The following is a 144,179-nucleotide window of genomic DNA, read 5'->3' as shown; positions in this document are numbered from 1 at the left end:
TTTTATTGAGCCTTTCTCTGTTTTTTTTTTTTTAACAAGGCTAGCTAATGGTTTATCTATCTTAATAATTCTTTCAAAAAACCAACTCCTGGTTTTGTTGATCTGTTCTACAGTTCTTCTGGTCTCCATTTCATTGAGTTCTGCCCCAATCTTTATTAACTCTCCTTTCTGCCTGGTGTAAGTTTTATTTCCTGTTCTTTCTCCAGTTCCTTTGGGTGTGCGGTTAGCTTGTGTATTTGAGTTCTTTCCAATTTTTTGAGGGAGGCTTGTACTGCGATGTGTTTCTCTCTAAGAATTGCTTTTGCTGTATCCCAAAGATTTTTGAACTGTCATATTTTAATTTTCACTAATTTCCATGAATTTTTAAAATTCTTCTCTAATTTTCTGGTTAACCCATTCATCTTTTAGTGGGTTTCTCTTTAACCTCCATGTGTTTGACTTTCTTCCAATTTTCTTCTTGTGATTGAGTTCTAGTTTCAAAGCATTGTGGTCTGAAAATATGCAGGGGACAATCCCAATCTTTTGGTATCACTTGAGACCTGATTTGTGACCCAGTGGTCTATTCTGGAGAAAGTTCTATATGCACTTGAGAAGAATGTGTATTCAGTTGTGTTCGGATGGAAAGTTCTGTATATATCTGTGAAATCCATCTGGTCCAGTGTGTCATTTAAGGCTCTGGTTTCTTTGGTGATGTTGTGCTGAGCATATCTGTCATTTGCTGAAAGTGCCATGTTGAAGTCTCCTCCTATTAATGTATTATTATCTAGGTATGTCTTTACTTTGGTTATTAATTGATTGATATACTTGGCAGCTCCCACATTAGGGGCATAAAGATTCATGCTTGTTAGGTGTCCAACAAGAGTGTTGGATAGACCCTTGAAGTATGATATAGTGTCCCTCTTCATGTTTTACCACAATCTTTGACATAAACATTAATTAATCTGATATGAGGATGGCTACCCCAGCTTCCTTTTGAGGACCATTTGTTTTTTTTTTTAATTTTTTTATTGGAGTTCAATTTGCCAACATATAGCATAACACCCAGTGCTCATCTTGCCAAGTGCCCCCCTCAGTGCCCATCACCCAGTCACCCCCACCCCCCACCCTCTTCCCTTTCACCCACCTCTTGTTCATTTCCAAGAGTTAGGAGTCTCTCATGTTCTGTCTCCCTTTCTGATATTTCCCACTCGTTTTATCTCCTTTCCCCTTTACTCCCTTTCACTATTTTTTATATTCCCCAAATGAATGAGACCATATGTTTGTCCTTCTCTGATTGATTTATTTCACTCAGTATAATACTCTTTTGAGGACCATTTGAATGGTAAATGGTTCTCCAACCTTTCATTTTCAGGATGGAGATGTCCTTGATCTAAAATGAGTCTCTTGTGGACAGCAAATAGATGGATCTTTCCTTTTTATCCAGTTTGAAACCCTGCATCTTTTGATGGGATCATTTAGTCCATTCACATTCACAGTTACTATTCAAAGAGGAATAAAGGGGAAAAGAGAGAAATGAGTGAAAATATCAGTAAGGGTGACGGAACATGAGAGATACCTAACTCTAGGCGATGAACAAGGGGTAGTGGAAAGGGAGGTGGGCAGGAGGTTGGGGTGACTGGGTGACAGGCACTGAGGGGGGCACTTGACAGGATGAGCACTGGGTAATATGCTATATGTTGGCAAATTGAACTCCAATAAAAAAAAGAATATCACTACTTAAGTATGCTTAATTTAAATAAGTCACATCTCAAGGGTGTGAGGCCAGGTTATATTTTAAATTATTGTGGATTTAAAAAGTGGCAAATGACAGTTAAGCTTATAGAGGCAGGATGAGTAGGATTTTTCCTATTAAATTTTCATAAGTTTGGGAGCTTTTGTGAATAATTAGGTCAATAAGTAGTGGTGAGAAAGCCAACTAGTTCAGATTATGCCACCATTCACCCACATCAGACTTCTAATTATGATTCATCCCATGTATACCCTGCAAAACTTGCCCTGAAAGTTAAGTGTAAGTATATTCTCAGTTTATAATTATAGCAGTGTTACCTCTTTGTGCTTATGGAGCATGAAATCATGTCACTGTGGGATTTTTTTTTAATGTAACTCCCCCTCCCCCCAAAATATATGAATTTAGTTTAATCATAATACCTATTCAGTCCCTGTTTTTCTGGGTTATTTCTTTGGGCTTCCTCCTTCTCTTTCAGGGTCCCTCTTAATATTTTTTACAGAGCTGATTTGCTGGTCACATATTCTTTCAGTTTCTGCCTATCTTGGAAGCTCTTTATCTCTCCTTCTATTCTGAGTGAGAGCTTTGCTGGATAAAGTATTCTTGGCTGCAGGTTCTTCTCATTTAGGACCCTGAATATTCCTGCCAGCCCTTTCTGGCCTGCAAGGTCTCTGCAGAAAGGTCGGCTGTTAATCTAATATTTCTCCCCATATAAGTTAGGGATCTCTTGTCTCTCATTGCTTTAAGGATTTTCTCTTTATCTTTGGAATTCGCAAGTTTCACTATTATATTTCGAGGTGTTGAATGGTTTTACTGATTCTGGGGGGGGGGGCTCTCTATCTCCTGAATCTGAATGCCTGTTTCCCTCCCCAAATTAGGGAAATTCTCAGCTATGATTTGTTCAAATATGCTTTCTGTCCCTCTGTCCCTCTCTGCATTTCCCCAATTATACGTAGATTCTTTCTTTTGAGGCTATCATTTATTTCCCTTAACCTTTCCTCATGGTGTCTCAGAATTGTTTTTCTCCTTTTTCCTCAGCTTCCTTCCTTGCAATCAACTTGTCTTCTATGCCACTCACTCTTTCTTCCATCTCATTAATCCTCATGTTTAGGACCTCCAGTTTGGATTGCATCTCATTTCATTGATTTTTTTTTTATTTCCGCCTGATTAGACCTAAATTCTGCAGTTATGAAGTCTCTAGAATCCTTTATGCTTTTTTCCAGAACCATCAGTAGCTTTATAATTGTGCTTCTGAATTGGCTTTCTGACATCGAATTGTAATCCATATTCTTAATTCTGTGACAGTAGTACTGTTTCTGCTTTCTTTTGTGGTGAATTCTTCCTTCTAGTCATTTTGTTCAGTGAGGAGTGGTCTATGAGTGGGCTGAGTCTAGAATACCAACCACAGCCTAAGTACATGTATTACCCTAAGCAAATTTCACCCTAGATGATTCTGATGAGGTCAGAGACCAGAAAATGAAAACAAAGATCAGAAAGAAATATAACAAAAGGACCACTAAAGTGAAATACAAATTTTAAAGCAAAGTAGTAAAATATACAAGGCCAAGAAATCCAAAGAAAAAGAAATAAAAAGAAGATAAAAAAGCAAAAGTAAAGAGGGAAAAAAAGAGAAGAAAGAAAAAAGGGTAGGGAACTGGGAGAGGGTGAAGAAGTTGTAGTGGAGGGAGAATGTAGTCTACCTGAGGGGTTCTAGAAGGTTATCTCTTAGTTTTGAGTCTATTAAGTTCTGTGGGTTAGAAGAGGCTCCGTCCCAAATTTATATAAACCAGCAATACGGTAGAAATCTCCAACATTGACCACCAAAAGATAAATGAGATAAAAGAGGGGGGCAGAATGAGAATGAAGAGAGAATATAATCTCACAGAATGAACCAGTATGGTGTATCACTTGGTGCTGGGTGCATGCTGGTTATGTTTTAAAAGGTATTTACTTTTGCCATTATAGAACAAAATGAGGCAGAAAAAACAAAACACACACACACACACACACACACACACACACACAAATCTCCTTTTTCTCCCAAAATTGAATTGATTATGTTGAAGGGAATCTAGTAGTGGAAAATATATCTAGGACGTGTAATTGTAGAAATATGAAAGTCAAAAAGGACAGAAACTTAAAAATGAAGAGGTGGTAAAATATTGTAGTTAAGGTGGGAAAAGAGAAAATATATTGGAAATTTTTAGTCTGATATAAAAATGAGTTGTACTGGTAAAAGGAGGGTAAGGGAGGGTGCCCTCTTGTTCTATATACTAAATCCCTTGACTTTCCCGGGAGCTTTCCAGCACTGCTTGGTCAAGAACTTGCTCTTCCCCTGTTCTTCAGGCAGTTCTCCTGGGGAGGGGTCTGCTGCGCTGATTCTCAGGTGTGTGTACCTCGGGGAGATGCCCCCCCTTCTGGGTGCTGGACTCAGTGGGAGCTGTTTATCCTGTGAGGCCCCTGCTCTCTGGTGGCCCCACCTCTCCCAGGCACGTGGTGAAACAAGGAGGAGCAACGACAATAGCGGCAGCCAGGTCTCCAGCTCTGGAGTCCGCTCCCTACGGTAACTAATGCAGTCTCCCAGTCCGCACTGGCCTAGAAGCTCCCGGGCTGGTGGGGGGCCTTGATCTGCACAGCTTGTGGGCGCCCAGCAGCAGGAGAGTCCTTGCTGTCCTGTGCCTTCCCCATCTCCGCCTGTCCTGGGGGGTGAGGAATCATGGGCTGTGTCCCCCAGCACCCTGGAATCCAGGACCCTGTGCTGCTGGAATAGTGCTTTTGGGGCCCACATCTCCCGAAGGCAGCAGAGAGCAGACCCCTCCATCCAGAACAGCCTGCCTAACCGATGGACTTCTCCCAGATGCCCCGCCAGGTGCACTCCAGCCCTTTACCAAGATCAGCCCATGGTTTGTGGTGCGCTCTCCCCTGGGCACACTTCCTCTATTGGCGACTCTGGGAAACTGGAGGCTTCACTGCCCCCCTGTGATTCTGCCCGATTTCCCTGCTGAGCACTTTTCCTTCTGGGAAGAATAGGTGTGGATTTTTAAAGTTCCTGCTTCTCCGAGGCTGGGCTTTCCTGTCCCAGAGGCTCTCACTACCTGGCCTTAGCTGGGCATGTCGCAGTGCACTTCCCCCACTTGATTCTTTTTTATTTTATTTTTTTCCACCCTCCTACCTTGCTAGAAGTGAAAACCCTTCTCTCTGTAACGTTCCAGCTGTTCTCTCTTTAATTATCAGGTCGAATTCATAGGTGTTCAGGATGTTTTGAAAGTTATCTAGGTAAGTTGGTGGGACCAGGTGAGTTGAGGACCCTACTCCTCTGCCATCTTGCCCTGCCCCCTAAGTCAACATTTTAAAATTGAAATTTTTCAGATAAAAATTTAGGTTTCTGGCTTTTCTTTAAAAGTTATAACTCCTTAGAATAATGAAGAAGGTTTTTACTACCATGATTCAGAATTCTGAATCCATAAAAGAAATGATTTAATAAATTAGCTACATAAATATAAAAAAACCACTACATTGACAAGCAATACCATAAATAAAATAAAGAAATGAATGACAATCAGGGGAAGATATTCAACTCCTATGACACTCTAAGAGTTAATATTCCCAACAGAAAAAGAGCTCCTAGAAATCAAAAATAAAGAGATACAACCAAATGTACAAGTGGGCAAGGTGTATGAGTGGACAGTTTACAGAAAAGTGAATCCCGGGGTGCCTGGCTGGCTCAGTTGGTAGAGCATGTGACTCTTGATCTTGGGGTTGTGAGTTCAAGCCCCATATTAGGCATAGAGATTAATTTAAAAACAAAATCTTTATAAAAAATGTGAACTCAAATGGCCCTTAAATATAAGAGAGAATAATTAACCCCCCTCATAATAAGAGTGATATAAAGTTTTACTGAAATAATATTTTTACCTACCATTTAGTTAAATACAGAAATTTGACAACATGCTCTGTTGACAGGACTATGAGAAAAATGACACTTTTACACCTTACTTGTCAAAGTGCAAAATGATGCAACTATGAGGAATTTTGAAATATCTAACACGATTAATATTAAATTTTATCTTTGACTTTGTAGTTCTGATCTCAAATTATGGTATGGAATCCTGGAGGATACCTGAGATTCTTTCAGGGCAATCTGTGAAATCAAAACTATTTCAGAACTAGCTAAGACAAATTGGAATCCTTGTGCATTACCAGTGGGTTTGTAAATGGTATGGTTTCCATGTGAAACAGTGGGGCAGCTCCTCAAGAAGACAGATCATACCATGCCTATGTTCTCACCACAACACTGTGAAACTTGAATTCAACCACGAGAAAAAAAATTTGGAAAGACCACAAATACATGGATGTTAAACAATATGCTACTAAACAATGAATGGGTCAACCAGGAGATCAAAGAAGAAATTAATAAATACATGGAAATGGATGAAAATGAAAAGCAGGGTCTTGAAAAGGTCTTGGAAAGATATTTTTACACTCATGTTCATAGCAGGATTATTCACAATAGCCAAAAGGTAGGGTCAGTAAATGAATGAATTTGTCCATTCAACAGAATGTGGCACATCCATATAATGAAATATTGTTCAGTCTTTTAAAAAATGAAATTTCCATTGTATGCTACAAGGATGAACCTTGAAATTTTAGGCTAAGTGAAATAAACCAGTCAGAGGACAAATGTATGGTTCCATTTATATGAGGTTCCTAGAGCAGTCAAATTCATAGAGACAGAAAGTAGAATGCTGGTTGCCAGGGGCTGGGATGAGGGTGAACTGGGGATTTCTTGTATAATAGGGATAGAGTTTCCATCCAGAAAGATGAGAAAGATGGATGGTGGTGATAATTGCACAGTAATACAAATACACTTATTACCACTGAACAGTACACTTAAAAATGATTGAAATGATAGATTTTATGGTATGTATATTTGACCATAATTGAAAAACAAAAATATATACATAAATAGAGGGAGGATAACAAGCAAATAAATCTAAGATAAATAACATCTGCCTTTTTTGCTGTCATACTCTGACAAGTACACAGTGGTATTTTCCAGAGAATATATACATAGCAGGTGAAAAGAAAGAAAGTGATAGAAACAGATACCAGAATCCAACCGTCTTCTATTAAGGAAGGTGCTAAAGGTGATAAAAAGACTTGAAAAAATGTGAAACAAAGCCACTTTCTTTTGTTTTAGAAAGTACACACTCTTCATTGAAACATATTTGTGGTAAGATATAATGGCTTGTTACTGTTATTTGTAAAAGTACACTTTTGTAAAATTTCTCAATTTCTAATATAGTAAATATGGATAGAAAAAAGCCATATAAATGAAAGCTCTTTGGAGTGTATAATGGTCCTGAGATCAAAAAGTTTACTAAGCATTGATGTGACAATTCCAAGACAGGATTTATTCTACATGCTTGTGAGCCAGCGCACCCTGATCAGCAGGTGTTCTCATTCTTCAGGCTGGCAAGCGACCTCCAGGCCCAGCCCTATGGTGGGTGAGCGGTGATGGAAATGAAATAGTGTGGAACTTCAGCCAACTGAGTGAACTCAGCCAGCAGGCAGCCAATGTCCTTTCAGGGGCATGTAGCCTGCAGCGTGGGGACCATGTGGTGATGGTGCTGCCCCGAGTGCCTGAGTGGTGGCTAGTGACCCTGGGCTGCATGCGAGCAGGTTGGTAAATGACCACCCGGCCTGATTACTATTTCCCTGGTGAAGCTGATGTCAAAGAAATTCCACCACCTCCCCCTCCCAAAAGATGCCCCCTCTACATAGCATGCTGTCTCTCCTCATATGGAAATACAACCCTTCTTCCAATTATTTAAGTAAACTGCACCAAGCACTGTGCTAGAGGTTGCTAATACAGTAAACAAAACATGGAATATAAATTCATGGGGCTTAAAGAGATTTGGAGAGAGATAACTTTAAACTATTAATTGCACACATAATTATTTAATCACAATTTTGATAAGTGGCACAAGAATTTCATAAGAAGCTATTGGAAGAAAAAAGTTGGCAAACTATGACCTATAGACCAAATCTGGTCTGCAGCTTGTTTTTGCAAATAGAGGGTTTTTTTTTTTTTTTTAACACAGCCATGTCCTGTTTATGTATTGTCTGTGGCTGATTTTGTGCTAAAATGGCAGATTGAGTGGTTAGTACAGAGAGCATCTGGCCCACAAGGCCTACAATACCTACTGTTCGGCTCTTTGCAGAAAAATTTTGCCAACCGCTATTATAAAATCTGAGGGGATATTATAAAATCTGAGGGGGCCGCTGAAGTCTCAGTGGAGTGATATTTGGGCTAGGATCTGAAGGATAAGTGGGATTCAGCCAGAAGAAGATGCAGAGAGGAATGCCCCAAGCAGAGAAAACAGCACAGAGAGGAAGAAACCTTGCAAGTTATGCAAAAAACTGAAAGGATAGCTGCATGTTTAGAGGCAGCAAAGATAAAGTAGTGGCAAGTGACCCTGGAAAGATGGGAAGTGTCCTGGGGGCCATGGTGAGGGGTTTGCATCCTTATCTAGTGAGGAATGGAAAAGCATGGATGGATTGAGTGACATGATCATACTTTGTTCCTTAGGGGTCACCCTGGATGGTGCATATTGATAGGATGAAGGAGGGCAAGAGGAGGTGTGGGTTTTCAAGAAGGGATGAGAAGTTCCAGTTATAACATAACATCCGGAGAATGTAATGTACAGCATGGGAACTGTATTGTGTATTCGAAAGTCACTAAGAGAGTAGTTTATTTAATAATAAATTTATTTTTTATTGGTGTTCAATTTGCCAACATACAGAATAACACCCAGTGCTCATCCCATCAAGTGACCCCTCAGTGCCCGTCACCCATTCACCCCCACCCCCGCCCTCCTCCCCTTCCACCACCCCTAGTTCATTTCCCAGAGTTAGGAGTCTTCCATGTTCTGTCTCCCTTTCTGATATTTCCCACCCATTTCTTCTCCCTTCCCTTCTGTTCCCTTTCACTATCATTTATATTCCCCAAATGAATAAGACCATATAATGTTTGTCCTTCTCCAATTGACTTACTTCACTCAGGATAATACCCTCCAGTTCCATCCACGTTGAGTATCTGTCATTTCTAATGGCTGAGTAATATTCCATTGTATACATAAACCACATCTTCTTTATCCATTCATCTTTCGATGGACACCGAGGCTCCTTCCACCGTTTGGCTATTGTGGCCATTGCTGCTAGAAACATCGGGGTGCAGGTGTCCTGGCGTTTCATTGCATCTGTATCTTTGGGGTAAATCCCCAGCAGGGCAATTGCTGGGTTGTAGGGCAGGTCTATTTTTAACTCTTTGAGGAACCTCCACACAGTTTTCCAGAGTAGCTGCACCAGTTCACACTCTCACCAACAGTGTAAGAGGGTTCCCTTTTCTCTGCATCCTCTCCAACATTGTGGTTTCCTGCCTTGTTAATTTTCCCCATAAGAGAGTAGATCTTAAAATTTGTTATCGCCAGAAAAAAAATGTAATTATGTGTGGTGATAGATGTTAACTTAGAATGGTAATCATTTCATTAATATATCCATATATCAAATTATTATGTGGTACCCCTAAAACTAGTACACTGTTATATTTCAATTATATCTCAATCAAAAATATGTATGAGAAAAAGAAAAGGGATGGGAAGTGAGAAGTTGCATTGAAGGGCACAACATCTGAGATGGAGCCAGAAATTCAAGAATCATCAACCTTTAGATATGAAAGGAGGTGTAAGAAAGAGTCACAGAAACTCCTGTACAACCTACCCTCATTCTCACCCTACCCATCCTGGCCTCCCTCACACATAACAGGTATTCTCATCAATAAGGTGGAAGATGTAAGTGTGATCAAGACGTAGGAGTAATCAGAGGAAGTAGAAACAACTGTAGGCCTTTGAGGCCCCACAAGGAAGATGATGCACTAAGAGATTACGGGAAGGAGAAGTCAGTGAGGCAGAGGTTAGTCTGTGTCCCTGACTCAACATGGCCATCATGCTGGAGATACACCGGAGATGGTTAACAGATCTGCAATATGGATCCTGAAGTGTTAAGAATGAGAAGAAAGTGAACCAGGGGTAAAAGCTGTTCCATCAGGAGGAACGTGTGAAATCAGCTCTGTGAATGGTGAACTGTAAGTCTAGTTATTGTCCAAAGAATAAACAAAATTACGTGAGTCTCATTAAGATAGGTAACAAAAACAGAAAACCAAGAGCTGTCTTCCCCAAGAAAATTCAGTGTTCCAGGTTTTGGAGAAGTAACCAGGCCCTAGAACAGGACCTGCATTGCAGGATGGAGAAATTTCAAGTGCCTTTCCTTAGTTTAATTACTGTGTGAAAGTCTTTTGAAACAGGAAACTCCTTTAGGGCACTGTGTGTGTATGTGTGTGTGTTAGACTGTCCATGGCATATCAGGCAACTCAGTTTCTGTAGTCCTGGGAGACGCCTTATAGTTCTAACACCCCCAGGAAATATGTGTTAAAATCTCTCTCTGACTTTGGATGCCTTGTTATTGATATCACCCATTGGTCACCCCTTCTCCAACCTCTCTTTCCCCATTTGTTCCCCACTGGTTGTTTACATCAGGCTTTTCTAGGGCAGAAAATAACCCTCCTTCCCAGTTCTCTCTAAGACATTTGGCTTCTCTAGGCCTCGTCTTCATTCCCGGGACTATCCAAATGAGAACCAAGGACATTCTCTATAGGCTGCAGGTGTCTAAAGCCAGGGCCATCGTGGCTGGGGATGAAGTGGCCCAGTTAGTGGACACCATAGCCTCTGACTGCCCTTCTCTGAAAACGAAGCTACTGGTGTCTGAGAAAAGCCGGGATGGGTGGCTAGACTTTAGGACACTACTACGGTGAGTATTTATATGTCTCAGCCTGTGTTTTCACCAAAGGTAGAAACTGAACTTATGAGCAGGTGCTTTATTTGGGAGATCCAGGGAACAGACCATGGGACTGGGGAGTGTGAAGCAGTGAAGAAGGAAAAGCTAATTTAAGAGTTTATTATCAAGTCACTGCATGGGATAAGTGGGCTTGATCTGCAGGGACCTCACAGAATGCCTCTCAGGATTATCCAATGAAGGGCTGACAAAAATTGAGCCATTAGCACCTAACCCCATTGGTAGAGAGTTGTACAGGGGATGGGGGTATCATCCCACATGCATGCATACAGAGCAGGCTTGGAGTCTCATCCCACGATGGCAACAGAGAAATCCTAGGGTACAAAGTGAATCACCCATAGTCCACACCAGAAGCACTACCAAGTGTATTGAAATGTTCAGCGCTGTTTACTGCAAACCTGGCAGGAATCAGAGGTGAGGCCAATAGCATATGAGGTAAAATAGAGAGGAGGCTGATATACTGAATATCCTCTCTCACCCTCTGCATATCTCAGCTAGGTTTCTAAAGCAGAGAACTCTGAGTACTTCCAACAGCGTATGGCAAGCTTGGCTGGAAGAATGAGTTTCCCTGTTACATGTCTGGACTCCCTTCCATTAGAGAAATAGATCTTAGGAAACCCTTAGGGGGAAAAAAGCTTTCTCTAACATCATTATTTTAACGATAGCTGTCAGAGAAGGAGACAACATGCAACCAGCTTTTAATGACTTGAAATTGGGACACTAGAGGAGATGCTCAAGAGAGGGAGGTCAAGGGAACAGAAGACGTTGTATTGCAAAAACTAAAACTAAATGAGCACCTACTATTTACCTGGTATCATGCAAGGGCTCCTAACAACAATCAGATTAACATTTATTGAGTTTTTGCTGAATAACACATTTTCTTTGTGTTACAGTTAGCTTTCTCAGTAACTCTATGAGATGGGTATTATTGATGATATTTCACAGATATAGAAAGTTTCACTCAGAGAAGTGAAATAGTCCAAAGTCACATAGTTAGAGTGCCACATTTCAGTGGCATTTGAGTCCAAGTGTGACTGAGTCAGAATCCCTTGATCTTAACCATTCATAAGCACACCTTCTGAAGTGCATTGGCTGACTTGCCCTTGCCAGTATGGGGGAATGTGAGAAGAGATGAGTCGCCAGGACATCTGGTGTCCAGAGAGCATCTGAGAATGTGACAACCTGTGTCTTTGTCAGAGAAGCATCTACCACTCATTGCTGTGTAGAGACTGGAAGCCAAGAAGCAGCTGCCATCTACTTCACCAGTGGGACTACTGGCCTTCCCAAGATGGCGGAACACTCCCACTCAAGCCTGGGCATGAAGGCCAAAATGGATATTGGGTAAGAGAAAACCTTTCTCTCTACAGAGAACTACAGGGCTTGAGAATTAACCAAGCTCAAGTACGGTTCTCTTTGAATGGGCTACCATCTGGTGCTTCTGAGAAAGACAGTTGAGAAGTTGGGCAAGAGGGAGCATAACTTAGCAAGCTGGGTATCTAGTGACCTTTGGTGGGAGATTTTTGTTTCAGATAACTTGATATCTCCAAGTACTCAGTGCTTTGAGTACTTTAAGCCATATGTCTAATGGGATTACCACAGGGTATATATGCATCCCCCCCCCCAGTCCAATCTATATCTTGTTCTTGGAATGCTGGTTTTGTTTTGATGCCACCCACATTCCAGGAGGGCATTTTGGATATCAGCATCAAAGTACTTTTCAAATCTGTTGAGGTAGAAGCTATAATTGGATTATAGTATACCCTTGAGTAATACAAGGGTTAGGGGCATTGGCCCCAGTGTAGCTGAAAATCCAGGGATAACTTTTGACTACTCCAAAACTTTTTTTTTAATAATAAATTTATTTTTTATTGGTGTTCAATTTGCCAACATACAGAATAACACCCAGTGTTCATCCTGCCAAGTGCCCCCCTCAGTGCCTGCCAACCAGTCACCACCACCCCCCGCCCTCCTCCCCTTCCACCACCCCTAGTTCGTTTCCCAGAGTTAGAGTCCAAAACTTAACTACTAATAGGCTACTGTTGACCAGAAGCCCTATTAATAACATAAATAGTAAACATATTTTGTATGTTATATGCATTATATACTCTATTCTTACAATAAAGTAAGCATGAGAAAAGAACATTTTATTAAGAAAGTCATAAGGTAGAGAAAATACATTTACACTATTGTACATGTACTCTACTGAAAAAAAATCTGCATGTAAGTGGACCCATGCAGTTGAAACCCACACTGTTCAAGCGTCAACTGTAATGAGGTAATCTGAGATTATATAATTCAAAATTACCTTTTGCTATATATCAACCTCATCAAAGGAATCAGAAAATATTATGCCAAGGTTGTCGTGCAATAATACTAAGAGATATTCAGAGTCTTCTTTTCTTTTTTCAGGATATCCTGCTTATCATGTTAAGTCTATTATTAGAACTGGAAAAAATATTTTAATGCAAAAAAAATCTCAAAAACTTAAATGTCCCATCTATGAACCTGTAGTGCCAGAAGATTAAATTAGTTAATAGAAGAGCTATAGTAAAAATGCAGTTTCCAAAAGGTGGAGTGACAAATTACTTAAGTGTAAGATATTAAATTTCCACCCCTCACCTCAAAATTTGGTCCCAATAGGACACAATTTCCCTACACAGATGAAAATATTAATTATCTTCAGTAAGAGACTGTGATGATTCCCAGGCACAGGGAAGTTCTTTGTGTCTAGCCTGAATCATTTTTGCTCTAAGACAGGGCTAACAACTTTTATTCTGGTCTGAAGAGAGAAAGAGATACATTTAATCCTGTATAATACCTTCCACTGTGCTCAGGCAATTCATGATTCTTTAAGAAAACCAAAGGTCTATCTGGCCAAACTTGAACTTAGCAAGGCCACTTTTTTTAGAATATTCACCTATATGTCTTTTGTTAGTAAACATTTTCTGGGTGGTTACCTCATGCCCCAAATTACTCATTTCTGGGGATAAAATGAGAATGAGACCTAGTTATCTGTTAAGTCAAGTCTAGTGGGATCACACCTTCTGAATACTTGCTTCTTCTTGAAATAGGGGTGTGTGGATAGAAAAACTCCCCTTCCCCCGTGCCTCCTTATAGTTATGCACAGTGCTACACACACACACACACACACACACACACACACACACTTAGATATCCATACACTTATGCAAACACACCTTCCCCTCCCCCCACCACACACTCATTCTCCACTTATCCCATCATGAACTCATGTATATACACATGCATTTCTTCTATATTCTCAGTGTATGGACAGACATGCAGCCTTCTGACATAATATGGGTCATATCAGACACAGCTTGGATATTGAACATCATAGCTTCTTTTCTGCAACCTTGGGCAGTAGGAGCATGCTCATTTATCCATCTCTTGCCAAAGTTTGACCCAGTCATCATTCTAAAGGTAAGATAGGATCCAGTTTGCAGCGGATGGTCAGAAGAAGTTCAAGGTTTGCACACTCAAATTTATTATGGTTTCTTTCAACTCGGCATTTTTTTTTTTACTAAGTCTTGCCACATGGATAGACAGTATTCAGTAAGCGAGATGGAAAGGTCCCTGCCCTCATTGAGCTCCTGATCCAAGAAAGCAGAGAGACCCATATAAAAGAAATATGTTTAGGAGGCAGTCATCATAGGCCATTCATTACCCAAAACATATTTAATGGGCTCTTGCTTTTTGGTGTTGAATATTAGGTAGAGTTTTTCCTATGGAAATTCACGGGTCAGCCATTAAATAATATTTATATATTACATGACCCTGTACCATCAAAGCCATGGAAATGGGTTTATTTTGCTTGCAAAGTCATACACTATGTTAGATTCTACTTGTGATGGAGAATTGGACCATTGATGTTCTGAGGCCTTCGGGTCTCTGAAGTGATTAATGGCTCACTCAGATTTCTGTTTGGCCAGCAATAGACCCTGGGAGCAAACTGAGACATGGATGGCATACTTAAAGATCAAAGGTCAAGCATGGTCTAGGTTCTCTCAAGAGATTCTTTACAGATGGTTCCATTACTCCCTATTTTAAACAAATTTAATCTATTGTAACTGCCTCCTTCTGAAAGGATTTGAAGTGGCTTGTGTTAAGTGTCAAAAATAGAAAACAGATGTAAAATTGTAAAGCATATTAGGAAAATATAGGATGGGGATTTCAGTGGGTTGAGAGGGTGGAATTAAGAAAAGTAAGGAGAAGTATAGCAAATAAGTAGCTGATTGCATGTTGGGCTTCCTGCAAGGCAAAGCAATAAGGAAAATGAGAAAATTTTCATCACTTATACCAGTTCATCAAGAACACTCAGAAGAAATAACTGTGTGATGTGCTAATGTTAGTATTTTTTTTCTAGACATTTTTGCCTGAACCACTCTTTGTAATAAAGTATGTGTGAAGCAAAACATTGGATGGAGTTGGTGTTGCATAACAGTTAAAAGTACAGGCCACTAATGCTGGTTCCACTCACTGCTGGTTGTATGACCTTGGGCAAATTACTTAATTAAACCTCTTAGTTTTCCCTTCTTAAAATGGGACTGATAATACATACTCCATGAGGTTATTGTGAGAATTCAATGAGATAGCACAGGGGCTGGCAAGTATTCACTTCTAGCTATTTTTAGTAACATTTCTACTGAATTGTCTATAGGCACTTATAATTTTTCTTTTTTAAAAAATATTTATTTACTTTAGATAGAGAGAGAGCATGAGAAGGGGGAGGGGAGAGGGAGAGGGAGAGGGAGAGGGAGAGGGAGAGGGAGAGGGAGAGAGAATCCTCAAGCAGATTCCTTGTTGAGCATAGAGCCCAACAAGAGGCTAGATTATGACCCAGGCCAAAACCAAGAGTTGGCCGCTTAACTGACTAAGCCTCCAAGGCACCCCAGTGCTTTTAACTTTTCAAAGCACTTTTCTACCTAAATTGTGTCCCAAAAATATCTTCAGGAAAATAGGGCTGGAATTCATCTGTTAACAAAGCTAGTCCTGGAAGGTTAAGTAACTTAACCAAGACAATATGTCTGATTTGCAACAGTAACTGAGCTCCTTCCCTTGGTGACTAGGGGTTTACATAATTCTAGAGGTGTGTTAATGGGGGCTGGTCATTAAATTGGCAGGAATAGTGAGCCAGAATTTGACAAAAATATTCCAAATTAGTCCTGGACCCTTTCTTTAAAATGATAGGTGGTTATTTCTCTATTATTTTTGACTTAAGAATTTGGTCTGAAATAGAATAAAGAAAGTAAGATTTCCAGAGCCCAACTCCAGGACCCATGCTTGCAACCACTATGCATGCTGGTAAGTTCTGTACCTAACCTGGTGCTTAGTGTCAGTCGGCTCTCTCCCTCCAGGTGCTGTCCAGCTACCCAATCAACAACTTTGTAGGAGCACCCATCATTTACCAGATGTTGATACAACAGGATTTTTCTAGGTGATGAGGCTTTGGGGGTTGGTAAGAGCCTGTGGGTTTATTGGCCCAATCCTCCTGTGTCCACCACATACACATATGCTCATCTCTCTGACCTGTTAAGCATGGGTTGCCCTGTGAAGCCTGCCTCAGCATTAAAGTACCTAGAATCCTCTCCAGGCCTGGACAGAGTTGGTTCTAGGGAGGCTCAGGGTGAATATTTACCTATCTTCTCTCCTTCAGCTATAAGTTACCACATCTACAGAACTGCTACAGTGGAGGGGACACTCTCCTTCCAGAGATTTTGGAGAACTGGAGGGCCCGGACAGGATTGGACATCCGAGAATTGTATGGCCAGACGGAAACGGTACCTACTCCTAGGGGAACCATGTGCTGGTGAACCTGGTGGGCTTCCAAAGGCTCTATGATAATAAAAATATGAGCCACTACTTATCATGCACTTATTCAATAAATATTTATTTTGCAACTACTATGGAATAGGTACTGTTTTAGCATCAACAAAGCAGCCAAAGCTCCTACTGTCCTGGACATTACATTCCAGTGGAAATGGGGGTGTTGAGACATAAACTAATAGATATATAACATGGCAGACAGTGAGACATTTTATGGAAAAAAGTAAAGCAGGTGAGATGGGGTGAGATAGGCTGAGGAACTGGTATTTCAGATATGGATATCAGGGAAATCCTCTTTAATGAGGTAACATTTCAGCAGAGACCTGAATTTATCAAGCATGTTATCCTCTGTACTAATCTGCTCAGACTAAAGTGAGGAATGGGGATAAGAACCCACTAAGACCCCCACCTTACCTGCTGAGATGTCTTCTTGGAACTCTTGGGGCCCCTTGAGCATGAGGTGAATTCATATTGCTCTGTACCACACCACTTATCAAAAAAAACCTGAGGTATAGTTTCCCCAGCAACTTTTCCAATGCCTCTTGTGACTCTCAGTACCTCTGGCCTCCTCCTCTCCACTCGTTCATCCCACACCGCTCTGCGGCTAATAGGTTTCCCTGGCAGGATTCGTGAGGTAGCTTGTGGACGAGAGCGATATGATGTAGAACTTTGCAAATGTGGGTGAGGACAATGGCTATGTGGCAAGGACTTCCAGCTGAAATGTTTAGGGAATGTTCCTTTCAATACCAGCATCTCTATCAGATTCATTTTAGGATTCAAGCAGAGCTAGCTCTCTTATGAGAGGTAATTTAATCCCATACTGTTTTAAAGGATTTTTGTTGTCCGTCATCCCTATTATAGTATAGTTCCCTCTAAATAGATTATGATGTGGCTGGCAGTTCCTTTTCCCTGGGGAGGGATCAGTCAGATTGTTTTCCCAACAATGTAGTGCAACCCCTCAGAATGGGGGTTCCAGTCAAAGGTTGGCAGGGGGGGAACCAGGAAAAGAGACGGAGCTACCAAAGAAACGGCCACTTCATGACTGTGTTAGGATCTGCTCTGCTCTACTAAATCTTTGTTTTTTCTGTGACCACATGACTCTCCTGAGGTTTGCCAATCCATCTACCACTTTCTGCAGGGAATAACTTGCAGAGTTTCCAAGAACATGAAAATCAAACCTGGTTACCTGGGAACTGCTATTCCTCATTACGATGTGCAGGTTTGTTAGGGGCTCTAAGGAGGGAGGGAAAAATAAGGAATACACTAATTTTTCAGTAATTTATTTATTACATTGTTCACTGAGGAAAAATAATTGAAATTAAACATTTAAATCATATTTTAAAAGGAAGAGTAACAATGAAAAGAAGGAAGGGAGGGAAGAAAAAAGAAAGGGAGAAAGGAAAGACAAAAGAAAATTAATCATATTTATATAATCCAGAGAAAACCACTTTGAATAGCAAATTAAGTAGCTAGCTATTTACATAAATATATACACTTTTTAAAAAAATAAGAGTCAGTCTTGACATATCATGTTGTAACTCACTTTTATCCTTGAACAAAATTGGGTGACTATCTTTCCAGGTCAAATAATATCTTCTTACAGCATGAGTTTTAATGACTACTTAGTAATAGATAGTATGGTTCCACTACTCTTTATGCCTTTTATTGGTCAATGGATGATTTCCAAAATTTTCACTCGTAAAAACATTAAACAAGATGTTTTACCTAAAATTTTGCTCTTTTCCCTTATTATTTCTTTGGGCTAAATTTCAAGAAATAGAATTTGTGTCTATGGTTACATGCATAGATATATGTATCTAAAATGTAAAACAACTTATACTCTATTCAGTGTTATTTGTAGTTGCCTACTTCTCCCTCCCCCTGACTATGATCATAAATTTTAAAATTTAAATCCAATTATCCAACATATAGTAGTACATCATTAGTTTCAGGTGTAGACTTCAATGATCATCAATTATGTATGACACTCGGTGTGTAATCATTCTTTAAAGATTTTGTTTATTTATTTATTTATTTATTTAAGAAAGAGACAGAGCATCAGCAGGGGAGAGGGAGGAGAAAAGGAGAGGGGAAAGCAGGCTCTCCGCTGAGCAGGAAGCCCGACATGAGGCTCCATCCCAGGAACCTGGGATCATGACCTGAGCTGAAGGCATATGCTTAAGTGACTGAGACACCCAGGTGCCCTTATAATCACTTTTAATATCCTTTTAAAAATATTTTTCTTCATTCTCATATAATCCTGTGACATAAGCTGTTATTATCTCTGTCATACAAATGAAGGCAGTGAAACATAGAACTTGGGCTCAAAGTCAAGTAGTAAAGAGCCATAATTTGAGTTTTGATCTGTCTGATGTCCAAGTTCATGGCCTACAAAGATCATGGGAAGCTATTCTTTTTACTGAGCTCCCACAGACAGGAGGTTCTCTTCCCAAGGTCATCTGGTCCAGTTTCAATAAGGGGGTTTACCTCAACCATCCCAGGTAGATGGATTAGAGGTTGGGATGTAAAACTCTTTGCTCCTCTTTGTTTCTGGTTCTTGTTTTCAATCACCACTAGAGCAAGAGGGTCTTCCATCAGACCAGATCAGCTCTTCCATGCTGCTGCTCCAGCCACATAGAATCTACTTTCTATCTGCTTCCTCCTTCAGGTCTTGGATGACAAGGGCAATGTCTTGCCCCCTGGCATCGAGGGAGACATTGGCATCAGAGTAAAGCCTATCAGGCCTATAGGCATCTTCTCTGGTTATGTGGTGAGGAACCAAATCCTCCCCTCTGTTCTCTATGAAGATAGTGGACTCTGAGAGGGATGGGGTGGGGGAAAAGTTATGTATCTCCCAAGAGGTAAACCAGGGCAGGACATGGGACAGGTCCAGTGTCCAAGAATGGGCACTTTGTGGAGAGAAAAAAAACTGGGTATTCACCCCTGCCATCCTTAACCTATCCCAAATTCTTCTTCTTGAAGAATTATCTTTCTCCTATTACCCTTTTCCATTTCCACCCCCCAAAAAATGTTCCATGTCAAAAAGTTTATTATCCCCAAACTACATAAAGCAGTACTCTCCCAAGGCAACCCTGCCCCTCTCCAAGTATCTGTCCCCCATTGATATCCTTTAGAGCCATCCTAGACATGACACTGAGACCTTACCATATAGGTGGAAACTTCCCTATCTTCAGACTTTGGAACATTAGAAATAGATGATCCTCAAGCCTGACTGGCTTGCTATACAGATGAGGATGGATAGTGAAGTCAGAGATTACAAGAGTCAACCAAGACCACTGCTATTGAAAAAATGGGCAGAGGAGACCTCAAACACACACCTTCTGATACCAAGATGATGAAATAATCACTTAAATAAATCCAAAGCTAATAGTTGCTGCCATTTATTGTGTGCTCACTACAACATAATGCCCAAGAGAATAGGTGAATAAATGAATCAATAGTATCCATCAGACTGGACCCTGGAGAGTAGTTGAGAGGCACTGGGTACAATATTGAAATAAAAGGGAAAGTTCCAGGTCCATCTGAAGGGCTGAGGGCAAGACCATCATGTGTAGTTGTTCAATCTACAAATCTGTTTGTGCCAGCCCTGGGGCAGAGGATTTAGGCTTTGCAGTTATAGTGACTATGACTCTCTGTGGTCACCAGGACAATCCTGAGAAGACAGCAGCCAGCATTCGAGGGGATTTTTGGATACTTGGAGATCGGGCAATCAAGGATCAAGACAGCTACTTCCGGTTCATAGGCCGGTCAGATGATATCATTAACTCCAGTGGGTGAGCTTGGTTTCTGGGCTGGAAAGGGTAATCTGGATCTTTATTCTGGCTGGCTCTGAACTTTTGGGCTGGCCAAGAAGTTGAGTGTCTAGTGTTTTCTGAAAGACAGGCTCTTCTACAGGTATCGGATTGGGCCCTCAGAGGTGGAGAATGCACTGATGGAGCATCCTGCTGTAATTGAGACAGCTGTAATCAGCAGCCCAGACCCTGTCCGAAAAGAGGTGACATGGGAGCAGTAGCCTGTGGCTGCAGGAGTAGGAGGTGGGGTGTGCAACTTTTGGAGACAAGGGCACATGGCTTAGTGGTTAAGATTTGATGAAATCTATGGGCTCGAAAGCCCTACCACTTACTAGCTGTGTGACCATGGGCAAGTTACTCAGCCTTTTTGAGCCTCAGTTTCCATCTGTAAGATGAAGTGTTATTGTGAGAATGAAATGTGTTAATATTTGTAAAGTGCTTGCAACAAAGCCTGGCGCACCATATAAGGACTATTATTATGAGGCCACAGCTATTTCATTGTGCTGGTTGCCATTTGAATCCAAATTTGAGTCCTGACTAGAACAGAGGAGGGATTTGAGCCAAGGGATAGAGCCCCTAAGCCATGGGGTTTACGAGAACATAAGGAAGAAGACCCCTTTGATGTTACGGCTATAGAAACAGGCCCAGATGGAGTCTAATAGACTTGGTATATGTGTAGAGAAAAGTAAGGTACAGAGGTGGGGGGTCCAAGTACATTTTGATAGGGTACAAGTTGACCATCATATCTCTGACAGATATGTGTCATATCACCCATGGAAATAATAGGAGCCAGTAGACAAGGGAAGCCCAAAGGGGATCCTCTACTGAAAATCCCTCTGTTCCAAGCACTGAGCTATGGCTTGCTATATATGATTTAATTTTATTTCCCATGAATTAATTATGACAATTGGATTATCCTTTTATAGAGGTACAAACTACGGTCTTTGTTTTTTGCTCTTCTAAGAAGTTTCTCCCTGTCACTCTCTGTTATCCCTAGGTTATAAAGTAAGGGTACTTTTTAATTTATAGTCCTGCCTACCCATCCAATAAGCCACTTTAATGAGAACGGGAACCTTAGGTATTGTTAACCCTATTTGTTCCCTTTCCTTTGCCCAAATATCTGGAGGCACAGTTGAGGGGATATAAAGGTGGTAGATTTGGTAGGAAGCCTTAACTCTACTTCTGTATTATTCCAGGATATGGCAACACACTGATCCCTTCTCTCTTGGCCCTCATCCTCCTGGTAGGTGGTGAAGGCATTTGTAGTTCTGGCCCCACAGTTTCAGTTCCACAACCTGGACCAGCTCACCAAGGAGCTACAGCAGCATGTGAAGTCAGTAACAGCCCCATACAAGTACCCAAGGAAGGTAAGGCCTCCGAGCCCCCATGCTCCCCTCACTTGAGGAACAGAGATATTTCTCTTCTTGTATTTCTATTTTTCAGGCTGTGGGTAATGCCTATAATGCCAAAGTTCTGCCTGACTCTAACCAAGCAAGTCCCAAAAGACCATTCAATAGCTGTTTAGATGCTTGAAAATTGGCCTCAGGCTTGCTGAGCTTGCTTTGAATTGAAAGTTGAGGGCTCCCATGGGAACAAGTTCTGGCCAATACCCCATCAAATTCCTACTCTCTGCACTGGGGTCTTGCTATTTGTTCAGGATTCTTTCACTTTTCAGAAACAGAAATCCAACATGAACTGTATCGCTCACACAATTAAAAAGTGCAGGGATGGGGGCATCTTTAGTTGTGGCTGGTACCAGACATTCAAATGATATAATCAGGGATGCTTCTTTCACCTCTTGACTCTCTTTCTTTCTGTACTGGCTTCATTTCTTAAAATTTTCCTCCTTTGTAATGGCTACCAGCAGCTCCAAACATAGGTTTTTAGCAGCTTAGCAAATCACAGTAATAAAAGAGCATCTTTCCCCGCAAGGCATCAGCAAGTCTTCAGGTTGATGCTCATTGGACCAGTTTAGGTCATGGGCCCATCATTAAATAATCCCTATAACTAGGGTGAGGGAACACTTTGGCCAGTTCTGGGTCATGTGATCACCTATGAAACAAGTTCAGGAAAGATGGAGAGAAAACTGCTATACCCATGATATGGATGGAGGGAGAGAGGGGTGGCTTCCCATAGGAATATGGAAGTGCTCTTACCAGAAAAGGCAGAAAGTATAGAATCCACTGTACCTGTTTTCATACTGAGACAGGGAACTAAGGCATGGGGGTTGACACTGAAGGGGGACCCAGTTTTTGGAGGTAGGTAGGAGCTTGCCCCAGGGAAAAGAGAAAAAAATATTTTTGATCTCTGGTAGAGATGAGAGCAACTATATTAAATTTAAAGCTACTGAGATGTGTACCTAACGTAGAAGCTCACTGATGCTTTGTCAGCATAGGTTAATTGTTGCAAGTGGATTTTCCAAGAAACAGACTCGATTAACATATAAGAGGTTTGTTAGGGAGTTCTTCTGGATCAATGTCTGGAGAAAGAAAGAGAAGGGAAGAGAAGGGTGCAGGATTGGGCAGAAGGTGAAGATTCACTGTGATATTATGTCACTGAGGGCCTCAGCCAACCCCATGGGGAGTTCTGCAGGCAGGACAACCTTTCAGAGATCCAGAGCTGCAGGTGAGGTTGGGAGAGTGCTGTATAGTTCCATGTAGATCAGGCGTGGATGTAGGCTGTGCTGGAATGGGGATGTGGCCCTGGGAGAGGCAGCTCTCCTTTGGCTGCAGCAGTCCCCAGGGAGATCTGGCAGTGGGAGCTGGGAGGGTTAAATCATTCTTGCAGGGGAATCTATCAGCCCATCAAAGATTCTACCACATAGACTTTCAGCCTCAAACTCATAGGAAGGCAGTCAGTACAGCACAATCTATAGAATAAGACAGTTGCATTCAAAATTGATCTCTGTCACTTACTCAACAATCTCTCTGTGCTTCATTTTCCTTGTCTGTGAAATGGGGACAATAGTGTTACTCCTTTCCAGGTTGTTAATAAGAAGAATTAATATTTGTAAGACATAGGCACTCAGAAGATTAGCACATAATAAGCATTTAATAAGTATTTTTAAGGGGAATTAGAAATCTAATAACACCCAATATATTATGAATTTTGAATTGTAACTGAATATTTTGGAGGATCCAGTGGATCCACAATATAATGTTATATTACTCAATAGATGTGTCTCTTTTTAAAAGTCTCTCCTCTAGAATGCTTTGGGCAGGATTCTTTGATCTCTTCCCTCCTTCCTAGGACCAAACCCTTCCTAAATCTCCCCTGTGGCTTCTCTTTACCCTGCATCTATAGCCTTTACCCTCTATCCAGTTCTGCCTTATAGTGCTAAAGCATCCAGAGACCACAGGAAGTGAATAGGTGTAGCTGTGTTTCAATAAAACCTCATTTACAAACATAGGAGGAGGGCTGGATTTTGCCCTCAGGCTATAGTCTATGAATCCCTGCTCCATCCCATTGTGATTTTAACAAACCCCTCCCTCAACAAAGTCAGTCTTGCCTATGTAAGACCCCCACATCAACTTTTAAGAAGATAACTTTTCCATATTAGTATTGGTATCCCTATTTTTAGTACTTTTATCAAACTCACAACCATCTGACTCCTGGACCAATACCTTGGCAAGCTGAGCCTTGTAATAAGGAAGTCTCTGTGAACTGTCTTCATCATCCATATCTTAGGATTCAGGAATATTAGATGGAGGGGTCCTCGACTTCAAACATTTTTCCCCACAGATATAAAGAATGAGATTAGAGAGATCTTATAGTTCTGCCAACAGGAAATGACTGAGCTGGAATTCAAAGTCAAGTCTCCGAGCTCTTAAATATTTACTGTCTGTAGTCCAGGTTAATAACCACAGCTAATATTTTGAGTGTTTACCCATGCCAAAAACTTGGCTTGCCTAATTTCATTTTTTCCTCACAATAACCCAATAAAGTTGTTACTATCCTACAGTTAACTCAGTGGGAAAATTGTCTCAGGAAAGTCAAGTGACCTGTCCAAAGCCAGGGAGGTGGTAGAGGAAAGACCATAGGCCTTTCCTATGGCGATGTCAAAGCTCAGGTGTTTGAGGACTGTATAGTGTCACATTTGCTGTGCTGCTTCTCTTCTGTCCTAGGGTATGTTAGACACCATTGGCTGGACCTTTATGTACCATTCCAGCCATTGTCTTCTTGCCTTTGTCCCAGAACACTTTCTGAAGCTTCTTATTGCCTAGGGGCTGCCCTGGGAGTGTTCCAATCTCAGTCTTCACTCACCTGGAGCCTCCAGCCTCAAGAGCTTCTTCTCACCCTATAGCAGTTCTTCTGAAAAATCTACCCCTACTGGGGTCACAGATGGCCCACACTAGGCTAACTATTCCCAACAGGTGGAGTTTGTTTCTGAGCTGCCCAAGACTAACACAGGGAAAATACAGCGGAAGAAGCTTCGAGACAAAGAGTGGAAGACATCCAGGCAAGCTGAGGCCCAGTGAGACCTACATGGGCATCCCTTTGGGCCCTACACTTCTTACTTCCATTTCCCTTTGGACTTTTTGCTTTCCTCTAGGGATAGAAGATTCCTTATGACAAGACAACTTATTTCTGTCTTTCCCTGGTTATTAGCACAAAATCTACTATATTAGATGTTGAAAGAAGAAAGGGGAGGGGGAATAAAGGAGAGGAAAAAAGAGAGGAAGAGAGAAAAAGGAAAGAAAAATTAGAGAAAGAATGAAACAGCAAAATAAAGCAATTAGGAAAGAAAAAGAGGGAAGGCAGGAAGAGGGGGATGGAGGGATTGAGGAAAGAGAATTGGAGGAAGGCAGAGAAAGAGAAGAAGGAAGGGAGGGAAGAAGGGAGGAAATAAAAAACCTTGATAAAAATAGTAAGAGAAAGAAAAAAAAACCCAAGATTTTGACAAATAACCTAGTGTCCTTTACATAATGCTGAAATATAACTCAAGATTGGCTAAAAAAAAAATAGTAAGAGACTGATAAGAATGATTTGTCTCACGGAGAAGTGAGGGCAACTAATAATTATTCTCACAGGTAGATGGACAGTGGCAGAGTCCAGCAGAATCCTGGATCTTAGGAAGGAAATGAAAAGTCAACGCACTTCATCTTACCCCTGGACAGACCTCCATACAGACAGGCTTGCACCTGTGGTTAGGACATTGGAGGCCTCCTCAGGTCACCTCAAACCTCAGGACACACATGACCAGAGGAGGGGAATATCCACTATTGAGTGCTTTCCATATGCCAGACACTGTCCTAAGCATTTTATAAATACTATCATGTTTCACCTCTGTGTGGCATCTACAAACTTTGGTACATAGGTGTGAGAACACTATAGGAACCTCGAACAAGTGTCCCTTCCCCATGGCTCATGTTTGTGGTAGTATCTACTCTTCCTAGCATCAAGTAATTGTTGGGCCAGTGGGATCAAGGGGGATCAGGAGGCACCAACAAACTGGCGGCAGACCCTCCATCGTGTTATGCTCCCCTCAGAACTTTCCCACCACCAGCAGACCGCCCAAGGACACATCATCAGGTGGAGACAGGGCCTATGCAGGAAACCTGAACCACACCTTACCCAAACCCCATATAAGGGCATAAGCAGTTATCACCCCATACAGACACAACCCCCTACCCCTCCCCCCGTAAAAGCTCACATATACTCCCTTTGGGTGCGCCTTCCCTGGCCCATGACTCCCCACTCTCTCCCTCTCCTGTGGGCCACGGAACCTTGCCTGAGAGCACATCTCATTAAAAGCTTGCCTCAACCAGCTTTTGCCTGGCCTCTCTATTTCATTTCACTACCAATTGGATTAAACCTGACATTTGGTGCCGAAACTCAGGAGGGGATCAAGGCCGCACTCTGGTGGGGAACCTCTCTCCTCTCATCACCAGGACCTTGTCTGAACCCAATGCCTTGGATTGGGCAGTTCCCCCAATTCTGTGCCCCTGTCCAGGTGGTACTGCCTGAAGCCACAGCCACACCAGGGCAACTCCACTGAGCCACCGTGTGGCTTTCCATTGGTCCCTAGAGATCAGGAGACATCCTCATCCTCACGGTGACCTGTTTCTGTCCGTGACCCTGAGCTGCAAATGGGGACACCTGTTTTCAGTGTCTGGGTTACCTGGCAGGAATCGTGGGAACTGCCCAATCCAAATTTGACCCCCAAAACTACCTTGGATTGTCTACTGGCCAATTTTGAAACTCTGGGGTTCTCACAGGATCTCAGAAAATGCCGACTTACCAGACCCTTACAGATCTGAACAACCTTTGTCAATGCCACGGTAAATGGTCTCAGGTCCCTTACATTCAGGCTTTTTGGAACCTCTGCTCTTGTCCTTCCCTCTGTTCCACTGCACAAGTCCTTCTGGCATGGGCACCACCTTCTTCTGCCCCCAAAACAAAAGCCACTGATTCCTATCCTCCTTCCCCCCCCCCTCTTGGAACCTCTTGAGGGTCTCACTGGTCCCCCAGTCAGGGGAATCCCTACCCCTCCTCCTCCCTACTCGAAACCTTCTTCCCCCCTCCCTCTCCCTCTGCATCCCAAACACCCTTACCTATCCCCGACCCTCAACCTTCACTTCTTGCCTCCCCTCCAGGCTCTACCCATACAAGATCTCACAGGGTCTCTTCCTCCCCTGACCTACTCTGTCGCTTACGAGAGGTGGCGGGTGCAGAGGGCATTGTACGTGTTCACGTCCCATTTTCACTCCAAGATCTTTCCCAAATCTAGAAACAGCTGGGCTCTTACTCTGTTAACCTAGGAAACTATATCAAGGAATTCCAATATTTGACCCAGGCATATGGCTTGACTTGGCATGATTTCCATGTTATCCAGACCACCACCCTTACAACGGAGGAGAGGGAACATATTCAGGCTGTTGTCCAAGAACACTCAGACCAGGTCCATTTGACCAATGCCACCAGCCGGTGGGTGCTCAGGCAGTTCCCGCTGGGGATCCTGAATGGGATTATCAGACTGGCCAAGATGGCCGCTGCCGCCGCCACCGCATGGTCCATTGTCTTATCGCTGGCATGCAGGCGGCCTCTAACAAGGCTATCAACTATGATAAACTCTGGGAAGTTGCTCAGAACCCAGATGAAAACCCTGCAGTTTTCCTTAATAAGCTCACTGAGGCCTCAACCCAGTACACTGGCCTGGACCCAGCCACCCCAGAAAAGCAGAAATGAGTGGTCATTTTCCTCCCTAGCTGGGGCTACTGTCTTGGTGACCCATTTTATCTCTCAGTCCTCCCCTGATATCATAAAAAAATTTAAAAGGTCGAGGAGGGTCCTCAAACTCCCATTCCTGACCTGGTGAAAATGGCATTTAAAGTCTTTAACACCCGAGAGGAAGCGGTTGAACTTAAGAGGCAGGTTAGACTCCAGCAAAAGGTCCAACTCCAAACCCAAGCCTTGGTAGCAGCCCTGGCGGTCTCTGGAAGCCAACAGAAAGGGGAAATCAACTACACCCCCCCTGGGGCTTGCTTCAAATGTGGAACTGAGGGACACTGGGCCCATCAATGTCCCAATCCCAAGGAGCCAACATGGCCATGCCCTCAATGCAAGATGATGGGCCACTGAAATCCGACTGCCCCAGTCTTAGAGGATCCTCGGCACCTCCACGAGGTGGAAACCCCGAGCCGGTAAGTCTAGCCTTCCAACTACTCAGATTGGATGATGACTGATGGGGCCCAGACTCGGACACCTCCCCTAACCCAGGCTGAGCCCAGGGTCATGCTCCAGGTAGTGGGTAAGTCCATCGTTTTCCTGTTGGACATGGGGTGACCTACTCAATCTTGCCTTCTTACTCGGGTGTCAGTTTCCCCTCTCCATTAGTGGTGGTGGGAATTGATGGCACCTCCTCCATTCCACAAACTACCCCACTCCTCTCTTGCAGCCTGGATGAGTTCCCCTTCTCACATTCCTTCCTTATAATTCCTTCCTGGCCCCCTCCTCTCCTCGGCCAGCCAGGATATCCTACACAAACTCAAGGCCACCATTTGTCTTTCTCCCTCACCGTTTCTGCTCACCTCATCTTACCCTTAATCTCTCCTGATCCTTCTCCACCACCCCATCTCCCTTTACCCGTTAACCCCCAGGTCTGGGAAATCTCTAAACCAATTGTGGCCACTCATGACCCCCCCCCCCCAGGATAAATCCAGTTAAAAGATCAAACCTCCTTTCCTTCTCATCCCCAATTTCCAATTTTGGAAACTCACCAACGGGGTCTTAAACCTATTAATTGTTCCCACTGCTTTAGCTGTGCTGCCTTGGGCAAAGCCCCTGGTTGCCGTTCTGCTCCCTAATCATTTAACTGCACCAACCCCACACCCACACCTCCAGGACCTTCTCCCTCTCTCCACAACATTTCCTTATTCACCGACCCTCTCAACCACCAATTGCCTTTCTGTTATTCCACCCCTAACTCTTCCCTCTGCAATGTCACCCTGTCAAATGTTACCTCTCATCACGCCCCTATTGGCAGTTGCTTAGGTGCAATGGCACCCTTTCTAAATCTCTCAATACCTCTGCCTCTCTCTGTTTGCCTGTCTCCTTGGTTCCATGATTAACTATCTATAGTCAGGCAGAATTAGCCCTCCTTGCCAGGGCCCCCCAAAAGCAGAAACGAGTGGTCTTTTTCCCACTAGTTATCGGGGTCTCCCTGGCCTCAACCCTGGTGGCCATGGACTGGGGACGAGGGCCTTAATCCACTCTGCATATTCCACCAGGGACCTATCTGAAAGGCTTCAAATGGCCAGGGAGGCCTCGGCAGAGTCTCTGGCTTCCCTACAACACCAGGTAACATCAGTGGCTCAAGTTGAGCTCCAAAACTGACAACCTTGGACCTCCTCACCACAGATAAGGGCAGAACCTGCATGTTTCTCAATGAAGAATGCTGTTACTACATCAGTGAAACAGGTGTAATTGAGGCCAATCTCCACACCCTTGCCAAAGTTCGTGAGTCTCTCCAAACCCGGTACCACCGGGGCGGTCCAACTACACCCCAATGGTGGCAGACCCTACTAACTACATGGATCCTCCCCCTCCTAAGCCCATTCCTAATCATCAGCATATTATTAACAGTGGCCTCTTGTGTTCTCCGATTTATCCAGGAACGAGTTGAGAAATGTCTCGAGTATCTGTCAGTCAACTCCTCCTACACCTGTACTCCCACTTGCCCACTTCTGAGGGACCCCAGGATGCCGCCTACTCAGCAGGAAGTATCCAGATCTGAACCAATGCCCTATAACCACAAAAGGATCCGAATGTTGGACGGGTGGGATCAAGGGCGATCAGAAGGCACCAACAAAATGGCGGCAGACCCTCCATCTTGTTACCCTCCCCTCAGAACTTTCCCACCACCAGCAGACCGCCCAAGGACACATCATCAGATGGAGACAGGATCTATGCAGGAAACCTGAACCACACCTTACTCAAACCCCATATAAGGGCATAAGCAGTTATCACCCCATACAGACACAACCCCTTCCCCTCCCCCTTAAAAGCTCACATGTACTCCCTTTGGGTATGACTTCCCTGGCCCACGACTCCTCCCTCTCTCCCTCCCCTGTGGGCCACAGAACCTCCCCCAAGAGCATGTCCCATTAATAGCTTGCCTCAACCAACGTTTGCTTGGCCTATTTCTTTTCACTACCAATCGGATTAAACCTGACAGTAATAAAATCATTTTTAAGTCAAGAGCATGGGAATTGTGTTTGGAGAAAGTAAAGAAGTGGGGAGTGGCATTGAATGATGAATCACAGAATCCATTCCTGAGGGCTTTGGGCTTCATTTCCAATGAAGGGATGGAGGATGAACCTTCCTAGCAGGTACAAGTGAGCTGGAGAAGAAAGCAAAGGATCTCTGAGGGTCTAGGCTCTTCTCTGTCAGAATACTTAGTAATAACAGCAACAACAGTATTAAGAATATCAATCACTTATCAAGTCCTTACCAAGTGTCAGGCACTATGCCAGACAAATACATATGGTGGTTAATGTTCATAGTCACCGCTTGATTCCGGTAGTATCATTTTTTTTCCATTTTCCAGAAGAGAACGCAAAGACTTGGAGACATTCAGTGATACTACCCAAAGCCATGTAGCTGGTAAATGACATTTACAGGTTCAAAACCTAGACCCTTTTGCCTATAACACCTATGCATCCTTTCCTCTTGCTTGCCTTCTCTTCCAGCTCCTGACAAAGCACTTCTCTTGAAGCTATCTTAAAATGCCCACTAGAATGTGTACATCCTGTGATATACTTCTCCTGGGTAGTATATAGGGCTCTGGATGACACCAGAATTTTATGTTCATCCTAGCAGAGAAACACAGTCTGCTAACCAAATAGCAAAACTATGTCTTTCTCCATCTGAATCTATCTACATTTAGGGGAGCATCATTTAGTTGACAGCTTCCAAAAATTTAAAATCTAACAAATTGTTCATTTTGACACTTTCAGTACTATTTATCATTTTTTATCATGTCTCCACTACCCACATACTCACAGTCTCCTTATCTTCTCTAGGTTCATAAATGATTGGTGATGGGAAGGTTAGACAGCTTGTATAAAGTAATCATAATATTTCTCCAGTCCTTTCCACAAAGATTGGCTTCCTGTGACTATAATGAAATCACTGAATATAGTCTTTTTCAGGATGAGATAAAGATAGACCACCTCATCCTTCCTATTCTTATCTAGTAAAAGCCTGTAAGATATCCCAGTAACTCTAAGAACCAAAGGTAAGGGTTTCCAAGTCCCAGAGGTCCTGATATGAGATGTATATAACTTCCCTGGGCAATTATTAGCTCTAGGGGGATCCCAGACTAACCAATCTGTGTGTTTGTTTGTGTGTGTGTGTGTGTGTGTGTGTGTGTGTCTGTGTTGATGGCATAAGGTATCCTAGGCTTATTGCCATTATTTGTCGATATAAGGAGGAACTTAGCTTAGGGAAAGTACACTCAGTATTTCAACATCAAGTTCAAGTTCTGAATGATAAAAGGAAGATCATTGTAATACATGCATAAATGGTTTGGACTTCATCTGGATGGTAATGAGCTCAGTCAACAATGCATTTCTAAATTATTATCTTGGTAGCTGAAAAGTGAATACATTAGAGGTAAATTTGTGAAATTGTTTTTCCCTTTAATATTTATTTATTTACATAATCTTTATACCTAACATGGGGCTCAAACTCATTCCCCCAAGAACGAGAGTCATATGCTCTTCTGATGAAGCCAGCCAAGTGTCCCAAATTTGAGAAATTCTTAGAAGAATTTCTTCTTGGAACTCGGTGACTTAGTGACTAAATAAGGCAAGTGGGGTTAAGGTAAAAGAGGCACTTAAGGATTATGTCTAGGTTTTTGATTAGTTACAGTTAGTAGGTGATTATAATACTTTCTGAGAGAAACAGGTTTGAGGTAGGAACATTGAATTCTATCATGGTCATGTTAATACAGGGCTGGTATGTATTTAGTAATCAATTGGATATTTAATTTTGAACTCAAGGGAGAGGTCATGATTTTAAATATAGTTTAGGAAATTATCGAGACAAAGAGAAAGAATGAAATAGAAAGTTCCAAGATAACAAGAGGAACTATTCACTGAAGATAGGTCCTTGGAGAACAAGGCTATCTAAAGAGAAGAAAGAGGATCTCATGGACAATATTGAGAGAGAAGACTCAGAAAAGGCAGGATGTGATAACAGAAAGAAGAGAGCAATTAAAGAGTTCATTGACATTGCCCAGAATGACCAAGAGTGAGAACTGAAAAGGATCCATTTATCTGGCAGCAAGAACATTAGAGAACTTGTTTCCAGAAACAAAGAAACAACAGTTTCAATGAGTAAATAAGGGAAGAAAAGTTAGCTGTGGATTATGACAAATAAAAAAGAGGATAACAGCTAATGCAGTCTACTCTGTCCAATAAACATTAATTGGAAGGGGAAGAAACAAAAGAAAAGATACATAATCAAAGAAGCAACTTTAAAGGAAGGAAGGACTTGAGCAAGTGTGGTGAATATTGCTTTTCTCCTGTTGTTATGGCCTGAATTGTGTCCCCCAAATTTCATATGTTGAAACCCTAACCTCCGGTACCTCAGAATGTGACTGTATTTGGAGATAAGGTGTTTAAAGAGGAAGTTAAGTTAAAATGAGGTTATTAGAGTGGGCCCTCATCTAATCTGACTGGCATCATTAAAAGGAGAACAGATTAGGACACACGGAAAAATACCAGGGGTGCATGCAGAGACAGATGACCAAGTGAAGAGGTAGCAAGAGGATGGTTATCTGCAAGCGAAGAGGACACCAACCCTGCCAGCACCATAATCTTGGACTTCCAGCCTCCAGAACTGTAAGAAAATAAATGTCTGTTGTTTAAAACACCCAGTGTGTACTGTTTTGTTACACAGCCCTAGCAGACTAATACACCCATTCAATGACCTTCCCCACAATCACCTCTATACCAGCTTTTTTACCAAGTTCTGCTAAAAGAACCCTAATTTTGTCCAAAACCAGAGTGAGCTCACCCTTTCCATTTCTCTTGCATTAAGTCAATTAGAAAGTCTCGGTTTCTGACTTCTATGTCTTCTGCTCCTTTGAGGTATGGTAGATTTGTTTTCCAGCAAATATTCATCCTCTACTCACCCCTTCCCCCTTACACATCCTATGCAGGGAGGAGTACGGTTCTCTGTTTGTTGAGTTGCACTTGGTCTGTGGCTTGCTTTGGCCAATAGAATGTTAATAGACATGATGCAAATAGAAGTTTTAAATGTATTTACGGTGTTTGTCTTGATTTTTGGTCTACTGTGGAAAGAGCCACTAGTCTGAGACTTGTGAGAGGGAATTGTGTGTTGAATAAATGTGCACACTGTTTGCTATGCAATATTATCATAGCAATAAATAACTGAGGAACCTTAATTTCCTTTTTTAACAAAGAGATAACAAGGCTGGTCTCACATATTTGGCAGGGTACCCTACTGGAAACAGGGTTTAATAACAGAAACAATCTTTGCTTTCACTGTATTCATTTTTAGTTTCTTCCCTGTGGTAAGTAAAATAATTACTTAATTATTGTAGTGGTACAGAGTTTCATTTGGATTGCTATGGGGGGTTTTCCTGTTTATTTAATATTTAAAGGAAATTCATGTAAAAGAGAATATTGAATAAATAACAATAGAGGTAATCATGCATGGTTATAACAAAAAAGATAGGAGAGAAGGAAGGGAGGGTGGAAAAGAAGGAAAGAAACAAAGCAAGAAAGAATGAAAGAAGGGAAAAGAAAAGAAGGTGAGGTATGGCTAAGTTTGAGAAACAGTAAGAAGAGGACAAAATTCCAGGTGGAACCAGATTGGAAACCTAAAAGAAAAGGCAAGTACTGTCATCTTAACCCAAAAGAAAGTTTCTAAGAGGATCCATGGTGAAAGGAGCCAAATTTTCTTTTTTTCCTACTTAAAGAATATACTGATTTCACACAAATCTTAAGATAATTTGTTCCAACTCTCTGAAGAAAGTCCTTGGTATTTTGATAGGGATTGCATTAAATGTGTAAATTGCCCTGGGTAGCATGGACATTTTCACAATATTAATTCTGCCAATCCATGAGCATGGAATATTTTTCCATCTCTTTGTGTCTTCCTCAATTTCTGTCAGAAGTGTTCTGTAGTTTTTAGGTTATAGATCCTTTACTACTTTGGTTAGGTTTATTCATAGGTATCGTATACTTTTGGGTGCAATTATAAATGGGATTGACTCCTTAATTTCTCTTTCTTCAGTCTCATTGTTAGTATATAGAGATGCTACTGACTTCTGGGCATTGATTTTGTATTCTACCACACTGCCAAATTGCTGTATGAGTTCTAGCAATCTTGGGGTGGAGTTTCTGGGTTTTCTATGTACAGTATCATGTCATCTGTGAAGAGGGAGAGTTTGAATTCTTCTTTGCCAATATGAATGCCTTTTCTTTCTTTTTGTTGTTTGATTGTTGAGGCTAGGACATCTAGTACTATGCTGAATAGCAGTGGTGAGAGTGGACATCCCAGTCGTGTTCCTGATCTTAGGGGAAAGGCTCCCAGTGCTTCCCCATTGAGAATGATATTTGCTGTGGGCTTTTCGTAGATGGCTTTTAAGATGCGGAGGAATGTTCCCTCTATCCTTACACTCTGAAGAGTTTTGATCAGGAATGGATGCTGTATTTTGTCAAATGCTTTCTCTGCATCTATTGAGAGGATCATATGGTTCTTGTTTTTTTCTCTTGCTGATATGATCAATCACAATGATTCCTTTACGATTGTTGAACCAGCCTTGCATCCCGGGGATAAATCCCACTTGGTCATGGTGAATAAACTTCTTAATGTATTGTTGGAACCTATGGGCTAGTCAGGGGAATATTAAAAAAGAAAACCATAGCTGGGGGCATCACAATGCCAGATTTCAGGTTGTACTACAAAGCTGTGGTCATCAAGACAGTGTGGTGCTGGCACAAAAACAGACACATAGATCAATGGAACAGAATCCAGAATCCAGAAGTGGATCCTCAACTTTATGGTCAACTAATATTCGACAAAGCAGGAGAGACTATCCACTGGAAAAAGGACAATCTCTTCAATAAATGGTGCTGGGAAAATTGGACATCCACATGCAGAAGAATGAAACTAGACCATTCTCTTACACCATACACAAAGATAAACTCCAAATGGATGAACGTTCTAAATGTGAGACAAGATTCCATCAAAATCTAGAGGAGAACACAGGCAACACCCTTTTGAACTTGGCCACAGTAACTTCTTGCAAGATACATCCATGAAGGCAAGAAAAACAAAAGCAAAAATGAACTATTGGGACTTCATCAAGATAAGAAGGTTTGCACAGCAAAAAAAAAATAAAAAAACAGTCAACAAAACTCAAAGACAACCTACAGAATGGGAGAAGATATTTTCAAATGACCTATCAGATAAAGGGCTAGTATCCAAGATATATAAAGAACTTATGAAACTCAACAGCAAAAAAACACACAAAATACAATCATGAAATGGGCAAAAGACATGACCAGAAAACTCACAGAGGGAGACATAGACATGGCCAACAAGCACATGAGAAAATGCTCTGCATCACTTGCCATCAGGGAAATACAAATCCAAACCACAATGAGATACCACCTCACACCAGTGAGAATGGGGAAAATTAACAAGGCAGGAAACAACAAGTGTTGGAGAGGATGTGGAGAAAGGGGAACCCTCCTGCACTGTTGGTGGGAATGTGAACTGGTGCAGCCACTCTAGAAAACTGTGAGGAGGTTCCTCAAAGAGTTAAAAATAGATCTGCCCTATGACCCAGCAATTGCACTGCTAGGGATTTACCCCAAAGATACAGATGCAGTGAAATGCCAGGGACACCTGCACCCCGATGTTTCTAGCAGCAATGTCCACAATAGCCAAACTGTGGAAGGAGCCTCGGTGTCCATCTAAAGATGAATGGATAAAGAAGATGTGGTTTATGTATACAATGGAATATTACTCAGGTATTAGAAATGACAAATATCCACCGTTTTCTTCGATGTGGATGGAACTGGAGGGTATTATGCTGAGTGAAATAAGTCAATTGGAGAAGGACAAACATTATATGGTCTCATTCATTTGGGAAATAAAAAAAATAGTGAACGGGAATAAAGGGGAATGCAGAAAAAATGAGTGGGAGATATCAGAGAGGGAGACAGAACATGAGCGACTCCTAAGTCTGGGAAACGAACTAGGGATGGCGGAAGGGGAGGTGGGTGGGGGGTGGGGTTGACTGGGTGACGGGCACTGAGGGGGGCACTTGATGGGATGAACACTGAGTGTTATGCTATATATTGGCAAATTGAACTCCAATAAAAAAATAGAATAATAAAAAAAAGAAATGTAAAGCTCAGCCAAATTTTGGAAAAAAAAAGTAACCTCTTAATGTTATATACATTTCACTAAACCTTTAGTCTTCCAAGAGATCCAGTCTGCTAAAGAAGGAGGGATAGAAGGGAAGAGTGAGCAGGAAGGGGGCATTGGCTCAGAAGAGCTGGAGTATTTGCAGAAACTAAGATCCAGCTTGTGGATGCAGTCATGGTTGTTGTTGTTTGTCTGGCCATTCTTTTCTATCTGCTCATGGATGTCATTCCATCTCCTATGTCCCTCTATGGTCTAGGTACTCTGAAAAGAAAAGGATCCTTGATTAATAGAAACAGACACCCCTGAGGCTGTGAGCTGGATAAGGAGCCTATCCCACAATTAGTTTGGGAGATCCAGATATCCAAGCACACCATGCAGAGATATGAGACAATATGGTATCTGAAAGCTATAATGCAGAAGGGGCCTTACAGATGTTCTAAACGAAAGATTCACAGCAGCCCTACTCTGTTTCAAAGGGGGAAAATGCTTTATTGATATAATAAAAATCTAATGGAAATAGAAAAAAAGAGAAGGGAAAACCTATACATAGATGAAGGCAATAGTAAGCAGTAAAGGAGAATAAGACGAATGCAGGGCAACTAGGAGGCTCAGTAGGTTGAGTATCCAACTCTTGTTTTTGGCTCAGGTCATGATCTCAGGGCTATGGGATCCTGCCCTGTGTCAGGCCCTGCTCAGTACAGAGTCTACCTCAGATCCTCTCTCTCTCTCTCTCTCTCTCCTTCTCTCTCTCTCTCTCTCTCCTCTCAAATAAAATCTTTTTTTTAAAGAATAAGACAAAGTTATATCAAAGTTAAATCAAATCAGGTACTTAAAACATCCAACCTCATTAGGTAGGGAAGCCCCATGGAGAGATCCAGGGTGGAGTCTGGATTGAGAGGCCAGGGCAGAGCATTCTCCCTTCAGGTGAGACTTCTGAGAGACCATCTCCATAATGGCCATATTTATAGGGTAAATGATGGGGGCTGAAGTTCAACATTTGTTTGCCTATGGGCAGTTTGGAGTGAGCTGAATTTCTATACTATCATGTCTTTACATATTCAAGGATACTGGGCTTGGTGTACTTGCCTCACCTCCCCTCCAGATTCCATTCTCGTGGGCAGGGGATGGGGGAAGGCTAGCCTGGAGCCAGAATACATGCAAGGAAAAATTTATAGCTCTTTGCATTTCACACCAGAAGGGCCAATTCTGACCTGTGAGGCCAGCTAATGTCAACTAACCATGTTCCAAGGTCACTTATATAGCACTAGTCTCACAAATAATTTTCTTTAGCCCACCTGCATACATGCAGGTCTCTGACATATTTTGATGTTACTATCTCCACACAGTTTCCAGGACTACTGAGTCAGGGGAAGAGAGATAGAGGACTCACACCTGATCTTAAATGCCTTAGACCAGATATGATTTGTCTGCCTAGTGTTCACCGTCCAGACCTGGAATTCAGTGACCTCATTCTAACTAAAGAGAGTCATGAAAATGAAAAGAGAATGGAATCTTCAGAGAATTCCACCATCTTTACCATAGACCAGTTGTTACAGATGACCAAACTAAGGCACAAGTAGATAAGAAACCTGTTCAATGTTACAGAGCTGGTAACTGGTGAAAGCTAGACTGAATCCAGACTGCCTTCCCCAGAGCTGGTCTTCTTTGCCCACAGCACCAGTGTTACAGTACCATACAGGAGATCCACTGAGATCCACAGTGTGTCTTGTAGACTTTTCCACCTATCCCCAATTCCCTCTCCAAAGTGACTGCCTCTTCTGCTTGAGTAGCAGGGTCTTTTATACTTTGACACTTTGGCTGTTTAATCTTTACTTACTATGGCTTGTCAACTACCATTGCCTTCTCCCTCGCTTCTCTCCACAAAAAGCCTGTCTTGAGCCGAAAACAGATCATGAATGAATTGTCCAGGAGGAGGACAATCTATCTCTCAGAAGTGAGGCTTCCCCTCAGCCCCAGTGGGAATGTTCTAGATGTCTCCAGCAATCTTTGTGGTGACTTCAGGTCGAGGTACTTTTGTCCCTGGTTCATTGGGAGGTGGGAATGTAAAGGTGCTGGGAAAGTTGGGCCAGAGTCCTAAATATCCCCATACCCCAAAAACACCCCCAAATGCCTCTAGTAGAAAACTAACAATACAAGCCATTTCAAGCAGCAATACAGACTTACTCAATGCAACATCAATATCAACTCAACACTTACATGCATGAGCCAAGTGCTGTACAGACGTTACCTGGTGCAATTCTTTCAAAGGTCTCAAGGAACAAATCTTATTAACAATCTTTTTTTGTTAAAAGAGGCAAATGGCTTGTAAGCCATTTTGTAAGTTGGTGAGCCAGGATTTAAGCCCAAGACCTGGGGATTCCAAAAACCCTGAATTCTGTTACTACACCAAACTGTTTCTCCAAGTCCCAATTTTATAAGGTTTGATTTTATTTGAGAGAGAGAGAGAGAGAGAGAGAGAGAGAGAGAGAAAGAGAGATAGTGTGTGCACACGTAAGCACAAGCAGGAGAGAGGGAGAAGCAGGGAGGTTGATTCCAGGACCCTGAGCCAAAGGCAGATGCTTAACCTACTGAGCCACCCAGACTTCCCCAAATCCCAAATTTATAGAAACAGCCAATATTTATTATGCAGACCAGGCATAAGGAGATGTTATCATCATGAATTATTCCATCTAATCCTAAGAATGCAATAGTGATCAAGACAATCATAAGAAACAGGTGTTACTATTATCATTCTCATTTTAAAATGTAAGGAAACAAGGGTAGAGAAAGGAGGTGAGTGAAAGTCAACAAGATTGTAGGTGGCAGACTGGAATCTTAAACTCAGATCTTTCTCCTTCCAGAACACAGGCTTTAACTACTAGGCTACTCTTCCACTTGACTGGCTGTCATTTAAATGTGACCTTTGGAAGTATGGGGCTGGGAAAGAGAGCAGGTTAGCCGGAGTTAGTGAGAATCCTCCATTTCACTCTATTTGTGCATTCACATCATATACCATCCCACAAGAACTGGAATGACTTCATATAGTTTATTTCTCCAACTGTCTGTCCATAGCGGGGTGTGATTATTTTCTGTGTTGTTCTATCTGGGCATCTCCTCCCACTTCAGGATCATCCAATTCTTTCCAAGTTCTCCTCCATAGAGATGGGCAGTTCTTTTTGCTTGCACAGTCCTAGGAACCTGATCAGAGACAACTGAATATATAAAGTCCCCATTTCTATACCAGTCCAAGATGAAGCCCAGCTGTTTCCTAGACAATACTAGGTAAGACAGAGGTAAATGACAGCTTCTTGGTGAGGTGTGTGTGTGTGTGTGTGTGTGTGTGTGTGTGTGTCAGTTTGTGTGTCAATACACCCATCTGTCATAGGACAGTGAAATATTTACAGAGCCCTGAACTTAAAATCCAAAGGCTCAATTTCAAATTCTGACAATGTCGCTTAAAAACTGGTTGACTTTGGGCAAGGCTGTTAACTTCTTTTGACACTTCACTTCCTTGGTATTGGTGGTGATCTCTCCTTTCTCATTCATGATTTTATTAATTTGAGTTTTTTCCTCTCTTCTTTTTAATAAGGCTGGCTAATGGTTTATCTATCTTATTAATCTTTCAAAAAACCAACTCCTGGTTTTGTTGATCTGTTCCACAGTTATTCTCATCTCTATTTCATTGAATTCTGCTCGAATCTTTATTAACTCTCTTCTTCTACTGGGTGTAGGATCTATTTGCTTTTTTTTCTCCAGTTCCTGCAAGGTTAGCTTTTGTATTTGAGTTCTTTCCAGTTTTTTGATATATGCTTGTTTTGTGATGTGTTTCCCCCTCAGGACTGCTTTTGCTGTATCCCAAAGATTTTGAACAGTTGTATCTTCATTCTCATTAGTTTCCATGAATCTTTTTAATTCTTCAATAATTTCCTGGTTGCCCTTTTCATCGTTCAAAGATTTATTTATTTATTTATTTATTTATTTATTTATTTATTTATGATAGACCCCCTTCATCTTTTAGCAGGATGGTCCTTAACCTCCACGTGTTTTAAATGCTTCCAAACTTCTTCTTATGGTTTAGTTCTAGTTTCAAAGCATTGTGGTCTGAAAATATGCAGGGCATGACCCCAATCTTTTGGTATCGGTTAAGACCTGACTTGTGACCCAGTATGTGGTCTATTCTGGAGAAAGTTCCATGTACACTTGAGAAGAATGTGTATTCAGTTGCATTTGGATGTAAATTTCTGTAAATATCTGTGAAATCCGTCTGGTCCACTGTATCATTTAAAGCTTTCGTTTCTTTGGAGATGTTGTGCTTAGAGTATCTATCTATTGTAGAAAGTGTTGTGTTCAAGTCTCCAAGTATAAGTGTAGTATTGACTAAGTATGTCTTAACTTTGGTTATTAATTCATTGATACACTTGGCAGTCACCATATCAGGGGCATAAATATGCATGATTGTTAGGTCCTCTTGTTGGATAGATCCTTTTAGTATGATATAGTGTCTTTCTTCATCTCTTACTACAGTGTTGGGGATAAACTTTATTTTATCTGATATAAGGATGGCTACCCCTGCTTTCCTTTGAGGGCCATTTGAATGGTAAATGGTTCTCCAGACTTTTATTTTCAGGCTGTAGGTGTACTTACATCTAAAATGAGTCTCTTGTAGACAGCAAATAGATGGGTCTTGCCTTTTTATCCACTCTGAAACCCTGCACCTTTTGATGGGGTCATTAAGCCCATTCACATTCAGAGTTACTATTGAAAGATATGAATTGAGTGTCATCATGATACCTATCCAGTCCCTGTTTTTGTGGATTATTTCTTTGGGCTTCCGCTTTCTTTTACAGAGACCCCCTTATTATTTCTTGCAGAACTGGTTTGGTGGTCACATATTCTTTCAGTTTCTGCCTATCTTGGAAGCTCTTTATGTCTCTTTCTATTCTGAATGAGAGCCTTGCTGGATAAAGTATTCTTGGCTGCAGGTTCTTCTCATTTAGGACCCTAAATATATCCTGCCAGCCCTTTCTGGCCTGCCAGGTCTCTGTGGACAGGTCTGCTGTTAACCTAATACTTCTCCCCATAAATGTTAGGGATCTCTTGTTTCTTGCTGCTTTGAGGATTTTCTCTTTATCTTTGGAATTTGCAAGTTTCACTATTAAATGTCAAGGTGTTGAGCGGTTTTTATTGATTTCAGTGGGGGTATTTCTCTATCTCCTGGATCTGGATGCCTGTTTCCCTTCCCAAGTTAGGGAAGTTCTCAGCTATGATTTGTTCAAATACACTTTCTGGGCCTCTGTCCCTTTTGGCGTCCTCTGGAACCCCAATGAAATGTAGATTTTTCCTTCTGAGGCTGTCATTTATTTACCTTAACCTACCCTCATGATCTTTTAATTGTTTGTCCTTTTTTTCCTCAGCTTCCTTCCTTGCCATCAACTTGTCTTCTATGACAAGTTGTTCTTGTCACTCACTCGTTCTTCTACGTCATTAACCTTTGTCGTTAGGACCTCCAGTTTGTATTGCATCTCATTTCATTGATTTTTAATTTCAACCTGATTAGATCTAAATTCTGCAATCATGAAGTCTCTTGAATCCTTTATGCTTTTTTCTAGAGCCACCAGTAGCTTTATAATTGTGCTTCTGAACTGGCTTTCTGACATTGAATTGTAATCCAAATTTTGTAACTCTGTAGGAGAGAGGACTGTTTCTGATTCTTTTCTGGTGAGTTTTTCCTTCTAGTCATTTTCTTCGGTGCAGAGTGGCCAAAAGCAAGTTGTACTGGGAAAAGGAGAAAAAGAGAGAAAAACGAAAAAAAAGCGGGGGTGGGGGACAAAGAGAAACCAAAAAACAAGGGGGAGTATCCTCTGATTCTATATACTGTAAATCCCTCGACTTCCACTGGAACTTTCCAGCGCTGCTTGGTCAATAATTTGCTCTTCCCCTGTCCTTCCAGCACGCCTTCTGGGGGAGGGGCCTGCTGTGCTGACTCTCAGGTGTGTGCATCTGGGGGAGCTGCCCCACCCCCCTGCCAGGTGCACGGCTCAGTGGGAGCTGTTTATCCTGTGAGGACCCTGCTCGCTGGCGGCTCTGCTCAGTTCCAGGCACAAGGTGACACGAGGAGGAACAACAACAGTGGCAGCGGCCAGCTCTGCAGCCCTAGATTCAGCTCCTGCAGTCACTACTGCAGCTCCCAGTCTGCAGGGACCTGGATGCTCCGGGGTCGGGGGGTGGGGTGGGCGGGGCGCTGATCTGCACAGCTCAGGGGTGCCTGGTGGCAGGAGCCTCCTCGCTGTCCAGTGTCCCTCCGGCCTCCGCCTGTCCTGGGGGTAGCACCGGATCCTCGGCTGTGTCCCGCGCGGCGCCCTTGGCTCCAGGGCCTGCGCTGCTGGAATCACTCTCCCGGGCTGCGCAACCCCCTCCCCCGTGGGACCGCTGCCAGAGCTGCCTCCGAGCTCCTCCTGGGTCCAGCCAGCGGCGCTGCAGCCCCTTAGGGAGCTCAACGGCGGGGGTGTAGCGGCCCTCCCCGGAGCGCAGGTGCTCTGTTAGTGACCCTGGGAGCCTGAGGGCATCACTGCCCATCCTGGGGTCCTGCCCGTGCTCCTGCGAAACGCCTTTCCCTCTGAGAAGATTGGTGAAGCTCCTGCTTCTCTGGGCCTGGGCTTTCCTGTCCTGGAGGCACTCGCCCCGCAGCCTTGGCCAGGATCCTGGTGGGGGCCCCTCCCCCTTGGATGCTTTTTTATTTTTTCATTTTTTTCCATCTTCCTACCTTGATAGAAGTGCAAACTCTTCTCGCTGTAGCGTTCCAGCTGTTCTCTCTTCAAAACTCAGGCGAAATTCGTAGGTTTTCAGGATGATTTGAAAGTTCTCTAGGTAAGTTGGTCGACACTTCACTTCTATAATACAAAATGAGGATGGTGATATTGAATGAGAAGAATAAATGAGAATACATACGTGATATGCTAGCACATAGAAAGCATATAGAACCCGATCTATTTAATGTGGTAGGCTGTGGAGGAGGTTACAGAGGGGAGTAAGAAAGAACCAGAAAGTTAACACTTGAAAGAAAATTCTGCAATGCAGAAGTTGGTTCATATTATACAAAATGAATGGCTTTCATTTTTCTTCAATGCTTTTTTTAAAAAGATATCTAACTGGAGGGGTTTGGCTTCAGAATTTGCTGGGAGTTCGAGAGCACTTCAATATTTATTGAGCTCTTTTTGTATATTAGACACAACTGCTGGCAACATAATTTATATAGATTATCTCACTAATCCCATGGGAAGCTAGGTGGTAGATATTACTAGTGAGTTTTCAGGTTCAGAGACATAAACAGAGGCCACGATCCCTCAGCCTGTAGGCAGTGGAACCAAGTTTGACTGTGTAACTCCAATATCCCCTAAATATGTTGTTTCATAAAATAAATAGCTTTTTCAGTTCAAAGACTTATGAAATCAGAGCTCTGTTGCAGGAATTCTTTTCTTCTTTCTTTTTTTTTTTTTGTATTTTTTTTTTTTGTATTTTTTATATTGGAGTTCGATTTGCCAAAATATAGTATAACACTCATTGATCATCCCATTAAGTGCCCCCCTTAGTGCCCAACACCCAGTCACCACATCCCCCTGACCACCTCCCCTTCCACTACCCCTTGTTCATTTCCCAGAGTTAGGAGTCTCTCGTGTTCTGTTATCCTCTTTGATATTTCCCACTCATTTTCTCTCCCTTCCCCTCCAATCCCTTACATCATCCTTATGTTCCCCAAATAAATGAAACTATATAATGATTGTCCTCCTCCGATTGACTTACTTCACTCAGCATAATGCATTCCAGTTCTATCGGCGATGAAGCAAATGGTGGGTATTCCTTGTTTTCAATGGCTGAGTAATATTCTATTGTATACATAGACCACATCTTCTTTATCCATTCATCTTTCGATGTACACCAAGGCTCCTTCCACAGTTTGACTATTATGGACATTGCTGCTATAAACATTGGGGTGCTGGTGTCTCAGTTTTTCACTGCATCTGTATCTTTGGGGTAAATCCCCAGTAGTGCAATGGCTGGGTCAGAGGGTAGATCTATTTTTAACATTTTGAGGAAACTCCACAGAGTTTTCCACAGTGCCTATAGCAGTTCACATTCCCACCAACAGTGCAGTCCACATCCTCTCCAACATTTTTTTTCCTGTCTTGTTAATTTTGCCCATTCGCACTGGTTTGTGGTTTTGATTTGTATGTCCTTGATGGCAAGTGATATAGAGCATTTTCTCATGTATTTGTTGGCCATGTCTATGTCTTCATTGGTCATTTGCAAATATCTTCTCCCATTCTGTAGGCTGGTTTTGTTGACTGTTTCCTTTGCTGTGCAGAAGCTTTTTATCTTCAGTCTTAAATAATTCATTTTTCCTTAGGTTTCCCTCGCCTTCATAGATGTATCTTGCAAGAAGTTGCTGTTCCCATGTTCAAAAAGGGAGTTGCCTGTGTTCTCCTCTAGGATTTTGATGGATTCCTGTCTCACATTTAGATCTCTCATCTGTTTTGAGTTTATCTTTGTGTATGGTGTAAGAGAATGGTCTAGTTTCATTCTTCTGCATGTGGCTGTCCAATTTTCCCAGCACCATTTATTGAAGAGACCGTCCTTTTTAGTGGATACTCTTTCCCGCTTCGTCGAATATTAGTTGACCATACAGCTGAGGACTCATTTCTGGGTTCTCTATTCTGTTCCATTGATCTGTGTGTCTGTTTTTGTGCCAGTACCACACTGTCTTGATGGCCACAGCTTTGTAGTACAACTTGAAATCCGTCATTGTGATGTCCCTGGCTCTGGTTTTCTTTTTCAATGTTCCTCTGGGTATTCGGGGTCTTTTCTGATTCCACACAAATCTTAAGATGATTTGTTCCAACTCTGTGAAGAAGGCCCATGGTGTTTTGATAGGGATTGCATTGAATGTGTAAATTGCCCTGGGTAGCATAGACATTTTCACAATATTAATTCTTCCAATCCATGAGCATGGAATGTTTTTCCATATCTTTGTGTCTCCTTCAATTTCTTTCAGGAGTGTTCTGTAGTTTTTAGGGTACAGATCATTTAACTCTTTGGTTAGGTTTATTCCTAGGTATCTTATGCTTTTGGGTGCAATCGTAAATGGGATTGACTCCTTAATTTCTTTTTCTTCACTCTTAGTGTATTGAAATGCCACTGACTTCTGGGCATTGATTTTGTATCCTGCCACATTTCCCAATTGTATGAATTCCAACAATCTAGGGGTAGAGTCTATTGGGGTTTCTATGTACAGTATCATATTATCTGTGAAGAGGGAGAGTTTGACTTCTTATTTGCAATTTTGAATGCCTTTCATTTCTTTTTGTTGCCTGATTGCTGAGGCTAGGACTTCTAGTACTATGTTGAATAGCAGTGGTGAGACTGAACATCCCTATAATGTTCCTGATCTTAAGGGAAAGGCTCTCAGTGTTCACCCATTGAGAATGATATTTGCTGTGGGCTTTTCGTAGATGGCTTTTAAGATGCTGAGAAATGTTCCCTCTATCCCTACACTCTGAAGAGTTTTGATCAGGAATGGATGCTGTATTTTTCAAATGATTCCTCTTCAACTATTGAGAGGATTATATGGTTCTTGTTTTTTCTCTTGTTGATATGACCTATCACATTGATTGTTTTATAAGTGTTGAACCAGCCTTGCAACCCGGGGATAAATCACACTTGGTCATGGTGAATAATCTTCTTTATGTACTGTTGGATCCTATTGGCTAGTATCTTGTTGAGAATTTTTGCATCTGTGTTCATCAGGGATATTGGTCTATAAGTCTCCTTTTTGGTGGGGTCTTTGGTTTTGGAATTAAGATGACTCTGGCCTCATAAAATGAGTTTGGAAGTATTCCGTCCCTTTCTTTCAGAACAGCTTTAGTAGAATAAGCATTGTTTCTGCTTTAAACATCTGATAGAATTCCCCTGGAAAGCCATCTGGCCCTGGACTTTTGTGTCTTGGGAGGTTTTTGATGACTGCTTCAATTTCCTCCCTGGTTATTGACCTGTTCAGGTTTTCTATTTCTTCCTGTTTCAGTTTTGATAATTTGTGATTTTCCAGATGTGTCCATTTCTTCTAGATTGCCTAATTTATTGGCATATAGCTGCTGCTGATAATACACTTTTAACATCTTTTGTATTTCCTTAGCATTGGTTGTGATGTCTCCTCTTTCATTCATGACTTTATTAATTTGAGTCTTTTCTTTTTAATAAGGCTGGCTAATGTTTTTTTTTACATATTTTTAAATTGGGGTTCAATATTCCAACATATAGTATAATATCAAGTGCCCGTCTCAGTGCCCATCACCAGTCACCCCCGCCCCTGCCCACCTCCTTTTCCACCACCCCTTGTTCGTTTCCCAGAGTTAGGAGTCTTTATGTTCTGTCTCCCTTTCTGATATTTCCCACTCATTTTTCTCCTTTCCCTTTTATTCCCTTTCACTATTTTTTATATTCCCCAAATGAATGAGACCATATAATGTTTGTCCTTCTCTGATGGACTTATTTCACTCAGCATAAGGTATTATCATCTCCAGTTCCATCCACATCGAAACAAATGGTGGGTATTTGTCATTTCTAATTGCTGAGTTATATTCCATTGTATACATGGACCACATGTTCTTCATCCATTCATCTTTCAATGGACACCGAGGCTCCTTCCACAGTTTGGCTATTGTGGATATTGCTGCTAGAAACATCGGGGTGCGGGTGTCCTGGCGTTTCACTGCATCTGTATCTTTGGGGTAAATCCCCAGCAGGGCAATTGCTGGGTTGTAGGGAAAATCTATTTTTAACTCTTTGAGGAACCTCCTCACAGTTTTCCAGAATGGCTGCACCAGTTCACACTTCCACCAACAGTGCAAGAGGGTTCCTCTTTCTCCACATCCTTTCCAACATTTATTGTTTCCTGTCTTGTTAACTTTCCCCATTCTCACTGGTGTGAGGTGGTATCTCATTGTGGTTTTGATTTGTATTTCCCTGATGGCAAGTGATGCGGAACATTTTCTCATGTGCTCATTGGCCATGTCTATGTCTTCCTCTGTGAGATTTCTGGTCAGGTCTGTTGCCCATTTCATGATTGGATTGTTTGTTTCTTTCCTGTTGAGTTTAAGAAGCTCTTTATCGATCTTGGATACTAGCCCTTTATCTGATATGTCATTTGCAAATATCTTCTCCCATTCTGTAGGTTGTCTTTGAGTTTGTTGACTGTTTCTTTTGCTGTGCAAAAGCTTCTTCTTTCAAAAAACCAACTCCTAGTTTTGTTGTTCTTTTCTACAGTTCTTCTGGTCTCTATTTCATTGAGTTCTGCTACAATCTTTATTAACTCTCCTTTCTGCTTGGTGTAGGTTTTATTTGCTTTTCTTTCTCCACTTTCTTTAGGTGTGAGGTTAGCTTGTGTATTTGAGTTTTTTCCATTTTTTGAGGTAGGATTGACTGTGATGTGTTTCCTTCTCAGTATTGCTTTTGCTGTATCCCAAAGATTTTGAACTGCTGTACCCTCATTTTCATTAATTTCCATGAATCTTTTAAATTCTACTCTAATTTCCTGGTTGACCCATTCATCTTTTAGCAGGATGCTCTTTAACCCCCACGTGTTTGAGTTTCTTCCAATTTTTCTCTTGTGATTGAGTTCTAGTTTCAAAGCTTTGTGGTCTGAAAATATGCAGGGGACAATCCCAATCTTTTGGTATCACTTGAGACCTGATTTGTGACCCAATATGTGGTCTATCCTGGAGAAAGTTCCATGTGCACTTGAGAAGAATGTGTATTCAGCTGTTTTCAGATGTAAAGTTCTGTATATATCTATGAAATCCATTTGGTCCTGTGTATCATTTAAGGCTCTGGTTTCTTTAGTGATGTTGTGTTGAGGAAATCTGTCATTTGCTGAAAGTGCCATGTTGAAGTCTCCTCCTATTAGTGTATTATTATCTAGGTATGTCTTTATTTTGGTTATTAATTGATTGATATACTTGGCAGTCACCACATTAGGGACATAAATATTCATGATTGTTAAGTCTTCTTGTTGGATAGACCCTTGAAGTATGATATAGTGTCCCTCTTCATGTCTTACCACAGTCTTTGGCATAAACGTTAATTTATCTGATATGAGGATTGCTATGCCAGCTTTTTTAAAAAAAATTTTTAGGACCATTTGAATGGTAAATGTTTCTCCAACCTTTCATTTTCATGCTGGAGATGCCCCTAGATCTAAAATGAGTCTCCTGTAGACAGCAAATAGATGGATCTTGTTTTTTTTTTTATCCAGTCTGAATCCCTGCATCTTTTGATGGGATCATTTAGCCCATTCATATTCAGAGTTACTATTGAAAGATATGAATTGAGTGTCATCATGATACCTATCCAGTCCCTGTTTTTGTGGGTGGTTTCCTTGGACATCCTCTTTCTTTAACAGAGTCCCCCTTAATATTTCTTGGAGCGCCAGTTTGGTGGTCACATATTCTTTCAGTTTCTGCCTATCTTTGAAGCTCTTTATCTCTCCTTCTATTCTGAATTAGAGCCTTGCTGTATAAAGTATTCTTGGCTGCATGTTCTTCTCATTTAGGACCCTGAATATATCCTGCCAGCCCTTTCTGGCCTGCCAGGTCTCTGTGGACAGGTCTGCTGTTAATCTAATATTTCTCCCCATATAAGTTAGGGATCTCTTTTCTTTTATTACTTTAAGGATTTTTTCTTTATCTTTGGAATGTGCAAGTTTCACTATTAAAATGTCGAGGTGTTAAATGGTTTTTATTGGTTCTGGGGGGAATCCTCTCTATTCCTGAATCTGAATGCCTGTTTCCTTCCCCAAATTAGGGAAATTCTCAGCTATGATTTGTTCAAATATACTCTCTTCCTCTGTCCCTCTCTGCCTTTTCTGGAACCCCAATTATACGTAGATTTTTCCTTCTGAGGCTTTATTTATTTCCCTTAAACATTCCTCATGGTGTCTTATAATTGTTTGTCTCTTTTTTCCTCAGCTTCCTTCCTTGAAATCAACTTGTCTTCTATGCCACTCACTCTTTCTTCCACCTCATTAACCCTTGTGGTTAGGACCTCCAGTTTGGATTGCATCTCTTTTCATTGATTTTTAATTTCGGCCTGATTAGATCTAAATCATGCAGTCATGAAGTCTCTAGAATACTTTATGCTTTTTCCCAGAACCACCAGTAGCTTTATAATTGTGCTTCTGATTTGGCTTTCTGACATTGAATTGTAATCCATATTCTATAATTCTGTAACAGTAGTACTGTTTCTGCTTCTTTCTTTTGTGGTTAATTCTTCCTTCTAGTCATTTTGCTCAGCAAGGAGTTGTGTATGAGTGGGCTGAGTCAAGATTATCAACCAAGACCTAAGTAAATTTCACCCTATATGATTCTGACATGGTCAGAGACCTGAAAATGAAAACAATGATTGGGACAAAATAAAACAAAAGGATCAGTAAAGTGGAAAACAAATTTTAAAGCAAAGTTCTAAAAAATAAAAGGCCAAAAGTCCCAAAGAAGAAGAGAAAAAGAAAAGGAAAAAGGAAAAACAAAGAAGAGGGAAAAAAACTAAAGTAAAGAGAGACAGAAAGAAAAAAGAAAAAAACGGAGGAAAAAAAGGGTGGGTAACTGGGAGATGGTGGTGGTGATGAAGTTGTAGTGGAGGGAGAATGTAGTCTACTTGAGGGGTCCTAGAGCATCATCCTCTTGGTCCTGAGTATATTAAGTTTTGTATGTTAGAAGATTCTCAGTCCCAAATTTATTTAAACCAGAAATACTTGTTGGGACCCCCACCATTGAACATCAAAACATCAATGAGATTAAAGAGAGGGGGCAGAATGGGAATGAGGAATCTCACAGGGGATCCCTGGGTGGCGCAGCAGTTTAGCGCTTGCCTTTGGCCCAGGGTGTTATCCTGGAGATCTGGGATGGAGTCCCACATTGGGATCCCTGCTTGGAGCCTGCTTCTCCTTCTGCCTGTGTCTCTGCCTCTTTCTCTCTCTGTGTCTCTCATGAATAAATAAATAAAATCTTAGAAAAAAGGGAATCTCACAGAATGAACCAGCATTGTATACCACTTGGTTCTGGGTGCATTATGGTTATGTTTTAAAAGGTATTATCTTCCATAATTGTAGAACAAAATGAGGCAGAGAAAGCAAACAAAAAAAAAAAAACACAAAACAACCCAAAAAAACAAATCTGTATATCTCCCAAAATTAAATTGAGTATGTTGAAGGGAATCTAGAAGTGGAAAATATATCTAGGACCTGTATTGTAGAAATACGAAAGTCAAAAAGACAGAAAATTAAAAATGAAGAGGTGGTAAAATATTGTAGTTAAGGTGGGAAATGAGAAAAAAATATTGGAAATTTACAGTCTGATATAAAAATGAGTTGTACTGGAAAAAGGAAGGAAACGTATAGGAGGGGCACCCTCTAGTTCTGTATACTATAAATCCCGCAGCATGGTCAAGATCTTGCTCTTCCCTGTTCTTCCAGCAGTTCTTCTGGGGGAGTGTCTGCTGTGCTGATGCTCAGGTGTGTGTACCTGGTGTGATGCCCCCCCTCACCACGTGTGGGGCTCAGTGGGAGCTGTTTACCCCGTGAGGCCCCTGCTCCCTGGTGGCCCTGCCTCTCCCAGGCACACGGTGACACAAGGAGGAACAACCACACTGGTGGCGGCCAGGTCTCCAGCTCTGGAGTCAGCTCCCCACAGTAAGTAACGCAGTCTCCCAGTCTGCACTGGGCTAGATGCTCCCAGGTTGGCAGGGGGCCCTGATCTGCACAGCTTGGGGGTGCCCAGTGGCAGAAGAGCCCTCACTGTCCTGTGCCCTCCCCATCTCTGCCTGTCCTGGGGGGAGTGCAGGATCCTGGGTTGTGTCCACTCTGCTGGAATCACGCTCCTGGGGCCAAGCCTCTGGAAGGCAGCAGGGCACAGACACCTCCGACCACAGCTGCCTGCCTGACCGAACGGCTTCTCCCAGATGCCCCATAGGGTGTGCACTCCCACCCTTTACTGAGATCAGCCTAAGGTTTGCCCTATTAATGACTCCAGGAGACTAGAGGCCATGGCGGGCAGCCTGAGTGGCTCAGTGGTTTAGCACCTGCCAGGGACCTGGGATCGAGTCTCACCTCAGGCTCCCTGCATGGAGCCTGTTTCTCCCTCTGCCTATGTCTCTATCTCTCTCTCTCTCCCTCTGTCAAATAAGTAAATAAAATCTTTTAAAAAGAATGAAGTCTTTGTCTAGTAATGGAAACCTGTGTCTCTTAGGGTCAGTTTCTGGAGATTCATTTTGTTCCTTCGAAAGGGGAACATGGCCTTGTGATCTGTTGTTGAAAATTGGATATTTGAAAAAAAAAATGCAGCCAGATTCTGTCTTTGCAGCTGGATCCTTGCAAAGAAAGGCCTTCAGTAATCTGACCAATATGAAAACTTAAGGTCTTGGGCATGTGTCCTTCCTAGGCCTATGAATGCGCTTTTTTCCTCAATTTTCCCAAATATGTTGCTGCTTTTGCATGTTTTAATTTCTTTAAAAGTCTCACACCTACCTCGTCTTGGGGCCCTAAATGTTTTATTGTTCTTCTTCTGTCTGCAGTCTTCCCCCAAGGTGGCCACGGTCTACAGTTTCCACTCACTGTGTCATCTGCCACTGCTTTTAGATACCTCCAACCTGATATTCAAACCATGGCACCAATTTTTTTTTAAAATAAAGATATGATTTTTTAAAGATTTTATTTATTTATTCATGAGAGACACACAGAGAGAGAGGCAGAGACAAAGGCAGAGGGAGAAGCAGGCTCCCCACAGAGTGCCCAATGTGGGACTTGATCCCGGAACTCTGGCATCATGTCTTGAGCCAAAGGCAGATGCTCAACCGCTGAGCCACCCAGCCATCCTGTATGGCACCACTCTTATCTGAGCTCCAAGTTGGATGAAGTAGAAACCAGTCATGATAAGCCAGAATATTGAAACAAATTCCAGTCTTTTCCTCTGTCCCAAGGGAGAGGCTGGGAATTGGATGGCTTCCTCCTATTTCACACAACACCAGAGAGGGGATGGGGCAAGGGTAAGCAAAAACAACATAAAATTTCTTACTATTTTGAGATGGATTTTTAATGTTTGGACATTTCTTGGTTGCTGCAGATCCTTGACTGCTCCTAAAGTTCCAACAAAGCTATTTTAGTCTATTGTTTACTTTATATTTCTGTGAGGGAACAAAGGTTACCTTGGAACTCCCAGGTCTGCCTTCTTGCTTATTTCACCTCTAGATATACCACAATTTAAAAATAAATTTCCTCTAATATTCAAGAATTAGTCTCTTGTTTTGTTGTAATAATAATAATGACAATAATGGTAATTTTATTGAGTACCTACTATGTGCCAGGCATTCATTATTTAAAGAGGTAAAGTGTATATGATATGTGTATGTGTCAACACATTTTCGAGTAGTTGAGACAGGGTTCCTATCACTGTTTAACAGCCTGAGTAAATGTTAAATGGCTTCATGGCCTTCCTCAAGCAAACAAACACATGTCTTACATACAGTGGGCACTCCACACCTCACATTACATACCGACAGCCCCAGGCTCACCAATTTGCTGCCATTTTTTGGCCCCTCCAGCTGGACTCAGTAGCCCCTAGGAACTTGCCCAGGCTTAGCCCATGTCCAGTTCAGTGACTATCTGCTGACCAGAGTAGGGTCAATGCCCTGAGCCTAGAATCTGGACCTTCTAACTTCCCCACTAGGACTCTTTGCACAGCATCAAATGACATAGATGAGTGAGGATGCTGTGTGTGCTTCCTGATGCTTTGTAATCAGCCTGGACTCTTTGACCAAACCCATTCTCTTTTGTTAATAGGGAATAAGTTGTGGTACTTCCCAGGGAATGAAGATCAAGCGGGGTTCCCTGGAGATAGCCATCCTCCCTTCGACACTCAAGTCTGGTCCTGAAGGCATTTGGTGGGAGCATTTAGGGATTAGCTGGGATTGGACAATTGTATGACACTCACCCCACCCCCAACCCTAGTCATTGTCCTTCCTCCTCTCTTCCTATTTCCCCTGGATTTCTTGAGGCAGCTTCAGTTGATAACTGCAGTATCCTGGGCATGAATACTGCTCAGTCGGGAAGCCTGAAGCCTCACACACAACAGATGGGATCAGAGCACCTGGAGGGAAGCCCTGGTGCTTCTAGATTTTCCTGATCTTGAAGCTTGAAGACACACCTTGTCATATCTGTACATCATCAAACAAATAGACTCATAACTTGGGTTTCACCATTTTCTGATTTCAGAGACCTCCTACAGTTTTAATCTATTTTCTGATAGGGCTCCTCCCTACATTTATGCTCACTGGTGTCACACAAGTAGGTAATGTTTGGGTGAGGTAGGTGTGCTAGGGTGGCCCTGCAGGGTGGGATTCACAGGCCCCTTGCTCCAGATCATTGACGACAAGGGAAATAGCCTGCCACTCAACACTGAAGGCTACATTGGCATCAGTATGAAACCCACCAAGCCCATTGGGCTCTTCATGGGCTATGATGTAAGTGGTAATCCTCACCTCCCCCCCCCCCAGGCCCCCCAAATCCCTTCAGGGAGCTATATGGGTGCTAAGGGGGGTGGATTCAACTCTGTGTCATGAGCCTTCTACACACCTCCCTTTGTTCACTCCAACTCAACAAAGCCTCTTCTAATTAATCTCTAAGTAAGCTCATAGTGTGTGTGTTCCCAGATCCTTTCCTGTCCTAAGCCATCTGGCACTTAAGTGCTGATAGGGTGGAAAGAAGCCTGGCTTCAGAAGCACCAGACTTGTTTCCGATGATTTCTTGAGCTTGAGTGTACAAGAAGCTTTGACTGGCTTCAAATCCTACAGTCCCACTCACCAACAGGGTGTGTGCAAATCTCTTAACCTCGCTGAGCCTCCAGTAGGCACCATTGTCCCCACTTCACAGAGGAAGAAAGAGTCCATTGGAAGTTTTGTTTGTCTTCCCCTGTGTGGGGGTGGGCAGTCTAGGATTTCCATACCCTACATAAGAAATCCAGGGATTACATAAAACTGTGATAGGCTCTAAGGAAACCTACTCTTGACCAAGCAAATTCTCAGCTTCCAAATTTGGTCAGGGGCAGATCTTGAAATTGATCTCAGACCCATCTCCTTTCTCCGCAGGAACAGCCATTGGTATCACTGTTGTCCTCACTCTATGGTCATGGTGCTGCTCCTTTTGTGATATTATTGCCCAAAAGCAAATATACAGGCCCTAGCCTTAATTCACAGTAGCACAATTTTAAACTTGGATAAAAGAGAAAATAAAATTTTTTTTTAATTTTTTATTTATTTATGATAGTCACAGAGAGAGAGAGAGAGAGAGAGAGAGAGAGAGACAGGCGGAGGGAGAAGCAGGCTCCATGCGCCGGGAGCCCGATGTGGGATTTGACCCCGGGTCTCCAGGATCACGCCCTGGGCCAAAGGCAGGCGCCAAACCGCTGCGCCACCCAGGGATCCCGATAAAAGAGAAAATAAACACAGAGTAACATTTATATAGATCAGTAGTTCTCAACCCTGCCTATATGTTAGAATCATTTGAGGAGATTAAAAACAAATAATTCTTTATTCCAACCACAGAGATTCTGGTTAAATTAAACTGGAATGTTTCAGAGCAATGGCATTTTTCTTTAGATTGCAAATATTTTATTTTACAAAGATGTCCTCATCTATGCCCACCACACCTAAATACATATATATCCCATTTCACATGCTCTCATGATTATAATATGCTCTCCCTCTTCCACTGAGATTTGTTTGCTTTTTTTCCTTTCTTTTACTGATGTAAAACATATAAAATCTACTCTTTTCACCATTTTTAAGCATAGAGATTGGTGGCATTGAGTAAATGCCATTACCACCATGCATCTACAGAAAATTTTTCCATCCCCAACAGAAACTCTGTGCCCGTTAAACAATAACTGCCCCACTCCTCCTTGTATCCCCAGCATTTGGTAACCTTTAATATACTTTTTTGGCTTTAAGAATTTGCCTATTTTAGGTACCTCTGTTAAGCGAAAGTGTACATTTGTCATTTTGTGTCTGGTTTATCTCAGCACATGTTTTCAAAGTTCATCCATGTTGTAGCATGTGACCAAATGTCATTTTCTAAAGGCCGAATTGTATTATATGGGTGTACCATATTTTGTATATCCATTGGTTTCTTAATAAACATTTAGGTTATTTCCACCTTTTCACTACTGTGAATGATGCTGCAATGAATACTGGTTTGCAAGCATCTATTTGCGTTTCTGCTTTTACTTCTATTGAATATATACCCCAAAATGGAATTCTTATATGATAATTCTCTATTTAGCTTTTTGAGGAACTGCCAAATGTTTTCTACAGTGGCTGCACCATTTCGTATTTCTATCAGCAATGCACAAATATTCTAGTTTCTCCATATCCTTGCTACTCCTTGCTATTTTCAGATTTGTTTCTTTTTTGTGTTATAAAAATCGTTCTAATGGGTGCGAAATGGTATCTCATTGTGGTTGATTTGCATCTCCCTAATGACTAGTGATGTTGAGCATCTTTTCATGTACTTATTGGCCATTTGTGTATCTTCTCTGGAGAATTGTCTATTCAAATCTTTGCCTATTTTTTAAATTGGATTGTTTTCTTATTGATTTGTAAGAGCTCTTTGTATATTCTGGATATGAGTCTCTTATCAGATATATGCTTTGCAAATATTTTCTCCCATTCACTACATTGCCTTTTTACTCTTTTGAAGTATCCTTTCATGTGAAATTTTAAAAGTTTGATGAGGAACATTTTATCTATTTTCTCCTTTTCTTTCTTGTGCTGTGGGTGTCATAGTCAATAATTGCCAAATCCAAATTCATGAAGATTTCCTCCTATGTTTTCTTCTAAGAGTTTCAGAATTTTACCTCTTATGTTTAGGTTTTTTATTCATTTTGTGTATATAGTATAAGGAAATGAATGTTCATTTGTATCTGAACATCCAAGCTTCACAGTGCCATTTGTTGAAAAGATTGACTTTTCCTACTGAATGGTCTTGGCATTCTCATCTAAAATCTATTGACAATATATGTGAATGTTTCCTTATGGGTTCTCTATTCTATTCCAATCATTTTTGTGTCTTTTTTTTATGCCAGCGTCACACTGTTTTGATTACTGTAATTTTGCAGTAAATTTAAAAACGAGGAATGAGGGGCACCTGGGTAGCTCAGTGGTTGAGCATCTGCCGTTGGTTCAGGTCATGATCCTGAGGTCCTAGAATTCAGTCAAACATCAGGCTCCCCAGAGGGAGCCTGCTTCTCCCTCTGCCTATGTCTCTGCCTCTCTCACTATGTCTCCCATGAATAAATAAATAAAATCTTTTTAATAAATCAAGAATGCAAGCTCTTCAACTTTCTTCTCCCTTTAAAAGATTGTCTTAGGTATTTAGAATCCCTCAAGATTGCATATGATTTCTCATTCATTTGGGGAATATAAATAATAGTGAAAGGGAATAGAATGGAAGGGAGAAGAAATGGGTAGGAAATATCAGAAAGGGAGACAGAACATAAAGACTCCTAACTCTGGGGAATGAACTAGGGGTGGTGGAAGGGGAGAAGGACGGGGGGGTGGGGGCGAATGGGTGACGGGCACTGAGGGGAGCACTTGACGGGATGAGCACTGGGTGTTATTCTGTATGTTGGCAAATTGAACACCATTAAAAAATAAATTTATTATTTAAAAAAAAGAATTTTAGGATGAGTGTTTCTATAACACTGAGATTTTGATGGGTATTGTACTGAATCTGTAGATAGCTTTGGGTAATATTGTCATCTTAATAATTTTAAGTTTCCAAGCAATACAGTAAATCTTTCCATTCATTGATGGCTTCTTTCATTTCTTTCAGCAACAATTTTTATTTTTCAGCATATGAGCCTTTCACTTTCTTGACTAAATTTATTCTTAGTTTTATATTCTTTTTGATGCTATTCTTTTTTTATAAATTAATTTTTATTGGTGTTCAATTTACCAATATACAGAAAAACACCAAGTGCTTATCCCGTCAAGTGTCCCCCTCAGTGCCCGTCACCCATTCCCCGCCACCGCCCGCCCTCCTCCCCTTCCACCACCCCTAGTTCCTTTCCCAGAGTTGGGAGTCTCTCATGTTCTGTCTCCCTGATATTACCCACACATTTCTTTTCCCTTCCTTTATATTCCCTTTGACTATTATTTATATTCCCCAAATGAATGAGAACATACACTGTTTTTCCTTCTCTGATTGACTTACTTCACTCAGCATAATTCCCTCCAGTTCCATCCACGTTGAAGCAAATGGTGGGTATTTGTCGTTTCTAATGGCTGAGTAATATTCAATTGTATACATAAACCACATCTTCTTTATCCATTCATCTTTCGATGGACACCGAGGCTCCTTCCACAGTTTGGCTATTGTGGACATTGCTGCTAGAAACATCGGGGTGCAGGTGTCTCGGCGTTTCATTGCATCTGAATCTTTGGGGTAAATCCCCAACAGTGCAATTGCTGGGTCGTAGGGCAGGTCTATTTTTAACTCTTTGAGGAACCTCCACACAGTTTTCCAGAGTGGCTGCACCAGTTCACATTGCCACCAACAGTGCAGAAGGGTTCCCCTTTCTCCACATCCTCTCCAACATTTGTTGTTTCCTGCCTTGTTAATTTTCCCCATTCTCACTGCGGTGAGGTGGTATCTCATTGTGGTTTGGATTTGTATTTCCCTGATGGCAAGTGATGCAGAGCATTTTCTCATGTCCTTGGCCATGTCCATGTCTTCCTCTGTGAGATTTCTCTTCATGTCTTTTGCCCATTTCATGATTGGATTGTTTGTTTCTTTGGTGTTGAGTTTAAGAAGTTCTTTATAGATTTTGGAAACTAGCCCTTTATCTGATATGTCATTTGCAAATATCTTCTCCCATTCGGTAGGTTGTCTTTTAGTTTTGTTGACTGTATCCTTTGCTGTGCAAAAGCTTCTTATCTTGATGAAGTCCCAATAGTTCATTTTTGCTTTTGTTTATTTTGCCTTTGTGGATTTATCTTGCAAGAAGTTACTGTGGCCAAGTTCAAAAAGGGTGTTGCCTGTGTTCTCCTAAAGTATTTTGATGGAATCTTGTCTCACATTTAAATCTCTCATCCATTTTGAGTTTATCTTTGTGTATGGTGAAAGAGAGTGGTCCAGTTTCCTTCTTCTGCATGTGGATGTCCAATTTTCCCAACACCATTTATTGAAGAGACTGTCTTTTTTCCAATGGATAGTCTTTCCTCCTTTATCGAATATTAGTTGACCATACATTTCAGGGTCCACTTCTGGGTTCTCTATTCTGTTCCATTGATCTATGTGTCTGTTTTTGTGCCAGTACCACACTGTCTTGATGACCACAGCTTTGTAGTACAACCTGAAATCTGGCATTGTGATGCCCCCAGCTATGGTTTTCTTTTTTAAAATTCCCCTGGCTATTCGGGGTCTTTTCTGATTCCACACAAATCTTAAAATAATTTGTTCTAACTCTCTGAAGAAAGTCCATGGTATTTTGATAGGGATTGCATTAAACATGTAAATTGCCCTGGGTAACATTGACATTTTCACAATATTAATTCTGCCAATCCATGAGCATGGAATATTTTTCCATCTCTTTGTGTCTTCCTTAATTTTTTTCAGAAGTGTTCTATAGTTTTTAGGGTATAGATCCTTTACCTCTTTGGTTAGGTTTATTCCTAGGTATCTTATGATTTTGGTGCAATTGTAAATGGGATTGACTCCTTAATTTCCCTTTCTTCAGTCTCATTGTTAGTGTATAGAAATGCCATTGATTTCTGGGCATTGACTTTGTATCCTGCCACGCTACCAAATTGCTGTATGAGTTCTAGCAATCTTGGGGTGGAGGCTTTTGGGTTTTCTTTGTAGAGTATCATGTCATCGGCGAAGAGGGAGAGGTTGACTTCTTCTTTGCCAATTTGAATGCCTTTAATGTCTTTTTGTTGTCTGATTGCTGAGGCGAGGACTTCCAGTACTATGTTGAATAGCAGTGGTGAGAGTGGACATCCCTGTCTTGTTCCTGATCTTAGGGGAAAGGCTCCCAGTGCTTCCCCATTGAGAATGATATTTGCTGTGGGCTTTTCATAGATGGCTTTTAAGATGTCGAGGAAAGTTCCCTCTATCCCAACTCTCTGAAGTATTTTGATCACGAATGGATGCTGTATTTTGTCAAATGCTTTCTCTGCATCTAATGAGAGGATCATATGGTTCTTGGTTTTTCTCTTGCTGATATGATGAATCACATTGATTGTTTTACGAGTGTTGAACCAGCCTTGTGTCCCAGGGAAAAATCCTACTTTGTCGTGGTGAATAATTTTCTTAATGTGTTGCTGGATCCTATTGGCTAGTATCTTGTTGAGAATTTTTGCATCCATGTTCATCAGGGATATTGGTCTGTAATTCTCCTTTTTGTTGGGGTCTTTGTCTGGTTTTGGAATTAAGGTGATGCTGGCCTTATAGAACGAATTTGGAAGTACTCCGTCTCTTTCTATCTTTCCAAACAGCTTTAGTAGAATAGGTATGGTTTCTTCTTTAAACATTTGATAGAATTCCCCTGGGAAGCCATCTGTCCCTGGACTCTTGTGTCTTGGGAGGTTTTTGATGGCTGCTTCAATTTCCTCCCTGGTTATTGGCCTGTTCATGTTTTCTATTTATTCCTGCTCCAGTTTTGGTAGTTTGTGGCTTTCCAGGACTGCGTCCATTTCTTCTAGATTGCCTAATTTATTGGCGTAGAGCTGTTCATAATATGTTTTTAAAATAGTTTGCATTTCCTTGGTGTTGGTAGTGATCTCTCCTTTCTCATTCATGATTTTATTAATTTGAGCCTCTCTCTCTTCTTTTTAATAAGGATGGCTAATGGTTTATCTATCTTATTAATTCTTTCAGCGAGCAAACTCCTGGTTCTGTTGATCTGTTCCACAGTTCTTTTGGTCTCTATTTCATTTAGTGCTGCTCGAATTTTAATTAACTGTCCTCTTCTGCTAGGGGTGGGGTCTATTTGCTGCTTTTTCTCTAGTTCCTTTATGTGTAAGGTGAGCTGTTGTATTTGAGTTCTTTCCAGTTTTTGAGTGGATGCTTGTATTGCGATGTATTTCCCCCTGAGAACTGCTTTTGCTGCTTCCCAAAGATTTTGAACAGTTGTATCTTCATTCTCATTAGTTTCCATGAATCTTTTTAATTCTTCCTTAATTTCCTGGTTGACCTTTTCATCTTTTAGCAGGATGGTCCTTAACCTCCACGTGTTTGTGGTCCTTCCAATCTTCTTGTTGTGATTAAGTTCTAATTTCAAGGCATTATGGTCTGAGAATATACAGGGGACTATCCCAATCTTTTGGTATCGGTTCAGACCCGATTTGTGACCCAGTATATGGTCTATTCTGGAGAAAGTTCCATGTGCACTTGAGAAGAATGTGTATTCAGTTGAGTTTGGATGTAAAGTTCTGTAGATATCTGTGAAATCCATCTCGTCCAGTGTTTCATTTAAAGCTCTCGTTTCTTTGGAGATGTTGTGCTTAGAAGACCTATCGAGGGTAGAAAGAGCTAGATTGAAGTCACCAAGTATAAGTGTATTATTATCTCAGTATTTCTTCAGTTTGGTTGTTAATTGGTTTAAATATTTTGAGGCTCCCACATCGGGGCCTATATATTGAGGATTGTTAAGTCCTCTTGTTGGATAGATCCTTTGAGTATGAGATAGTGTCCCTCTTCATCTCTCACTATAGTCTTCGGGGTAAATTTTAATTTATCTGATATGAGGATGGCTACCCCTGCTTTCTTTTGAGGACCATTTGAATGGTAAATGGTTCTCCAACCTTTTATTTTCAGGTTGTAGGTGTCCTTCTGTCTAAAATGAGTCTCGTGTAGACAGCAAATAGATGGGTCCTGATTTTTTATCCAGTCTGAAACCCTGCGCCTTTTGATGGGGTCATTAAGCCCGTTCACGTTCAGAGTTACTATTGACAGATATGAGTTTAGTGTCATCATGATATCTATTCAGTCCTTGTTTTTGTGGATTGTTCCACTGAACTTCTTCTTAAAGGGGAATTTTAAGAGTCCCCCTTAAAATTTCTTGCAGAGCTGGTTTGGAGGTCACATATTCTTTCAGTTCCTGCCTGTCTTGGAAGCTCTTTATCTCTCCTTCCATTTTGAATGAGAGCCTTGCTGGATAAAGTATTCTGGGTTGCATGTTCTTCTCATTTAGGACCCTGAATATATCCTGCCAGCCCTTTCTGGCCTGCCAGGTCTCTGTGGAGAGGTCTGCTGTTACCCTAATATTCCTCCCCATAAAAGTCAGGGACTTTTTTTCTCTTGCTGCTTTAAGGATCTTCTCCTTATCTTTGGAATTTGCAAGCTTCACTATTAAATGTCGAGCTGTTGAATGGTTTTTATTGATTTAAGGGGGGGGATCTCTCTATTTCCTGGATCTGAATGCCTGTTTCCCTTCCCAGATTCGGAAAGTCTTCAGTTAGGATTTGTTCAAATACATATTCAGGCCCTCTGTCCCTTTTCGGCGCCCTTGGGAACCCCAATTAAACGTAGGTTTTTCTTCCTCAGGCTGTCATTTATTTCCCTTCATCTATCCTCATGGTCTTTTAATTGTGTGTCTCTTTTTTCCTCAGTTTCCCTCTTTGCCATCAACTTGCCTTCTATGTCACTCACTCGTTCTTCCACCTCATTAAGCCTCGTCGTTAGGACTTCTAGCTTGGATTGCATCTCATTTAATTGATTTTTAATTTCTGCCTGATTGGATCTAAATTCTGCAGTCATGAAGTCTCTTGAGTTCTTTATGGTTCTTTCTAGAGCCACCAGTAGCTGTATAATAGTGCTTCTGAATTCGCTTTCTGACATTGAATTGTAATCCAGATTTTGTAACTCTGTGGGAGAGAGGACTGTTTCTGATTCTTTTTTTTTTTTTTTTTTTTGAGGTGAGGTTTTCCTTCTAGTCATTTTGCTCAGTGCAGAGTGGCCAAAAGCAAGTTGTATCGGGAAAAGGAGAAAAAGAGAGAGAAGGAAAGAAAAGAGAAAAAGGAAAAAGAAAAAAGGAAGAAAAAGAGAAGAAAAAGAGAAAGAAAAAGAAAGAAAGGAGGAAAAAAAGGGGGGTGGTGTGGGGAAGCAATCAGGAATCAAAAAGAAAGAAAGAAAACACAAAACAGAAGAAGAAAAAAAACAAAAAAACATGTGGGAATATCTTCTGATTCTGTACACAAGTCCCTTGACTTCCTCTGGAACTGGTCCCTCTAGCTGGTCTTCTCGGGGAGGGGCCTGTTGTGCTGATTTTCAGGTGTTAGCACTTGGGGGAGCTCCTCTGCCCCGGCCTGGTGCAGGGCTCAGTGGGGGTTGTTTACCCCGTGAGGCCCCAGGAGGAACAGCCACAGTGGGGCGGCAGCTCTGGAGCCCTGGATTCAGCTCCTGCAGTAACTCCGGGGCTCTCTGTCTGCAGGGCCTGGATGCTCCTGGGGCAGGGGCCGCTGATCTGCTCAGCTCGGGGCAGGAGCGTCCTTGCTGTCCTGGGCCCTCCCGGCTCCTGCCTGTCCCGGGGGAGGCCGGATCCTGGGCTGTGTTCCGGCGCCCTGTGCTCCGGGGCCTGCGCTGTTGGATTCGCGCTCCCGCCCCGCAGCCCCCTCCGTGGAGCCGCCGCCCCGCCCGAGCCCCTCCGAGCTGCTCCGGGTCCCGCCATGCACGCTGCAGCCCTTAGGGAGCTCGGCGCACTCTCCTGGGGCACAGGTGCCTGTTAGTGTCCCAGGGAGCCCTGAGGGCAGCCCCGCCCTCCTGGGTCCTGCTCTAACTCCCTGCGGGCCCCTTTCCGCCCGGGAAGGTTGGTGCAGATCCTGTGTCTCCTGGACGGGGCTCTCCCCTCCCCCTTGGAGGCCTTTTGTTTCTTTTATCTTTTTCCCTCTTCCTACCTTGATAGAGGCGGGAACTCTTCTCACTGTAGCATTCCAGCTGGTCTCTCTTTAAATCTCAGGCCGAATTCATAGATTTTCAGGATGATTTGAAGGTTATCTACGTAATTTGTTGGGGACAGGTGACTTGGGGACCCTACTCTTCCGCCGTCTTGCCCCTCCTCCTGATGCAATTCTAAATAGAAGAGTTTTCTTAATTTCTTTGGTCTATATATAATATCTTCTGGTTTTTAGTTCTTTGTTCATTTTTTCCATTAGTTTTTTATCACATTAAGCATATTTGACTTATTATTTTTCCTTCTAAGTTTTTATTTAAATTCCAGTTATTTACCATATACGGAAATATTAATTTCAGGTGTAGAATTTGGTGATTCATCACCTACATACAACAGCCAGTGCTCATTATAACAAGTACCCTCCTTAATCCGCATCACCTATTTCACCTGTTCCCTGGCTTCACCACCCCCCAACCTCACCCCTCCTCTCTGGTAACCATCACTTTGTTCTCCTCAGTTAAGAGTCCATTTCTCAGTTTTCCTTTCTTTATTCCCTCCATGTTTAGGTTTTTTTCTTAAATTCCACATTTGTTTCTTGAACTCTAGAAATCAGATTCTCCCACTTTCCTAGGGGTTGAGTTTGCTGGCATTTTGTTATTGTTTTGGTTTTGGTTTTGGACTGTTGAAGGCTATTGTAGTCCTTTGTTGTGGTACTTTTGCAAATTCTTTAAAGAGTGTTGTTTGTCATGTGTGATCACTGAAGTTTATGATCCCTTAGTTCATGTTCAGTTAATGTTTTGACAGAGATTTCCTTGAGTGGCAGGAGCTCAAATGAACAGAGTAAAACATCACCAACCAAAAAAGAGAGAAAACAACCACTGTGCAGAGCAGCTCAGGGTTGGAACACAACTTCACCACTTAGCTGGACTTCCTCTGAACCTAGGGATCAGCCTGAGATGAAAGCTTAAGGTCTTCTCAGGACTTTGCTGAGCATGCATCTTGCCCAAGCAGGTTCATGGCTGCCTAAATTCCCTCATGTACCTAGCTGTCTTGAATATCCTAATTTCAAGAAAAAGAAAAATCTCACCCCAGCACTTCCCTCAGATCTTGAAGGTCTATTGTATATCTCCACCCATAATCTCTTACCTCAGGTGCCTTCACTTTTGTAGTCTGCCCAGTAACTTCTATAAGCAGCACCTGCTGCTTTTTTTCCATGTGTGTTCTGAGTTATAGAAAATGAGTACCTTATAACTCTCCTTCAAGCAGCTCCCAGATAGGTTAAAACAAGTGCACATAATAACCATTATTTTACTTTAAAACATCTGTTTTTTTTTTTAAAGTTGATTTGGTACCACAAGAGGGACAGTATCATTTTCCAAAAACAGAAGGCAATTATATCCGTAACTATAATGCAAATAAACAATTCTTCTTGAATTCTAGCTAATGCCATGCTGAGTGTAGAGCCTTACACAGGGCTCGATCTCACAACCCTGAGATCATGAACTGAGCTGAAATCAAGAGTCATCTACCCAGCGAACTGAGCCACACAGATACTCTGCAAACATACAATGATCTTAAAATAAACAGTTTAATTAGAAAAATAAAAGTCCTATAGGTTTCCAGAAGGATCGGATGAGTTAGTATTTTGGGAAGGAAATTCATTTAACAAAAGTTTATTGACACCTCTCATTTGTCCAGGCACTATGTGAATGCTAAGCTGAGTACAATAAATAAAATAAACAGGGCCTGTGTCTAATGGGAATTTTATTCTACTAGAGTACCACACAAAAGTGAGTTAGTGCTTTAGAAAACTATCCTTAAAATTGGCTCAGTATTGTCCACTAATTGACAAGTAGTGTTAATTGAGTACTTGGATGTAATGAAAATAGACTCAAAGAGATTACAAAACTTGCCGAGGTGCCACATGGAGCCAAGGGCAGGATCCAAACCCAGATCTGAGCACCAGATTGTGGCTCATCATCTCTAAACTCATTTTCTTCAACAAAGGGGTGCTGTTCTCTTTGCAGGAAAATCCAGTAAAGACAGCTGAAATAGAGTGTGGGGACTTTTACAACTCTGGAGATAGAGCAACTATGGATGAAGAGGGCTACATGTGGTTCCTGGGGAGGAACGATGACTTCATCAAAGCCTCTACGTAGGTGTGGCTGACCTGAACTAGGAGGATTCACCCTCATTTGCCTCATGGAATCTAGCTTGTCCCAACATTCAACCATGCGTGGTGATGGGACTCTCAGGCTAACTCTGAACAGAGCCCTGTCTCAGGGTCCTTTTCTAGGGATATCTGTGCACCTCCCCCCAACTCTGCATCCAGAAAAATCAACCAAAATGTAGCTCGAGATGGTCTGCAAGAGGAACCATAATAACATTATGCAATTTGAAGGATTTAGACAGAAGACTTTACTTAGCCCCCATTGGCTAAGGAAGCTTACTCTATGTTTAGCTCCTCTAATGGAACACAACACGTCGTTGAAAAAAATAATAGCACAACAGAAACCTTTATGGGGCACTTACCATGGGAAAGCATGCTCTGCAGTGCCTTATACAACCCACTTCTCAATGCTAGAAGATAGATGCAATTTTTCCCATTGATAGATGAGGAGCTGAATTACTGACTGTGAAGAAAGTTCCCTAAAGTTTCAAAGAGTACTGGGTACGACCCAGATTTACCAACGTTGTCTGGTTCCACGACAGTTGTCCCTAAATGTTACGTGATTTAGAAAGAAAATAAAAAATTATACATTGCACCAGAGTAACAAGTTCCCTTGGATATTTCAGGGAAATTGAATTTGTTTACTTTTTAAATTTCTAAAACATGCTAAAATAATGGGGAACAGCATGCAGAATTTGCATGACTGTTTAAGATAAAGGTTAAGGCTCCACTAGGTTTCATGCCAAGGGTTGCTGCTTGAGCCAAGTCCCTGAGCTCAGGGAGGACTAAACATTCACCTGACCAAAAGCAGTGAGGTGAGAAACTCTGGGTAGTCTGTGAGGGTTGTATTTCTCAGGGCGGGGTGCCCATTCTTCATGTGTGGGGCCCATGACAAAGCCAGGCGGCAGGTATATGGCTCCCCGTGGCACTTATCCTGCATGCCAAGGGACGATGTGACCCTCCAAAACATGAGACTTGAGGGTCTGGGTTACCAGGCCCTGGCACCTGCTCAGAAACCCAGAAGGAACCATTGACCCTCCAGGTACCGCATCCGGCCGGCAAAGGTGGAGAATGCCTTGGCTGAATAGCCAGCGGTGGCTCAATCAGCTGTGGTGAGCAGCCCGGACCTGATTCGAAGGGAGGTAAGAAGGAGGACACAGAGGTCATCGTGTCTGTGTGTGGGTCCTGGTGGACACATGTAGGGGAACCTTCCACGAGGTCTCATCTCCCCTGCCTTGCACCTAGGGTGGAGGGAGGGCCCAGGCGGTGTGCATATGCATTTACACTGTGTGGTCACCAGAGGACAGTGCGGCCTCAACTGTGTAGGACAGAAACTGATGCTTGAGAATTTGGCTTGCTGCTGGGGCTACTGCTGCCAACCTCCTGTTTACTGAGCCCTTCTTACCTGCCAGCTCATCTCTCCCTCACAGTAACCTAATTAATTAAGGGCTCTGATACCCTATTTTAGAGATAAACAAGCATAAGGAGATTAAATAACTTGCCTGATCACAAAGCTATTAAGTGGTGGAGCTGGAATGGGAATCTGAGCTGTCTGGCTCCAGAGCATGTACTCATGGATTCAACTACTGTGTGCTGAATTCCTACTGTTTACAAGGGCCTGTGCCCTGTAGTAGGAACATAAATAACACAAAAATAATTACCAACATTTATTTAATGCCCACAGAATTCTGCCTACAATAATAGTAAAAATGGTGCTGATAATGATAGGAATAAAAATAAATTTAAACTAGTTTCATGTTTTATATGAATTATCTCAATGAATCTTTTTTAAATATTTTTTTATTTGAGAGAGAGAGAGAGAGAGCGCGCACAAGCAAGGAGAGGGAGTGCAGGCTCCCCACTGAGCAGGGAGTCCGACTTGTGGGGTGGGATGGCACTCATTCCCAGGACCCCTGGATCATGACCTGAGCTGAAGGCAGATGCTTAACCAACTGAGCCACCAAGATGCCCCAATCTCAATGGATCTTGACATACATGCTCTGAGGAATGAAGCTGTCTGTTCCCACATCACAGAGAAGGAAATGGAGGGCCAGAGAGGTGAAATAATTTTCCAAGGCAAAGAGTAGAAATTGGAAGCATGGAAAACTGGTCCTGTTATTTTCCAGAGGTTCAGCTGTCAGGTTGTTTTTCCATTTATTTCATAAACATTTACTTTTTAAACTACACCCTTGGTTGTCACTCCAGCTGAGCCTCCACTCTGGTTCTCCACTACAGGTGGTAAAGGCATTTATCATCCTGATGCCAGATTTCCTGTTGCATGACCAGGACCAGCTCATCAAGGAGCTGCAGCAGCACGTGAAGTCAGTAACAGCCCCGTATTAAGGACCCCAGGAAGGTGAGTGAGGGCAGAGGGATGGGATCTGGTCCCCTCCACTGGGCCCTGGGACTCTGCTGCCCCAGATCCATAAGGTGGCTGGGCTGAGCTTATGTAGCCAAGGAATGAGCATTTTTTCTACTGGATTCAGCTTGAACCCAGGGGTTGAGAGGACTCATTAATCAAATGGAACCTCTATTCTGTGTCAGAAAACAAAAAGGATCCATGGTTGGCATGTCAACCTAAAGAAAAAAAATCAGTCAAGAGCCTAAAACTATCTGGGAAGGTTATTTGTAATCTTGCATAATTTGAAAAAGAAATTCAAGTCAACAACTCCCACACTTTTTAAAAACATTATTTGGGGACGCCTGGGTGGCTCAGCGGTTGAGCGTCTGCCTTCAGTTCAGGGCATGATCCTGGGATCCAGGATCAAGTCCTGCGTCGGGCTCCCTGCAGGAAGGTTTCTTCTCCCTCTGCCTGTGTCTCTGCCTCTCTCTCTGTGTCTCTCATGGATAATTAAATAAATCTTAAAAAAATAAATAAAAACATTATTTGTATTAAGAAATATATTCTAAATTGCAACCCAACACGTATGTTGATACATAAAAAAACAAAAGCTAACAAAATAATATTTATTCTAGCATAAAATACATTCTGATAGTTATTATTCTACCTCATTTGTTTTCAATGCCACGTGTGACCTATGAAAATGTTCCACAATAGAGAAATGATTAAATTATTCATGGTATTTAATGCTGTCCTATGATTTAAAAAGATGATGCAGATCTTTTATTTGTAACATAAACATCACAAAAATATCTTATTAAGAGACAAAGCAGACTGTGAATAAATATATATAATATTATTTGATGTGTTGAAAAAGACATTTGACAGGATACCTGTAAAAAAAAGTTAACATGTCCTTCTTTGGTAATACTATATTGCTGTGTTTTATGAAGTTTATAATCGAGACATAAAGGTATACAGCGAATATTTATTGAACATTTAGTGTGTGTTCCAAGCTCTGGACTCAAAGATCTCCATGTATTGTTATTTCATTTAATCCTCTCCCAACCTGAGATCGTACAACCATCTATTTTACAGAGTGGAAATGGAGGCTCAAAGACTCAAACCAAATTGCCTGAGGTTGGAGCGAATCAAAGGGCAGGGCTAGAACTCAAACCCATGTGTATCTGACAACAGAGTTCACGCTAGAATGTTAGGCTGTGCTGCCTCATAGAGAGCAGAACAGAGGATGCATACCAGTTAGGATGGACTAGATGTTCCAGTGAGTAACCAGTAGTCCTGTGTCCTAGGAGCTTCTAATAAGGGAGGTATCTTTCTTGTCCTGCCACATGTCTACATGGTCTTCCCGGGACCAGGATAAAAGAGAACCCACCATAGGTAACTTCCAGGAGCCGGGAGAGATGGCCAAAGGAGGTGGCCAGACTCCATTGTTCTGTTCGAGGTGGCACACTTCACTCGCACTCACATTTCACTGGTCAGAGAGCATCACAGGGCTGCATCCAACTTCCCTCATCAGAGGACACCCTGACATGCTTGGGGGAGCCTACTGAGGCTACCACATGGTTCCAGCCCATCCATGGAACTGCACAGGGGCAGAGGAGGGGCATGGGGCATCGGTAGGAAATGACAGTAGGACTAAGTCACGAAGGGTTTGCTTTATCCTCACCAGGTGGAATTTGTCCCAGAGCTGCCCAAAACCATCACTGCAAGATTAAAAGAAGTGAACTTCAGAAAAAAGAGATATGGTCAGATGTAATCAGCAAAACCCTCAGAAACCACTGTGTCATCGTGGCCAAATCCCTGATTGCCTCAATTTCCCCACTCTGAGAAGGGTGAGGAGGGCCGTGTTGGGCATTGATTTGTAAGAGCATCAGGAGTGCCCACGTTCCAGCATCTTTGTTCTTTCAAATTAATGTCAGCTACACTCCTGCTTCCATGTCCCCGAGGAGTGCTCAGAATGTGGCTGGGGTAATAAACTGACATCAACATCCAAGGGGACCTTGTGTTGTGCTTTTATTCTTTGAATGAACTGGGGCTACGTGCTGTCCCTCCATGATTCTCCCTGAGCCCCATCAGATAGGACTCTGGGGCCAGAGTCTCTCTCCTGATTCCAGAGGCCCATTCAACCACCAGGACACAGAGGTCTGGGGAGGGACCCTTCCTTGGCCCCAGGGGTCCACCTCTGCCTGGCTTGCTCATGCCCTGCTGGAGGGTGAGGCCAGGGTCAGAGCTAGTGAGGTGGCTGGGGAAGGGGGAAGGGGGAGCCCAGCCTGGTGATACCACTTGCCTGACAGAGCATTCTTCACTGCTCCATCCACCGCCCCACGGATCTGCTGCCTCTGCTGCCACTGAATGCTACTGTTGCTGCTGCTACTGCTGCTGCTGCTTCCAGGTCCCAGCCTGCACCAGCATAGGTGTGGGAGGGATCTGCCCTTTGGGGACACAGGAATCCTGCAAGACTTCTCCAGCCCTTTCCAGGGATGCCCAATTCCCCATTCCTTCCAAGGAGCCCAGGAGCTCCACTCCCCAGTACTCCCTAGGGGTCCTCACTCACTCACCCCTCCCAGGGCCCAGGAATGCCTCAGCCTTGCCAGGAGCCCAGAGCCCTCCCCACACCTTTTGACCTCCTCCTGCCATCTGGAGCCTAAGAGATGATTTCTACAAAGGGCAAGGCTTAGCACAGGCCTGAAACAGGAGTGACCTGGCTTGGCACCAGTGTTGTCATTAACAGCTGTGACACTTTTAAGGCACTGGATCTAGGAGGAAACTTGCCCCATGAAGCTGATGATGCTATTGTCCATAGGTGCTCAGCATGCGGCTTCCTCTTGTCTTCAGCACAGTTGCCTATGACACAGTTATGGACACTCCCATTTTACAGAAGGAAACCAGCCCAGGGTCACACAGCTGTAAGCAGCACAGCTGGATCTCAAACTCTAGGCTCCTGGTCCTGTCTCCAGGGCCATGAAGGGTTGCCTAGATGGGAGGCTGACACTAGCTTTGGGGACACTTCTCACCCTTGAGTGATCTCACCTGTTCGGGGGCCCCAAACTCTGTTCACTGCTATTTCTTTCCCTGTCCCTGCTCCAGATATAATCAGGGTGACCCTGGCCACCCTTCCTGGACTTCCTAATCCCCCTTATAGACTGGGCCTCTCTCCCATCACTTTGGGCTAGTCTGACTTCACCCCTTCTGTAGCTGGTGTCTCCTTCCTTAACCAGGACAGCCACACTCTGGGACTCTTGAGGCAGGCAGCAGCATCTAGACAGAATTGAACACTGTTCAATTTTGTTATCTTAGTTTTTTGTTTTAGTTCACTTTTTATGTTTTTTTATATATATTTATGTTAAAGATATTATCCCCTATTTCAGCAGTGCTAAAATGGTTCCTGCTTATAAGAAATCTACATAATAATAAAGTGGTGGTATGTGGAACACTGATTTTCAGCTGCCTTGGGGCTGAATGTGTTGGGGAAACATTGTGTCAGTGTTACAGAGAAACGGTTTAGGAGAGATGATCATAGGGGGGTTGTCTCATTACCAGGGTCCCTGGCCCCTGCCCACCTGCTTCGCTCTCCTGGCCCAGCACACCTGGCGCTGCCAATTCTCTGGATATCGCCCCTGGATCCCTGAGGAGAGAAGATGATGAGCTTTCTCTCTTCAAATGCTCTCATTCCTGGAGGTCCCAGGAGATCCCCTGAGAGTGAGCTTGGATTATTTCCCCTGTGAGGTTCACAAAGTAAAGCCCAAGCTAATGGGCAGGAGGGTCACATAGACCTGTGACAGAGCTACCACTGTTTGAACTATTAAAATGTCTTCGTTGGTTAGGGATGATTTTGAGATCATACAGTCTTCTCACACCAGTATTCCAGGATATTCCAGCCCAGCACACGTTTTTTATTTCAATCTTATCAATGCTCTTAGCCATCAGTTCCATTATAGCTCTTTTTCTTTGGGACTTCTTTACCCATATTTTATTTATGGAGATACCTCTCAATTTCTAAACATATGGGAATTTCTAGTTAGCTTTTTCTCGGTGATCTCTAGCACATTATATTACCAAAACAAGCTCTGTGTGATTTCATGTCACTGAAATATATTGAAATTTCCCTTAGGGCCAAAATAAATTTTAGTAAGTGTATCCTATGTGCCTACAGTTAATGTGTCCTGCACAGTGTTATGTGGATGTGGACAGATATATAACACACAGATATGTAGCTGTGGGATTCAGATGGTTCAATACCAAGATATACTATTTATGGGTGTTTTGTCTGCTTTAAGGTGCCGAGAGAGGGTTGAAACCTCCCACTCTGCTTGTGTATTCGATTGTTGCTTCAGTTCTGTCCTCCTTTTCTTTATATGTTGTTCAGCCAATGGCCATGGGACGGGAGTTGAGAAAGGAAGCAGAGAGCACCCAGGAGAGGAAACAAGGACCTGGGTTGGGAGGGAGTAGAAGCTGATGGTCTGCCAAGGTTGCAGAGGGACCTGTCATTGAGATGGTGTGTGGTGGGGCACCAGGTAGAAAGGGGCTTTTTAAAAATGAGGTCACAAGGGGTTTCCATGCTGATCTACCAAGGGCAAAGGCAGCTGATTGGTTGAGAGTATAAAGGCTCTGGGTTGCTAAGGAAATGTTCAACCAGGGGAAGGCTTGGAGGAAGATGGATCCTTCTCCACTCCAATTCCTGAGAGTTCACTTAACTTGCTACTGTGTCCTGCTGACGTAATGATTTCCTAACCTGCTGATCTACTACCCTTTCTGAAACCTCCTCCCTCCCCTCAAGTATTTAATCTGACGGTGGCACGTCCCATCCTTTCTTCTAACAAACACCTTCCCCAGTCCTATCCTCTGTTCGCATCCTCTCCCATCCCTAATTACCAACTTGTCCCCTTTCCCACTCCTCCGCACTCATCCCACCCCCACCTGCTCCTGCCTATCTCCACCTCCTCCCCCGTGCCCCAGTGCCCCCTGAAAGGACCAGGATATGGAGGTGTAGAGTCTGCTTTCTGGCTCCTCTTATTCCTGTGTCCTGCTTGCCCAAACCCAAATGTGAGTAAACATGGCACATCAGTGGTGTCTTCCTTTTTTTTTTTATTTTAAGATTTATCTATTTGAGGGAGGGGGGCACAGGTGCTAGGGGAAGGGCAGAGGGGGAAGGAGATAGAGAATCCCAAACATGATGTGCAGAGAACCCAAAGAGGGGATCAGTCTCAGAACCATGGGATCATGACTTGATCCAAACCAAGACTTAACTGCCCAGAAGCTGCTGGTGATGTCTTCCATCCTGCTGGGTTCTTTCACGCTGATTTAATAACAGCTTTTTCAGTCTCCTTGATGGGAACTTAAGAAGAACTTTAGTTCTTCCTCAAGATATTGAAGGGCAGGTTTTCTGGTCAGCCTGAAGGGGTTGTGGCCACAGCTGTCCACATCAAGTTCTGGGTCCTGTCTGTGCTGCTTGGCCCAAAAAGAGCTGTGTTGGCATAATGCAAACCTGAAAATACTAGGTTTATTGTGTCAAGAGGGAAGGATTTGCCAAGATACAAAAGCCACTGACCATTATGTCTTAAATAGGGAGCTTGTCTGGTATGTAAATTATAGTTTATTAAAATTGTCTTTAAAAATTTTCAAGAACTCTTATTTATAGGAGCTATAGATGTTAGACTGACTCCTGGAAGCCCAGTCAAGATCTTCCTTCAAGTCTTGTAAGTTTAGGGTCCATCTTATATGCAGTTTGCACTCCGATCAGCACATTGCTCATATTTGTGAATTTTGGCAGCCGGGGGAACAGTGATAACTTAAGCATCAGTGTAGGTACTAGAGTTAAAAAGTGAAATGTCCTTTGTGCTCTATGCTTCCTGGGTGGTTGACTTCTCATAATTCTGCATTTAGCCCTTTCCTTCTGTTCTTGGAGGTTGCCCCCCAGGAACTCTGTGTCCCACCTGGATCATGGGGAGCCCTAGAAAGCCCAGCAGACACTAAGTGGCCACATCCTGCTGTGACACTTGTCATAGGAAAATCAGTAGGAATTATGTGATCAGGAAATGAATGAGGCATTGTCCTTTCTTTGGCCAAGTGTGTGCAGAGTGTTGATTTACCCAAGCAAAAAGTACCTGACTGTTCTTAGGAGTATCCGAATATGAAGAAATATCTGGTTCCCAGTGTGAATTTGTCACTTTGTCATTAAAAAGCAAAACTCGTACCCTCCAGGAGAGAGGGAGAGAGACAGACAGGGAACACCCATAGAAATCAGTAGACTTCTTTAGATTGGCATCCACTAGATTCTTGGAGAAGGCTCTGGAAAGTCCCAGTAGTCAGGAACAACCCTTGTATTGAGGCAGAATCATCCCATATGAATACCTCCAGTCAAAACAGACTCTATTCTATCTCTTTTGAGTCTTCAAAGGAGGAAATTTCTCAGTAGACTTTATTAAATTATTCCCATCCCTGTGCTGCATCTCCTAGATCAGCTCAGTTTTCCCTCCCTCCCTCATCTCTGAGCTCTTGCATAAACTAACTTGTCTTGCATTTCCCACCTCCAACTGTACATGGCCATGGTCTCTGAGAGCCTAGTGTTATTGGCCCCATTGTATATAATCTAGTTAAACATCAGCCACTGATATCAGCATCCAGACAGCTGTCAGGTATACCAAGCTTGCCCATGACTGGAGATGTTTCACATGGTTAACCAGGTGACCTCTGTTTTTTGCATTTGATCCTTGTGTGGAATTCCAAGTAGCACCTGAAAGTGGATGTGACACAAACCAGGAGTCAAGGATGATTTTGTTCGTTTTGGGTTGTTTCCAGAGACCTATTTATGTACCTTAATCATTGGAGGAGAGAAATGTAAGTTGGTAGGATACTTGATTTTCCTCTTACATCTCTGGTGATGACATAAGCATTCACAGCGATTAAATTTTCCAAGAATGGGTTTACAGATGGGAGAAAAATTAGAAGACATTTAATTGTATTTCTTCACTTTAAAAAATATTATAAGTAGTAATCTCACTGAAATAAGGTCTTCTTAAGTTTCAAATGCCACAAAAACTTGCTTTCTTCAGCCACAATGGGAATGCTAAAAAGTTAGTTACACCGAAGTGTCAGATAATGTGTCGCTGCTGCTAATACACTGGAATTACTCACACTGGTTTTCCTAATAATCTTAAAAATTGTTTTCTCTCCATTTAGTTAATTTACAACAAATAACTGAGAAGATCATTTGGTTTAAGAAACAAAACAGGAAACTTGCTGAAGAAATATCCATTTGGGAACAAAAGGTATAGGTATTTTTTCAGATATTTTTTGTGATTCCATTTCAGTTACTTCCACCTCTGATATTTGCCCTATTGACCAATTTCAGGTGATCCAAAAACAGTCCCAATTCAAGATAAGCTTCAAAAATATAGAACACTGCCTCTTTATTTGTGGAAGGAGTTATACATTTGAAGATAATATATAGTGCTAGACAAACCTATTTTTGAATTCTGATTCCTTTTTCATATGTTTTACAGATCAGGGAAGCAAAGAAACATCTTCCAGAAACTGAGAGGAAATATGTTTCTCTCTGATGAAGATCCTAAATTAAAGGTAAGAATCCCTTCTTTGCCTGAATTGTGTTCTAACAACAGAAATAAAAGTAATAAATTATTATTACTAATATTACTTTAAAGATTTGTTTATATGAGAGAGAAACAGTGGAGGAGGACAGAGGGAGAAGAGAGAGAGAATCCCAAGCAGACTCCAGGCTGAGTGTGCAGGCGCCTGAGATCAGGATTTGAGCCAAAACAATGAGTCAGACTCTCAACAACTGTGCTACCCAGGTGCCCCAAGTAATGAAATATTATTACTGATTCAATATGTTTTGTTGAAGGAGAACATCAAAACAGTTGAACAGCTTAGTGAAAATTTAAATGACACCCATCAGTGTGCACATACTAACATGCAATCTGAGAAAAAGAAGAATGTCAAGAATCAGGACAAGGTAAGGGTCTGTTAGTCTAATAGTCAGCTATTGAGTCTTATCATAATGTGGCTTAGGAAGCTTTTTGTTCATTGGGTGAGGTGAGTGCAGTATATTCACTTGCTGTTTATCATAGTTGAGAGTGGACATCTGGGTACTGAAATTCCCTCTGAACAGTGAGCTGGAATTTCCCTTAAGACCACAATGATGAGTTTTGCTATTTCAAGGACTAGGAAGTATGGTTTATTTTCACAGCTAGGTAATTATCATATTCAGCCCTGCCCTCTGAGATATGTAGAAAATCCCACAAGATATTTGAGCAATGAGGGCGACAGCTAGCCAAATTGTATGGTCGCTTCCTCTCTTAATGCTGAAGAGAGAATTTTCACAGTGAATAGGGGAAGATATATATATATATATATATATACACACACACCCATTAAGGAAGTCATTTGTGAGTCCTTTGATTTACACTATTTTCCACCTTCCTTACTTTCTCCATATTCTATTTATGCTTCATGGACTTTGTTGCACTGCATGATCCTGTTTCTATTAGATGCACTCACATAGTTCTGTGATCATGATTGCTTGAATGTCTTTTCTTGTATCTGTCTTAAAGTTGCAAGATGTATTCGAAGATCCAGAACCGAGAGTTTTGAGGTCCAAGAAATGTGATCTGGAAGGTATGTTGTTTTGTGGGAAGAAATCCCCATGTGGTGGCAATGAGTGTGCATTAGGAAGGGAAAGAATACTTTCCTGTCCTCAAGGTCCTTGCCCAGAATTCTCCTTCCCCATCACAAGCAAGTTCTCAGGTCATGTGCACACACACAGAAGAATACCATTATTTACAGAAAGTAAAAAGGTCCTGGAAGACAAGTGCAATGCGTTGAGTTCTGTGAAAACAATGAAGGAAGCAGAATTGAAACAGCTGAAGAAGAAAGTAGATACCTTGGTTGAATTCTATGAACAAAAAAGAATGGCTGCAGCAGAGTAAGATATTCCTATGTTAATTGTCACAAATAATGTTGTATGAATTTGTGTGGTGGCCAATATAGAAAACTGTCTTTCTTTTAGAATAGGATCTAGAGTATTTTTGCCAAATCAAATTCTACTGCTAAGTAGAATTGTGTCTGCCCTTCCTACCTTGATTTCTGGAACCTGCATTTTCCTTTCTCTTCAAACTGCTTGTCACACGTTGTTTGGGATAGAAGAGGGAAAATATCAGCATTAATCCCTTTGATACCTGGATCCCCTCTGGGTCTGTCTACATTGCCCTTTAGGTTTCAGTCTCATTACAAGTTCTTATCAACTGTGAATTAAGTAATTTTTCTTGTTCAGTATGAGACTTGGTTCAAGAATCTGTTGGGAAAAAAATGGAATTCTCTGCAGAAACAGTGGAGGTTTCTTTCCAGAAAGTAGGTTGGGACACCGGCAGTACTGGATCACTTCATCCAGTGTACAGTAGAGATCATTCATTGCAGGCTCAATCCCTAAGAAGGCTGGGGTATTCCCATCCACCTGATTTTTTTAGGTGTCACACTCCTAGGTCCCAACCAAGCCTGCAGTTTCACCAGGGCTTACCTTTGTTGGCTGACCCTGAACTTAAATTGTTTCCTCCTAAGCTTGTGCCCATAAAGTTGTTCAGCTTCTTTACAGTTCACTTGCCTGTTCCCAGAATTTACTGATGAGTCCTGGGGAGATTGGTTCCACCTGCCAGGCTGGCTTTCTTCTAGGCTGCCTTCTTCTCCATCTTGTTCTCCTATTTCTTCATGTGTTAGTTAGAGATTTGGTGCGTTCACTCCTGAACGTCCTCTCTTGTCTGGTTCCTCTTTTATCCATTCTCCTCCAGTTTCCTTTTTTTCTCAAGGATATCAACACCTTAGAGTCCCTCATGATTGTTGAAAAATAAAACTATTCCTTCTCTTCACTGGAGACTCAGCTTTGTGTTATTCCTTCACACATCTGGGGTGGCGGCTGCTCTGACTCACTAGCATCTTGTTTTTGTTCATTGGTAAGTTTTTTGGGAGGAAGGTACAGTGCCTTGACCACCTTCTTTCTTCAGCACCTTACAACTGAGCCACTACAATACAGCCACCCCATAAAACATTTGCTGAAGGATTGCCTGAGAGACACAAATGCATTTGTATTTTTCTGTGTAGAGCTTTTGTCTGAGTTTCTAAGAGTCTTTTTGCATGTGATTCTTGAGTCAATCAAGTGTTAGGTTGAAACTCTTTAAAAATCAACACAATGAACAAAAGAATGTGAGAGCAACACAGCCATCCAAACTTTCTAGGCAATGCCCTTTGCTGCCTTCATTATTAATGAACTCAGTCTACTGAAAGTAGGTTGACTCCATGCGGTTGATAGTTTTCCACCTGAAATCTGTTTCCAGGAATTAACACCCTGACTACGTGACAGCTCACATAATTTTATACTTCAGTACATATGCTAGCACAATGTTCTTTTTTGGGGGGCGGAGGAGGGGAGACAGTGCTTTGACCACCTTTCTCTCTTCAACACCTTACAACTGAGCCGTTACAATACAGCCCTTCCAGAAAACATTTGCTGCATGATTGCCTGAGAGACCAGACACAAACTCAAGTGTCTTTCTGTGTCTAGAGCTTTTGTCTCAGTTTCTAAGAGACTTTTTGCATGTGATTCTTGAGTCAATCAAGTGTTAGAATATGAGCACAACACAGCCAATCAGCCTTTCTAAGCATTGCCCTTTGCTACCTTCACTATCAATTAGGGAAAGTAGGTTGACTCCATGTGGTTGATAGTTTTCTACCCAAAATCTGTTTCCTGGAGTTAACACCCTGACTATGTGACAGTTCACATAATTTTATACTTCAGTACATATTGCCGGCACTAAGATAGGCTTTTTCCTCCACTGGGATGTTCAAAGAGGAGGCAGATGTTGTACTTCTAAACCCTATAGATGACTGGGAGTGAGCTTCAATACTGATGAAGCCATATTCTGGAAGGCTTTCTTTTGGGCTGATTTTTTGTCCAGGCACATCCTTGGCCTGAGAATCAGGGCTCCCCAAGGAGGTTTAGGACTAATGATGATCCCCTGCTTTATCCTAAAGTGTATAGTTGGTCAGACATGGCTTTTCACTTTGAATTGAAATGAGCCTTTACCATCTCAAACAAAAGACCAACTCTGAGAGGGCATAAAGTGTAATGTTATTTGAAGACTTGATGATGAATGGATTGAAATAGAGAATATAAAGACAGCTCTGAATGCAGGGGACTTGGCAGCAGCCAGAGTTTGGTTTTCTTTAACCCTAAATGGGGCTTTCAATTCATTTCTTTTTTTTTTTTTTTCAATTCATTTCTGATTGTGCTGTCAGTCTGTGTCTTTATGGGGGAGGGAAGAAGGGACATTCAAATCTAGGCCATCAAGAGTGCTGGGAGGAAAAACTGCAGAACTTGTGGGTCTTGGCTACTGGACTATGTAAATACCTTTCCCATCTTAGGAAACTGGAAAAGACACACTGTGAACTGGTGGCAAAGAAGAATCAATTGTCAACTAAAGAAGAATTTTTTAAAGTAGCCACAGAAGAAATAGACAGATACAAGTGAGTTCAGATATTAAATACTAGGGCCACCTAAAGACTCTGTTCCCATTTTGTTTTTAACCTCTGTACAATGTTTAGACTCAATTAACAAGTAATAGAAATAAAAATTCAGAAGACATATCCAGAGAGAATAACAGGCGTAAAAACAGAAGTTTTAGAAAGAACAATACAATTATGTTACTAAACATGTCCTGATCCCTAACACTGGCCTGATGCTGTGGAAACTACATCCACACCAGTGTCCCTGGGGGTGGTGTAAATTGTCCTCAATTTAGGAAAGCGTTTGGTGTAGTTAAATCATACCCAAAACACAGTAATGCCATCTGATGGCCCTGGTCTTTGCCACCCTGGGAAACATGGTAAGGATAGAACTTAAAGGAGAGAAGAGCTTTATGACAAAAGACACTTGCCACAGGATAAATTAGGGAATGATTGAAGACAGGTAAGGAAATTATATCAACTCTGAACCCTGCAGGTGTGGGAAAGTGAGTAAGGGAAGGATGTAACAATAGCTTTGATCCAACTGTACATTTGTAATCATGTGACAAGTGTTTCCTGTGCCAGGATAAATTGGATGAGGGGACAGATAAGAGGAGGATGGCCACCTGGGCCAGTTATTTAAAATCCTACCCAATAATGGGCTTTATCTGATGAAAGCTATTGTAACTCACAGGCAACAAGTCCAGGAAATGCAAGAACAGCTGCAGGAGTCAGAACTGACTTTCAGACACCAGGTAACCTGAGCTCTGCCCACTGTGCTTAACCCTTGGCACCTCCTGCAGGGGACAGCGGTGGCTCATCGAGTCGCCAACCACAGGCTTTTGGTGTGATGGCTTTTTCAGATAGCAATTCATGAGAAGAATGCTCAAGACAACTGGGTAAGTGTTTACTTTTTCATCCTTTTTGTTTGGTGCACAGTCTGGCACAATTGAAGGTGGAAGCGTTTTTCTCCCCCAGGTCAAGGCTCAGATTTGGGAGAGGGAGATAGCACAGCAAAGCAGGGAGAATGCCTACTTGAAACACAGGTAGGGGAGATTGATGGACATTGTCACGGGTGTTTGCGGGAGGACAGCTGTGCTGTTTAGTGTCAGGAGAGGTGGTGGTGTTGTGATTCTTATAGATATCCATTATCTGTTCAAGACTAGCCATACTAGAAGGAAAGATGTTGCCTGAGAGACACAGGAGGCAGGAACTGATTCTGGGAAGACCTGAGATGCAGATCCCTCAAAGAAGAGGTAAGGGGCATTTTGTGAAGTGCAGCAGCTATGCTGCTATGAAACCACATGGTGTCCTTCCAGTTTCTGTGGGTGATCGCTGTGTGTCCTGGAGAGAATCACAAGCGCTACCTAAGGACAGCAGGATATCTGAAGGGGTAACAGGAGAATATTTTCCTCAGGTGCCCCCAGAGAGCAGGGCACCTGTCCCCATGACAGCTGGAGCTCCCGCCCCTCCCCTGACTGCAGACCCTCCCACCCTCTCCCTCACTCCATCCTGAGGAAATGTACCTGGAGGGGTGATGGTCCTGAGCTTCTTTCCCACATTGACCTAGTGGTGAAAACTTTTTTTGGGGAAAAAAAGGAATATTTTTAAAAGACATTTACCTACTCTTTATGGAGTTTCCTTTATTTTATTTTGGAATCTACAGTACTTCATTCATCAGTTCATTTAATTTTATTCCTTTCATGTTATCAGTAGAATACGATAGCTTTACTACTTAATCCACCTATTTTTTCTTTGCTCATGACTATATGATTGTCTAAGTACATTCCTCAAGTATTTCTATAGTGGCCAGTCACATATGCTAGGCCTCATCTGTAGACTGAAATACTGAACCATCAACCTGTGGCCTGAGAAGAGAATGCATGCCATTCATTTGGAGGATGCATTGATATCACCCACCCATGGCTATTCTCAGTTCAATTATTAATCTATGAAGAAAACATGATTTTCTTTGATGGGGCTTGCTCACCGAATTTCAGTGTTGATTTCCAGCCAGTTGTACCCTGTGCTGTCCTCTGTTGGTTGATTCATTATGAAAACATGGGAACCAGGGCTCTGTAGTGTGTCTCTCACATCAGGTTATGGTATCTCCTTTAGCAAAGGAGTCACTTGAGCACGGGTGTTATTCTGCATGTTGGCAAATTGAACACAATAAAAAATAAATTTATTATTTAAAAAAAAGGAGTCACTTGAGTCATGTGGGAAGCCGTCTATTCTGATAAGGGACTGAGTGTAAGAAAGAGAGCAAGATGGGGGAGGAAGGCATAGAGGGTACGCAAACCACAATAAACCTCCATTCTTTGTCAGTTTCAGAATCTAGACCAGTTCCCGAGAAGAACAGCAGCACCATCCCTAAAAAGAACCCAGAGATGGCTAAGGTAAATGCTGTTGGTTTTCAGTTGTAGCCATTTCTGAAAGATTATTCCAGATTGGAAAGCACCCGTCTTGGCCTTGTCCATTCATTGTGTCCTGTGAACTGTCTAAGGCATGTTCACCTTTCAAAATGCAGGCTGTTTACCAAAGAGCCTATAGGCTTCTCCATTAGAGATCCTCACCTAAGGTGGTACCTCCAAAAGCTACAGGTGCTTAGAGATGTATGACCACAGGATGCATACCGTGTGTGTGTGTGTAAATAAGTCAAGGTAGGTGACATCTCACTCTATCCTGATATGCCATCTGGCGACCTCTTTGCTGTTTGCTTTCATGTGGAAGTGGTAGGTTGCTGGTTTTTGGGTCAGGAGACTAATGTGGGGCAATGTCTGGGGTAATCCCCACAGGTGGAAAATGGGAAAAACCATGCCCTGCCTGGCACTCTGTGCTACGTGCTTTGGGAAGATTTGAGTGTGTATAGAGAAGGTGGGTTTGCTACCTCATGTGCATTCCATCCATTGGGTAAGGACACAACCCAGTATTCCTTCAGGTGACCCCTGGGTGAGATTATAATGAACTCTGCCAGGTGACACAGGTGTAGTAGAAAACGTCCACAGGACCAGCAGCCGTGAAGAAGGGATACCAGTGACAACATGCAGGCTCAACCCCTCACCCATGTTTTCTGTTGTGTGCCTGTGAACGGGTAGTCATGTGGTTTGGGTGGCTGTGCTGGCTGACAGGGTCTCCCCTGACCCACCATGGGAGTTTCACACCTACTCTCCAGACACATTTGTTTGCATCTAGTGATGTAGAGTCAGCTCCTCGGTGGTCCTTGGCACTGAAGAACTCTGCACTTGCTCTGTACCTAAGCTAAGGAGCATTCTGATCAACGGTGACGTAGATCCATAGAGCTGGTTCCCACTAATTCGTAGGGTCGTGTTCCTCTCAGAAAGCATTTTTCCAGATCTCCTGCTGGACCCCAGAAACTCCCATCTCCTCAGTGTTGTCTGTTGCCATGGACAGCCCTGTAGCAATAGAAGACCCCTTGTCAGGTAGGGAAACAGAGCAGGGTCAGACAGGGGCTGGTGGATAGCGCTTTGACCCTTAAGGGGCTGTATTTCCATATTTGAACATTGGGCTTCTCATTGCTTCTCATTGTATTCATTCTTACTGAGTATATACATAATAAGCCTCTGGGGCCTCAAGGAATGAGGAGAGTAAAGTAGGCCTGGCCACACTTGCCTGCCTGTCTGTGACATGCTTTTTATGAGTCATTTGTTGTGGCCACTGTTCAACTGGTAGGACAAGACACCTTGATGTCCTGCCTTCTGAGAGATGGTTGGTGATGTGTGGTGACACTAACTTCCTTCCTTTGGCATCCTTCAGCTGCCCCGGACTGTGTGCTGGCATTTGGTGGAGGTCTAGGGTTTTGTGGCCCTAGTGCTCTGCTCTCCTGAAGCTGAGAGTGAACAAGGGTCCAGGTGCTGATACTTGTTTCATTGGGTTTCATGTTCTGCTTCTGTCTGTCATAGCAACATACCACTGATTTCTGTTCTGCAGAACCCTTGTGGGGTTCTTTCTACAAGATCACTTCCTGCTGTATAAGGCCCATGTGGACATTGTACCCCACAAGTCCCCTTTCATTACCTTCCTGGGGCCCTGGGACACATCTCCCTCCACCCTCCCATTGGCCTCTGGGTCCTTTATTCTGCACCCAGATCTACACCCAGGATATGATATGAAACATATGAGTTGACTTATAAACTGTATTGTCTTCTTTCTTATCAGGTTGGTAAAGCAAAGGCAGAGTTTGTGCTGAGGGCCTCACAGTGCAAGGAGAACTCTGGCTGAGGACATTGTAACATTCTAGAGTTTCTCAGGATATTCATGGGTTGTACTTAGCTATTTCCACACACTGAAGAGTTCGGTGGAACTGGGTCAGGCAGGAAGTGTCTCTCTTGCTGAATGGCAGACACATTCATTATAGTCATGTCCAGAGTCCACATTCATTGTTCTAGAATGGATGAGACACATCTCTCGCTTCGTGTTCAGCATGGTGAGTTTAATCTGTCATTTGATTAGTTATAAACCCTTGAAGCAGAGCTGTGGTCCCTTCATTAATCATTAGAATAGGGGTCTCCCCATTGTCCTCGGTAGTCAGTTGGTACCTGTGGGAAACCCACTTGTCCCATAAGGGAAGTGAGAATGAGAAACAGTGGCACATACAAGAGGCAAGTATGGAGGACCTGTGTGAATGCTGCTCAGTCACTTCCAATTGGATACACTTCCGACTTTTCTATGGTGTTGTTCAGATATAGATGCAGGTGCATGATCTGTAAGGAATAGCAGGACCCATGCTGGCCTCACGTGTTATGGGAATTATGGGAATGTTGCTAAAGACATTGTAACTTTCTTCAATTGCTCAGGAGATACAGTGTGTGATAGACTTTGTCTTTTAGTCACACTGAGATGGTTGGCAGGTGCCTTTGTGGGGAAGGAGAGCTGCTCTTTACCGAGTGTTGGGCACAGCAGGTCAGGGTGTGCACATTGTACAGAGACAATATTGTACTCTGGGAGGGACAAGGCCCACTCTCAACTTTAGGAATTTAAGGAGTCTGATAGAAGGGAGGTACACATTAATTAAACATCAGAGATGTTGTGTTACACATGAGGGAAGCACCAGCAACATACCTGAAGGACAAGTGAGGGTGCCCTGATCCCACAGACACAGGAAGTTGTGGATAAGAAGAAGAATGGAGGTGCTCAGGGGTGTGGATTGGCCGCCTTCAGCTAGAGCAGCAGCCCTTTCTGGCAGGCCAGCATCTTGAGCAGTGAGTGTGAAGGCATCATGAGATACATACCTGGTCTGTTCCATCACACAGAGTGGATAATGCTATTATTTGTATCAAAATGTCATTGTCGCCGTAGTTAATTTATAATTGATAAAGATTGCTGTTTGCCCTGAATTTCTGAAGGTTCTGAACTGTGTGAAGGAATGTCATGGAGATTTGGGAAGTTGAATTGGTTCTTTTGGGAGTCTTATCTGCCCTAATTTGTGTGTCCCCGTGAGAAAAATGTGAGGATTGGACCTAGATCAGCTGAGTGACTGATTGGCCTTCAGCTTGAGTCAGACCCTTAGTGGGGGATTCAGGGTTGACCGGGAGCCACATTAGCTTCAGCCCTGTCACCCCAGCTCTGCATCGGCTGTCACCACCCTGTCTGCAACTTTGCATCTCCCTGAACTTCCATCACAATATCCTGTGGCTCTGCCTCTGTCTTGGCCCTAGTACCAGCTCTCAGTGGGGCTTACTCAGAGCCACAGCATTGTTATCTATGAAATGGAGACCATATTGGTTTCTGAGGTCATTAGAGGAATAGGAGTTGAGGTACATAAAGAATGTGCACCTGGGTGGGTCAGTCAGCTAAGCATCTGACTCTTGATTTCTGCTTAGGTCATGGTCTCAAGGTTCTGAGATCAAGTCCCACATTGGGCTCAGCACTGAGTGTGGAGCCTGCTTGGGATCTCTCTATACGCCTTCCCTGTTTTCTCACAAGTTTGCCCGCCCTTTCTCTTTCTTTCTCTCTCTTTCTCTCTCTCTCTCAAAGAAAAAAAAAAGATTATGCAAAATAATTGGGCTGTTGGCCACTCTCCCTTCTCACTGTTTACATGAAAATAGATCCATGCAGATAATCATCAAAAAATGTTCATTAAGTCCCTGAAACTACCACTAAGGGTATAACACCTCAGCCCAGAGATTGGCAATCCTCATTTCAAAGATATGAAATGAGGATTTTTTCTATTAACTTACAGGTCCTAGCCAAGAAGGTAATAAAGGGTATTCATGAGACCACGTACATTCAGAGATTTATATCAGAGCTGTGATGAAAGTTATTTTCTATAACATAGATTCACAGAGGCAGCCATACCCTCAATTGTTCATTTAAGGCCTCACATATACTGTGAAGGCAAAATGCATATAGCAAAACAGAAGATCCCATTGAAATAACCCCAAACCTCTTTGCCTTACAGGATTGTTTCAGATTTGAAGACTTCCTTGAACAGTAACAACCTGGTTGTTCAGAGAGCATATTTAGAAAAGGTGTCAGATCTGCCTAAGGGTCAGAGTGTTTCCCCTTCCAATCCTGTCCCCTGTGCTTTGTCACTCCTGGTATCCCTCTAATAAACCTTTCATGGTTCTCTCTCCATGTCAGCGTCTGCTTTCACCAGGACCTACCATCCCTCCCCTTGAGTGCATAATGTGAATCCTGCATACACAGTAAACAAACTGGCAGAAATGGTGGTGATGGGGGATGGCCACAAGATTACCCTTTGTGGGATCTTTACTGCAAGGGGCCCAGGAAACCCTTCTGGGGAGGTGGACTCATCTAGTATTTAGATCTGTTGGTTGTTTTATTTACTCTGTTGGTAGATGCTCTTGAGCGCATGTCTCCTGCTGGTTTAGTGGGTGTGAAGTGATCAGCAGGACAAGTGTCTGTCCCCAGGCAAAGTGGTCTATTGTGATGGTGAGAATTGAACAAAGGGTCAGGAGTGGCCCTGGAAACCCAGTGAAGAGGCCCTGCATTAAGGCAAGTTTTGTGCACTGGCTTCCCCATACCAGCTGCGCCCAACAGTACAAATCTAGGTGAGCTCTGAGGGAGCTGACAGTGGCAGTTTTCTTGGTAAGACCCATAAATTCCCAGTCTTCCCACAGTTTCCTATGAGGTAATAGGCAGGGAACAGGTCAATGATGGGAGACCCATTGCTCCCCCACCATGCAGGAGAAGTTGGGGAAGTTGGGTGTGTGCTTCTGGATCCTTTTAGGTCCTCCAGGCCAATCCATTGTGCATCAGAGCTCCATGATCCTGCAGAGCCCTCCTTTCCAGGCTGTGGAGGCAGCCATCTTCCAGCAGCTTTGGGGTGATGGTTTGGGCCACAAAGGTGTTAAGGTCTGTCTGTCCACATGCTGTCCAGGGGTGACTGGTGACCTCACTGCTGCAGCCAAGGTCAGCCTAAGCCGCCTTTGTAAATGGGATGGTCATGCCCTGGGAGCAGGGTGTGGACTGAAACATGGCAGGAGACCAGCAAAGAGAGGAGATGTGGTTCCCTGTTGTCCTAGACAGGGCTACACAGAGCAGACGATCTGAGGGCCTGAGGAGAGACAGAGACTGTCAGGGAGAGAGACAGTAAGGGAATGGGGAGGTGGTGGTGGGGGCAAGTCCTAGAAAGTGAGAGGAAGAAAGAGAGGAAGACAGAGTAGGGAGAAACAGAGAAAAGAGGAATTACAAAGAGGAATGGAGGTTCCTGGTCCAGGGGTGTGGAGGGGGAACCATGGGCGAGGATGGAGGGGTCTATGAAGGGGATCTGAGTGTTGGGACCAGTAGGGGCCAGAATTCTGGGCATCAGATTCCCTGAGTCCACTGCTCCCAGCTCCCACCTTCCTGGGGCTGAGCTTGGCAGAGGTCATTTCACTTGGGAAGATGGGAGCACCTCCTTTTGCATGGATTTGTGGGGCCCAGCCTCAGGATCTGTCATAGAGAGAGATGGCTTGGCTTGGCTGGAGCAGAGCACCCTCTCTGCCTCCAGCTGATGGGCCCGGACCTTGAGCATTGCCGGGATTCCCAGGACGGCCAGCAGAGGGCGCGCGCGCGCCACCCCCAGAGAGGGGCAGGGTCTCTGCGTGCGCAGCCACGGCCAGCAGAGGGCGCGCGTCGGCTGCGCTGACCCAGGGCGCCTCAGGGCGGGAAGGGCCTGTGCAGCCACAGGAGGATCCAGCCCAGTGCGCTGCAGGCGCCTCAGGGCAGAGAGCCAGAGCTGCGTTTCCAGCAGGTTCTGCTGGCCGCCCCGGGGAGACCCTGGGGGCTTTGCAGCTACTTGGCGTCTCCTGAGGTACGAGCGGGACAGAAGCTGCCTTGTCGGGCTGAGTGCTGAGGAGGGGCCTCTGGGGGGCTTCCCCCCGGGACACGCTGGTCAGTGAGTGAGCAGCACAATCCCTTGTGTTTTCTGGGCTGTTCCCGTCGTTTGGTCCTCATTTTCCCTGAGGGTGTTTGAACAAGAAGTATTTGACTCAGGGATCCGTGGATTGGGGGGTCCCTCGACGCCACGTCACAGATGCTGTGGTTGGTTTATTACAGATGCAGGCTTGTTTCTGGGGAGAAATCCTGACCCCAAATCAGAGGAACTGGAGCCACACTCAGCGGCGACGAAAATACAGGAACTGCTGACTCTCAGCTCCTCCGAGAGTGGGGACCTGGGGTCCCACGTTCTGTGTCCTCCTGGAACCGGAGCCTGAGGTAAAAGCACAAACTGCCCTCTTGTTTGTAACCTTAAGAGGTAGAAACTCTCAGGGATTTACCAGCAAAAATTGGATTTTTTTGGAAGAAAGAATGAATGCGTGACAAAGAAGCTGTGACTAAACCTTAGGCACTTTAGGGAGAATTGGAGAGTCTCACTGTTTTCAGGAGAAAAGGGGGCTCATTTGGGGGCTGTTGTGAACAGAAAGCCCTTGGAGCATCTGGTAGTTCAGAGTGTTGTGGAACGTGGGTGAGTCTGGTTGGAGGAGGTGAGGTGGTGATAGAGACATGAGAAAATGAGTTTCTGAGGATCCCTGGGTGGCTCAATGGTTTGGCGCCTGCTTTCGCCCAGGGCATGATCCTGGAGTCCTGGGATCAAGTCCCACATCAGGCTCCCTGCATGGAGCCTGCTTCTCCTCTGTGTCTCTGCCTCTCGCTCTCTCTCTCTGTGTGTCTTTCATGAATAAATAAAATCTTTTTTTTTTTTGTAAGAGAAAACGAGTTCCTCTAGTTGGATTAGTGAAGTATCCATATGCATGTCAAGTCCATGCCTTCCTGTTGGGTCCCCTGATTATTTCGAGTGGTTGTGAGAACTTCCCCTGCCAAAATCTCCTGACTCTGTTTTGTGACATTTCCCATTAAGACTTTTCACCTTCTGAGCAAGATTTTCCTTGATAAGCAAATTAAGTCAGAGAAAGACAGCTACTATGTGATTTCAGTCATATGTGGAATTTATGAAATAGAAAAAAATCAGCAAAGAGAAAAAAAGAGGCCAACCAAGAAACAGACTTAACTCTAGAGAACAAAAGATGGTTATCAGAGAGGAGGTGGGGGGGCAGGGAAACAGGTGCAACAAGTGATGGGGATTAAGTCCTGCACTTGTGATGGGCACCAGGTGTTGCATGAAAGCCTTGAATCACTATATTGTAAACCTGAATGGAATATAACAGTGTATGTAAACTAATTGTGATTTAAAAACTTTAGAAAACTTTCCTTGGAAGGATTTGTGATAATCACTCAAGTTCTTTGCATTTGGTTGGATTGTATTTCAGTGCCAGCAAGGCCTTTTTCTGGCTGGCATGTCTCATGTTGGAGGCAATGTGCACAGCGGATATAAACCACTTAAGTGACAGTTGAGGAACAAGGAGGGTTAGAAGGAAGAAATTCCCACGTATGTCCCATATGAGATCTGTAGCTGCTTATGATTGAGGCCGCTGAGCCAGCATCACCTCATCAGGGACAGCCTTTCTACAAAGGATTCAGAGATAGCAAGTACAGAATCAAAAGCAAGATGACAGTCCCAAAGCATATGTTGGTTCTAAACCAGGTCCCTAGGTCTGAAAGTAGCCAACTGGAATCCAAGAAAGCCTGGTCATTGGTCCTTAGTTTTAGGTTGTGGGAAATTGAGGATGCCTCGAGTCTCCCTGGATCCAGATGTCGCCCTTGTTCTGAGATCAGGTGACCTATGTATCTAACCTGAATTTGAGCAAACTAGAGTTTTTCTTTGGAGACTTTATGTCTCTTGTAAGGCCAGAAGATTTCACACATGGATGCAGTCTTCCTGTGAAGAGGTATGAGGAGGGGAGCAGACATGCCAATCATCTGCATTTTGTAACAAAGGAGAGCCCACGGAGCATTTTCTGTCATGTGTGGGCAACATGGGTAAAGGGGAGATAGGGAGAACAGGCCTCCAGTTATGGAGTATGTCACAAGAATAAAAAGCAAAGTGTAAGGAATACAGTCAATGATATTGTAATAGTGATGTAAAGGGATAGACTACCGGTAGCTATACTTGTGGTGAACAGAGCATAATGTATAAACTTGAAAAATCAGTTGTACACCTGAAACTAACATAATATCACGTGTCAACTGTACTCAAGAAAAAAAAAGGAAAGAGAAAATAACTCAGAAATATGGGGTCTGTTTAGATCCTCAGAAGCCTTAATTTCAAGGCTTAGGTTTAGGAGAGGAGGGAGCGAGGGGGCTTCAGAGGAAGAGGAAGGTTTGGTAGAAGGATTAGAGGGAAAGAGGAGGTGAGAGGGCACAGAAAGAGCAGGGGCGGGTGGTGCCAGAGGTGTGTCCTGAGCACAGGTAGTTGCCTTCCTTCTGTAGACAAAGAAGGTGGGAAAGAAGACTCGGAACACTTTTTTGTCCTTTTAATTATAAGCTTGCCTCATTTAGTTCATAAATTGTATTTGGAGAAATGCAGTTTTTAATTCTTTTTTTTAATAAATTGATTTTTTATTGGTGTTCAATTTACCAACACACAGAATAACACCCAGTGCTCATCCCATCAAGTGTCCCCCTCAGTGCCCGTCACCCATTCACCCCCACCCCCTGCCCTCCTCCCCTTCCACCACCCCTAGTTCATTTCCCAGAGTTAGGAGTCTTTATGTTCTGTCTCCCTTCCTGATATTTCCCACACATTTCTTCTCCCTTCCCTTATATTCCCTTTCACTATTATTTATATTCCCCAAATGAATGAGAACATACACTGTTTGTCCTTCTCCGATTGACTTACTGCACTCAGCATAATACCCTCCAGTTCCATCCACGTTGAAGCAAATGGTGGGTATTTGTCATTTCTAATGGCTGAGTAATATTCCATTGTATACATAAACCGCATCTTCTTTATCCATTCATCTTTCGATGGACACCGAGGCTCCTTCCACAGTTTGGCTATTGTGGACATTGCTGCTAGAAACATCGGGGTGCAGGTGTCCTGGCGTTTCATTGCATCTGAATCTTTGAGGTAAATCCCCAACAGTGCAATTGCTGGGTCGTAGGGCAGGTCTATTTTTAACTCTTTGAGGAACCTCCACACAGTTTTCCAGAGTGGCTGCACCAGTTCACATTCCCACCAACAGTGTAAGAGGGTTCCCTTTTCTCCGCATCCTCTCCAACATTTGTTGTTTCCTGCCTTGTTAATTTTCCCATTCTCACTGGTGTGAGGTGGTATCTCATTGTGGTTTTGATTTGTAAGCTTTTGCTTTTGTAAGCTTTTTTCATTTTTGCTTTTGTTTCTTTTGCCTTCGTGGATGTATCTTGCAAGAAGTTACTGTGGCCAAGTCCAAAAAGGGTGTTGCCTGTGTTCTCCTCTAGGATTTTGATGGAATCTTGTCTCACATTTAGATCTCTCATCCATTTTGGGTTAATCTTTGTGTATGGTGGAAGAGAGTGGTCCAGTTTCATTCTTCTGCATTTGGATGTCCAATTTTCCCAACACCATTTATTGAAGAGACTCTCTTTCTTCCAATGGATAGTCTTTCCTCCTTCATCGAATATTAGTTGACCATAAAGGTCAGGGTCCACTTCTGGATTCTCTATTCTGTTCCATTGATCTATGTGTGTGTTTTTGTGCCAGTACCACACTGTCTTGATGACCACAGCTTTGTAGTACAACCTGAAATCTGGCATTGTGATGCCCCCAGCTATGGTTTTCTTTTTTAAAATTACCCTGGCTATTCAGGGTCTTTTATGATTCCACACAAATCTTAAAATAATTTGTTCTAACTCTCTGAAGAAAGTCCATGGTATTTTGATAGGGATTGCATTAAACGTGTAAATTGCCCTGGGTAACATTGACATTTTCACAATATTAATTCTGCCAATCCATGAGCATGGAATATTTTTCCATCTCTTTGTATCTTCCTCAATTTCTTTCAGAAGTGTTCTATACTTTTTAGGGTATAGATCCTTTTCCTCTTTGGTTAGATTTATTCCTAGGTATCTTATGCTGTTGGGTGCAATTGTAAATGGGATTGACTCCTTAATTTCTCTTTCTTCAGTCCCATTGTTAGTGTATAGAAATGCCATTGATTTCTGGGCATTGATTTTGTATCCTGCCACGCTACCAAATTGCTGTATGAGTTCTAGCAATCTTGGGGTGGAGGCTTTTGGGTTTTCTTTGTAGAGTATCATGTCATCTGTGAAGAGGGAGAGTTTGACTTCTTCTTTGCCAATTTGAATGCCTTTAATGTCTTTTTGTCGTCTGATTGCTGAGGCGAGGACTTCCAATACTATGCTGAATAGTAGTGGTGAGAGTGGACATCCCTGTCTTGTTTCTGATCTTAGGGGAAAGGCTCCCAGTGCTTCCCCACTGAGAATGATATTTGCTGTGGGCTTTTTGTAGCTGGCTTTTAAGATGTTGAGGAATGTTCCCTCTATCCCAACTCTCTGAAGAGTTTTGATCAGGAATGGATGCTGTATTTTGTCAAATGCTTTCTCTGCATCTAATGAGAGGATCATATGGTTCTTGGTTTTTCTCTTGCTGATATGATGAACCACATTGATTGTTTTTACGAGTGTTGAACCAGCCTTCTGTCCCAGGGATAAATCCTTCTTGGTCATGGTGAATAATTTTCTTAATGTGTTGTTGGATCCTATTGGCTAGTATCTTGTTGAGAATTTTTGCATCCATGTTCATCAGGGATATTGGTCTGTAATTCTCCTTTTTGGTGGGGTCTTTGTCTGGTTTCGGAATTAAGGTGATGCTGGACTCATAGAACGAATTTGGAAGTACTCCATCTCTTTCTATCTTTCCAAACAGCTTTAGTAGAATAGGTATGATTTCTTCTTTAAACGTTTGATAGAATTCCCCTGGGAAGCCATCTGGCCCTGGACTCTTGTGTCTTGGGAGGTTTTTGATGACTGCTTCAAATTCCTCCCTGGTTATTGGCCTGTTCACATTTTCTATTTCTTCCTGCTCCAGTTTTGGTAGTTTGTGGCTTTCTAGGAATGTGTCCATTTCTTCTAGATTGCCTAATTTATTGGTGTAGACTGTTCATAATATGTTTTAAAAATCGTTTGTATTTCCTTGCTGTTGGTAGTGATCTCTCCTTTCTCATTCGTGATCTTATTATTTTGAGTTCTCTCTCTTCTTTTTAATAAGGCTGGGTAATGGTTTATCTGTCTCATTAATTCTTTCAAAGAACCAACTCCTGGTTTTGTTGATTTTTTCCAAAGTTCTTCTGGTCTCGGTTTCATTGAGTTCTGTTCAAATCTTTATTAACTCTCTTCTTCTGCTGGGTGTAGGATCTATTTGCTGTTTTTTCTCCAGTTCCTTTATGTGTGACGTTAGCTTGTGTATTTAAGTTTTTTCCAATTTTTGAAGGCGGCTTGTATTGCGATGTGTTTCCCTGTTAGGACCGCTTTTGCTGTATCCCAAAGATTTTAAACAGTTGTATTTTCATTTTCATTAGTTTCCATGAGTCTTTTTAATTATTCTCTAATTTTCTGGTTGACCCATTCATCCTAGTAGAATGCTGTTTAACCTCCATGTGTTTGAGTTTCTTCCAAATTTCTTCTTGTGATTGAGTTCTAGGTTCAAAAAATTATGGTCTGAAAATATGCAGGGGGCAATCCCAATCTTTTGGTATTGATTGAGACCTGATTTGTGACCCAGTATGTGATCTATTCTGGAGAAAGTTCCATGTGCACTTGAAAAGAATGTGTATTCAGTTGAGTTTGGATGTAAAGTTCTGTAGATATCTGTGAAATCCATCTGGTCCAGTGTATCATTTAAAGCTCTTGTTTCTTTGGAGATGTTCTGTTTAGAAGATCTATCGAGTGTAGAAAGCGCTAGATTGAAGTCACCAAGTATAAGTGTATTATTATGTAAGTATTTCTTCAGTTTGGTTATTAATTGGTTTAAATATTTGGCAGCTCCCACATTTGGGGCATATATATTGAGGATTGTTAAGCCCTCTTGTTGGATAGATCCTTTGAGTATGAGATAGTGTCCCTCTTCATCTCTCACTATAGTCTTCGGGGTAAATTTTAATTTATCTGATATGAGGATGGCTACCCCTGCTTTCTTTTGAGGACCATTTGAATGGTAAATGGTTCTCCAACTTTTTATTTTCAGGTTGTAGGTGTCCTTCTGTCTAAAATGAGTCTCTTGTAGACAGCAAATAGATGGGTCCTGCATTTTTATCCAGTGTGAAACCCTGCGCCTTTTGATGGGGTCATTAAGCCCATTCACGTTCAGAGTGACTATTGACAGATATGAGTTTAGTGTCGTCATGGTATCTATTCAGTCCTTGTTTTGGTGGATTGTTCCACTGAACTTCTTCTTAAAGGGGAATTTTAAGAGTCCCCCTTAAAATTTCTTGCAGAGCTGGTTTGGAGGTCACATATTCTTTCAGTTCCTGCCAGTCTTGGAAGCTCTTTATCTCTCCTTCCATTTTGAATGAGAGCCTTGCTGGATAAAGTATTCTTGGTTGCATGTCCTTCTCATTTAGGACCCTGAATATATCCTGCCAGCCCTTTCTGGCCTGCCAGGTCTCTGTGGAGAGGTCTGCTGTTACCCTAATACTTCTCCCCATAAAAGTCAGGGAGTTTTTTGTCTCTTCCTGCTTAAAGGATCTTCTCCTTATCTTTGGAATTTGCAAGCTTCACTATTAAATGTCGAGTTGTTGAATGGTTTTTATTGATTTTAGCGGGGGATCTCTCTGTTTCCTGGATCTGAATGCCTGTTTCCCTTCCCAGATCAGGAACGTTTTCAACAAACGTATGGTTTGAACAAATACATATTCTGGCCCTCTGTCCCTTTCGGCGCCTTTGGGAACCCCAATTAAACGTAGGTTTTTCTTCCTCAGGCTGTCGTTTATTTCCCTTAATCTGTTTTCATGGTCTCTTCATTGTCTGTCTCTTTTTTCCTCAGTTTCCCTCTTTGCCATCAACTTGTCTTCTATGTCACTAACTCGTTCTTCCACCTCATTAAGCCTCGTCGTTAGGACTTCTAGTTTGGATTGCATCTCATTTAATCGATTTTTAATTTCTGCCTGATTGGATCTAAATTTTGCAGTCATGAAGTCTCTTGAGTCCTTTATGCTTTTTTCTAGAGCCACCAGTAGCTGTATAATAGTGCTTCTGAATTGGCGTTCTGACATTGAATTGTAATCCAGATTTTGTAACTCTGTTGGAGAGAGGACTGTTTCTGATTCTTTCTTTTGAGGTGAGGGTTTCTTTCTACTCATTTTGCTCAGTGCAGCATGGCCAAAAACAAGTTGTATTGGGAAAAGGAGAAAAAGAGAGGAGAGAAAGAAAGAAAAGAGAAAATGAAAAAAGAAAAAAAGAAGAAAAAAGAGAAGAAAACGAGAAAGAAAAAGGTGAAAAAAAGGGGTGGTGGAAGCAACTAGAAATCAAAAAGAAAGAAAAAACAAAAGCAAAAAACCAAAAAACACGGGGAAGTGTCTTCAGGTTCTGTATACTTTAAGTCCCTTGACTTCCCCTGGAACTGGTCCCTCTAGCTGGTCTTCTGGGGGAGGGGCCTGCTGTGCTGATTTTCAGGTGTTAGCACTTGGGGGAGCTGCTCTACCCCTGCCTGGTGCAGGGCTCAGTGGGGGTTGTTCACCCCGTGAGGCCCCAGGAGGAACAGCCCAGTAGCTATGGCAGCTCTGGGACCCTGGAGTCAGCCCCCGCAGTAACTCCGGGGCTCTCCGTCTGCAGGGCCTGGGGGCTCCGGGGCGGGGCCGCTGATCTGCTCAGCTCCCGGCAGGAGCGTCCTTGTTGTCCTGGGCCCTCCCGGCCTCTGCCTGTCCCGGGGGAGGCGGGATCCTGGGCTGTGTCCCGGCGCCCTGTGCTCCGGGGCCTGCGCTGTTGGATTCGCGCTCCGGCCCCGCAGCCCCCTCCGCGGAGCCACCGCCCGAGCCCCTCCGAGCTGCTCCGGGTCCCCCCGAGCGCTGCAGCCCTTAGGGAGCTCGGCGCACTCTCCCCGGGGAGCAGGTGCCTGTTAGTGTCCCAGGGAGCCCGAGGGCATCCCCGCCCTCCCGGGTCCTGCTCTAACTCCCTGCGGGCGCCTTTCCCCCCTGGGAAGGTCGGTGCAGCTCCTGCTCCTCCGGGACGGGGCTCTCCTGTCCTGGGGACACTTGTCCCGGCCTCAGCCCGGCTCCTCGCGGGGCCCCTCCCCCTTGGAGGCGTTTTGTTTCTTTATTTCTTTTTCCCTCTTCCTACCTTGATAGAAGCACGAACTCTTCTCACTGCAGCATTCCAGCTGGTCTCTCTTTAAATCTCAGGCCGAATTCGTAGATTTTCAGGATGATTTGAAGGTTATCTGGGTAATTTGTTGGGGACAGGTGACTTGGGGACCCTACTCCTCCGCCATCTTGCCCCTCCCCTTCTCTGTGCTTCTTTCCGTGTATTACGACTGTCAGGGATATCTCTTGACCTTGAAAGCAGTGGGTTTATGAAGAAGAGGTCTTATAGTGCTCTATACTGTAATGTCCCCTTTTCACCTCAACTATGAATTCCAGGGTGTTTCCTGTATGTCGTGCATGCACCATGTGGTTGTGACTGAGCATCATTGGCTTTCCTGGCCAGCCAGCTACAGGGTTTGGTCCCTGTGCTGTGAAAGGGCCAGTCTGGCACTGCCTTGGGCTTGTAGTTGGGTTGACCAGATGCTTGCTCTAAGTCCATTTCTGGGACTATGGCCAGCCACCCCTAACTGCAGAGTACCTCTCACCACCCTGAGAGGCTTTCATTAGTCAGCAGGGCCTGAAATCAGACCAGATGTCTGCCACTAGTCTGGTGCTGTGGTTGCAGCCCAAATACAGGGCTTTCTTCTTGTGTAGGCCCTGTGAGATTTTTGTTAGTGGACAAGGCTGGCATTTAGATTAGATGTCTGCCCCTATCCCACTGCTGGCATATGTGGTTCTCTCTCCCTCTCCCCATGGTAGGACACGCTATCAGAACTACTTGCAGAAAGAGACATGATGGGAGCAGCTTTGAAGGGACTTTTGCTGAGTGGGGTGAGATTGGAAGCTGCAGTCTCCAGGAGAATGTAGGGCAGAGCTTGGGGTAGTAGGAAGGTAGGTGAAGAGTGTTCATGGTGGTTCCAGCAAGTGCCTGGATATCTGGGCTTGGAAGGGCAGAGAAACAGCACCCACTAGTTCTTCTATTCTTGGAGAAGTCTGCAAGAGACTCTTGCTCCTGCTGGGCATCTTCTGAGATTAATAAGTAAATCTTCTTCCAGTATCCCCCAGGTGCTTTCCAAAGTGCTACTTCTATGCTGTATCGAGGCCTGTATGTTTGTTATGCTGGCTCCTTAAGGGAGGAGACCTAGTTTCCTGTGGCTCTCTAGCTCTCCAAGAGCTAGGCCCTCTGATTTTTAAAGTACTTGGAGTTAAGGCCTGCTGATTGTATCAACTCATGGAATTTAAAAAATATTTTATTTATTTATTCATGAGAGAGAAAGAGAGAGAGAGGCAGAGACACAGGCAGAGGGAGAAGCAGGCTCCATGCAGGGAGCCCGAAGAGGGACTCGATCCCAGGTCACCAGGATCACTCCCCAGGCCGAAGGCAGTGCCAAACCACCGAGCCACGTGGGCTGCCCTCAACTCATGAATTTAGGCCCTAGCCCCATGGTTTCAACGCCCAGTATTACAGGGAGTTATCTTCCTGGTGCAGGTTCCCAGCGTCTAGAGTGCCTGGAGTGGGATCTGTTTCTTTCTCTTCTCTGTGTTTGTGGTGTCCTTGTTTGTGTTTGGTCTCCCTGGGAGTTTGGTTCCAGACTGCATCTCTCCCCTCGACCCTTTTCACTGTAGCCTCCTCTGAAGGATTAAGTGTGGAAAGTCTGCCCTACCAGTCTGGGGTTGCACTGAAGTGACTGTTTTCTATGTGCATCCATGAGAGGAGGTGAGCTTAGGACCCTTCTACTCTGTCATCCTCCCAGGTTCCTTCATGCAGACCTTTACAGGTGTGTCCTTTACAAAGATTTTCTCCAAGTCTGTGGCTTCTCTTTTCATTCTTGGGATGAAGATGGTTTCTTGTTTGTTTTTGCTTTTAATGTTTGATTTGAAACATTGGAGTCCAAAACTTAATACTGTGATTTAAAAGAGGAAAGCAAAACTCCTTTGAGAATTTGCCTTGCAATCATCTGATGTACTTATGCTTACCTTGTGTTTAATAACATTGAGGCTGTAGTTGCAACTCTGTGCTTATTCCTGGCAGAAACACATACTGAGTCAAGAGTTGGTGGAGGGGAGTTTGGATGTAAACTCCCTGAGAAAATTATATGTCAAATATGGTCATGTTTTAAAATCCATTCCTAAGTGCACAGCACCATCATAAAAATGGTTCTCTTTTAAGGAAAAATATTTGAGGGCTTCAACAATGTTCCCAAGATGCTGATTCTTGTCATTATCCTTCTTTCTTGAAGGGTCTGTCACTTCACGCCTCCTGTTCATTTTCCCTTCCTCAAATGTTCCTCGTCTAACTATCTGCTGTCCTCCTTTGTCATTTTATGAGTGATTGTAATGCTTTCCAGCATCAGCTTTTTTAACATCTTGAAATCATGTGTCTCATAGAGCATCGACAGTAGAGGCCAGCATCAACTGTTGCAAAGAGCATAAGGAATAGCCACCTGAGTGAAGCAGGGAGGATACTTAAAACATCACCCAAGGACAAACCTTTCTAGTATGTTTTCAGTTGTACAAGGGATAGTTGGATCCCAGGGGAAGCAAGACTTGGTCATTGCCTTTATGTGGAGGTTACATGTAGATTAGGAAATGTGTCTGATGCTGTGCTGACACATGACAAAGCCATCACAGTGATCAGTGATACAAGTGGCAGGTTCATTAGAAACATCTATTGTGCTATTGTCTGGTGGGAGTACCCTCAGTGTCATCCTACTCATGGAGGCCAGGGGTAATGAGGATCCCGAAGATCCCTCCCCCACAGTTCAGTCTGAACCAGCTAAGTTCTTTAGGGCCATGATGAAGTCTTCTAGCCCCCACACCACTGGGGCCATGACACTTGCTGCTGCCATCACTTCCAAGATGGATGAGGCCTCTTAGGACTTTTCTGCTCACCTTTGAGGAGAAAACCTGTTCTAGGGAACAAGGGAGGTTCTGGTCAGCCCTCTTTGCTGTATAACATGTGGGATCAGCATCTGGACATTCTAAGTTATTGCCTTTCTGTTTCCTAGTAAGGAGCTTTAAGAATGGTTAATGGATATTCTGGGGAGCATACCAAATGGCAGAGGAAAGCCAGCTAGGCACCTGGAGATGTCCTTAGCATCTTGAGGTGGTAAGTCATTCCCACAGACAAATGCCCATGTTAAAATCTCATTGAGCTGTTTTAAAATATGTATGCATTTAAATTGTGTATTTTATAAACTCAATTAAAAATATAATTTTTACATAATTTCTCTAAATGAGGATAGGCCAACATAATGCTAAAAGTAAATGTTTCCAGCAATGCTGGTTGTGCACCCTTATGAATATAATCCTCCTATTACACACCTAACATGGTATATTTCACTGTGGGCACATGTCTCTTTTTTTCTTTTCTAAGAAATTTTTAATTGAAGTATAACATATCTACATAAAAGAGCTCAATGAACTATCCCAGGGTGTGCAAATATCTCAGGTAAAAAATCCAACTCAGGGGATCCCTGGGTGGCGCAGCGGTTTGGCGCCTGCCTTTGGCCCAGGGCGCGATCCTGGACACCCGGGATCGAATCCCACGTCAGGCTCCCCGTGCATGGAGCCTGCTTCTCCCTCTCCCTATGTCTCTGCCTCTCTCTCTCTCTCTCTCTCTCTCTCTCTCTCTGTGACTATCATAAATTTAAAAAAAACCCAACTCAGAATGAATCTGTGATCATGGCAAGTTGTGCAGCTCCTCCTAGAGTCAGATTTTTATCTGTGACAGAGAAGGGAGAATGGATGTTGGGTGACAATTATCATATTGGCTATAAATAACCTGGAAGGTATGGACCAAGCCCACCTGTCTAATGACTCCTGGCATCCTAGCCCTTGACCCTCTGCAGTGTATGCATGACCTTCTGAGTGTTCCTTTTGTGTGACATCGATGCCCCCCTCACCTGGTGTTGTCCCATTCATCCTTCAGACATCAGGGCAAGTAGGGATTTTTTAGGGAAGATATCCTTAATCCCCTCAAATAGGCAATTTTCTTCTACAATATATCTTCACAATCTTAGCCAGGTCCCTCCCTTCATAGCACTTATTTCAGTTTGTGGCTATATTTTTGCTGTATTGTTATTAGACTAAATATTTTTGCTCTGTTATTTCTAACCCCCATGAGGCTGGGCTGTGTGTTCTGGATCACTAACTATGATGTACTTTGCTTAGAAGAGTCTGGGCTTTCCTTCGGTATTTATGGAGTGAGTGAGTGATTCAGAAATCTGGATATAGGGAAGCAGAGGCCATTTTTCACAGGCCTTTCAGCTGTTCTTAGCACACTTGGAAACTAGATATTGCAATTTCTAGTTCAGAGTATCTCCAATTTGACATTTAAAAAATATTTCAAAATATGAGAAATGTGATCTTGTTTAAACCTATAACACATTAGAATGAGTTGTAGTAATTAACTAGAAAACTTATAAGGTGAGGCACTCGTACAATAGGACATGGAGGAGGTGGTCTTCAACTTCGATCAGAAAAGAATCCTATGAACATCTCATTGACTTTCTATGTGCCAGAAAACAACCTGTTAGAATGAAACAGGTTCAATGGTGAGGTTGAAACCAAGGGTAGTGTGTGACATTGGACAACTTACTTCACCTTTCAAGTCTGTGTTCCATTAGAGAAACTAGGGAGGTAACTGTACTTTGTTGTGGAGCACCAGGTAGGAAGGGGCTTTTTAAAAATTGGTTCACCTGTGGTATCCATGTTGATCTACTGGGGGCAACGGCAGCTGATTGGTGGAGAGATTATAAAGTTCTGGGTTGCTATGGCAACGTTCACTCAGGAGAAGGCTTGGAGGAAGAGGGATCCTCCTCCACTTCAACTGCTCCTGAGAGTCCATTTAACCTGCTCCTTGTGTCCTGCTGACCTAGTGAATTACTGACCTGCTGAACTTCTATCCTTTCTGAACCCTCCTTCCTCCCCTCCAGGACTTAATCTAACCCTGGCACTGTCCCTGCTACCTTCTTCTCCTGACAAACGGCTTCCCCAGTCTTACCCTTTGTTCGCATCCTCCCCCATCCCTAATTACCACCTTGTCCCCTTTCCCACTCCTTCACACTCATCCCACCCCAACCTGCTCCTGCCTATCTCCACCTCCTCCCTGGTGTCCCAGTGCCCCCTGAAAGCACTAGGACATGGAGGTGCAGAGTCTGCTTTTCTGGTTCTTCTTATTCCTGTGTCCTGGTTGCCCAAACACAAATGTGAGTAAACATGGCACATCAGTGGTGTCTTCCTTTTTTTTAAAGATTCTTTTTATGAGAGAGAGAGAGAGAGAGAGAGAGAGAGAGAGAAAGGGCACAGGTGCTGGTGGAAGGGCAGAGGGGGAAGGAGATAGAGAATCCCAAACACAATGTGCAGGAAACACAAAGAGGGCCTCAGTCTCAGAACCATGGGATCATGACTTGATCCAAACCAAGACTTAGTTGCCTGAGCTGCCCAGGTGCCCAGAAGCTGCTGGTGGTGTCTTCTATCCTATTGGGTTCTTTTGCATTGTGGTTAAATAGCTTTTTCAGTCTCCTTGATGGGAACTTCAGAAAAACTTCAGTTCTTTCTGAAGATCATGAACCACAGGGCAGGTTTCTTGGTCAGCCTGAAGGGGTTATGGCCACAGCTGTCCATATCAAGTTCTGGGTCCTGTCTGTGCCGCTTGGTCCAAAAAGAGCAGTGTTGGCTGGATGGAAAACTATAAATACTAGGTTCATTGTATCAAGAAGGAAGGATTTGTGAAGATATAGAAGCCATTGACCATTATGTCTTATATAGGAGGCTAGTATGATATGTAGATTATATCTCATTAAAATTGACTTTAAAGATGTCAGGAACTCAGGGCACCTGGGGGGCTCAGTTGGTTAAGCAGCTGCCTTCTGCTCAGGTCACGATCTGGGCGTCCTGGGATCTAGCCCCACATTAGGCTCCCTACTATGGGGGAGGGGAGTCTGCTTTACCCTCTCCTTCTGTCCCTCCTCCACACTCATGCCTTCTCTGTCGCTCACTTTCTCTCAAGTAAATGAATTAAATAAAAAAATACACAAATAAGTCAGGAACTAATTATAGGAGCTATGGGTATTAGACTTGCTCCTGGAAGCCTGGTCAAGATCCTCCTTTAAGCCTTGTAAGTTTTGGGTCCATCTTATATGTAGTTTGTGTTCCTATCAGCATATTGTTCATATTTGTGAACTTTGGCAGCCTGGGGAACCGTGGTATCTTAAGCATCGGCGTAGGTACTAGAGTTAAAAAGTGAAATGTCCTGAGGGAGGGGCAAGATGGCGGAGGAGTAGGGTCTCCAGGTCACCTGTCCTCAGCAAATTACCTAGAAAACCATCCAATCATCCTGAAAACCTACGAATTCGGCCTGAGATTTAAAGAGAGACCAGCTGGAACGCTACAGTGAGAAGAGTTCACGCTTCTATCAAGGTAGGAAGACGGGGGAAAAAGAAATAAAGGAACAAAAGGCCTCCGAGGGGGAGGGGCCCGCGAGGAGCCGGGCTGAGGCCGGGGCGAGTGTCCCCAGGACAGGAGAGCCCCGTCCCGGAGGAGCAGGAGCTGCACCGACCTTCCCCGCGGAAAGGGGCTCCCCGGGAATTGGAGCAGGATCCCCAGAAAGGCAGGGACGCCCTCGGGCTCCCGGGGACAGTAACAGAGGAACTGCGCCCCGGAGAGTGCGCCGAGCTCCCTAAGGGCTGCAGCGCTCGGCGGGACCCGGAGCAGCTCGGAGGGGCTCGGGCGGCGGCTCCGCGGAGGGGGCTGCGGGGCTCCGGGAACAGCTCAGCGGCGGCGGCTCGCGCAGAGGAAGAAGCTCCGCGCGGAGGGGGCTGCGCGGCTCCGGGAACAGCTCGGAGAGGCTCGGGCGGCGGCTCCGCGGAGGGGGCTGCACCGCCGGGAGCGCGAATCCAACAGCGCAGGCCCCGGAGCACAGGGCGCCGGGACACAGCCCAGGATCCAGCCTCCCCCGAGACAGGCAGAGGCCGGGAGGGCCCAGGACAGCAAGGACGCTCCTGCCTGGAACTGAGCAGATCAGCGGCCCCGCCCCGGAGCCCCCAGGCCCTGCAGAAGGAGAGCCCCGGAGCTACTGCGGGGGCTGACTCCAGGGTCCCAGAGCTGCCCCCGCCACTGTGGCTTCCTCCCGGGGCCTCACGGGGTGAACAACCCCCACCGAGCCCTGCACCAGGCAGGGGCAGAGCAGCTCCCCCAAGTGCTAACACCTGAGAATCAGCACAGCAGGCCCCTCCCCCAGAAGACCAGCGAGACGGACCAGTTCCAAGGGAAGTCAAGGGACTTAAACTACACAGAATCGGAAGATACTCCCCCGTGGTTTTTTTTGTTTTTTGTTTTTTTGTTTTTGTTTTTGTTTTTGTTTTTGTTTTTTTTTGGTTTTTTTTTTTTGTTTTGTGCTTTTTTTTTTCTCTCTTTCTTCTTGATTTATGATTGCTTCCCCACCCCTCCTTTTTTCTTTTTTCTCCTTTCTTTCTTTTTCTTTCTTTTTCTTCTCTTTTTCCCCTTTTTTTTTCTTCTTTCTCTTTTTTTTCTCTTTTCTTTCCTTCTCTCTCTTTTTCTCCTTTTCCCAATACAACTTGTTTTTGGCCACTCTGCACTGAGCAAAATGACTAGAAGGAAAACCCCTCAAAAAAAAGAATCAGAAACAGCCCACTCTCCCACAGAGTTACAAAATATGGATTACAATTCAATGTCAGAAAGCCAATTCAGAAGCACTATTTTACAGCTACTGGTGGCTCTAGAAAAAACCATAAAGGACTCAAGAGACTTCATGACTGCAGAATTTAGATCTAATCAGGCAGAAATTAAAAATCAATTAAATGAGATGCAATCCAAGCTAGAAGTCCTAACCACGAGGCTTGACGAGGTGGAAGAACGAGTGAGTGACATAGAAGACAAGTTGATGGCAAAGAGGGAAACTGAGGAAAAAAGAGACAGGCAATTAAAAGACCATGAGGATAGATTAAGGGAAATAAATGATAGCCTGAGGAAGAAAAACCTACGTTTAATTGGGGTTCCTGAGGGCGCCGAAAGGGACAGAGGGCCAGAATATGTATTTGAACAAATCCTAGCTGAAAACTTTCCGAATCTGGGAAGGGAAACAGGCATTCAGATCCAGGAAATAGAGAGATCCCCCCCTAAAATCAACAAAAACCATTCAACACCTCGACATTTAATAGTGAAGCTTGCAAATTCCAAAGATAAGGAGAAGATCCTTAAAGCAGCAAGAGAAAAAAAGTCCCTGAGTTTTATGGGGAGGAATATTAGGGTAACAGCAGACCTCTCCACAGAGACCTGGCAGGCCAGAAAGGGCTGGCAGGATATATTCAGGGTCCTAAATGAGAAGAACATGCAACCAAGAATACTTTATCCAGCAAGGCTCTCTTTCAAAATGGAAGGAGAGATAAAGAGCTTCCAAGACAGGCAGGAACTGAAAGAATATGTAACCTCCAAACCAGCTCTGCAAGAAATTTTAAGGGGGACTCTTAAAATTCCCCTTTAAGAAGAAGTTCAGTGGAACAATCCACAAAAACAAGGACTGAATAGATATGATGACACTAAACTCATATCTATCAATAGTAACTCTGAATGTGAACGGGCTTAATGACCCCATCAAAAGGCGCAGGGTTTCAGACTGGATAAAAAATCAGGACCCATCTATTTGCTGTCTACACGAGACTCATTTTAGACAGAAGGACACCTACAACCTGAAAATAAAAGGTTGGAGAACCATTTACCATTCAAATGGTCCTCAAAAGAAAGCAGGGGTTGCCATCCTTATATCAGATAAATTAAAATTTACCCCGAAGACTATAGTGAGAGATGAAGAGGGACACTATCTCATACTCAAAGGATCTATCCAACAAGAGGACTTAACACTCCTCAATATATATGCCCCGAATGTGGGAGCTGCCAAATATTTAAACCAATTAATAACCAAACTCAAGAAATACCTTGATAATAATACACTTATACTTGGTGACTTCAATCTAGCTCTTTCTACCCTGGATAGGTCTTCTAAGCACAACATCACCAAAGAAACGAGAGCTTTAAATGATACACTGGACCAGATGGATTTCACAGATATCTACAGAACTTTACATCCAAACTCAACTGAATACACATTCTTCTCAAGTGCACATGGAACTTTCTCCAGAATAGACCACATACTGGGTCATAAATCGGGTCTGAACCGATACCAAAAGATCGGGATAGTCCCCTGTATATTCTCAGACCATAATGCCTTGAAATTAGAACTTAATCACAACAAGAAATATGGAAGGACCACAAACACGTGGAGGTTAAGGACCATCCTGCTAAAAGATGAAAAGGTCAACCAGGAAATTAAGGAAGAATTAAAAAGATTCATGGAAACTAATGAAAATGAAGATACAACCGTTCAAAATCTTTGGGATGCAGCAAAAGCAGTCCTGAGGGGGAAATACATCGCAATACAAGCATACATTCAAAAACTGGAAAGATCTCAAATTCAAAAGCTCACCTTACACATAAAGGAACTAGAGAAAAAGCAACAAATAGACCCCACCCCCAGCAGAAGAAGAGAGTTAATTAAAATTCGAGCAGAACTCAATGATATCTAGACCAAAAGAACTGTGGAACAGATCAACAGAACCAGGAGTTGGTTCTTTGAAAGAATTAATAAGATAGATAAACCATTAGCCAACCTTGTTAAAAAGAAGAGAGGGAAGACTCAATAAAATCATGAATGAGAAAGGGGACATCACTACCAACACCAAGGAAATACAAACGATTTTAAAAACATATTATGAACAGCTGTACGCCAATAAATTAGGAAATCTAGAAGAAATGGACACATTCCTGGAAAGCCACAAACTACCAAAACTGGAGCAGGAAGAAATAGAAAACCTGAACAGGCCAATAACCAGGGAGGAAATTGAAGCAGTCATCAAAAACCTCCCAAGACACAAGAGTCCAGGGCCAGATGGCTTCCCAGGGGAATTTTATCAAACGTTTAAAGAAGAAATCATACCTATTCTACTAAAGCTGTTTGGAAAGATAGAAAGAGATGGAGTACTTCCAAATTCGTTCTATGAGGCCAGCATCACCTTAATTCCGAAACCAGACAAAGACCCCACCAAAAAGGAGAATTACAGACCAATATCCCTGATGAACATGGATGCAAAAATTCTCAACAAGATACTAGCCAATAGGATCCAACAACACATTAAGAAAATTATTCACCATGACCAAGTAGGATTTATCCCTGGGACACAAGGCTGGTTCAACACTCGTAAAACCATCAATGTGATTCATCATATCAGCAAGAGAAAAACCAAGAACCATATGATACTCTCATTAGATGCAGAGAAAGCATTTGACAAAATACAGCATCCATTCCTGATCAAAACCCTTCAGAGTGTTGGGATAGAGGGAACTTTCCTCGACATCTTAAAAGCCATCTACGAAAAGCCCACAGCAAATATCATTCTCAATGGGGAAGCACTGGGAGCCTTTCCCCTAAGATCAGGAACAAGACAGGGATGTCCACTCTCACCACTGCTGTTCAACATAGTTCTGGAAGTCCTCGCCTCAGCAATCAGACAACAAAAAGACATTAAAGGCATTCAAATTGGCAAAGAAGAAGTCAAACTCTCCCTCTTCGCCGATGACATGATACTCTACATAGAAAACCCAAAAGCCTCCACCCCCAGATTGCTAGAACTCATACAGCAATTTGGTAGCGTGGCAGGATACAAAATCAATGCCCAGAAATCAATGGCATTTCTATACACTAACAATGAGACTGAAGAAAGAGAAATTAAGGAGTCAATCCCATTTACAATTGCACCCAAAAGCATAAGATACCTAGGAATAAACCTAACCAAAGAGGTAAAAGATCTATACCCTAAAAACTATAGAACACTTCTGAAAGAAATTGAGGAAGACACAAAGAGATGGAAAAATATTCCATGCTCATGGATTGGCAGAATTAATATTGTAAAAATGTCAATGTTACCCAGGGCAATTTATACGTTTAATGCAATCCCTATCAAAATACCATGGACTTTCTTCAGAGAGTTAGAACAAATTATTTTAAGATTTGTGTGGAATCAGAAAAGACCCCGAATAGCCAGGGGAATTTTAAAAAAGAAAACCTTAGCTGGGGGCATCACAATGCCAGATTTCAGGTTGTATTACAAAGCTGTGGTCATCAAGACAGTGTGGTACTGGCACAAAAACAGACACATAGATCAATGGAACAGAATAGAGAACCCAGAAGTGGACCCTGAAATGTACGGTCATCTAATATTCGATAAAGGAGGAAAGACTATCCATTGGAAGAAAGACAGTCTCTTCAATAAATGGTGCTGGGAAAATTGGACATCCACATGCAGAAGAATGAAACTGGACCACTCTCTTTCACCATACACAAAGATAAACTCAAAATGGATGAGAGATCTAAATGTGAGACAAGATTCCATCAAAATCCTAGAGGAGAACACAGGCAACACCCTTTTTGAACTTGGCCACAGTAACTTCTTGCAAGATACATCCACGAAGGCAAAAGAAACAAAAGCAAAAATGAACTATTGGGACTTCATCAAGATAAGAAGCTTTTGCACAGCAAAGGATACAGTCAACAAAACTAAAAGACAACCTACAGAATGGGAGAAGATATTTGCAAATGACATATCAGATAAAGGGCTAGTTTCCAAAATCTATAAAGAACTTATTAAACTCAACACCAAAGAAACAAACAATCCAATCATGAAATGGGCAAAAGACATGAAGAGAAATCTCACAGAGGAAGACATGGACATGGCCAACAAGCACATGAGAAAATGCTCTGCATCACTTGCCATCAGGGAAATACAAATTAAAACCACAATGAGATATCACCTCACACCAGTGAGAATGGGGAAAATTAACAAGGCAGGAAACAAATGTTGGAGAGGATGCGGAGAAAAGGGAACCCTCTTACACTGTTGGTGGGAATGTGAACTGGTGCAGCCACTCTGGAAAACTGTGTGGAGGTTCCTCAAAGAGTTAAAAATAGACCTGCCCTACGACCCAGCAATTGCACTGTTGGGGATTTACCCCAAAGATTCAGATGCAATGAAACGTCGGGACACCTGCACCCCAATGTTTCTATCAGCAATGGCCACAATAGCCAAACTGTGGAAGGAACCTCGGTGTCCATCGAAAGATGAATGGATAAAGAAGATGTGGTTTATGTATACAATGGAATATTACTCAGCAATTAGAAACGACAAATACCCACCATTTGCTTCAACGTGGATGGAACTGGAGGGTATTATGCTGAGTGAAATAAGTCAATCGGAGAAGGACAAACAGTGTATGTTCTCATTCATTTGGGGAATATGAATAATAGTGAAAGGGAATATAAAGGAAGGGAAAAGAAATGTTGGGAAATATCAGGAAGGGAGACAGAACATAAAGACTCCTAACTCGGGGAAACGAACTAGGGGTGGTGGAAGGGGAGGAGGGCGGGTGTTGGAGGGGAATGGGTGACGGGCACTGAGGTGGACACTTGACGGGATGAGCACTGGGTGTTTTTCTGTATGTTGGTAAATTAAACACCAATAAAAGTTAATTAAAAAAAAAAAAGTGAAATGTCCTTTGTGCTCTGTGCTTCCTGGGTGTTTGGTTGACTTCTCATAACTCTGCATTCAACCCTTTCCTTCTGTTCTTGGAAGCTGACCCCAGGGAGTCTGTATCCTGCCAAGTCAATGAGAGCCCTGAGAAGCCCAGCAGACACTAATTGGCCACATTCTGCTGGGACATTTGCCATAGGAAAATCACTAGGAGTGACATGATCAGGAAGTGAATAAGTTATTGTCCTTTCTTTGGCCAAGTAAGTGCAGAGTGTTGACTTACCCGAGTAAAAAGGGCCCGAATGTCCTTAGGAGTGTCCAAATATGAGGAAATACCTGGTCCCCAGTGTGAATATATCACTCTATCATTAAAAAGCAAAGCATTAAAAAGCAAAACTTGTATCCTCAGGGGAGAGAGAAAGAGCCAGATAGGGAACATCTATAGCAATAAGTAGACTTATTTAGATTGGCATCCACGAGATTCTTAGAGAGGGATCTGGAAAGTCCCAGTAGTCAGGAACAACCCTTGTATTGAGGCAGAATCATCCCACATGAATACATCCAGTCAAAACAGACTCTATTCTGTTTCTTCTGAGTCTTCAAAGGAGGAAATTCCTTGGTAGGCATTTTTGGAATTATTCCCGTCTCCCTGGGCTGCATCTCATAGATCAGTTCAGTTCTCCCTTCCCCCTCATCTCTGAGCTCTTGCATAAACTAACTCATCTTGTGTTTCCCACCTCCACTTGTTCATGGCCATGGTCTCTGAGAGCCTAGTGTTATTGGCCCCATTGGAGGTAATCTAATTAAGAGTCAGTTACTGATATCAGCATCCAGACAGCTGCCAGATGTACAAGAGTGCCTATGACTGGGGGTGTTTTCTATTCATGACCAGTGCCCTCTGTTTTGTGTATTAGATCCCCATGATCAACCATTGTGCTGACAGCTCCTGCTGTCTTTCAGACCATGGCTATTCTGATACAGTGTGTTTCCCACCAGCATATGTTCTCATGACCTCAGTTTTGAGGGCTAAAATGAAAATGTTATAGATTTCAGAGGCTCCTTTCTAGAGAGGTGTGTTTGCACAAAATTCAAGCTTGGTGTGAATTAGGATGAATTGCATTGTGAGTGTCTTTTCTCCTCAAATACTTCCAACTCTAGTTTTTGTCAAATGAGATGTGTTCTTTCTTTGGTGACCATATCCAGGAAGTTTGTATTCTTTTAGAAATTAAATTTCATAGTTGCTATTGATTGATTTAAGTACCATACCAAGAAATAGGAACATGAATACCTTCATTGGCTATTTGGAGGTAGATGTCAAGTAACGTAAAATCTCACAGGTATCATCAAAATATAGAAGATTGCCTGATGATGCAAATTACCATGTACTTCAGAAATCTGACCTTTTGGGTTGTGGTTCAGAAGCAAAGTGAGCATTGAAAGGAAATATCAATGTTTTCAGAAACTACACAATAATTATAATTTTTGTTGTAGTAGTAATCCCAAATTATTATAATAGCCTTCTGTCTCTCTCACTTATGTCCTTATCTATCAACATCTGTCTATATAACATTGTTATTTGTATCTCTAGTACATTTCTTCTTGCTTTCATTCTTCCATAAATTTTGGGTATAGTTTTGGAAATGTTCCAAAGAAGTTTACCTACGCACTTAGGAAGGTACAGTAGAAGTCACTGACTTCTTATCTACTTTAAGTTTGCATTTACTTATTTTGTCTATTTGAAATTAGCTTATAAATTCTTAAGTTCTGTTCACTATAGAAAAAAATTTGCAATGCGTTTGTAGGCAAAATACAATCTCTTAAGATTTGCCTATTAGATGTTTCCCACAGCTTCAGTGTGATATAATTTATGTATGATAACAGAATCTTTTTAAAGACTACAGTTAGTTGATATTTGACATAGGTAAGCAGCAATGAAACCCATCACCACAGTAAGAAAGCAAACACACTCATCGCTCCCAACAATTTTCCCCTGCTCCTTTGTAATCAATTTGTGCTCCTTCTCCTCCATGAGGAGGCATTAGAGAGGTATGCTTACCTCCTGGAGGCTGGCTGAGGGGTTATAAAGCTTATTCTTTCTGACAGATAAGTTGTAAATGTCTTTGAGATTCCTCATTATCTCAAATGTTATTTCAGTTTGTCCATATTTTGCCTGGCCATTTCCCTCTTGGCTCTGATGGTGTTGAGATTCTGTGGACCCTTACCGTTATAACTGCATCCTTGGGAATTTGTGCATTTCTACTTTACCTCTGGAGAGCCATCCTTGCTGTAAGTATACTAAAGTGATTTCTATACGTTTACTCATAAGTAAGCAGAAAAATGTTATAGTCACTGAACCTTTTATATGCATTCATTACTACAAATTTCCTTCTAATGTGCTCATTTTTCATTATTATTTAGATTGAAATATTTAAAAAGTTCTATTGAAGTGCCTTCTGTGATCCATATGTTCTTTTTTTTTTTTTTAAGTTTAAGTATAGGGATGCCTGGGTGGCTCAGTCAGTTAAGCATCAGCCTTTGGCTCAGGTCATATTCCTAAGGTCCTAGGATGGAGCTCTGAATTGGGCTTCTCCATCTCCCTCTGCCTGCCACTCCCCCTGCTTGTACGCGCACTCCCCCCCCCTCAAATAAATAAATAAAATCTTAATCAAAGTAAAGTTCAAGTATAACTGACAGTGTAATGTTAGTTTCAGGTGGACGTGGTATGGTGATTCAGCAGTTCTGTACATTACTCTGTGCTCATCACATTAGGTGTACTCTAAATCCCCTTCATTTCTTTCACCCATCCTTTTACCCACCTCCCCTCTAACCCATGAATTCTTTAGAAGTATACTACTTAATCTTAATTTTTTGTGTCGTTTTGCACCTGTCCTTCTGTTCTTAATGTCCTGTTGGAGTCATTTGTGATCTGAGAACATACTTCCTGTGATTTCTATTTCTTTGGTTGTTCAGATGTATCTTAGGGCCCCAAATATGGCCTGTCTTAGTGAATGTTCCATGTGAGCTTGAAAAGAATGTATATTCTTCTGTTGTTGGATGAAGTATTCTACTGATATTAATGGATCCAGTTGATTGATGATGCTGTTCAGTTCACCTGTGTCCTTATGGAATTTCTGTATCTGTTGATCTGTCAGTGACTGATGGAGGATTTTGAATCCCCCAGCTGTAATAATAGGTTCATCTATTTCCATCAGCAATTCTTTCAGTTTCTGCTTCATGTATTTTGACACTGTTATTAAGGCATGCACATTAGAAATTATTATGCCTTTTTGGAGAATTGACTCTTTTACCATTGAAGTGATGCCCATCATTATCCTTGCCAGTTTTCCTTACTTTGTAGTGTGTTTTGAGGGATCATTTCACTGGCCAGTTTGATGTTTCTAGTTTGATGTTTCTTTTAACACTTTATACATTTTATCCTTCTTGATGCATGGTTTATGAAAAGAAGTGTGATATAGTTCTTACACTTGTTCCCCTTGGGTAAGGTGTGACTTCTCCCCTCTCTCTCTTCATCCACCTACCCCAACCCCTGCTCTAGATTTCCAAAATTGTTTTCTTGTCTTTAATGATGTTTAGTGATATAGCTGAATGTTATATATATGGCATATCTGGGTTTTTTTGTTAGTTGTTTGTGTATTTGTTTTGCTATTTATTGTGCTTTTGTTTTCTTGTCTTTAATGATATTTAATGATATAGCTGAATGTTATATATTAGGCATATCTGGTTTTTTTTGTTAGTTGTTTGTGTATCTGTTTTGCTATTTATTGTGCTTTTGATTTTTGGTACTTCCTGGATCTGTGATTTGGTGACTATATTAATTTTGTAAAATCCTTAGCCAAGCAAACTCCCCGTGGGGAGCCTGACGTGAAACTTGATCCCAGGACCCTCAGATCATGACCTGAGCCAAAGGCAGATGCTCTCCCACTGAGCCACCCAGGTGCCCCCTGGTGGTAAAACTTGAATGGGCAAATACGTTAATGGTGTGAAAACGTGGTCTTGTGTATATTTTATTGAGCTATGATCTATTAGATTAGATTAGGGTGATTAGATTTACTAGATTTGTTAGGTTGACTCAAGTATGGAGAGCACGGGTTACCCTATTTGAAGCAATAGCTGTCTTTTCTGTTGTTGCTTATGTTTCATCTCTAGCCATGTGCCACTCTTTTTCTCATCCAAAGGGTTTTATTTCTTTTTGATCACCCTCCATTTGTAGCAGTCTAGAAAAATTTATAGCACCTGACTTGCTATAACTGTGTATGAATTTAGCAGAGACAATTTTGTAAGTATTCAGAAAAGCTTTCTAGAGAAGGAAAAGGCATATCTTTGTCAAAGGTTTTGTGCTCCTTCCTTCCTTCCTTCCTTCCTTCCTTCCTTCCCTTCCTCCCTCCCTCCCTCCCTCCCTTCCTCCCTTCCTCCCTTCCTCCCTCCCTCCCTCCCTCCTTCCATTTTATTTCCTTCAGGATATTTAATTATTTAATTATTTAATTATTTATTTATGTATTTATTTATTTATTTATTTTATTGAAGTTTGATTTGCCAATATAGTATAACATCAGGTGCTCATCCCATCAAGTGCCTCCCTCAGTGCCCAGCACCCAGTCACCCCATCACCCGTCCTGCTTCCCCTTCGATTACCCCTTGTTCGTTTCGCAGAGTAAGGGGTCTCTCATGTTTTGTCTTCCTCTCTAATTTTTCTCTAATTTTTTCCCTTCATTTTCCCTCCTTTCCCTTATAATCACTTTCACTATTTCTTATTTTCCAAGTATGAGTGAAACCCTATGATGATTGTCTTTCTCCAATTGACTAACTTCACTCAGCATAATATCCTCCAGTTCCATCCACCTCGAAGCAAATATATGTATGTATATATACATACATATCTCACATCTTCTTTATCCATTCATCTGTTGAAGGACATCATGGCTCCTTCCACAGTTTGGCTATTGTGGACATTGCTGCTATGAACATTGGGGTGCAGGTGTCCCAGCATTTCACTGCATCAGTATCTTTGGGGTAAATACCCAGTAGTGCAGTTGTTGGGTCGTAAAGTAGCTCTATTTTTAACTTCTTGAGAAACATCCATACTGTTTTCCAGAGTGACTGTACCAGTTCACATTCCCATCAGCAGTGCAAGAGGGTTCCTTTCCAAGAAGGAGGGTTCTCCTTCTCCATATCCTCTCCAACATTTCTTGTTTTCTGTCTTGTTAATTTTCGCCATTCTCACTGGTGTGTGGTAGTATCTCATTGTGGTTTTAATTTGTATTTCCATGATGACAAGTGATGCAGAACTTTTTTTTTTTCATGTGCTTGTTGGCCATGTGTATGTCTTCTTTGGTGAAATTTCTGTTCATGTCTTTTGCCCATTTCATGATTGGATTTTTTGTTTCTTAGGTGTTGAGTAAGATAAGTGCTTTATAGATCTTGGATACTAGCTTTATCTGATATGTCATTTGCAAATATCTTCTCCCATTCTGTAGGTAATTTTTATTTTTGTTGACTATTTCTTTTGCTGTGCAGAATTTTTTTTATCCTGATTAAGTCCCAATAGTTCACTTTTGCTTTTGTTTCCCTTGCCTTCATAGATGTATCTTACAAAAAGTTGCTGTGGCCAAGTCCCAAAGCTGGAACAAAAAGTTGCTGTGCCTGCGTTCTCCTCTAGGATTTGATGGATTCTTGTCTTACATTTAGATCTTTCAACCATTTTGAGTTTATCTTTGTGTATGGTGCAAGAGAATGGTCTAGTTTCATTCCTCTGCACGTGGTTGTTCAATTTTCCCAGCACTATTTATTGAAGGGACTGTCCTTTTTCCAGTGGATGGTCTTTCCTGATGTGTTGAATATTAGTTGACCATAGAGGTGAGGGTCCACTTCAGGGTTCGCTCTTCTCTTCTATCGGTCTATGTGTCTGTTTTTGTGCCAACACCACACTGATGATGATCACAGCTTTGTAATACAGCTTGAAATCTGGCATTGTGATTCTCTAGGCTCTGGTTTTCTTTATTAATATTCCCCTGGGTATTTGGGGTCTTTTCTGATTCCACACAAATCTTAAGATGATTTGTTCCAACTCTCTGAAGAAAGTCCTTGGTGTTTTGATCGGGATTGCATTCAATGTGTAAATTGCCCTGGGTAGCATGGACATTTTCACCACATTAATTCTTCCAGTCCATGAGAATGGAATGTTTTTCCATCTCTTTGTGTCTTCCTCAATTTCTTTCAGAAGTGTTCTGTAGTTTTTAGGGTATAGATCCTTTACCTTTTTGGTTAGGTTTATTCCTAGGTATCTTATGCTTTTGGGTGCAATTGTAAATGGGATTGACTCCTTATTTTCTCTTTCCCAAGGCTCATTGCTAGTGTATAGAAATGGCAATGATTTCTGGGCATTGATTTTGTATCCTGCCACATTGCTAATCATATAAGTTCTAGCAATCTTGGGGTAGAATCTTTTTTTTAAATTTTTTAAAATTGGAGTTCAATTTGCCAACATATAGCATAACATCCAGTGCTCATCCCACCAAGTGCCCCCCTCAGGGCCTGTCACACAGTCACCCCCACCCCCCGCCCACCTCCCTTTCCACCACCCCTTGTTCGTGTCCCAGAGTTAGGAGTCTCTCATGTTCTGTCTCCCTCTCTGATATTTCCCACTCATTATTTCTCTCCTTTCCCCTTTATTCCCTTTCACTACTTTATATTCCCCAAATGAATGAGACCATATAATGTTTGTCCTTCGCTGATTGACTAACTTCACTCAGCATAATACCTTCCAGTTCCACCCATGTCAAAGCAAATGGTGGGCATTTGTCATTTCTAATGGCTGAGTAATATTCCATTGTATACATATACCACATCTTCTTTATCCGTTCATCTTTTGATAGACACCGAGGCTCATTCCACAGTTTGGCTATTGTGGACATTGCTGCTATAAATATCGGGTGCAGGTGTCCCAGCATTTCACTGCATCTGTATCTTTGGGGTAAATCCCCAACAGTGCAATTGCTGGGTCGTAGGGCAGATCCATTACTAACTCTTTGACAAATCTCCACAGAGTTTTCCAAAGTGGCTGCACCAGTTCACATTCTCTTTCATGTTTTTTATATACAGTATCATGTTATTTGTGAAGAGGAAGAGTTTGACTTCTTCTTTGCCAATATGAGCACCGTTTTCTTTCTTTTTGTTGTCTGATTTCTGATGCTAGGACTTCTAGTACTATGTTGAACAGCAGTGGTGACAGTGGACATCCCTGTCGTGTTCCAGATATTAGGGGAAAGGCTCCCAGTGTTTCCTCATTGAGAATGATATTTGCTGTAGGCTTTTCATAAATGGCTTTTAAGATATTGAGGAATGTTTCCTATATCCCTACACTTAGAAGAGTTTTAGTCAGGAACGGATGATGTATTTTGTCGAATGCTTTTTCTGTATATATTGAGAGGATCATATCTTTCTTGTCTTTTTCTCTTGGTATGATCTATCACCTTGATTTTTTTATGAGTGTTGAACCACTCTTGCATCCTGGGGATAAATCCCACTTTGTCATGGTAAATAATCTTATGTACTGTTGGATCCTATTGGCTAGGATCTTGTTGAGAATTTTGGCATCCATGTTCATCAGAGATATCGGTCCTTTTTGGTGCGGTCTTTGGTTTTGGAATCAAGGTCATGCTGTCCTCATAGAACGAGTTTGGGGTATTCCATCTCTTTCTATCCTTCGAAGCATCTGTAGTAGAATAGGTATTATTTCTTCTTTAAACATTTCTTAGAATTCCCCTGGGAAGCCATCTGGCCCTGGACATTTGTGTCTTGGGAGATTTTTGATGACTGCTTCAATTTTCTCCCTGTCGGGTTTTCTCTTCCTTCCTATTCCAGTTTTGGTAATTTGTGGTTTTCCAGAAATACATCCACTTCTAGATTGCCTAATTTCTTGGCATATGGCTGCTCATAATATGTTTTAAAATAGTTTGTATTTCCTTGGTATTGATTGTGATCTCTCCTCTTTGATTCATGATTTTATTAATTTGAATCTTTTTTCTTTTTAATAAGGTTGGTGAGGGGTTTATATATCTTATTAATTCTTTCAAAGAACCAAATCCTGGTTTTGTTGAGTTGTTCTACAGTTCTTCTGGTCTCTATGTCATTGAGTTCTTGCTCCAATCTTTATTATCTCTCTTCTTCTGTTTGGTGTAGGTTTTATTTGCTGTTCTTTCTCCAGATCCTTTATGTGTGAGGTTAGCTTGTGTATTTAAGTTTTTTCCAATTTTTGAGGGAGGCTTGTATTGCGATGTGTTTCCCTCTTAGGACCGCTTTTGCTGTATCCCAAAGATTTTGAACAGTTGTATTTTCATTTTCATTAGTTTCCATGAGTCTTTTTAATTATTCTCTAATTTTCTGGTTGACCCATTCATCCTAGTAGGATGCTGTTTAACCTCCATGTGTTTGAGTTTCTTCCAAATTTCTTCTTGTGATTGAGTTCTAGTTTCAAAAAATTATGGTCTGAAAATATGCAGGGGGCAATCCCAATCTTTTGGTATTGATTGAGACCTGATTTGTGACCAATATGTGGTTTATTCTGGAGAAAATTCCATGTGCATTTGAGAAGAATATGCATTCAGATGGAAAGTTCTGTATATATCTGTGAAATCCATTTGGTCCAGTGTATGATTTAAGGCCCTTGTTTCTATGATGATGTGTGCTTAGAAGATATGTCATTTGCTGAAGGAGCCATGTTGAAGTCTCCTCCTATTAGTGTATTATTATCTAAGTACGTCTTTACCTTGGTTATTAATTGATTGTTACACTTGGCAGCTCCCACATTAGGGCATAAATATTCATTATTGTTAAGTCCTCTTGTTGGATAGACCCTCTAAGTATGTTATAGTGTCCCTCTTCATCTCTTACTGCAGTCTTTGGGATAAACTTTAATTTATCTGATATGAGGATTGCTACCCCTGCTTTCTTTTGAGGACCATTTGAATGGTAAATGGTTCTCCACCCCTTAATTTTCAGGCTGGAGGTGTCCTTAGGTCTAAAATGAGTCTCTTGTAGACAGCAAATAGATGGATCTTGCTTTTTTATCCAGTACAATACCCTGCATCTTTTGACGGGATAATTTAGCCCATTAATATTCAGAGTAACTATGGAAAGATACGAATTTAGTGTCATATTACCTATTCAGTCCCTGTTTTTGTGGATTATTTCTTTGGGCTTCCTCTTTTACAGCATCCCCCTTAATATTCCTTGCAGTGCCTGTTTGGTGGTCACATATTCTTTCAGTTTCTGCCTATCCTGGAAGCTCTTTATCTTTTCTTCTATTCTGAATGACAGTCTTGCTGGATGAAGTATTCTTGGCTGCACATTTTTCTCATTTAGTACCCTATGTATATCATGCCAGCCCTTTCTGGCCTGCCAGGTCTCTGTGGGGAGGTCTGTTGTTAATCTGATATTTCTCACCATATAAGTTAAGAATCTGTTTTGCACTGCAAGAATTTTTTCTTTATCTTTGAAATTTGCAAGTTTCACTATTAAGTGTTGAGGTGTTGAATAGTTTTTACTTATTTTTTTCTGGGTGGGTCCTCTCTCTTGTATCTGAATGCCTGTTTCCTTTCTCCAGATTTGGGAAGTTCTCAGCTATGATTTGTTCAGATACACTTTGTGGTCCTCTGTCTCTCTCTCAGCCTCTTCTGGAATCCCAATCAGAAATATATTCTTCCTTCTGAAGCTATCATTTATTTCCCTAAGCCTTTCTTCATGGGCTCTTAATTGTTTTCCTTTTTACCTCAGCTTCCTTCCTTACCATCAACTTGTCTTCTATGTCACTCACTCTCTCTTCCACCTCCTAAAACCTAGCGGTTAGAACTTCCAGTTTGGATTGCATTTCATTTAATCTGTTTTTAATTTTGGCCTGATTAGATCCCCGTTCTGCAGTAATGAAATCTCTAGAGTCCTCTATGCTTTGTTGACAGAGGCAACTGGTAGCTTTATAACTGTACTTCCGAATTGAATTCCTGACATCGCATTCAAATCCAAATTCTGTAACTCTGTTGCTGAGAGTACTGTTTCTGGTTCTTTCTTTTGTGGTGAATTCTTCCTTCTAGTCATTTTGTCCAGTGCATTGTGGCTGTATGAGTGGGGTGAGTCAAAAATATCAACCACAACATAAATAAAATACACCCTAGATGATTCTGAAGAGGACAGAGACCAGAAAATAAAAGAAAAAGAAGTACAGAACAAAATAAATCAAAAGGAACACTGAAGTGAAAAACAAATTTTAATACAAAGTAGAAAAAACCAAAAATTAAAAACACATGAAGAAGAAAAGAAAAAGAAGAAAAAAAGAGGAAAAGGGAAAAAAAGGTGTGGTGGGGAGATGGTAGTTGTGAGGAAGTGGTAGTGGAGAGAGAATGTAGTCTACCTGAGGGGTCCTTTTAGGTGATTCTCTTGGTTCCAAGGGTATTTTGTTCTGTATGTTAGAAGATGCTCAATCCCAAATTTATATAAACCAGCAATACTTCTAGACAGCCCCAACATTGACCACCAAAATATAATCAAGAAAAATAGGGGGGCAGAATGGGAAGGGAGAGAGAATATAATCTCACCAAATGAACTAACACAGTATTCCACTTGGTTCTGGGTGTATGTTCATCCTGTTTTAGAAGGTACTAGCTTCCACTCTTGTAAAACAAAGCAAGGCAGAAAAACCAAAAAACAAAAATCTGTATCTCGTATATCTACCAAAATTAAATTGAATACGTTGAAGGGAATCCAGAAATGAAAAATATATCTAAGACATTTTATTGTAGAAATATGAAAGTCAAAAAGGAAAAAACTTAAAAATGAAGAGCTGGGCTGTATGCTCCTCCCCATTCGACAGACAGCTGCATCTTCTGGTACAGTGCCAGCCACATGCCTGAGACACGATGGTGAAGGTTAGAGTGAACGGATTTGGCCGTATTGGGCACCTGGTCACCAGGGCTGCTTTTAACTCTGGCAAAGTGGATATTGTCGCCGTCAATGACCCCTTCATTGACTTCAACTACATGGTGTACATGTTCCAGTATGGTTCTACCCACGGCAAATTGCATGGCATGGTCAAGGCTGAAAACGGGAAACTTGTTATCAATGGGAAGTCCATTTCCTTCTTCCAGGAGTGAGATCCTGCCAACGTCAAATGGGGTGATGCTGGTGCTGAGTATGTTGTGGAGTCCACTGGGGTCTTCACCACCATGGAGAAGGCTGGGACTCACTTGAAGGGTGAGGCCAAGAGAGTCATCATCTCTGCTCCTTCTGCTGATGCCCCCATGTTTGTGATGGGCGTGAACCATGAGAAGTATGACAACTCCCTCAAGATTGTCAGCAATCCCTCCTGCACCACCAACTGCTTGGCTCCTCTGGACAAAGTCATTCATGACCACTTCGGCATCGTGGAGGGCCTCTTGACCAATGTCCATGCCATCACTGCCACCCATCAGACCATGGACAGCCCCTCTGGGAAGCTGTGGTATGACAGCCGAGGGGATACCCAGAACATCATCCCTGCTTCCACTGGTGCCACCAAGGCTGTGGGCAAGGTCATCCCTGACCTGAATGGAAAGCTCACTGGCATGGCTTTCCATGTCCCCATCCCCAACATGTCAGTTGTGGATCTGACATGCCACCTGGAGAAAGCTGCCAAATATGATGACATCAAGAAGGTGGTGAAGGAGGCATTGGAGGGCCCCCTCAAGGGCATCCTGGGCTACACTGAGGACCAGGTTGTCTCTTGCGACTTCAACAGTGACACCCACTCTCCCACCTTCAATGCCAGGGCTGGCATTGCCCTCAATGACCACTTTGTCAAGCTCATTTCCTTGTATGACAGTGAATTTGGCTACAGCAACCGGGTGGTGAACCTCATGGTCCACATGGCCTCCAAGGAGTAAGAGCCTCCTGAACCACCAGCCCCAGCAAGAACAAGAGGAAGAGAGAGGCCCTCAGCTGCTGGAGAGTCCCTGCCACAAATTAATCCCCCAACACACTGAGAATCTCCTGACCTCCAATTTACATCCCAGACCCTGAGGAAGGGGAGGGGCTTGGGGGACCCTACCTTGTCATGTACCATCAATAAAGTATACTGTACCCAGCCAAAAAATGAAGAGCTGGTAAAAAACGGTAGTTAACGCGGGAAAGGAGAAAAATATTGGAAATTTTTAGTCTGATATAAACTGGAGTCGTAGTGGAAAAACAGAAACAAGAAAAAGAGGAAAAAAAAAAGGACCCTCTAGCTTTATATACTATTTTCTTTCAGTCCTGTAGCTTTCCAGTGCCACTTCCTCCGTAAACTTGCTCTTCCTTTGTTCTTCCAGCAGTTCCTCTGGGGGAGGGGTCTGCTGTGCTGATTCTCAGGTGTCTGTGCCTGGGCAAAGATGCCCCACCCCTTGCCAGGTGCTGGGCTCAGAATGAGCTGTTTGTCTTGTAAGGCCTTTGTTCCTTAGAGGCCCCCGCCTCTCCTGGGCACACGGTGAAACAAAGAGGAATAAGAATGGCAGTAGCCAGATTTCCAGCTCTGGAGTCAAGCTCCCTGCAAGTAACTAAACTAACCGCAATCTCCCAGTCCGCCCTGGGCTAGATGCTCCCGGGGGCAGGTGCAGGTGCACTGATCTGCACAGCTTGCAGGTGGGCCTGGTGGCCAGAGAGTCCTCGCTTTCCTGTGCCCTCCCTGCTTCCCCCGTCCCAGAGGAAATGCAGTATTGGCGGCTTTGTTCACTTGGGCGCCCAGGGATCCGGGGCCCTGGGCTGCTGGACCCGCACTCCCGGGGACCGACTCTCCTGAAGGAGACAGTGGACAGCCTCCTCTGTACAGAGCTGGCTCGCCTAACCGACTGGCTGGAGGGCTGTGGTGCTCCAGCCCTTTACCGAGATTGGACTGTGGTTTGCAGTGAACTTTGCCCGCCCCCTCCCCCTAGGCGCCCCTCCTCTTATAGTGACTCTGGGACTCTTGCTGGAGGGGGCGTCACTGCCCCTCCAGCGGTTCTGCCTGATTTCTCTGCTAAGCCCTTTTCTGTCAGGGAAACTCCAGCAGGGATTTTTAAAGTTCTCGCTTCTCCAGGGCTGGGCTTTCCTCCTAATAATATGTTTTGACATCAAACTTAATTTTGTTTCTTCCTCTCTTAGGTAGAGCCTCAAGAATATCAAGGTAAGATTTTAGGCTTTAGTTTTCTTTGTAATATTTTCTCAGTACTGCTGTTTGACGTGGGTATAATTCAACGAGGGTTAAATATGATGACTTCTGATGTGTAATTGACTTGTTAACTCTTGAAAATCTTCCTGTTCCCCATTTGGAATCTAAGTGACAATGTGGAGGGAGTTGCCATCTCTTAAGAGGTGAGGAGGAGGAACATTTTATGGGAGTAGGGAGAAGAGAAAGAGTGTAATTTTTCATAGAGATGTTTAGGAGGCAAGTGATAATAGAATCCTGACTTGGCTCTTGGTGAAATGTGAAGGTTAGAAAACACTTTTGGAGTCTATCAAAAAGGCTAAACTTCGACAAGAAGCCAGATAGTGCCAGGCAGTGTATGTCACAAGAGAGGTTTAAACCATGGTTTGAGTCTGCAGTGGAGGGAGCCTTTCCTTCCTGGGGAACAAATGAGTGGAAATGAGCATGTGCAAATGGGGGTAACGTATTATTTCAGGGCCTCATGGATTGTAGTGATCCCATGATGCTGTCTGTTGAGAGCCATGGTGCTGCCTGGCACCCAGCAAAGCCTTGAGTGCTGGTGTTTCTCACTTTGAGTACCGCAGTACTGGTGGTACTCAGATTCCACCAGATCTCAGGGCATGAGAGCTCTCACACTGAGGCAGTAGAAGAGAAGTTTGTACTTTGTGGTTGGCTAAGAGAATTAAATGCCTGTTACAGGAGTCTGTGTAGTTCTAGAGCTTACATGTGTTATCCACCTGTGATAGGATACCTCATGAGTGTTGTTTTCCTGTAAGGGTGGAGGGTAACATTCTCATGTTGGGATGAAAAAAGCTTGGCTTCTAGGGACTGTGAGTTATCCATGCCCTCCAGGGAATGTGTGTAATGTGGTGACTGTCCCCAAGCATGTTTGATTCCAAAGACCTTGTCCTCCAGAGCCCCAGCCTAGGGTTCATAAAAGTCTGTGAACAGCCGGAAGTCACTGAAGGCCTTTGAGTAGTCAGTCAATTGACATTTTGAGCTTTCCTTGTGTGGAATTCCAAGTAGCACCTGGAAGTGGATGTGACACAAACCAGGAGTCAAGGATGGTTTTGTTCTTTTTAGGTTGTTTGCAAGGAATTATTTATGTACCTTAATCATTGGAGGAGAGAAATGTAAGTTGATAGGATGCTTGATTTTTCTCTTACATCTCTGGTAATGACATAAGCATTTAAAGTGATTAAATTTTCCAAGAATGGTGTTTACAGATGGAAGAAAAATTAGAGATGTTTTATTGCAGTTCTTTATTTTTGAAAATATTTTAAGTAGGGATCTCACTGAAATAAGGTCATCTAGGTTTCAAATGCTGCGAAAACTTGCTTTCTTCAGCCACAATGGGAATGCTGGAAAGTTAGTTACACCGAAGTGTCAGAGACTGGGTCTCAGCTGCTAATACACTAGAATTATTCGATGTCTGGTTTTGCTAATAATCTTAGAAATTGTTTCCTCTCCTTCTAGTTAATTTACAGCAAATAACTGAGAAGATAAATTGGTTTGAGAAAGAAAGCAGAGAACTTGCTGAAGAAATATCCATTTGGGAGCAGAAGGTATAGATATTCTTTCAAATATTTTTTGTGATTTCATTTCAGTTACTTCCACCTCTGGTAGTTCATTCTACTGACGTATTCCATGTGATCCAGAAACAGTATCAATTCAAGATAATCATCACAGATGTAGAGCACTTCCTCTTTTTTTGTGAAAGGAGTCACACATTAGAAGATAGGTTGTCTAGCTCTATGCTATTTTTAAATTCTGATTCCTTTTTTATATGTTTTATAGATCAGGGAAGCAAAGAAACATCTATCAGAAACTAAGACAGAAAATATGTTTCTCTCTGATGAAACTCCTAAATTGAAGGTAATAAACCCTTCTTTGCTTGAATTGTGTTCTAATGACATAAGTAAAAGTACTGAATTATTATTATTATTATCATTATTATTATTATTATTAAAATATTTATTTATTTATTTGAGAGAGAGGTGGTCAAAGAGAGAGAGAGAGGGAGAGAATCCCAAGCAGTCTCCGTGCTGAGTGTGTAGCCTGATGCAGGGCTCAATTCCTTGACTCTGATATCAGGACTTGAACTAAAACCAAGAGTCAGACATCAACCAACCATAACACCCAGGTGCCCCAAGTAATGAATAATTATGACTCATTTAATATATGTTTTGTTGAAGGAGAACATCAAAACATTTGAACTGGTTAATGAAAATTTAAATTACACCCTTCAATCTACACCTGCTAACATGCAGTCTGAGAGAGGAATGTCAAGAATCAGGACGTGGTACAAGTTGATTATTGAAAGGAAACAAGTATTTTGACACTCTGGACAAGATGGACTTCCCAGATATATTTAGAGCATTTCACCCTAAAGCAACAGAATGCACATTCTTCTACAGTGAACATAGAACATTGTCCAGAATAGATCACTTACTAGGTCATAAATCAAGTCTCAGTTGGTACCAAAAGATTGGAATCATTCCCTGTATATTCTCAGACCACAATTCTTTAAAACTTGAACTTCATCACAGGAGAAGATTTGGAAGGAACAAAAATACATGGAGATTAAAGAGCATCCTACTAAAGAATGAATGGGTCAACCATGAAATTAGGGAAGAATTTTAAAAATTCATGGAAGCAAATGAAAATGAAAAAAAAAAGATTCAGAACCTTTAGGATGCAGCAAAGGCAGTCCTAGGAGAGTAATATATAGCAATATAAACCTTTCTCAAGAAACAAGAAAAGTCTGAAATTCACAACCTAACCTTACATCTGAAGGTGCTGGAGAAAATAGCAAATAAAACCTAAATCAAGCAGGAAAAGAGATATAATAAAGATTCGAGCAGGAATCAATGAAATGGGAACCAAAAAAGAGTAGAACAGATCAGTGAAACTAGGAGTTGGTTCTATGAAATAATTAATAAGATCAATAAGCCCATAGCCAGGCTTATCAAAAAAAAGAGAAAGGATCCAAACGAATGAAATCATGATTGAAAGAGAGGCAATCACAACCAGCATGGAAGAAATACAAACATTATGAGAACATATTATGGAAAACTAACTATATGCCAAAAAAAAAGTGGGCCATCTTGAAGAACTGGATGCATTCCTAGAAACATCTAAACTATCAAAACTGAAACAGGAAGAAATAGAAAACCTAACAGACCCACAACCAGCAAAATAATGGAAGTAGTCATCAAAAGTCTCCCAACAAACAAGAGTTCAGGACCAGATGGCTTCCCAGGTGAATTCCACAAACTATTTAAAGAAGAATTAATACCTATTCTTCTGAAGCTGTTTCAAAAAATAGAAATGGAAGGAACCCTTCCAAACTCATTCTATGATGCCAGCATTGCATTGATCCCCAAACCAGACAAAGACTCCACCAAAAAGGAAAATTACAGACAAGTATCCCTGATTAACATGGATGCCAAAATTCTGATCCAGATACTAACCAATAATAAAATTTGTATGGAACCAGAAAAGACAATAGCCAGAGGAACACTGAAAAAGAAAACCAAAGTTGGTGGCATCACAATTCCAGACCCCAAGCTATATTACAAAGCTTTAATCATCAAGACCATATGGTACTGGCATAAAAACAGACACAAAGATTAAAGGAACTGAATAGAGAACCCAGAAATGGACCCTCAACACTGTGGTCAACGCATCTTCGACAAAGTAGGAGATAATATCCAATGGAGAAAAGACAGTGTCTTCACAAATAGTGTTGGGAAAATTGGACCGCATTATGTAGAAGAATGAAACTGGACAGGTTTCTTAAACCATACAAAGCGATAACCTCAAAATGGATAAAGACCTAAATGTGAAACAGGAAACCATCAAAATCCTAGAGAGGACACAGGCAGCAACCTCTTGGACCTTGGCCACAGCAACTTCTTGCTGGATATGTATCCAAAGACAAGAGAACCAAAAGTTAAAAGGAACCATTTGGACTTCATCAAGATAAAAAGCTTTTGCACAGCAAAGAAAACAATTGACAAACCCAAAAGACAACCTACAAAATGGGAGAAAATATTTGTAAATCTCTCATCAGATAAAGGGCAAGTATCCAAAAGCTATAAAGGACTTATCAAACTCAACATCAAAAGGCAAATAATCCAGTCAAGAAATGGGCAGAAGACACGAACAGACGTTTCACCAAGAAGGCCTTTCACCAAAGGCCACAGTCACTGTGGCCTACACACAGCCAACAAGCCCATGAAAAAATGTTCAACATCACTTGGCATCAGGGAAATACAGATCAAAATAACAATGAAATACCACCTTGAACCAGTCAGAATGGCTAAAATTAACAGGTCAAGAAACAAGAAATGTTGGTGAGGATTCTGAGAAAGGGGAATCTTCTTAAACTGCTGGTGGGAATGTAAGCTGCTGTAGCCACTCTGGGAAAAAGAATTGAGGTTCCGCAAAAAGTTAAATGTAGGGCTGCCCTATGACCCAGCAATTGGAATCCTAGCTATTTACCCAAAGGATACAAACTTAGTGATCTGAAGGAGTACCTGCACCCAAATGTTTATAGCAGCACGTCCACAATAGCTAAACTATGGAAAAGGCCCAGATGTCTATTGACAGATGAATGGATGAAGACAATGTAGTGTATGAATACACACACACACACACACACACACACACACACATAATGGAATATATATATATATATGTATTTATATAATGGAATATTACTTAGCCATCAAAAAATGAAATGTTACCATTTACAATGCTTGATGGTATTAGAGGCTATTGTGCTAAGTGACATAAGTCAGAGAGAGATGATTATAATATGATTTCACTCATGTGGAATTTAAGAAACAAAACAGGATCATAGTGGGAGGGAGTGAGATATAAGACAAATCAGAGAGGGAGACAAGATAGCAGAGACTTTAACTGTAGGAAACAAAATTCAGGTTGCTGGAAGGGAGGTGGATTAGGGGATGGGGTAATTGGGTGATAGACATTAAGGAGGGCACATGATGTTATAAGTACTGGTTGTGATATGTAACTGATGAGTCACTGAATTCTATCTTTGAAACTAATAATATATGTTAATTTAATTAATTTTTTAAAATTTTAATTTAAATAAAATAAAAAATTTAAAGTGTTGGCTATTGAGTTTTACCATCATGTAGCTTGGGAGGCTTTTTGTTCATTGAGTGAAATGAGTGCACCTATTTGCTTGCTGTTTACCACAGTTGAGAGTGGGAATCTGGGAACAGACACTCCTTCTGAGCAGTGAGCTGAATTTCACTTAGGACCACTATGAAGAGTTTTGCTATTTCAAGGACTAGGAAATATGGTTTATTTTCATAGCTTGGCAATTATCACATCATTCAGCCCTGCCCTCTGAGAAGTGTAGAAAATCCTATAAGATATTTGAGAGATGAAGGGTGGTAGCTAGCCAAGTTATACAGTCCATTCCTTCTATTAATGCTTAACATACAATTTTCAATGTGAATAGGGGAAAGCCATTTATGAGTTCTTCGACTTGAACTATTTTCCACCTTCCTTACTTTCACCCTCTTCCATTTATGGCTCAAGATCTTTCTTTCTTGTACTGAATGATCCTGTCCTATTAGGTACACTCACATTGTTCTGCGATCATGATTGCTTGAATGTCTTTTCTCATATCTGTCTTAAAGTTGCAAGATGAATTTGAAGATCCAGAGCTGAGAGTCTTGAGGTCCAAGAAATATGACCTGGAAGGTATGTGGTTTGGGGGGAATATATCCCCATGTGGTAGCAACGAGTGTGCATTGGGAAGGGAAAGAATGCCTTCCTGTCCTGAAGGTCATTACCCTTCTCCTTCCCCCGTCACAAGCAAGTTCTCAGGTCATGTGCACACACACAGAAGAAAACCTTTACAGACAGTAAAAAGGTCCTGGAAGACAAGTGCAATGCATTGAGTTCCGTGAAAACAACGAAGGAAGCAGAATTGAAACAGCTGAAGAAGAAAGTGGATACCGTGGCTGAATTCTATGAACAGACAAAAGTGGCTGCAGAAGAGTAAGATATTCCTGTGTTAATTGTCACAAATACTGTTGTATGAATTTATGTGGTGGTCAGTATGGAAAATTGTCTTCCTTTTAGAATAGGATCTACAGTATTTTTGCCAAATGTATTCAGTAGAATTGGTGTTTGCCTTGCCTACCTTGATTTCTGGAACCTGCCTTTTCCTTTCTCTTCTAACTGCTTGTCACATGTTGTTGTGTGATTTACTTGGGGTAGAAGAGAGTACATAACAGCATTAATCCCTTTGATACCTGGATCCCCTTTGGGTTTGTCTACATTGTCCTTTAGGTTTCAGTCTCATTACAAGTTCTTATCAGCCCTAAATGAGGTCATTTGTTTAGTATGAGACTTGGGTCAAGAATGTGTAGAGAAAAGTGGAATTCTCTTGCTGCAGAAACAGTGGGAGTTTCTTTCTGGAAAGTAGGTTGGGGCGCCAGCAGTACTGGATCGCTTCATCCAGTGTGCAGTTGAGATCATTCATTGCAGGCTCAATTCTTTAGAAGGCCAGGGTATTTCCCATTCACCTGATTTTTTGTGTGTGTGACCCTCTTGGGTCCCAACCAAAGCCTATAGTTTCACCAGGGCTCACCATTGCTGGCTGAACCTGAGATTCACTTGTTTCCTCCTAAGCCTGTGCCTATAAAGTTGTTCAGCTTCTTTGCAGTTCACTTGCCTGTTCCAGAATTTACTGATAAGTCCTGGGGAGATTGGTTCCAACTGCCAGGCTAGCTTTCTCGTAGGCTACCCTCTCCCCCATCTTGTTCTCCTATTTCTTGTGCTAGTTAGTTTGATGCATTCAAGCCACAGTTTCCTCTTTTGTCCAGTATTTACTTTTTTTTCTCAAGAGAGGATGAGTACCTTAGAGAACCTCATTCATGTTGAAAAGTAAAACTGTTCCTTCTCTTCCCTGGAGTCTCAGCTTTGTGTTATTCCTTAACACAGCAGGGGTGGAGACTGCTCTTTCTCACTGGTATCTTGTTTTTGTTCATTGGTAAGTTCTTTTTTGAGGGAAGGTACAGTGCTTTGACCACCTTTCTCTCTTCAACACCTTACAACTGAGACGTTACATTACAGCCCTTCCAGAAAACATTTGCTGCATGATTGCCTGAGAGACCAGACACAAACTCAAGTGTCTTTCTGTGTCTAGAGCTTTTGTCTCAGTTTCTAAGAGACTTTTTGCATGTGATTCTTGAGTCAATCAAGTGTTAGAATATGAGCACAATACAGCCAATCAGCCTTTCTAAGCATTGCCCTTTGCTACCTTCACTATCAATGAACTCAGTCTTCTGAAAGTAGGTTGATTTCATGTGGTTGATAGCTTTCTACCTGAAATCTGTTTCCTGGAGTTAACACCCTGACTATGTGACAGTTCACATAATTTTATACTTCAGTACATATTGCCGGCACTAAGATAGGCTTTTTCCTCCACTGGGATGTTCAAAGGGGAGGCAAGGTGTTGTACTTCTAAACCCTATAGATGACTGGGAATGAGCTGCAATACTGATGAAGCCATATTCTGGAAGGCTTTCTTTGGGCTGATTGGTTGTCCAGGCACATCCTTGGCCTGAGAATCAGGGCTCCCCAAGGAGGTATAGGACTAATGTTGATCCCCTGCTTCATCCTAATGGGTATAGTTGGTCAGACATGGCTTTTCACTTTGAACTGAAATGAGCCTTTACCATCTCAAACAAAAGACCAACTCTGAGAGGGCACAAAATGTAATGTTATTTGAAGACCTGATGATGAATGAATTGAAGTAGAGAATATAAAGACAGCTCTAATTGCAGGGGACTTGGCAGCAGCCAGAGTTTGGTTTTCTTTAACCCTAATGGGGGGTTCAATTCATTTCTCTGATCATGTTGTCGGTCTGTGTGTTTACTAGCGGGGGAGGGGAGAAGGGACATTCAAATCTAGGCCATCAAGAGTCCTGGGAGAAAAAACTACAGAGCTTGCAGGCCTTGACTACTGGACTATGTAAATACCTTTCCCGTCTTAGGAAACTGAAAAAGACACACTATGAACTGGTGGCAAAGAAGAATCAGCTGTCAGCTACAGAGAAAAATTTGAAAGTAGCCACAGAAGAAATAGACAAATACAAGTGAGTTCAGCTATTAAATACTAGCAGCACCTGAAATATCTGTTAACTCTTTATTTTTAACCCTGGTACAACATTTAGACTCAACTAACAAGTAATGGAAACAAAAATTCATAGGACATCCAATGAGAACAGACACAAAAATAGAAGTTTTAGAGACAACCACACAATTACATTACTAAACATGCCCTGATCTCCAGCGCTGGCCTGACTCTGTGGAAAATTCATCCACGCCAGCGTCCCTGGGGGTGGTGTAAATTGTCTTCATTTTAGGAAAGCAGTTTGTTGTAGTTTGAATCATACCCAAAACACAGTAGTGCCATCTGATGGCCCTGGTCTTTGCCACCCTAGGAAACATGGTAAGGATAGAACTTAAGGGAGAGAAGAGATTTATGACAAAAGACACTTGCCGCAGGATAAATTAGGGAATGATTGAAGACAGGTAAGGAAATTATATCAACTCTGAACCCTGCAGGTGTGAGAAAGTGAGTAAGGGAAGGATGTAACAATAGCTTTGATCCAACTGTACATTTGTAATCATGTGACAAGTGTTTCCTGTGCCAGGATAAATTGGATGAGGGGACAGATAAGAGGAGGATGGCCACCTGGGCCAGTTATTTGAAATCCTACCCAATAATGGGCTTTATCTGATGAAAGCTATTGTAACTCACAGGCAACAAGTCCAAGAAATGCAAGAACAGCTACAGGAGTCAGAACTGACCTTCAGACACCAGGTAACCTGAGCTCTGCCCACTGTGCTGAACCCTTGGCACCTCCTGCAGGGGACAGCAGTGGCTCATCGAGTCCTTAACCATGGGCTTTTGGTGTGCTGGCTTTTTCAGATCGCAGTTCATGAGAAGAATGCTCAAGACAACTGGGTAAGTGGTTGCCTTTTCATCCTCTTTGTTTGGTGCACAGTCTGGCACAACTGAAGGTGGAGGTGTTTTTCTCCCCCAGGTCAAGGCTCGGATTTGGGAGAGGGAGATAGCACAGCAAAGCAGGGAGAAAGCCTACTTGAAACACAGGTACGGGAGGTTGACAGACGTTATTATGGGCATTTGTGGGAGGACAGCTACGCTGTTTATTGTCAAGAGAGGTGGTGGTCTTGTAATTCTTATATATATCCATTATCTGTTCAAGACTGGGCTTACTGGAAGAAAGATGCTGCCTGAGAGACACAGGAGGCAGGAACTAACTCCGGGAAGACCTGAGATGCAGAACCCAGGGAGAGGTAAGGGGCACTTTTGAAGTGCAGCAGCCCAATTGCCACTATGAAACCACCACTCAGCATCCATCCAGTTCCTGTGGGTGATCACTGTGTGTCCTGGAGAGAATCACAAGCACTACCTAAGGACAGCAGGTTATCTGAAGGGGTAACAGGAGGGTATATTCCTCGGGTGCCCCCAGGCAGCAGGACACCTGTCCCCATGACAGCTGGAGCTCCCGCCCCTCCCCTGACTGCAGACCCTCCTACTCCCTCCATCACTCCATCCTGAAGAAATGTACCTGGAGGGGTGATGTTCCTGAGTTTCTTCCCACCTTGACCTAGTGGTGAAGACTTTTTTTGGGGAAAAAAAGACTTTAAAAAAGACCTTTATTTACTGTTTATTCAGTTTCCTTTTTTTTTATTTGTAATCTACAGTACTGCATTCATCAGTTCATGTAATTTTATTCCTTTAATGTTATGAATAGAATACCACAGCTTTACTGCTTAGTCCACCTATTTTTTCTTTGCTCATGACTATACGATTGGTTAAGTACATTCCTTAAGTATTTCTGTAATGGCCAGTCGCATATGCTAGGCCTCATCTGTAGACTGAAATATTGAACCATCAACCTGTGGCCTGAGAAGAGAATGCATGCCATTCATTTGGAGATGCATTGATATCCCACCCATGGGGGTACCCACCCATGGCTATTCTCAGTTCAATTATTAATCTATGAAGAAAACATGATTTTCTTTGATGTGTCTTGATAACCGAATTTCAGTATTGATTTCCCGCCAGTTGTACCCTGTGCTGTCCTCTGTTGGTTGATTCCTTATGGAAACACTTAACCCTGGGCCCTATAGTGTCTCCCTAACATCACGTGATGGTATCTCCCTTAGCAAAATAGTCACTTGGGTCATGTGGGAAGCTGTCTATTCTGATAAGGGACTGAGTGTGAGAAAGAGTGCAAGATGGGGGAGGAAGGCATAGAGGGTGCGCAAACCACAATAAACCTTCATTCTTTGTCAGATTCAGAATCTAGACCAGTTCTCGAGATGAATAGCACTACCATCCCTAAAAAGGACCTGGAGATGGCTAAGATAAATGCTGTGTGATTTTTCTGTTGTAGCCATTTCTGGAAGATTATTCCTTTTTGGACAGCACCCTGTCCTGGCCTAGTGTCTGTTCGGTGTGTCCTGTGATCTGTCTGAGTCATGTTCACCTTTCAAATTTCAGGATGTTTACCCAGGAGCCTATAGGCTTCTCCATTAGAGATCCTCACCGTAGGTGGTGCCTCCTGAAGCCACAGATGCTTAGAGATGAACAATTGCAGGATGCACACCATGTGTGTGTGTGTGTGTGTGTGTGTGTGTGTGTGTGTATGTGTGTATGTGTCTAAAAATAACTTGATGGTGACTCCTCTCTCTGCACTAAAGTCGGCCAGTCTAGTTGACTCCTCTAGTTTTTAGTTATGTGGGAGGGGCAGCCCTGTGGTTTTTCAGGTCCAGAGACTAACCTGGGAATATGTCTCTGGTGTTCCTCACAGCTGGGAAATGTGAAAAGCTATGAGTCAGTTTGCACTTTGTGCTGCGTGCTTTGGTGCTTTGGGAAGATTTGAGTGTTCTTAGATAAGGTGGGATTCCCAAGTCATCTGTGTTTCTTCCGTGGGGGTAGGGACAACCCAGAATCCCTTCAGGTGAGTCCTGGGTGAGACAGTTGTGAACTCTGCCAGGTGACATACGTGTAGTAGAAAATGTCCATGGGACCAACAGCTGTGAAGAAGGAATACCAGTGACAACCTGCAGGGCCAACACCTCACCCATGTTTTCTGTTGTGTGCCTGTGAAAGGGTTCTCATTTGAGAACCTGTGCCAGCTGACAGGGTCTCCCCTGACCCACCATGGGAGTTTCACACCTACTCTCCAGCCACATTTGTTTGCATCCAGTGATGTAGAGTTAGCTCCTCAGTTGTCCTTGGCACTGAAGGACTCTGCACTTGCTCTGTGCCTAAGCTAAGGATCATTTGATCAACAGTGATGCAGATCCACAGAGGTGGTTCCCACTAACTCGTAGGGATTGTGGTCCTCTTAGAAAGCACTTTTCCAGGTTCCCTGTGGGACTCCAGAAATGTACATCTTTCCAGCGTTATCTGTCATCATGAACAGCACTGTGGGCAGTAGAAGACCCCTTCTCAGGGAGGGAAGCAGGCTGAGGTCAGGAGGGGGCTGGCAGCAGCAGTTTGACCCATGAGAGGCTGTGATTCTATGTGTGGACACTGGGCTTCTCATTTCCTTTCACTGTGTTTGTTCTTATTGAGTATACATAACCCTCTGTGACTGCGCTGGACGTGGGAACAGAGTGGGCCTGGCCACAAATTCCTGCCTGTCTGGAATATACTCCTTTTGAGTTGATTGTCATGGCTTCTATTCAACTGGGAGGACAAGATGCTTTGAAGTCCCATCTTCTCAGAGATGTTTGGTGATGTGTGGGAATACTAAGTTCTTTCCTTTAGCATCCTTCCCTTGCCCCTGAACTATGTAGTGGCATCAAATGGGAGGCCTCTGGTTCCTGGCCCTGGTGCTCTGCTCTTCTGGAAGCTGAGGGTGAACAAAGAACCAGGGTATTATACCTACTATTGGGTTTCAGGCTGGAGAGCATTATCCTTCAAACTGTCATGGCAACATACCTTTGTTCTGCAGATCCCTGTGAATACAAGAGGACCAGCTCCTGTACTGTCCCACTGACAGCCACACATGCAAGTGTTGATCCAAAGCCTCACATATACTGTGAAGGCAAAATTCATATAGCGAAACAGAAGATCCCATTGAAATAACTCACAATCCTTTTGCCTTACAGGACTGTTTCAGATTTGAAGACCTCCCTGAGCAGTAACAACCAGGCTGTGAAGAGTGTATATTTAGAACATGTGTCAGATCTGCCTAATGGTCAGAGTGTTTCCCCTTTAAATCCTGTCCCTTGTGCTTTGTCACTCCTGGTATCCCCCTAATAAACGTTTCATGGTTCTTTCTTCATGTCAGTGTCTGTTTTCACCAGGACCTACCATCCCTCCCCTTGAGTGCATAATGTGAATCCTGCATACACAGTAAACAAACTGGCAGAAATGGTGGTGATGGGGGATGGCCACAAGATTACCCTTTGTGGGATCTTTACTGCAAGGGGCCCAGGAAATCCTTCTGGGGAGGTGGACTCATCTTGTATTTAGATCTGTTCGTGGTTCTATTTACTCTGTTGATGGATGCTCTTGAGCACATGGCTCTTGCTGGTTTAGGAGGTGTGTGGTGATCAGCAGGACAGATGTCTGTCCCCAGGCAGTAGTCTATTGTGATGGTGAGGATTGAACAAAGGGTTAGGAATGGCCCTGGTGAGACCAGTGAGGAGGCCCTGCATTAAGGCAAGTTTTGTGCACTGGCTTCCCCCTACCAGCTGCCCCTCAACAGCACCAGTCTGGGTGAGCTCTGAGGGGGTTGATCAGTGGCAGTTTTCTTGGTAATACACATGAAGTCCCATAATCCTCCCAGTTTCATTATGGATGAATGGACCTCTTCCCTAAGAGGTCAGTGATGGGAGACCCACTGCTCCCCCACAATGCAGGAGGAGTTGGGTGTGTGGTTCTGGATCTTTTTAGGTCCTCCATGCCAATCCATTCTGCACCAGAGCTCCATGATCCTGCAGAGCCCTCCTTTCCAGGCTGTGGAGGCAGCCATCCTCCAGCAGCTTGGGGATCATGGCTGGGCCACCAACATGTCAAGGTCTCTCTGTCCATGGGCTGTCCAGGGGTGGCTGGTGACCTCACTGCTGCAGCCAAGGTCAGCCTAAGCCGCCTTTGTAAATGGGATGGTCATGCCCTGGGACCAAGGTGTGGACTGAAACATGGCAGGAGACCAGGAAAGAGAGGAGATGTGGTTCCCTGTTTTCCTAGACAGGGCTGCACAGAGCAGAAGGCATGAGGGCCTGGGAAGAGACAGAGGAAGAGACTTTCAGGAAGAGAAACACTGAGTGAGTGGTGGGGGAATGGGGCAAGTCCTAAAGTGAGAGGAAGAAAGAGGGAGACAGGGTAAGGGGAAGCTGAAGCAAAGAGGAATTACAAGGAGGAATGGAGGTTCTTCGTCCAGAGGTGTGGAGGGGGAACCATAGACGAGGATGGAGGAGCCTATGTAGGGGATCTGAGTGTTGGGACCAGTAGAGGCAGGAATTCTGGGTATCAGATTCCCTGAGTCCACTGCTCCCACCTTCCTGGGGCTGAGCTTTGCAGAGGTCATTTCACTTCAGGAGATGGGTACACCTCCTTTTGCTTGGGGTTTTGGGGCCCAGCCTCAGGCTCTCTCAGGGAGAAAGATGGCTTGAGGGAGAGCATGCTGCTCTTTGGCAGGTAATCTCCAGAGCCTGCCCTGTGGGGAGGTGACCCTGAGCCATCTCCCTGCCTGCTCCATGCCCTGCTGCATTCCTCTTGCCCCACCTAGGCCTTGCTCACGGTCCAGAACCAGGCCCCAGGCACTGTGCTGTCCCAGGTCCTGCAACCCAGAACTGGCACAGATCCAGTGCTGATCTCAACCAAAAATATTCTAGAATGAGTTCTGTGTTCTTCTTCTGGAGCTAGCAGTGTGCAGCAGGAGAGAGGGTTGCTATTCTCATGTCCACGGAAGGTTGGGAGGGGCACAGTTTCAAATCCCATAGGCTTCTCCTATATTCAAACAGAATCTTCTTACTCCATTGAGCCTTCTGGTTGTGAAGAGATGGAAATTAGTATTTGAAGGTAAAATTGGTTCCTTGTAAGAATTGATGGAGATTATTTCATCCATCTGCCACATCTAGAGCACTTTGCAAAGCAAATATCTAAGGATTCACACAGTAAATTCATATTGGATGTGTAGCTGCCTTTAGGTTTGCATTTTAACTGTCACATATGTGTCAACAAAGGCTGGCAGAGGGCATGCCATGGCCTTTTCTGGTCCAGGGTTTCTCATGGCAGGAAGGGCTTCCAAAGGAATCAGAGGACTACCACACAACATCTCAGAGAGCTAGAGCTGGTTTTCCAGCAGGTTCTGACGCCCACCCAGGGAGACCCTGGGAACTTTGTGGCAACTTGGTGTCTCCCTAGGTGCGAGGCAGAAAGCTACCTTGTTGGGCTGAGTGCTGAGGAGAGGTTTCTAGGTGGCTTCCCCCTGTGATGTGCTGGTCGGTAAGAAGCACAGTCCCTTGTGTTTTCTGGGCTGTTTCCCTGGTTTGGTCATCATTTTCATAGAGGGTATTTAAACAAGACCTATTTTACTCAGGGATCCATGGATTGAGAGGTCCATTGCTGCCACCTGACAGAGCTTTGGTTGGTTTGTTACAGATGCCATTAGAAATGACAAATACCCACCATTTGCTTCAACGTGGATGGAACTGGAGGGTATTATGCTGAGTGAAATAAGTCAATCAAAGAAGGACAAATATTATATGTTCTCATTCATTTGGGGAATATAAATAATAGTGAAAGGGAATAGAAGGGAAGGGAGAAGAAATGGGTGGGACTCCTAACTCTGGGAAACGAACTAGGGGTAGTGGTAGGGGAGGGGGACGGGGGGTGGGGGTGAATGGGTGACGGGCACTGAGGGGGGCACTTGACGGGATGAGCACTGGGTGTTATTCTGTATGTTGGCAAATTGAACACCAATAAAAAAAACATTTTATCTTATCTCCTTTCCTTTTCTTTTTTTAAAAGACTTTATTTATTTACTTATTTATTTATTTATTCACGAGAGACAAACACACACCGAGGCAGAGACATAGGCAGGCTCCATGCAGGGAGCCCAGTGTGGGACTCGATCCTAGGACTCCAGGATCACACCCTGGGCTGAAGGCAGATGCTTAACCACGGAGCTACCCAGGCATCCCATCCTTATCTCCTTTTCAACTGAGATTTGCCATGTTTTATAATGTTTAGTGCCTCCTTCAGCCTGGGGTGTGATCCTGGAGACTCAGCATCGAGTCCCACATCAGTCTTCCCGCGTGGAGCCTGCTTCTCCCTTTGCCTATATCTCTGCCTCTCTCTCTCTCTCTCTCTCTCTCTCTCTCATGAATAAATAAATAAATAAATAAATAAATAAATAAATAAATAAAATCTTTAAAAATCTATGGTTTCATTTCAGTGTATTTCTTCATTTATTATTTTATATTTATGTTGAAATATGAGACTATCTCACAAGTTCATTGAATTTGATAAAAGTATATATTCTAAGTATGAATATTTAAGGTGTGCATTTTTGAATTAATAAATGGAGATTGTCTCTTAAATTAGGGATATTGGCTGGGAAAGATTCAAGTGGTCATGATCATTTTGGGGAAGGAATTATGTTTTCTCTTCTACAAGCATGCCATAGTTATGCCATTGTCATATATCTGGGTATGAGCAATTAATTTTCTTTTCATATTTTTATTTAAATTCTAGTTAGTTAACAGTACATAGATATGAACAGCTTTATGACAGTATCCTGTTTTCCAATTTATTAATTTCATAAAATAAACTTCTTTTTCTTCTCCATGATAAGAAAACCAACAAATCTATCATTTGTTCTTATGACACAATTCTTTCTTCTTAAAGATTTTATTTATCAATTTGAGAGAGAGAGAGAGAGTGAACATGAGCAGGGGTTGGCGCGGAAGGGAGAGGGAGAAGCAGAGTCCCCATTAAGCAGGGGCTCCATCCCATGACTCTGAGATCATGTCCAAAGCCAAAGGCAGCCACTTAACCAACTGAGCCACCCAGGCACCCCCTTATGACATTATTCTTAATATGACATCTCTTAAAATTAAAGCTTTTCCTCATTGATGGGCTACATCTGTTTTACCATCAATAACCAAGGAGAAGCATTTTTCTTCAAATATTATCAACAGCATTTCAAGTCTAACATAATTTTGTAGTAGTATGACAAATTCTTTTTGAATTTTATTGTACAATGAAGACTAGATTTCATTCATCAGTACCTATATGATTAGATATATAGACATTATAATAGTCTATAATACTCTAAATTCAGAATCTTTCTATAGTTTGAGCTTTGAATATTTTCTTGTGATCCTCTAGAATGTAAATTATTTCCTGCGCAAAACTTAACACCTAAATCACTCCCAAAATATTCTTCCATATTTAAATAGTTTTTCACTTGCTGCAAAGCACAATGTAATAAATTATAAGTTTGAATAATTTCGGAACCCTTTTGTTTTAAAAAAACATCATGATGAAACATTGTATCTTCATCATAGCTGATTTTGTTTCTGTTCTGTAATATCAATGAGCCAAAGATGGCCCCTGTATATTGGCAGGCTGGTACCCACTAGTTCAAAGCCTGCTGCTGGTGTCAAACTCAAAATTGTTTTTACACATCTAGTTTTTAAAAAACAGAACCCTAAATCCTAGATTTTAAGGCCATGATTGGCTGCCTGATTTCCATATCCCATGTACCTGAGGCCAATATTTCTCAATCATAAATAAAATCCATCCATTTATCCATCCATCCATTAATCAAGTAAGATCAACTCTTCAAACTGAAAGACCCTAAACTGCTGATGGTCTTCTAAGTCTCTGACCCAGAGACCCACAGCCAGGCTGTGGAAAAGGCATCACTTAGGTACATAAGCGCCCTCTTCAATTTCCCTTTTCCTAGGACACTGTCTTGCCCTCTTGTACTTCTGGGTAGTCGATATTGGAAAGGTTGATACTGTGATGGACCTCCCCTCTTGCAAACATCTCAGTAGTCAAAGAAAGGTTACTGCTATCTCATGGTCCCATCTTTCTCCTTTGGCCTAAACTGAACTGAACTGAACTGAACTCACTATACATGCTTTTAGTCTTTGTCTTTTTAAATTTAAAATATTTGGGATCCCTGGGTGGCGCAGCGATTTGGCGCCTGCCTTTGGCCCAGGGAGCGATCCTGGAGACCCGGGATCGAGTCCGACGTCGGGCTCCCAGTGCATGGAGCCTGCTTCTCCCTCTGCCTGTGTCTCTGCCTCTCTCTCTCTCTCTCTGTGACTATCATAAATAAATTAAAAAATTTAAAAAAATTTAAATTTAAAATATTTGATTGTTCAATTAGCTAAAAAGGATAAATGGGAAAAGGATAAAAACAAGGCTTCCTTAGAACAAGTGAACAAGCCACAAGGAATCATCTGGCCATTTGTACAGTATTTCAACACATTCAGCCAGTGTGAAATATCACATCCTCTAAAATCTGAATATTTCCTATGATCTAGGATGACCTACTTTAAACAGAGCTAATTGATGACTCTCCTTCAAGACCAGAAAGCCATATATTTACATACTACATATGTTTTCTATATATGTTATTATCCTAACATAAAATATGTGTTACAGATTTCTGTGAAATATATTTTATGGTATATTCAGTTTTCTGTGGCATGTATGCTATTATTTAGATAAAACCATAGTAAGAACAGTAAGAATCACTGTCAATTATTAATAATCCTAGTAAAACTAATTATGCAACCACATGTGTCAGAAAAAATGAAGTTATCATTAATTAGCTTTTATTCAAAACAGGTTTAGACTTTAAAAAATGAGTCTGCAAATCTAGCAAAATTACTTTGCAAAAAGTATTTGCATTATGTAGATACCTAGGCCTTAAAGAGTGATCTCACACTTTGATATGTGCATATAGTGATTTCACCAGAGGAAACATACCTTATGAAAAAAAAAAAAAAAAGAAACATACCTTATGGACAAAGAAAAAACCTGGCCAACACAACCTCAGCCAGGTGATCAAAGATAAATATCAACAGTGACAAGCCATCTTGAGAGTATACATACTTAATGTGAAGTGACAAAGACATTTTGTCACTGTGGTCTCCCTTCTGCTCCCAAATACAGAACTGCAATGTAGCCATATGAGAAAAACATTAGACATATACCAAGGGTCATTCTACAAAGTACAGGAGCTGTACTCCTCAAGACTTTCTTGATGATGAAAAATATGGAAAGGCTGTGAATTGTCATGGCTAAGGGGAGCCTAAGGGGAGATAGCATGACTGGAGGTAACGTGCTGGCTGGGATGAGTCTCAAACAGAAAAAGTTAAAACCTAACCAAATCTGACCAAAACTATAGACTTATTTAATAATAGTATATAAATTTTGCATATTAGTTGTGAAGATGTACAATTGATACAATGAATATTTGACAGACTGCTCATTTGTTTTGTTTCTTAAATTCCACAAGTGAAATCATCTGGTGTTTGTCTTTCTCTGAATTATTTCACTTTAACATTCTATTCTCTGGCACTATCCATATTATTGCAAATGGCAAGTTTTCATTCTTTTTGGCGGCTGAATTATATTCCATTATATATGTATACCACATCTTCTTTATCCATTCATCTACTGAAAAACAGTTGGCCTGCTTTCCTAATTTGTCTATTTTAAAGGGAAAAAAACACAGAAGAGAGAGACAGACAAAGAAACAGATTCTTAACTACAGAGAACAAAGTGACAGTTACCAGAAGGGAGGTGGTTGGGTGGATGGGGGAAATAGGTGATGGGTATTAAGGAGTACACTTGTCGTAATGAGCACTTGCTGACATATGTAAGTGCTGAATCACTGTATCGTACACCCAAAATTACTGTACACTGTTGTTAACTCTACTGGAAATGAAACAAAAAATAGTTGGTAACAGTCTTAGGTATATGGAATCTCTGAGTACTGTCTTTCCAGTTTTTGGATAAATCTAGACCTATTATAAAATGAAAAGTTTTTAGGAATCATTGTTTAATTTTAAACACATAATACTGCAAAATTAGTCCTACTTACTAGTAATTGCACATATTCAAAGTCTGTTTTATTTAAACAATAGCATTTGTATTATTAAAGACATACAGTTAAATGTTAATGTTTATTGGAAGAGAACATGATTAGATGTTTATTTTGTCCCTAGTGCAGCATATTATCAGTTGCTGTTAAGCTTGGAAAGCTGCATTCGGTAACAATAATTTCAAGGATAAGGAGCACTCTTAAGCTTCAGATCCCATGCCTTCTGAGACTCAAAGGAATCGGAATTTTTTTCCCTGGAGGAATAAAGTGTTCACTGTTTTATGCACAAGGTGTGTACCCTATGTAGCATTCCATCCCTTGTTAATGGAATTTGCCTTTGTGGCAAATTTTGAAGAGTGCTTATAAGAGAGGCTGCTTGAATTGAGACCTGTAGACTGAAATAGTGGGGTTGGAGTTTTCTCAGGACAAGGTCATTTGTTATTTAAGAAGCATCAGTGACGGGACTGTAAGGGATAATAAAACTAAGGAACCTTGCTAGCCATTTTACTTACGATGTAGGGTACTACACCAATTTCTCAGTGTTTCAGATCTCATGGAACACGATATTGAATACAGACATATGACGAAAGGGTTAGTGCCCTGCTGTCTTCCCTGGCACTCCCCGTCTTGTACACACAGTGGCTGCCTCCTGCAATTGCCTGCAGTTCTTTGCCTGAGGGTTGATTGGCTTCCTTGGCTTCTTTGGCCATGACAGTGAGTGCTTCTGCCAGGTAATTAATGTCCATGAGGGAAGCATTCATCCCATGCAGGTTTTTGCACAGTATATTAATAAGTATACTGGAATTAAGAGAAAAACAGTTGGCAAACTGAGCATTAGGCATATGGAAATGCTTTGTATTGTTTTTCCTATTTGATCTATTGGTAACTGAACCTATTATAAAATGGAAAGTTTATTAGTAGCCATTGTTTTATTTGTGAACACATAATGCTGCATAATTAGTCCTAGTAGTCACTGACACATACTCTGTTCTGTTGTTTTATTTAAATAGTAGCATTTATGTTACAGTAATTGAATAATACACAATTATATAGAAATCAGAGAAAGATCTGTTTTACATAGTTTACATTAAGATAACACACACACATATACCTAACATTATGTATTGTATGATAATGTAGTTTTCTGAACTACGATGGATGTGTCCTCATTTGGTGCTTTATAAAGTTGTTGCCTACCACTCTAGTGGCTAATTAATATTGATGGAGAGAAAAATCATGATTATCATAATAGAATATACCAACAAATACTATACAGAGATTATTAGAGGAAATAAAAGATACTTGATTTGAGGGTGCCTGGGTGGATTGATCAACTAAGTATCTGACTCTTCATTTTGGCTCAGGTCATGATTTCAGGGTAATAAGATTGAGCCCCAAATCGGGCTCCACCCTTAGCGTGGAGCCTGCTTAAGAGTCTCCCTCTCTTTCTGGCCCTCCCCACAACTGACACCCTCCTGTCTCTTGCTCTCAATATATATATATGTTTTTATGTGTATATGATATACACATACACACACATATATAAATACATATATACTTATATATAATATATATATTTGATTTAAAGACACACAGTTAATTGTTAATATTTATAGGAAGAGAATGTGAGTAGATGTTTATTTTGTCACTAGTGCAGCATATTATCAGTTGCTGTTAAGCTTGGAAAACTATATTCTGTAACACTGATTTCAAGGATAGGGAGCAGTCTAAACTTCAGATCCCATGCCTTCTGAAATGCCAAGGAATGGGAAAATTTTTCGTGGAAGAATTGTGTTCACTGTTCTACGTGCAAAGTATACACCCTAGGTAGCACTCTATCCCTTGAATTGTGTTTTTGTCTTTGGCAAGTTTTGAAGAGTGCTTATAAGAAAGTGTGCTTGAAAAAAAAAAAAAAAAAAAAAAGAAAGTGTGCTTGACTTGAGACTTCTAAGACTGAAATGGTGGGGTTGGGGTTATTCATGGGACAGAAGTTATTTGTTAAAGAGGTGTCAGTGTTGAAAGTATAAATGATAATAAATTTAAGGAACCATGATAATAATTTTACTTATGATGTGGGGTCCTACACTACTTAGTGTTTCAGATCTCATGGGTCATAATATTGAACAGACATGTGATGAAAGGGTTAGTGCCCTGCTGTCTTCCCTGGCATTCCCCATCTTGTACACACAGTGGCTGCCTCCTGCAATTGCCTGCTGCTCTTTGCCTGAGGGTGATTGGCTTCCTTGGTTTCTTTGGCCATGAGACTGAGCACTTCTGCCAGGTAACTAATGTCCATGAAGGAAGCACTCATCCCCATGCAGGTCTTTGCACACTTGAGTACGATGACGCAAGGCTGTTCTGCACAGTCTTCTGGATTTTCCCAGTGGATGGAGACAGAATTGCCCACAGCAGTGACATCTTCACTAACATCCTGTATTGTTTGTTGGCTCCTTCCTTCTTCACATCCTTAGCTACTATCATTGCTTTCTGAAGACCCTTTCAGAGACACTACTTATACTCACATCCTTGTCCAGAGGCACTTTCTGAGGGATCCAACCACTCATAACTCCCACCACTCCTAAGAGTTATGGGTGTTGTCCCTCTGTGCCCCAGGAGAGAATCTACATTTTTAAATACACACATTCTTGGGAGATCCCAAGATTAGTCATGAGCATCAAGTTACTTCCCCCCTATTTGTGTGTAAAATTTAAAAACTACGCATACAAAGTAGTAGAGTGACATAGATAATAGTGAGATTATACAAGCTTGTCCCACAAAATGGGATGCTCAGGCTGGAAGGAGACATTTGTTGTAGGGTCATTATCAGTAGCACTATCATTGAGTTCAAGTATCATGTCCTATCCTTTGAAAATTTTTCTTTGACTCCTGTTTTATCCATAAGGGTACTTCTTGGCTATATGCCCACCTAGTCCTTCATCTGCAGTCCTAGTCTCATCCTCATCCAACCCCCATTCCCCTGTTCCCACTTTCTGTGTCTCTTCCTCCTTTTCTGCTCCCCAGGATTCCCCAAGATCTGCCTTGACTCCAGACTCTCACCCTTCTGCTGTCAGGGGTTCCTTGGGTCCTCCACCTCTCCTGATCCCCTCTAATTAGTAGGAGGGGATGTGAGGATGAATCAAGGTCCTGCTGTGCCTTGACCTAAGTCCTGAGTCTGCAAGAGGGAATGGGCCCCACCCTGGAGTCCTGGGTTGCCTGGGTATTGATCTATAGCAAAGATGTAATTGAATACAACACAAACACATTGAACTCTAGACTTTTGCAGGCATTGGAAAGAACACCAGCATACTTTGGGGAGGGTAAAAGTCAAGAGACACAGCCGATGGTTAGGTCTTGCCCTGTAAGA

General features: G+C 42.4%; 2 protein-coding genes, 1 long non-coding RNA gene and 1 pseudogene across 15 annotated transcripts in view; all 4 read left to right on the top strand.

Moving 5' to 3' along the window:
• The window catches only part of LOC121486678 (acyl-coenzyme A synthetase ACSM2A, mitochondrial-like), a 30,972-nt gene extending 4,910 nt beyond the window's left edge, over positions 1–26,062 (top strand). For 2 of the 6 annotated variants that reach the window (XM_041747772.1, XM_041747775.1), the window contains exons 3-14: positions 7,198–7,408; positions 10,387–10,594; positions 11,837–11,980; positions 13,924–14,080; positions 16,015–16,094; positions 16,314–16,437; positions 17,622–17,702; positions 19,152–19,253; positions 20,150–20,277; positions 20,399–20,498; positions 21,543–21,662; positions 24,669–24,879. In XM_041747772.1, the coding sequence (XP_041603706.1) occupies positions 7,198–7,408; positions 10,387–10,594; positions 11,837–11,980; positions 13,924–14,080; positions 16,015–16,094; positions 16,314–16,437; positions 17,622–17,702; positions 19,152–19,253; positions 20,150–20,277; positions 20,399–20,498; positions 21,543–21,662; positions 24,669–24,773 (1,560 nt within the window). In that variant the 3' untranslated portion in view covers positions 24,774–24,879. Of the gene's footprint in view, positions 1–7,197; positions 7,409–10,386; positions 10,595–11,836; positions 11,981–13,923; positions 14,081–16,014; positions 16,095–16,313; positions 16,438–17,621; positions 17,703–19,151; positions 19,254–20,149; positions 20,278–20,398; positions 20,539–21,542; positions 21,663–24,668; positions 24,880–25,325 lie in introns of those variants that run through there. The other 4 variants (XM_041747773.1, XR_005986703.1, XM_041747776.1 and 1 more) reach the window with 4 other exon arrangements.
• A 24,819-nt stretch (positions 26,063–50,881) lies between these two features.
• Positions 50,882–69,707, top strand: LOC121486241. 3 transcript variants are annotated; one of them, XR_005986584.1, is made up of 5 exons: positions 50,882–50,941; positions 65,222–66,506; positions 67,273–67,505; positions 67,600–67,720; positions 69,396–69,707. It is a non-coding gene; the product is annotated as an uncharacterized LOC121486241 (long non-coding RNA). The 3 variants fall into 3 exon arrangements; XR_005986585.1 differs by lacking the exon at positions 50,882–50,941 and having other exon boundaries at positions 63,836–65,349; positions 66,407–66,506; XR_005986586.1 differs by lacking the exon at positions 50,882–50,941 and having other exon boundaries at positions 63,836–66,506; positions 67,399–67,505.
• A 17,695-nt stretch (positions 69,708–87,402) lies between these two features.
• LOC121487624 (transport and Golgi organization protein 1 homolog) lies at positions 87,403–134,012 on the top strand. Of its 6 annotated transcripts, XM_041749521.1 has the most exons (14): positions 87,403–87,515; positions 87,761–87,919; positions 110,595–110,726; positions 121,602–121,623; positions 123,121–123,209; positions 123,442–123,519; positions 127,323–127,386; positions 127,548–127,686; positions 129,689–129,790; positions 130,461–130,521; positions 130,630–130,665; positions 130,745–130,812; positions 130,928–131,018; positions 133,851–134,012. In XM_041749521.1, the coding sequence occupies exons 6-13, from the start codon at positions 123,487–123,489 to the stop codon at positions 130,980–130,982; spliced, it is 558 nt and encodes a 185-aa protein (XP_041605455.1). In that variant the 5' UTR covers positions 87,403–87,515; positions 87,761–87,919; positions 110,595–110,726; positions 121,602–121,623; positions 123,121–123,209; positions 123,442–123,486; the 3' UTR covers positions 130,983–131,018; positions 133,851–134,012. The 6 variants fall into 6 exon arrangements, with proteins under 6 accessions (XP_041605455.1, XP_041605453.1, XP_041605454.1 ...); XM_041749519.1 differs by having other exon boundaries at positions 87,471–87,919; XM_041749522.1 differs by lacking the exons at positions 87,403–87,515; positions 87,761–87,919 and adding an exon at positions 98,855–98,947.
• On the top strand, positions 119,369–120,434 carry LOC121487623 (annotated as a pseudogene).
• Positions 134,013–144,179: the final 10,167 nt, after the last annotated feature.

Source organism: Vulpes lagopus, chromosome 3, assembly GCF_018345385.1.
Source record: "Vulpes lagopus strain Blue_001 chromosome 3, ASM1834538v1, whole genome shotgun sequence".
In the NCBI taxonomy this organism is placed as follows: Eukaryota; Metazoa; Chordata; class Mammalia; order Carnivora; family Canidae; genus Vulpes; species Vulpes lagopus.
The sequence above is the reverse complement of the archived record's forward strand: the minus strand, read 5'-3'. Positions and strand labels throughout refer to the sequence as shown.

What these genes read in the sequence shown, in the direction of transcription:
- LOC121487624 (XM_041749521.1), top strand. Translation starts at nt 123,487, where the DNA reads ATGTTTCTCTCTGATGAAACTCCTAAATTGAAG. An exon ending in CAAGAAATATGACCTGGAAG is followed by an intron (nt 127,387 to 127,547) that starts GTATGTGGTTTG and finishes AAACCTTTACAG; the next exon opens with ACAGTAAAAAGGTCCTGGAA. An exon ending in AACTGACCTTCAGACACCAG is followed by an intron (nt 130,522 to 130,629) that starts GTAACCTGAGCT and finishes TGGCTTTTTCAG; the next exon opens with ATCGCAGTTCATGAGAAGAA.